This window comes from Narcine bancroftii, chromosome 7 (genome assembly GCF_036971445.1).
Source record: "Narcine bancroftii isolate sNarBan1 chromosome 7, sNarBan1.hap1, whole genome shotgun sequence".
Lineage (NCBI taxonomy): Eukaryota > Metazoa > Chordata > Chondrichthyes > Torpediniformes > Narcinidae > Narcine > Narcine bancroftii.
The window spans coordinates 210,546,283-210,681,466 of record NC_091475.1 but is presented as its reverse complement, the minus strand read 5'-3'; the positions used below and the strand labels follow the sequence as shown (position 1 = coordinate 210,681,466).

Here is a 135,184-nt window from a genome sequence, read left to right as displayed (position 1 = left end):
GCACAGGGATGACTTAAAGTGGGATGTGAGTGGAAAGAAAAAGGTTGAGAACCTCTGAAATGTAAGGTATGAATCAGACAACTCTCGTGGATGCCAACATAGGCTATAGAACATTACAGCACAGAAACAGGACTTTTCAGCTCTTCTAGTCTATGTCAAACTTTTTATTTTGCCTAGTTCTACTGACCTGCACCCAGTCCATAGCCCTCCATACCCCTCCCATCCATGTACCTGTCAAAATTCCTCTTAAATGTTAAAGTTGAAGCTGGCAGCTCATTCTACACTCCCACCACACCTTGATTGAAGAGGTTCCCCCCTAAACTTTTCCCCTTTCACCCTTAACCCACATCCTCTGGTTTGTATCTCACATCCCTCAGTGAAAAAAATCTGTCTACATTTACTCTGTCTGTCCCCCTCATAATTTTAAATACCTCCATCAAATCTCCCCTCATTCTTCTACACTCCAGGGATAAAGTTCCTCCTAAATTTTCCCCCTTAACTCATGTCCTCTAGTTTGTATATATCACTTAACAATGACCCTCCCTCAAGTTCCCCCTAAACTTTTCTCCTTTCACCCTTAACCCATGTCTTCTGGTTTATATCTCACCTACCCTCAGTGGTAAAAGCCTGTCCACATTGGTTCTATCTGTCCCCCTCATAATTTTAAATACCTCTATCAAATCTCCCCTCGCTCCTCTACGCACCAGGGAATAAAGTTCCCCCTAAACCTTTCCCCTTTCACCCTGAACCAATGTCTTCCAGTTTGATTCTCATCTAACAATGCCCCCTTCCCCTCAAGTTCCCCTGAACTTTCCCCCTTTCCCCCAAATCCATGTCCCCTGGTTTGTATCTCACCCAACAATGACCCCCCTCCCTCATTGACCCTCTAAACTTTCCCCTGAACCCATGTCCCCTGGTTTGTGTCTCATCCAACAATGACTGCTCCCTTGTTCCTGTAATGAGAGTGATCATGTTTGCATGGCCACTAGCAAGAACTTGATTATAGTTCCTGTTTGATGAGACTTGGCTTCCAGCAGGGGCTGACACACAGCAAGAGACTGCAGTATGTAAGATCTGTAATGGAGACTTGCAGCCGCATGGCCTCACAGGCCATTTACATCAACTTTAATGTCAAGAACCTTTTCTTTCATTCATGTGTTGTCTAAGAACTCACACATACGAATACAAGATGAAACATGGTGTCAGAAGTGGGATGAAGGAAATTAAAAGGTAAAATCTAAAGTCAGCAACTGATCAGTGAAGAGAAGAAAACACAGTGAAAAATGGAAGGATTACATCCACCAGCGAAATTTCTGCTGACAGGTAATGTGGCTGAAAATTGGAAAAGATGTAAACAGCATTTTTGATTGTATTTCGTGGCAGCCGGAGCTGACGAGAAAAGTGATAAAGTGAAAGCATCAGTTTTCTTACATGTCGTGGGAGATAAAGCCCTGGACGTGTATAATAACTTCACATTTGCCGCCGAAGGAGACAAAATGAAACTTGAAAAAATAATGGAACAGTTTGAGTCAAACTGCATACCTAAACCTAATGTGACATTTGAGAGGCACAGATTTTTCATGTGTGTACAGAAAACGGAAGAAAGTATTGATCAGAATATGACTGAATTGAGAAACAGAAGCAAAATGTGTGAATTTTGTGGACTGTCTGACTCGCTGATAAAAGACAGACTTGTGTGTGGTATTCCAGATAATAATCTAAGGGAAAGACTGCTAAAAAAGCAAAATCTAGACCTGGAAAAAGTCATAGCACTCCATAGGGCTGCAGAAACCATAAAAACGCAGGCAAAAGAGCTTTCAGTGAAATTGGCTGCAACGTGGATGCAGTGAGCAAGAATGGACATAAACCGTTTAACAAAGAGTGCGTCAAAGTGGAAAGAGAGGCGTGACCAGCAAACAAAAATGAAAGGGTCAATCGAAAGCCATGTCGTCGATGCAGCACACACCTACCAAAAAAGTGTCCAGCATATAGTAAAACATGCTATATGTGCCACAAAAGCAACCATTATGCCCGTTGCTGTAGGAACCATGTACAACAAAGCAAGGTTCATGCAGTAGATGAAAGGGAGATAGAGGAATTCTATGTAGATGTTGTGACTGAAACAAGAAAGAAAACAGAGACTGGATGTTGAGATTAAAAGTGAATGACATTTACATTTCAGTTAAAATGGATACTGGATACAAATTAATGTAATCTCAGAGTCTGATTTTAAGAAGATTAGAACCAGACCAAAGATGAATGGAACAAGAGTGAAGGTGACAGGATATTCAGGTACCAATATACCAGTGGAAGGAGAATACAGGGCCAAAGTGAAACAAAGAGCACATGCCAGCATTCATCATGGTACCAAAGGATGTTCAGGCCATACTAGGTTTAACAGCCTGTGAGAAACTGAACCTGATAAAAAGAGCCCTCGCGGTGGAAAGCGAAGGAGAGACAGTCTATGATGAACTCATGAAAGAGTATTTCAGGGTCTAGGCTGCCTTCCAGGAGAACACATGATCAGAGTGGATAAACGTTTGCCCTGTTAATAAGTCCATGCAGAAAAGTTCCATTTGCGCTTCAAAAGCAACTAAAAGCAGAGTTGGACAGGATGGAAAACCTGAACGTGATTCAGAAGATAGATGAGCCAATAGAGTGGGTGAGTTCACTTGTCATTGAGGACAAAAAGAATGGAAAGCTTAGAATTTGCCTGGACCCAAGAGATCTAAACAGAGTGTAATGGATAAATATTTGGGAGAATTTCGTAATATTTGGGAGAAATTTGGTAAAATTAGAGTAGGTTACATACATACACACATTTTAAAGCAGATCTTATTTGAAAGATTGAAGAATTCATACTCAATAACATTGCAGAAAGAATGGAGAATGCTAAGCATATTTCATAAGTAGGTGTTAATTGAACTGATATCATAAAATGAATGGACTGGAGACAAACTGGCTACAAGTACCTTTCTGCAAAGTGCTCACAGAAATGTCAATCCTGGGTTTTGTTTATCTAAGACAACAACTTGAGCATCAGGATAACTCCTGTTATTTGCTGAAGAAGGTGGGGGTTTTGCAACTGAGAGTCACATGAGCTGGAAGTCGGAGTTGGAGAGAGAGAGAGGGAGAGAGAAAAAGAGAAGTTAACAAGCTCTCTCAGCTCGTGACACTGAAAAGCAGCTGAACAGGGCAAGCCAGGCAAGCCAGTTACCATCTGGAAAACCCTGATGGGGCAAGTTTCATCAGTGAGACCTTGAGGTGACTAATGAAGAGTCATTCACCTCAGTTGTGGAAATCCTGGAACAACAAATCTCTCTCTGTAAACCCTACAAGAACCTTTCTGAGTGGTAAATACCTTTCAAGCACCAAAGCCTGGTGAACTTTTTACATGTTCAATTCTGTGCACAGTATAAGAATTGCCTGCATCCAGAGAACTTGGAAGAAGGAGAAGTGAGATTGAACTGTGAACCAAAGAACTTTTCTTAAATTTACACACACATTACATACACGTGCACTTAGAATTAGAATGGGGTTAATTTGGGTTAGTTAAGTATAGAGTTAAGTTAAAGTTTGATTCTATTTTCATGTTTAAAGTTGATTAAAAATAACTTTTTAAAAAACCACTTGTCTTGGTGAATGTCTATGGCTGCTGGGTTTTTGGCTCCTTTGGGCTTATAACAAGAGCAATAAAGAGAGAACATTTTAAGCTTCCAATGTGTGAAGAAACCATGTCTCAGTTTGCAAATGCAAAGTTTTTCAGCAAGTTTAGATGCATCATTAGGGTTTTGGCAGTTAAAATTGGATGAAGCAAGTTCAAGAATGTGCACGTTCAATAGTCCATTGGGCAGATACAGATTCCTAAGGTGACCATTCGGAATTGTCTCAGCTCCTGAAGTGTATCACAAAACTATCCATATGGTCTATGAGCACCTGGACGGAGTTGATACCTCAATGGATGACATCATAGTTTGGGGAACCACGAGAATGGGACATGATGAGAGACTGAGGAAAGTGCTGGAAGCAACAAGGAAAGCAAACTTGAAGCTGAATAGAGAAAAATGCCAGCTCAGGGTGACAGAACTAACATTTGTCGGAGATATTATTGGCAGTGAGGGAATCAGACCAGATCCCAGAAAGGTGTCCGCCATTGGGAACATGCCAAGGCATCAATGCAAAAAGGACATACGAAGGTTTAATGGAATGGTCAACTATAGGGGTAAATTCATATCCAACCTCTCAGAAAAGATGGCTTCATCGAAAAGACAAACAGAAAAGAACATTGAATGGGAGTGGGATCATGAACATGAAAAGTCATGGAACAAACTAAAGAAACTGCTCACAGAGGAACCAGTTCTGAGGTTTTACGACCCAGTGAGACCATCAAGATATCATCAGATGCATCACATCGTGTGGTCAGTGCAGTTCTTCTGCAAAGATATGACGACTGGGAACCCACTGCGTATACATCGCGCTCAATGACAGACGTGGAGACGCTATTTGCTCAAATGGAAAAGGAGCTGCTCGGCATCACATTCGCCTGTGAAAGATTTCCTCAGTTTGTGTCAGGACAAGCAATCAGGGTAGAGACTGACCATAAGCCCTTGACTGCATTGTTCCAAAAGCCATGAAATGAATGTCCACTGAGAATCCAAAGAATGATGTTTAGGCTGCAACGCTATACACTGAATGTAGTGTACACTCCGGGTAAGCTAATGTACACAGCAGACGCGTTGTCTAGAGCTGCTGACACGAGAATGGATGAAGACGTGAACGCCTTCGTGGACATGATCACGTGCACGGCCCATATCAGATCCAAAATGAATGTCATCAAGTCAGAGACAAACAAAGGTGAAACACTGAGACAACTGAGAAGAAACACCTTGGATGGACGGCCCAACATGAAGCAGGACTGCTCACCTGACGTTTCAGAGACTGGAACTGCAGGGCGGAACCATCAGTGGTTGAAGACATCATCTACAAAGGAAGTAAAATCCTTATCCCAAAGAGAAAAGAGATGCTAAAAAGGATCCATGGAGGACATCTCGGAATCGAAAAGTCTAAGAAAAGAGCACGAGAGGTGATGTACTGGCCAAGAATCACCAATGGTACAACAAATGAAGTGTCAAACTGTAGAATGTGCCGGAAATCTCAAGCAAGCCATCCTGCAGAACCACTAAAGCCACACCCAGCACCACACAGACCTTCCCAGAAGGTAGGCGCTGACCTATTCAAATGTCAAGGGAAGGACTATCTTGTAGTCACAGACGATTACCCCCTGCATACAGAGGTGTGTAAACTGAACACCACCACTGCAGAATCTGTAATAACAGGTATGAAAGCCATATTCTCCAGACATGGTGTAGCAAGCGAGGTCTTCACAGACAATGGACCCCAGTTTTGCAATTTAAAGAACCGACAGTTTACCAAAGAGGGGGACTTTGTACACAACGCGTCAAGTCCTCATTTCCCACGGTCCAGTGGTCTAGTGGAAAAATCAGTACAGACAGTGAAAAGGCTGATGAACAAGGCAAAAGACAGTGGAACGGACGTCTCACAGAGCATGGTAGTATACCGCACAACGCTGCTCGAGTGTGGTCTGTCACCAGCAGAACTTCTTATGGGATGTGGGCTAAGATCAAACCTACCCATTCAGGAGAACCTCCTAAAAACAAAAGAGGGGGAGAAAGTGAGGAAGTTTAAAGAACAACAGAAAGAAAAGCAAAAGTACTAATTTGACAGAGGAACAAAGAACCTACCGGAACTCCACACTGATGACCAAGTCAGGCTAAATGACAAAACAAACATGGACTCAGAAGGGAACTGTCCTTAGTGACGTCCAACCGAGATCATAAACCATTCAGACAGATGGAGGTGCTGTTCTGTGAAGAAATCGTCGAGATCTTCAAATGGGACCAGCCACAGTAGATAGAAAGACGGATACTGTTAAACAATCTGAATGCAGATCCGAGAAGACGTCATCTGAGGCAACAACTCAGATTCAAGAACAATCAATCAGGAGATCGTCAAGACACGCGAGTCCTCCTAAGGGAGTCATTGAGCACATTTAAAGACTCCTGTTCTAGAATGAAGTAGTGCTATCTTATTCATTCTTCAAGTTTTAGTGGATGTAAATGTGAACACACAAAACAAGTTTAAAAAATGTTAACAATAATGAAAATGTAAGTTCCTGGTGTTACCGTTAAAATTGCAGAGTTGTTAATTGAAAGTAACTACTTTTGTTTCAAGAAAGGGAGATGTAATGGTCGTAATCGTAGTTGCTTGGCCACTAGCAAGGCCTTGATTATAGTTCCTGATTGATTAGACTTGGCTGCCACCACAGGCTGACACAGAGCAGGAGACACACAGTCTGCAGATCTGTAATGGAGACTTGCAGCCTCATGGCTTCCTGCTGTTTACATCAACCTTTTCCTTGAACTCATACCTACAAACACAAGATGAAACAGTTCCCCTTAAACTTTCCCCCAGGACCCATGTCCCCTGGTTTATATCTCACCTAACAATGACCACCCCCCACCCCCCCACTCTCCTCTAAATATTCCCCCTGAACCCATATCACCTGGTTTATATCTCACCCAACAATGACACCCCCCCCCCAACACCCCCTCCACTTTCCCCTAAACATTCCGCCTGAACCCAAGTCACCTGGTTTATATCACACTTAACAATGACTCCCCCCACCCCGTTTCCTCTGAACTTTCCCCCTAAACCCCGGACCGCTGGTTTGTATATCACCCAGCAATGAACCCCCACTCCCTCCCCTCCTTCCCCACCCCCTCCCCTCCTCTACCCTCCTCCTCCTCCCCTCCCCTTCCCCTCCCCACCACTTCCCTTCTCCTCCCCTCCCTCCTCCCCCTTCCCCTCTCCCCTTCCCCTCTCCCCCACCCCCTCCCCTCCTCCTCCCCCCCTCCCCCACCCCCTCCCCTCCTCCTCCCCCACCCCCTCCCCTCCTCCACCCCCCCTCCCCCCTCCCCCACCCCCTCCCCTCCTCCTCCCCCCCTCCCCTCCTCCCTCCCCTCCCCCTCCTCACTCCCTTCCTTTCCCCTCCCCACTCCCTTCCCTTCCCTTCCCTCCACCCCCTTCCCTTCCCCTCCCCTTCTCCCCCTTCCCCTCTCCCCCTCCTCCCCTCTCCCCCACCCCCTCCCCTCCTCCTCCCCCCCTCCCCCACCCCCTCCCCTCCTCCTCCCCCCCCTCCCCTCCTTCTCCCCCTTCCCCTCCCCTCCTCCTCCCCCCCCTCCCCTCCCCCTCCTCACTCCCTTCCTTTCCCCTCCCCACTCCCTTCCCTTCCCCTCCCTCCACCCCCTTCCCTTTCCCTCCCCTTCTCCCCCTTCCCCTCTCCCCCTTCTCCCCCTTCCCCTCTCCCCCTCCTCCCCCCTCCCCCCCACCCCCTTCCCTTCTCCTCCCCTCCCTCCTCCCCCTCCCCCCTCCCCCTCCCCCCGATTTGTGCCTCACCTACTTGGGACAAAGGCCGAGGATGGGCTGCTTTGCTTTGGAGCCGGGGGCGTGGGGTCGGGCGCGGTTGGAGGGGCCGAGTGGCCTGTCACCGACCTGCCCTCCGGGGATCTCCGGCGTGTTCGCTGCCTTTCCCCGGTCCCGGAAACACTGCGGGACGAGGGAGGCGGCGAGGACGTGAACAGGGATCCGCCCCGCCCGGGAGCTCAGCGAACCCGGCTCCAGTCGGGGGCTGCAGGGCAGGACGAGCCTCGTCCCGGGACCCTTCACTGTGGGGGGGGGGGGGGGGGGGGACACGCTGGGAAACGGAGCCAGAGCCCGGCGGCTCGGACACAAAGAACGCGCCGGCCCCCTGAGCTCCTGCAACCCGTTGTGGGGGTGGGGGGGGGGGGGGTGGTCCGGTTGCCCGCTGGTCCCCACTGAGGAGTATCGTGCGGGCTTGCCCCCTGTGGGGGTATCCCAATGGAGAACAGGTTTCCCAGAGGGCTCCGCGGCAGGGAAACCCCCCCTCTGGCACTCCACTTTTGGCTCACACTCACACATATTCCCCATCTCTTCCACTTTCCCCAGCGACTGCACCTCCGGGACTTCCTCGACTACTCTTTCCCCCCCCCCCCCCCACCAATCCCCCCCTTGGGACCTACCCCTGTGACAGCAGGAGATGCTCCACTTGGGCCCACCCCACCATTCGGGACCCTCAACAGTCATGTACCCTATCCAGTACATTTGCCCGGAGGAGGAGCTGAGTCCTGGGGCAGATCTGCCAGGATCACTTTGAATGGCCTTTGCGCCTTGATGAGGGGCTGAAGCCCAAAACATTAGATGTGTGTCTTCATCTTCACCGTCTGACCTGAGTTTCTTCAGCCTCGTGGTTTGACTTCAACCACGGTGTCAGCACACGTTCGTGTTTTACTCCGAAGGGTGGATCAGGTCGGAGGAGCAAAGTTGGCTCCTGCTCTTTGAGGTCAGTGCTTCCTCGATTCCCTCTGTGGCCGGGAATCAATCCGCTTCCCTTTGAAGTGGACTCATAAATTGACCCTCCAGGAGAGAGAATCCAAACATTCATCAGCCTCATCTGTAGAAAAACGAGGAGCCTGAGGGACTCGGAGTGCAGGCAGCAAACACAAGGGGAATGATCAGTCAATGTTTCCAGACGGGACTGTCTATGGGGACGAGGATAAGTCAGAATCTGTGTCATGAACCTGTGTCATGAAATGTGTTGTTTTGCAGTATTGTGCGTAATAGGGGCGAAATAACTATCAATTACAGTTCCATACCCACAAGATTTTAAAAAATTAGTGCAAAAAAAGTCTGTGGTCCATTGCCCGTTCAGGAATCTGATGGCACAGGGGAAGAAGCTGTTCTTGTGATGCTGCGTGTTCATCTTCAGGCTCCTGGACCTCCTTCCCGATGGTAGCAGCATGAGGATAGAGGCTGCTTTCTTGAGACTCCACCTCTTGTCGATGTCCTCGATGGGATGAAGACTGATGCCCGCGATGGCGCTGGCTGAGTTCACAACCCTCTGTAGCCGTTTCCTGTCTTGTGCGTTGGCCCCTCCGTACCAGACAGTGAGGCAACCGGTCAGAATGCTCCCCACAGTCCACCTGTAGAAATTTGCAAGTCTTTGGTGATGTCCCAAATCTCCTCAAACTCCTAACAGAGCATACACACTGGCAAGGCTTCTTCACGATTGCATCCACATGTTGGCACCAGGATACATCTTCAGAGAAGTAAAACACAAAAATCCACAGGCCCTGTGGTTGAAGCAAAAACACAAAATGCTGGAGAAACTCGGCAGGTCAAACAGTGTCCTTTATGTAGCAAAGGTGAAAATACAGACCCGACGTTTTGGGCTTGAGCCCTTCATCGAGGTGTGGAAAAATGTCAGCAGGTGTCTGAACAAAAGGAAAAGGGGGGAGGTGAGGTCGCAGAGGCAGGAGGTGAGAAGTGGATGAGGGAGGGGACAGCAATGATCAATGGGAGGAGGGCTGGCTGGGTGAAGGGAGGGAGGAGAACTGGGAAAGGGAAGGGGAGAGGGGGACGAGGAGAGCAGGTTAGCAGAAACTGGAATAGTCTGGTTGGAGAGGGCCCAGACGGAAAATCGGGCATTGTTCTTCCAATTTACAGGACTGTACACGTGGCCATGGACAGACATGTGAGTGTGGGACTGTGACACAGAACGGAATTGGTTGGCTCCTGGGAGGTTCTCTTGTCACTGGTGCGGACGGAGCGAAGGCGTTCAGCGAAGCCATCTCCCAGTCTGCGCCAGGTCTCTCCGACGTAGAGAAGGCCACAAAAGGGAGTCGCGGGCACAGTAAATCAGTCCTGCGGATACACGGGTGAAGTGTTGCCTCACTTAAAAGGCCTGTTTGGGCCCCCGGACCATGGTGAGGGGAGAGGTGTGGGCGCAAGTGTGGCCCTTCCTGCGGCCACAGGGAACGGAGCGATTGGTGGGGAGGTATGAGCACCCGAGGGAGTCCTGGAGGGAGCGGACCCTCAGAGGCAGAGAGGGGAGTAGAGGAGAGGATGTGTCTGGTGGTTGGGATCCTGCTGTAAGCGCCAGAAGTTCCGGAGGACAACGTATTGGATGCGGAGGCTGGTGGGGTGGTAGGTGAGAAGCGTTCACGATGTGGCACGATAGAAAACCTTTCTGGCCCTCGAAACCTGTCCCTCTCAATTAACCTACCAACCCTGTACATTTTGGAGGGTGGATCTGAATGGAGAGCTGGAGGTAGGAGATGGAGGGAAATGGGAAGGGAAAAGAGAAACGGCTGGAGGAGAGATGGGGAAGAGGAGAGACGTGGGGTGGGGGGGGGGGGTGGTCTAATGGAAAATGGAGGTTGATGTTAATGCCATCTGGTTGGATGGTGCCCAGATGGAAAATGAGGTGTTGTTCCTCCAATTTGCGGGCGGTCTCAGTCTGGCAGTGCATGGGACCACGGACAGACACGTCACCAAGGGAATGGGGCGGGGAATTGAAATGAGCGGCCACTAGGGGATCCAGGTTATCGTGGCGGACAGAGCCGAGGTGCTCAACAAAGTGATCTCCCAGTCTGCGCCCAGTCTCTCCGACGTCGAGGAGACCCCAGCAAGAACCCCCGATGCCGTTGACAAGCCCTGCCGTTTGGCTGCAGGTATCTCAGATTTAGAACCGCACGGAGAGCGTGGGTGTTTGGTCAGAGCGACAGGATTGAACAGAAAGGCAGAGTGCGAGAGCCTCCACAGGATGAAGATCAAGAGCAGAAAACCAGATGGTTTCTCTGTCCTCAAAATGCAGTTGTATTCTTCTTTTGGAGGATAAGAAAAATATAGATGGACGGGTTTCCAATGACAATCCTATCACTTCATGATCGCGGGGAGGAGCTTTTCAAAGTACAGAAATAACGCCAGAAGGTATTGGAAACACATGGCAGGTCAGGCACCACCTGTGGAGAGAACAGCAGAGTTCGTGCTTCAGGTCAATGACCCTTTGATTGATATTGCATGTTCACAGAGAGTGGTCCAGTACAGGGAGCTCCCCCTTGCCCCCCCCCCCACCCCTTCTCAGAATCAGAATTTACTGTCAAATATTGTTATATATTCCATTTAAAAATAAATTAGTACGAAAAGAAGAGAAAGTCTGTGGTTCATTGTCTGTTCAGAAATTTGCATTGTTTTATTTAAATGTAGACGTACAGTGCAGTAACAGGCCATTTCGGCACATGAATCCATGCCGCCCAATTTACACCCGATTAACCTACACCTTCCGGTACATTTTGAACTGATGGCGGAGGGGAAAAAGCTGTCTGGGTGCTCGTCTTCAGCCTCCTGTATCTCCTTCCTGACAGTAGCAGTGAGAAGAGGGCATGGCCTGGGTGGTGGGAGTCCTTGAGAATAGAGGCTGCTTTCTTGAGGCACCACCTCTTTTAGACATCCTTAGGGGAGTGAAGACTGGTGCCCGTGGTTGCACTGGCTGAATTCACAACCTTCTGTCGCCTTTTCCTGTCCTGTGCATTGGCTCCTCTGCACCAGACAGCGATGCGACCGGAGAATACGCTCCACCTGCTCCTTAACAGTTACAATGTTCTAAAGACTTCATGCTCATGCTTATTGTCACATGCAACAAGTTGCAGTGGTAAAGTTTTGAAAGCAGTCTAGCTCGATATCCCATACATAGGACAATGTGCGATGAAGCTCAGGGTTACAGGGAGAGATCAGTTGGAGCCAAGGCAGCATCATCTTACTGTTGTGGGGATCATTCACGAGTTTAATAACAGTATCACTTTGTTGAGCACCCCGGCTCTGTCTGCCACAATAGCATGGATCTGCTTTTGCACAAACATGATCAAGTCTTACCTCGTCCCTAATCATATCCACGCCTTTTGCTGGTCTGGATTCCTCCTCCGAATTCTGAGACCTTATGAAATTTCCTGCTTCTGGTTCATTCTGCTTATTCCTTGAAGAGGAGCCCAGGCCCAAAACGTTGACAATGTACCTTTGTTTTCTATTAACGCTGAAAAGACAAGCTGAGTTCCTACAGCATTTTGCTGTGCTTTTTTTCTTACAGAGAAGTTCCCATCTCATGCACTGAAACATCCTGATGGGATGGTCTCAACGCAGAAGGCAGGCGGGTTGAAAGGGTTTTGAGTAGTGCAGACAAATGGGACTAGCTCAGGTAGACAAAGTGGTCAGCAGGGACAAGTGGGGCTGAAGGGCCTGCCCTGCACCGTATGACCCCGTGAGTCGAATCATTAAGGAATGGACCACAGAGGATGAGGCTCTAACAATACCTGGGACACTCAGGAGGGCAAGTGGCCAGCGGAGAGGGTGGACAACTCATTTCCCGTGTCTCCCTTCCCTGCGTCAGCCAACAGAGCAAGGGGTCTCAAGTAGCGATGCTAAGACAAGTCAAATCCATTGGAGTTCCCTTAACTAGCAACATCTCCTCACAATATCTCCTCACTTGTCAGGAAGGCTCAACAGCGAAAGCACTTCCTGAGAAGACTGAAGCGGGTGCGGCTACCGGTCACCATCATGACAACCTTCTACAGGAGCTCTATCAAGATCATACTGGCCAGTTGCATCACCGTGGGGTACAGTTGCTGCAGAGAAATGGATTGGAGGCCAATCCACAGGACCATAAGAGTGGCAGAGAGGTTCAGTGGAGTCTCTTTCCCACCCCCCCCTCCCCATTGATGGGATCTATCAAAATCATCGAGGACCCCTTCCACCCCGCACACAGCATCTTCCAGCTGCTCCTGTCGGGAAAGAGATCCAGGAGGGTCAGGGCCAGCACCGCCAGGCTGAGGAACAGCTTCTTCCCACGGGCGGTGAGAATGCTGAATGACCAAAGGAACTGCTCACACTGACCCTCCGAGACTCTCGTATTCATGAAACAATATTTATTTATTTGTACAGATTAAATACTTGTCCTGCATGTGTATTGCTTGTCTGTACGTGTGTTATGTCTAGTTGTGTGTCTTGCACCGAGCACCGGAGTTGTACTTGGACAATCAACTTGGCTTGACTAATCCACTAAGCTGCAGGCATCTATCTCCCCCTGCGGGACACAGACCCATTCCTGTTACTTCCACAAAAACAGAAAAACTGAGGAATTTGAAACACATCTTAATTTCACAAACTCATTAAGAGTCGATAATTTAATCAAATTGCTTCCAAATTGATTTACGTCCAGACGTTTGCTTCAGAGATGAGCCAATGGTCAGGTCAGCCGTGCTCTCATTGAATGGCGGAGCAGGGTTGACGGGCCGAATGGCCAGCTCCTGCTCCTCTTTCTCATGCTCTATGTTAACACTGTTTCGTTGGCTTGTCCTTGAACAGGTAACAATAAACAACTTGACTGCAGCAGGTCACTCTTTCGTATTAATGATGATTTGCTCTCAAGCTCGAATATTTATTGACTCTCTGACCCCAATTCAAGTAGTTTTCTCTTACAGATTTTCTCTACAAATTCTTGTTTGGATGCAGTGAGAATCTCAGAGCATCTGTACAACTTGCGTGATATAAACTTGTTATCAATTCTGACGTTATGAGCCCAGAGGACCTCAAAACCCAGCAGCAATAGAAATTCACCAAGACAAATGGTTATTTAAACAAAAGTTGCTTTTAATGACCTTTAAACATGAAAACAGGATCAGACTTTAACTTATTAGTATTAACCCCCTTCTAATTCTAAGTGCACATGAATGTAATGGGTGTGCAAGTTCAGAAAAAGTTCAATCTCATTCCTCCAAGTTCACCAATATCAGGCAATTCTTAGACTGTGCACAGAATTTAACATTTATGAAGTTCACCAGGCTCTGGTGCTTGAAAGGTAAATGGTTACTCCTCAGGAAGGTTTCAGAGAAAGAGAGATTTGTTGCTCGTTGGACACAAACTGATTCCTTCCAATCAGGTCTTGGTGAAGAAACCTGCCCCCTCAGGGTTTTCCAGATAATCACCTCTTTCTTTCAGGTCACCACAGAGTTCCTTTTTGTTTCCCTTATTCCAAGTGAACCATTAGGCAACCAGTCCTCTCCTCTTGTATGGACCACAAGGGTTTTGAACAGGCTGAACTAAGAACTCACAACCCATCTTCAAAATGGGGTTTTTCCACATGTAGAACTGAATTCTCTCTCTCTCTCTCTCACTCAGAGAAAACCACATGACCCTCTTAGAACAGCCAACTGCATCAGACAGACTGCGGTTCCGGACCCAATTTTCTGAGTCCGTTCATCTGTTGCTTCCCAAAACAATAATCCATTACTCCACAACATGTCCAATTAACACCTACTTGTGAAGTCCTTATAGGCCTTCTTCAAAGTTTTTGCAAAGGCACTCAGAGCATGGACTGACTGGCTTGAGAGCTCTGGCATTTTAAATGAGATCTGTTTTGGTGTTTTTATGTGACCTACACTTAAAAAAAACCTGCCATGATTTAAAACTCCTTTAAAACATATCTATATATAATATAAAATATAACAGTCTGTCACATACTCCACATAAATTTAGAATCTTGGCATTCTAATCTGTAACAGGAAATATAAAACTTAGAATTCTCCTGTCAAAGAAGTTTGAACAATTATGTACACCGAGTCCAAAACCAATTGCCAGGCTCAATTTCCTTTCCAATGTTTTCTAATGAAAGGAGTTGATAATAGAATTGCATAATAGTTGTCAACATGGAACTCCCCAACATCTGAGTTTCCTGTTTCTGTGGAAAAAGGAATGATTATCAGCAAATCTCGTTTCTCAGACGAAATTTTCTGTCCTTGAGGTGATACGAAGGGAGGTGGAGAACGGGTGATTTTTCAAACTTTTTGTTCCACTCACATCCCAGTTTAAGTAATCCCTAGGCCATCAGTGCTCTGTGATCAGTAAGGGATTACTTAAAGTGGGATGTGAGTGGGAAGGGAAGGTTGAGAACCTCTGCTCTGGACCCATTTGTTACTGAAATATTTTGCTGGAGAAAAATTGTCACTGGCCCATTTCCCTTTGGAGCTCTGAAACTGCACATAACGAGTCAATGAGGGTCAATTAAAAGAGGGGTTTTCAAACGTTTTCTTCCCACCCACATCCCACCTTAAGCAATCGTTTACTAATCACAGAGCACCGATAGCCTAGGGATTACTTAAAGTGGAATGTGAATTGAAAAAAAAGTTTGAAAACCACTGGAGTAGAAGGTTATTGTTGGTTGCCACAGGATGCAGAGTTGGGCAGAAAAGTGGCAGGTGGAGTGTGAGGTGATGCATTTTGGAAGGTCAGATCAGAAGGGTGAGTACAGGGTTAACGGTCAGTTACTTAACAGTACGGAGGAACAGAGGGACCTCGGGGTGACAAATCCAAATCCCTCAAGGCCACCGCACAGGTTGATAGGATATTTAAGGCCTATGGGATGTTGGGCTTCATTAATAGGGGGACTGAGTTCAAGAGACGAGAGGGCATGTTGCAACCCTACAAATCTCTGGTGAGACCACACTTGGAGTATTGTGTTCAGTTCTGGTCACCTCATTATAGGAAGAATGTGGAAGCTATGGAGAGGTTGCAGAGGAGATTTACCAGGGTATTGCCTGGATTGGGAAACAAGTCTTATGAGGCAAGAGCTGGGAGCTGAAAAGAATGAGAGGTGACTTAATAGAGGTCTTCCAGATGATGAGAGGCATAGAGAGGATGGATGACCAGCATCTGTTTTCCAGGGCAAAAGGGACAAACACCAGAGAACACCTGTACAAGATTAAGGGAGGAATCTTTAAGGGAGATGTCAGGGTTAAGTTTCTTTTTACACAGAGAGTGGAGGGTGCCAGGAATGCATTGCTGGGGGTGGCTGGTACAATAGGGATATTCAAAAGACTCTTGGACAAGCACATGGATGAAAGAGAAATAGAGGGTTATGGGGGTGAGGTAGGGAAGTTTAGATTGTTGAGTAGGTTGAAATAGGTCAGCACAACCTTATGGGCTGAAGGTCCTGAACTGTGCTATAAAGTTGTGAGGCTGGAACATGACATCCTCACTTTCATTGCCCAGCCCAATGAAGTCAAGCGTACCATACACTTTCTTTACTGCCCTATTCACTTGTGTGGAGCTGTGAACTTGGATCCCCAGATCCCTTGACACATCAATACCTTTAAGAACCCCAACTTTAACTGTGTACATTCCTCTTATACTTGAGTTTCCAAAGTGCAACACTTCACACTTGACCGGGATGAACTCCATCTCTCATTTCTCTGCGCATACCTGTAACTAACCTACATCTTGATGAATTCTTTAAATTTAAATTTTATAAATTCAGACATACCTCAGGGTAACAGGCCATTTTGGCCCACGAGCCCTGTGCAGCCCAATTTACACCCAATTAACCTACAATCCCTGGTAGATTTTGAATGGTGGGAGGAAACTGGAGCCCTTGGGGAGATCGACACGGATGTAGGGAGAAGGTATAAATTCCTTACAGACAGCGTGGGATTCGAACCCCATTTCCGGACGCTGGCACTGAAAAGGTATTGCACTCACCATGCCACCCCTTTGATGGCCTTCTAAACTGTCCACTGCTCCATCAATATTAGTGTCATCTGCAAATTTACTTACCCACCCATCTTTTTCATCCACATTATCTTTTAATCTTGCAATAAACAGGGGTCCCTGTGATAGTACAGATTCTAACACCAATGTGTATAGGTACAGAGGGTCGTGTAGGATGACTGTGATTGGCTGAGAGTGTAGCCACACCTACTGGCAGGTCTTAAAGGATTGCTCCTCGCCAGACCAGGTCATTCTGGACTGGTCGACCTACTTTTAGTTAATAAAAGCGTTGGTTTGGATCAACAAGTCTTTGGTTCTTTCGACGCACTCTACAGTCCCAAAACTAATCCCTGAGGAACACCACTAGCTGTAACTAATGGCACGGTTGGTGTAGCGGTTCGCGCAGTGCTGTAACAGCGCCAGTGACACAGGTTCGAATCCCGCACCGTCTGTAAGAAGTTTGAATGTTCTCCCCGTGTCTGTGTGGGTTTTCCCCAGGGGCTCTGGTTTCCTCCCACCCATTCAAAAACGGGTTGGAGGTCAATTGGGTGTAATTGGGCGGCATGGGTTCACAGGCCACTTCACCGAAAAGGCCCAGTCAGTCACAGAAATGGCTAGCAAGAGCTGCTTCAAAAAGCTGCTTCTTCTTCAGCAGCCAGAATGGTTCTCCCTTACAGTATCACAGTGTCTTTGCAAATGTATTGAATTCTGGAATAGACTGTGACAAACCTTCCCTCAGTTCTTTCAAGGTATTGAATTTTTGCTGTGACTTGTGTTGTGCTTGTGTGAAATGTTAAACATTAACTGTGACCATTCAGTCCCTCCTATCTATACTAACCCTTACAGTGATAATCCCATTTTATGGGAGATCGTAATGCCCAAAATGCCCCAGAACTTGATTATTCTCCACATTATGCTCCCTGTCACTCTCCATGCCCTTCTCCTTGGTAAACGTCGATGGAAAGATATTCATTTAGTACCTTGTCCATTTCCTCCAAGTCCAACCTTAATTCCGTTGTCCCTGAGTGGTCCTACGCTCTCCCAAGTTCTTAATGCAAGAATAAAATGACCTGCTCAACAACGTGTCACGTTTCCCCGTGACCTGTGTGGGTTTCTACCGGGTGCTCTGGTTTCCTCCCACCCTCCAGAAACGTACGAGGTTGGTCAGTGAATTGCGTGTTATTGAGTACATGGGCCAGAAGGGCCTGGTCTCGTGCTGTATCATTAAATTCTGCCTCCGTTCCTCCAGCTCCCTGCCCCTTCCCTTCCCTGTCCATTCGGACAGCTACCCCCCTCCCCCACAACTTCCCAGCTTCCTTCTTCTCCACCCTCCCACCTATGGCCTCCTTACCTGTTAGCCTGTACTCCTCCCGCTGCCCCTTCCTCCCTCTCTCCCTTCATCTTTTTTTCAGGAGCTTGTCTGTTTTTTTGCTCACATCGTGACAAAGGGCCCGAAAGGTTGGTTCCCCTTTACTTCCAATTGATGCTGAGTGACCTGCTGAGTTTCTCCAGCACGTTGCATCACTGTTTACAGAGGCGCCAACTCTCAGGACAAAAAAAAACTCCAGGGGGTCATTCATTCAGCCAACATCAAGAGCACTAGACTTCATTCCATCAAGCTCATCTACAAGAGGTGGTTTCCTCAAAGACCCACCCCCCCACCACCCAGGCTGTGCCCTCTTCACTCTGCTACCATCGGGAAAAAGGTACAGGAGCCTGAAGACGAGCACTCGGCGGCACAAGGACAGCTTCTTCCCCACTGCTGTCAGATTCCTGAATGATCAATGAACCAAAGACACGGCCTTACTTTGAGCTTCTCTTGCATTTAATTTATATTGTAAGGTGGTTTATATAAACCAGTAGTTCTCAACCTTTTTCTTTCCACTCACATCCCACTTTAAGTAATCCCTATGCCATCAGTGCTCCGTGATTAGTAAGGGATTGTTTAAGGTGGGATGTGGGTGGGAAGGGAAGCTTGAGAATCATTGCTCTGGACCCAATTGTTACTGAATTATTTGCCTTGAGAAAAGTTGTCATTGGCCCATTTCCTTTGGAGTTTTGAAACCATGCACATAACGAGTCAATGAGGGACGATTAAAACAGTGGTGCTACCGCAAAGCAATGGATTTTGTGACACGTTCATGATAATAAATTTTGATTCTGACTTTTGTATTGTCCTTGGTCCCAGTGTATTCAGTCTGTCTTGATTAGACCCTTACAACCTTCTTGTTTGTTTGTTTACAATTGAATTGTATTGTCTTTAACTGCCCCAGGGCCCTGAACCTTATATTTGCCTAATTTTCCTTTGTGACTAAGTTGATGACCCCTCTCCTCATCCCAGGTGCTCTTGTGCTAGAACATGCCCCCTTGCCTGACGGCGCCTGAGGCCCTGAATCAAGGCCCCCCTTCCTCAGTTCAGGGCAGTCGACCAGCATGGACATGCCTCCAGTCCGTTTTTAATAAAAGCCTGTCAGTTTTTCGACATCTTCTAGTCTTTGTATTGCTGGGGCATCAGCTTTGTCATCCTAGTCCTTCCTTCTCAAGTGGTTCCCAATTAGTGACGGAGAATCAATATTGGGAATGCCAATTGTCAGAGTACACACATGACATCCTGTACAACCTTGAGAATCTTTTCCTACAGGTGAGGCAGAATTATCACTTATTGTCAGTGCAAACAAACTGTACTCAAGATACTGTTATGAGCCCAGAGGACCCCAAAACCCAGCATCAATAGATATTAACCAATATAAATGGTTACATAAACAAAAGTTACTTTTAATTATCTTTAAATATGAAAGCAGAATCAAACTTTAACTTATCACTATTGACTTAACTAACCCAACTTATCCCCCTTCTAATTCTAAGTGCACGTGTGTGTAATGTGTGTGTAAGTTCAGAAAAGTTCTTTGATTCACAGCCCAATCTCACTTCTCATTCCTCCAAGTTCACTGGTTGCAGGCAATTCTTAGACTGTGCACAGAATTTAACATGTATAAAGTTCACCAGGCTTTGGTGCTTGGAAGGTAAATGGTTACCACTCAGGAAGGTTCTTGTCCGTTTTCAGAGAGAGATTTGTTGTCCTCTGGACAACCACAACTGATTCCTTGTAACCAGCCACATCAGTGTTTTGCCGACAAAACTTACCCCCTCTGGTTTTTCCAGAAGTTCCTTTTTATTTTTCTTATATCAAGTGAAACATTAGACAGCCAGTCGTCTCCTCTTGCATGAACCACAAGGGCTTTGACTAGGCTGAACTAAGCTGTCACAACCCGTCTTCCAAATGGGGGTTTCCACAAGCTTGCCAGCTTGTCCTGTTTCAGTCCCAGCTGCTGCTTACTGTGGAACTGCAGATCTCTCTCTCTCTGAGAGAAAGCCTGTTTGACTCTCTCTGCTTGAAAAACCACATGACCCTCTTAGAACAGCAAGTTCCACTCCAGATAGCCTGCGACTCTGACTAGTTCTTTCATCTATTGCCTTTTTATAAACAAGTATCCATTAGTGAAGTCCCTTGATAGCTTTTGCAAAGGCTTTTGGAGCCAGCCTGTCTAGCATGAGCAGAGCTCCAGTATTTTAATAATGAAATAATTTTAAATAATATCTATTTTGAAGTTTTTGTATGTGACCTAAACGAAAAAAATCTGCCCCAATTTATCTCCCAAAAATATATCTATAATCTGTCACAATACATAGACAAGAGAGAAGTGTAAACAAAAAAAGAAATTTACTGTGCAATACAGAAGAAAAAATAAATAAAATTATGTTCAAAATGAGTCCCTGATTGAGTTTGTCGTTGAGGAGTCTGATGGCGGAGGGGGAGCAGCTCTTCTTGAACCTGGTGGTGGGAGTCTTGGGCCCTGACACCTCTTTTGCTTGATTGCTGCTCCTCTCCGATGGCAGTGTTCCCCATAGTTCCCTAATGTTCTCGATGGTGGGGAGGGTTTTTCCTGTGATGTCCTAGGCTGTGTCCACTACCTTTAGAAGGGCTTTATGCTCAGGGGTACTGGTGTCCCCGTACGAGCCGTGATGCAGCCGGTCAGCACAGTTTCCCCCACACCTCTGTAGAAATTTGCCAGGGTTTCTGGTGTCATACCAAACCTCCACAAACTCCTGAGGAAGTAGAGGCACTGACGTGCTTTCTTCACAATGCCATTGGTGTGTTGGGTCTAGGAAAGATCCTCTGAGATGGTGACTCCCAGGAATTTAAATTTGCTCATCCTCTCCACTTCTGATCCCCCAATGGTCATTGGATCGTCCACCTCTGGCTTTCCTTTCCTGAAGTCAACAATCAACTCCTTAGATTTGGTGACATTGAGTGAGAGGTTGTTGTTGGTGCACCATTCAGCCAAGTTTTCAATCTCCCTCCTGTACACTGACTCATCCCCTTCCTTTATCCAACCCACTACCGTGGTATCGTCAGCAAATTTGTAGATGCTGTTATTGTAGTACCGAGCCACGCGGTCGTAGGTGTAAAGTGAGTAGAGCAGGGGGCTAAGAACACAGCCCTGTGGTGCTCCGGTACTGATGGGGATTGTGGGGGAGAAGTTCTTACCAATCCTCACTGATTGTGGCCTGGAGGTGAGGAAATCCAGGATCCAATTACACAGTGGGGTGTTAACTCCTAGGTCTTGGAGTTTGCTGATCAGTTTTGAGGGGATGATGGTGTTAAATCCCAAACTGTAGTCAATAAAGAGCATCCTGATATATGGATCTTTACTGTCCAGATGTTCCAGGGCTTTGTGTAGAGTCAGTGAGATGGCATCCGCCGTAGACCTGTTGCCATGATGCCATGATAGGCGAACTGGAATGTATTCATGTCACCACTCAGACAGGAGCTGATCTGCTTTATCACCAGCCTTTCAAAACACTTCTTCACTGTTGTGCGAGTACCACTTGTCGATGGTCATTTAGGCAAGTTACCAGACTCTTCTTGTGCTCAGGTTTGACCCTTTGAACCAGGTGGGTACCATGCCCTGCCAGAGTGAGAGGTTGAAGATGTCCATGGCTCCATTGGCAAGTTGGTCAGCACAGGTTTCCAGTACTCGGCCAGGTACTCCATCGGGATCAGATGTTTTCCTCGGAGTCAGTCTCCTGAAGGCAATCTGCTCATCATCCTCAGATACGGACAGTAGATGATCAACAAGGAAAGTGGGGATGGCGCAGTGAGCATTACAACAACCTACCAATGTGTACAGCACATGAGGTGGAGGAGATGAACATGGGCTGTACTGTTACAACGTGAGCAATTGGGACCAAGGTTCGAATCCCGCACCATCTGTAAGGAGTTTGTATGCTCTCCTCATGTCTGTATGGGCTTCCCCTGGGGGCTCTGATTTCCTCCCACCGTTTGAAACTTGGTGTAATTGGGTGGCACGGGTTTGTGGGCTGGAAGGGCCTGTTACCTGTTACGAGCCCAGAGGACCCCAAAACCCAGCAGCATTAGAAATTTACCAAGACAAATGGTTACTTAAACAAAAGTTGCTTTTAATTATCTTTAAACATGAAAATAGAATCACACTTTCACTATTGACTTATCTATCCTAACTTAACCCCTTTCTAATTCTAAGCTCACGTGCGTGTAATGTGTGTGTAAGTTCAGAAAAGTTCTTTGATTCACAGTCCAATCTCACCTCATTCCTCCAAGTTCACTGGTTGCAGGCTATTCTTAGAGTGTGCACAGAATTTAACATTTATAAAGTTCATTGGGCTTTGGTGCTCGAAAGGTAAATGGTTACCACTCAGGAAGGTTCTTATTGGTTTTCAGAGAGAGAGATTTGTTGTTCCAGGACACCCACAACTGATGTACTTCCATCAGCCACTTCAGCGTCTTGCTGACGAAACTTGCCCCCTCAGGGTTCTCCAGATGATCACCTCTTTCTTTCAGGTCACCACAGAGTTCCTTTTTGTTTCCCTTATTTCAAGTGAAACATCAGACAGCCGGTCCTCTCCTCTTGAAACAAAAGGGCTTTGACCAGGCTGAACTAAGCATTCACAACACGTCTAGCATGAGCAGAGCTCCAGTATTTTAAATAAGATCTATTTTGAAGTGTTTGTATGTGACGTACACTAAAAAAATCCTGCCCCAATTTGTCTCCCAAAAACTTATCTACATTCTGTCACATTCCGTGCTCTATCTGTCATTCCTAATGATTGCCAAAGGACTGGAAATGCTGAGGTCAACACCCCCTTGTCCACCATCCCTGCAGCTCACTTCCTCAGAACCAAGTGAGTGTTGCAACAGGAAGGCTGTCTGACTGTGGGGAAGTACTGATAGAGTGGGTGGGCTTCCTCCCTGCTGGCGTGAGGTCCCGGTTGGAAGATGAATATGTCACAGCTGGAAGGTTCTTGTTCCAATATAGCCCGCTAATAAACCTTCTCTGAAGTCTGCAGCAGTCGGGGATCAACAGGAAAGCCTGCAGAGGTCTGGGCTGAATGCAAAGCACAAATGTGCTGGAGAAGGTCAGCGGGTCACACAGCATCCACAGGAAAGTAAAAGAGGGACCAACATTTCGGGCTTGGGCCTGCTCCTAAACGAGATTAATCAGTGTTCTTTCCTAAGATGATTAACTACATCTCCAAAGGTTGCCCCAACGGCCTAGTTTGCTAGACTTCCTTTTCTCATCACGGCCAACGCCAGCATTTATTGCCCATCCTACACTGGTAGGTAGTGGGGGTTAAAGCCTTTCTGTCCTTCTGGTGAAGGAGCTCCCCCCTCCCCCTGTGCTGGTGGGGAAGTAGGTCCCAGGGGTTGAGACCCCAGTGATGGTGAATAACGGGTGATATATTTCCAGGCCGGGATGTTGTGTGACCAGGAGGGGAATCTGTAGGCGGTGGTGTTCCAGTGCACCCACTGGCCTTATCCATCTCGGAGGGGTGGGTCCTTCTCAGGAGGGGGGGGAGATTGGGAGGGGCTGACAGAGGGGCCGGTGGGAGGCAGGGTAGTTACTGCACTGGGTTTTGTATGTTGCTCTCACTGCAGTCACTGTGTGGGAGTGTGTAGGGTTGGAGGGAGGGAGAGTGTAGGGTTGGAGGGAGGGAGTGTGTAGGGTTGGAGGGAGGGAGTGTGTAGGATTGGAGGGAGGGAGAGTGTAGGGTTGGAGGGAGGGAGAGTGTAGGGTTGGAGGGAGGGAGTATATTCGGGGTGGAGGGAGGGTGTAGGGGCGGAGGGAGAGAGTTTGTAAGGATGGAGAGATGGAGTGTGTAGGGATGGAGGGAGGGAGTGTGTAGGAGCAGAGGGAGAGGGTATGCAGGATCGAACAGAGGGAGTGTGTAGGGGTGGAGGGAGGGAGGGTGTAGGGGTGGAGGGAGGGCGAGTGTAGGGGCGGAGGGAGGGTGAGTGTAGGGGCAGAGGGAGAGCGAGTGTAGGGGCAGTGGGAGGGCAAGTGTAGGGGTGAAGGGAGGACAAGTGTAGGGGCGGAGGGAGGGAGTGTGTAGGGGTGGAGTGAGGGAGGGTCTAGGGGTGGAGGGAGGGTGAGTGTAGGGGCGGAGGGAGGGTGAGTGTAGGGGCAGAGGGAGGGAGTGTGTAGGGGTAGAGGGAGGGAGTGTGTAGGGGTGGAGGGAGGGAGGGTGTAGGGGCAGAGGGAGGGCGAGTGTAGGGGCGGAGGGAGGGAGTGTGTAGGGGTGGAGTGAGGGAGGGTCTAGGGGTGGAGGGAGGGTGAGTGTAGGGGCGGAGGGAGGGTGAGTGTAGGGGCAGAGGGAGGGAGTGTGTAGGGGTGGAGGGAGGGAGTGTTTAGGGGTGGAGGGAGGGAGGGTGTAGGGGCAGAGGGAGGGCGAGTGTAGGGGTGGAGGGAGGGAGTGTGTAGGGGTGGAGGGAGGGAGGGTGTAGGGGCAGAGGGAGGGCGAGTGTAGGGGTGGAGGGAGGGAGGGTGTAGGGGCAGAGGGAGGGCGAGTGTAGGGGCAGAGGGAGGGAGTGTGTAGGGGTGAGTGAGGGAGGGTATAGGGGTGGAGGGAGGGCGAGTGTAGGGGCGGAGGGAGGGTGAGTGTAGGGGTGGAGGGAGGGTGAGTGTAGGGGCAGAGGGAGGGCATGTAGGGGCAGAGGGAGGGCAAGTGTAGGGGTGGAGGGTGGGCATGTAGGGGCAGAGAGAGGGAGTGTGTAGGGGTGGAGGGAGGGAGGGTGTAGGGGCAGAGGGAGGGCGAGTGTAAGGGTGAAGGGAGGACAAGTGTAGGGGCAGAGGGAGGGAGTGTGTAGGGGTGGAGGGAGGGAGTGTGTAGGGGCGGTGGGAGGGCAAGTATGCTGATGCAGATGACAAATGCTGGAGGAACTCGGCAGGTCTCGCAGCGTCCATCAGAGGTCAAGATATTTTGAGCCTGAGGTTTGCCCTCCAGCACGCTCTCATTTTCTCTCCTTTCCTCCAAAAAACCCCCCTCCCCTAGTCAATTCTCAGCTTTCCTCTCCTGACCTCCCATCAATATCCAATTAACACCTTTTGTCTGTTGGCCTCTACTCCTCCCCTGCCCATTCATCCCTTGCCAGCTGTTTGCTCATACCTTGAAGAAGGCTTCAAGCCCGAAACTTCGGTTATATATGAATCATCAATCCCCGGATTCAAGATGGCAGAGCGGGTGCCAGAGGCTCTCTGAATGATGGTTGCTGCAGGAACTTGCAAGCTGGTGCCATGCCCAACTTCTAATTTGATGGCATTTGGTTTTGGATCCCAGTGAGTCATGTGCTGCAAGTGGGAAGTACTGAACAGGAGCCACTCTGAGCTAATGCTGCGGAGTTGCTGAGAACCCACCTGCTGAAGGACTGAGTTTCAGGCACGGTCGAGAGGAGGAGGTCGAGCCACTTTGTGTCGTTGTGGCCTTGCAGCTTTTCAGACTCTTCCAGTCAACGTTGGTGGGGGGGGGGGGGGGGGGGAGAGGTCTACTGCCAGAGATTGAGAGGAGAGGGTGGAGCGGCAGAGTCGGAGGTGGTGACTGGAGCTGCCGAGCCGTGGCAGGTTCAGAGGTCTAGAGATGCATTGAGTTGGGCCTAATCATGGCGTGTTTGGAGTTCGAGAAGATACATTGCCCTGGACCTCATCGCAGCGCGTTCGGAGATCTAGAAGATGTATTGCCCTGGCCTCATCGCATTGTGTCCAGGGTTCTAGAAGATGCATTGCCCTGGGCTTCATCGCGGCACATTCGGAGTTCTCAAAGATGCATTGTCCTGGGCCTCATCGCGGCGCGTTCAGAGTTCTAAAAGAATGATTGACCTGAGCTTCATCACGGTGTGTCCAGAATTCTAGAAGATGCGTTGACCTAGGCTGGTCGGTGTCGGAGTTGTTGGAAGCTCTGTGAACTATGACTGTACAGCTGCCCATTTCCCCTATTGCTGGTGGACTTTGTCCTGGAGAGGTTGGTGACCTGACCTGTGATGGCTGCGCATCTAGCAGCCCACAGCAGCCTCTCGGGATCGGAGAACGTCCACCTAAACAGGTGACATTTTCAGCATCTTTTTATATTTATTGTATGCAGTGCTGTTTTTGTCAAGCAGCTTTTGTAAAATCACTGTGGTCTCAGGAACATGTATCATTTTCACTCTGTGGCACTGCTGTGCAGTGTGGGGTTCAAGTGACAATAAACACTGCCTGACCTGCTCTGGGCACCGCAAGACCTGCTGAGTTCCCCCTGCATTTCTGCATTTATACTAGTCAAAATTTTCATTCCGTTGAGCTTGTGGTTAATGCTGACTCCAAATCTATTGACGGTGATGAAATTAACATCAAGACGAGTTTTTGGAATCCGTTTTAGACTAGAATTAGGCCATTCAGCCCATCGAGTCAAATCATGGCTGATGTATTTTTCCTCTCCTTTGACACCCTTACAATCAAGGACCTATCAATCTCCACTTTAAATCTACCTCCGCAAACGTCTGAGGCAACAAATTCCACAGATTCTCTGCCGTCTGGCTGAAGAAATTTCTCATCTCTGTTCCAAACGGACGTCCTTTTATTCTGAGGCAGTACCCTTGTGGTGTACAGGCACGGCAGTTCACGCAGTGCCCCAAGGCGACCCTCTACTGATTCACCTGGCTGTTGTAGCCTGGTGCTAAGCAGGTACTTGGAGTAGAGTACGTTCGTTGGGGGCTGGTAGACAGTTTCCAGGATGGCCATCCCCGGTTCGTACCTGGTGCAGTCATAGGTCGTATGGAATGCGAACAGTACTACGAGTTTCTTCTGGTCTGAGTTGATGACCTTAGCCGGAGTGGGGACGATTGCCCCGATCACATGCTTAGTTTCTGGGCATTGGTGGTCAATATCTAGCTTCTCTATGCTGAGCAACTTCTCCATGGTTCTTTACAATTAAGCTAATTAAATTGTGGTACGCTGCAGTGCGAACAAACAGGCACAAATAATGGAAGGCTTTAATTAGCTTATGTGCATACCAAGTTCTGAATCCCTTCTGGCTCCGTGCTCTGCCCCTGCCCAGGGGAATGGCGAGAGCCTTTATGTGGGGCCGGTGACTGGCAGGGAGTAGGTGGAGCCAGTCTCCCAGGTTACCTCCTTGCAGGTACAGTGGGTCACCCCCTGCAGAAGGCAGGTAGGAATTGCAGACAGGCACGGGCAGTCACCCAGAGAGTCCGGTGGTTGCATCACCATAGCCCTCTGGTTCTAGACTCCCCCAGGCAAGCTTCGATGAGATCCCCCTCGGTCCTTCTAAACTCTACAGTCTAATGCTCTTCAGACATTAACCCTCTCATCCCCAGGATTGTTCTTGTAATCACACACTGTCTAAGGACTTTGTACGTTTTCTCTGTGTCTGTTTGGGTTTTTCTTGGGGGGAGGGGGGGACTTCGGTTTCCTCCCACTGGTCAAAATGTACCAGGATGGGGTGTAGGTTAACGGTGTAAATTGGCCAGCATGGACTTGTGGATGCCTAAATATTTTTTTAAAAGTAAATTTAAACCTCCTCTGGATCTTCTTCAATGCCAACATATTCTTCCTTTGATATGGAGCCAAAAACTGCTCATAATACTTTAAATGTGGTCTCTGTAAAGCCTGGGCATTGTATATCTTGACCTTTATTGGTCGTGTGGGTCGTTATTGGCCTTGTGCTGTGCAGATCTTGGCTGCTTCACTGAGTCGAGAATGGAGTTGAACGTGGTCAGATCGTTAATGAACCTTACCCCTGCTAACGGACAAAGCACACACGGTTGTTTAGCACAGAATGCTGGCCCTGAGGATCTCTTGTGACCGGATAAATCTACCTCTGTAAGGTTTTGCTGCGACCTCTTTGTCTGTTCACCGTGTTGCAGTGGACACCAAACAAGAGTGTCACTGAAGAAGTTTATGTGTCAATCGCCTCTTCGTCAACTGAGTCACCATTTTCAGGGAACCAAGTCTCTGCACCCCAATATCTCTTTCTTCGACAATGCTCTCCAGTGTTCCGTAAAAACAAATACTGGAGAAGGTGCCCAAATTATAGGAAGGATATCAATAAGGTAGAGAGGGTGCAGACATTGACTCAAATGTTGCCTGGATTGCAGTATCTGGAATATGGAGAAAGACTGAGTAGACGGGGTTTTTTTCATTGGAGCGTAGAAGGTTGAGGGGGGATTTGATAGAGGTCTTTAAAATTATGAGGGGGATAGATAATGTGAATAGGCTCTTCCCCTTGAGGGGAGGGGATATTGGAATGAGGGTTGTGCTTTTTACTTCAGCAATGGTGTCTGCAGACTTTCACATCACTGACAACCCTCTAAAAAGGCAAATAAATTACCCGGGTTGCAGTACCCAGTGAGCCGTTCACACTGGACCATGAATTACCTGGTTCATGTGGATATCTCGACTAAGGGGCAGGAGGGTGGAGGTGAGGCCAACCTCCAGTCGTGACACCCCCATTCATATTGCAGTCTACCAGGTACCAAGTTAACCTGGCAGGCTCTGACACAACCCCCCACCAAGGGTCAGAGCTCAGTTGGGACCTTTTATACTGCCAGTAAGTTGCCCAGTTCAACCCACTTTATTTGGCAGTGTGAAAGCGGTTTTTAATAACCATATAACAATTCCAGCACAGAAACAGGCCATCTCAGCCCCCCTAGTCCACACTGAACCAAGTCCACTCCTCTAGTCCCACCTACCTGCACCCTGCCCATAACCCTCCATTCCCTTCCCATCCATACACCTATCCAATTTTTCCTTAAGTGACAAAATGGACACTGCCGCCACTACTTCTCCCAGAAGCTCATTCCACACTCCCATCATCTCTCTGAGTGAAGAAGTTCCCCCTCATGTTACTTCTAAACTTTTGGCCCTTAACTCATGACCTCTTGCTTCAATCTCTCCTACCCTCAAGGGAAAGAGCCGATCCACATCAACCTTATCTATCCCCCTCATAATCTTAATACCTCTGTCAAATCCCCCCTCTCCTCTACTCCACCATTTACCCTGCAAACCTTGCTCTGATTTGCCTGATCTCTGGAATAATTTTTTGACATTATTTCAAATCCTGCACCACACTGACCAACAAAGAGAATTCATATAGCACCTTTAGCAAGGAAAAAAATGTTGAAGAAAGCTTTTCTATGGCACAGTCTATGATCCTATACCCACTCATACAAAGGGACCCCGTTTCAAGAGATGCTTTCAAACACACACTGTTCCATCCAGGAGATATTTATTTCATTGGTTTACAGATGTCATTGTGTACATAATGCCAAATAGAAGTTGTTATTTCCCCTTTCAGTTTATGCCGTGATTTTGAAATGTTCCGGGGGCATAGATAAATTGGGTGTAAATTGAGCAGCATGGAATCCTGAGCTGAAATGGCCTGTTACCGTGGAAAATGCTGAAATTTAAATAAAGAAAGATTGTTGTCAAATTATTTAAATTGCATTTAACTAGCGTTTGCCTTTCTGCTAGCCACTCCTCCCTTTGGCCTCTGGTTCCCTCAGTGCCCCACCAGGCCCACAGTTTCACCATGGTGTAAGTCCCACTCTCCCTGACCCCTCCCAGTGCACAGGCTGTACCTCCCTGCCTCAGGCAAGGTCGCACTGTCGCAGAGGTCACACCACCACCGCGGGTTTGCCCCCGCCCCCCAGATTGGCAGACAGAGGACAGCAAGGCTAGTGCGACGCTACTGCAGCGCCAGCAACCCAGGTTCGAATCTGCCGCCGCCTGCAAGGCGTTTGTACGTGCTCCCCATCTGGGCGCTCCGGTTAATTGGGGTATTGGGCGGCACAGGCTCGTGGGCCGGAAGGGGCCTGCTATTGTGCTGTGAGTCTAAATTTAACAAATACAGAACACAGAACTGTCAGGAACAGGGCCTTCGGCATGCGATATCTATGTTGTCCAAGACACCAGAGTTCAGCTGGCACGTGATCCATATCCCTCCATCCCCTTCAAATATTTTCTATCAGAAACCCTCCTGAACAGGATCGCCATATCTGCTTCACCCATTACCCCCAGCAGCCCATTTCAGGCACCCACCACTCTCTGTGAAACACTTGCCCCGCACACCGCCCTTCAACCCACCCCCGTCACCTCAAACACAAGTCCTCTAGCGTGGGACGGTTTCGCCCTGGGGAGCGAGATTCGGGCTGTCTGCCTTGTCAGTGCTGGTAATGTTGTTATAAATCCTTCGTTCCTTTGAATTAGACTTGCAGGAGGAGCGGTGATCTAATAAGAAGGTAAGAGGGGTTTGGAAAGGTAAAGAATGCATTGTTGTGTCTAGGGTGGGATAGAGAAAGCTGACTTCGTGGTGTGCTGGAAGAAACGAGTGAGTGTATTCTTTATTTGTTTGTTACCTGTTATAAATCAGTGCAGCTACAGACTCATTGTATTATATCAGCCCCGTAGGTACCTCCTCCCTCCGCAGTGTAACCCTCCTTCAGTACTGCCCCACTCAGTTAGTGAGAAATCTTTTTAATTTTAGACATGCAGCGAGTTAATAGGCCCTTCCGGCCCACGAGCCCGTGCCACCCAATTAACCCACACCCTCATTATGTTTCGAATGGTGGGAGGAAACCAGAACCCCCACCCCTCCCGGGGGATAACCCACGTGGACAGGGGGAGGATGTACAAACCCCATGGGATTCTAACCCTGCTCCTGATTGCTGGCGTGGCGCTAACCGCCACGCTCACTGTGCCGTTCCCCCAAGCGTTGGCCCAAAGTTTCTGTGAGCAAGTCACCATGAGGGTCTCGCAACCGTTGAGCCAGAGTGAACATCAGGGCAGTCGGCACTGCTTGTCTCTCAGCTCCCAAGCCCTTTCCTCTTCCCTGCAGACCTGTGGCTCAGGTGCAATCCCTGTTCCCATCTCCAATCTTCACACCTCCCTTTCCATAACCAAATAGTTGACAGCAGCTTTACTGAATTAATCGAGATAAGTACAGGGGTTTTTGACTTCATCTTGAATTTCTTTACTGGGAAACCATTAGCTGGCAAGGAAAATGCCTGACTGGAGGCCTAACAACTTATCTCTGAATGTGCCATGGCCGCTCCGAGGAGCCAAATCCAACCCTCCTTGGGGAAGGACAATCAGAGGAGCACTGCAGTCTGCCGCCTGACCTGAATGTACGTCGCTGCAAGTGGCTGGTTAGGGGTGGGGCCGATGACGCCGCCAGCCCGCAACCCATCTCCCCACTCACCCTTCTTCCTCCATGACCCCTTCGAGGCAGGGGTGGCGGGCGGGAGCCGTCATGGCAGTGGGAGACCGGCGGGAACCATCAGGGGGCAGCTGGTGCGGGCTGTGACAGCCTCACCAGGCCGCTTCAGCCTTCGGGGCCGCTCTCTGCGGCTCAAAACGCGGCAAGGCAATGGCCGTCTTCCCTACCCGCAATTTCTCCATGCCGCTGGCACTGTTCTGGGAAACATAGAGCGGTTCCAGCTGCGTGGGGGATTATGGGTAGGGAAGACGGCCATTGCTCTGCCGCATATTTATGGCGGGTGGCCCCGCGGCACTAGTCGTCCCGCCTCCATCAGCTCCAGAGAGCACTTCGAGGCGCTTGTAACCAGCCTCGAGGTGGAGGCCTGGCATGAAAGGGCCTACTGTTAACAAGACGATAGAACAGCGGCAGCGACCTGGGTTCTAATCCAGTGCTGTCTGTCAGGTGTTCGCACTTTCACCCCACACCTGTGTGGGTTTTCCTTGCGGGGGGGGGGGGGCGCTCCGGTTTCCTCCCAACCTCCCACATGTAGGTTAATTGGGGTATTTGGGTGGTGCAGAGTCGTGGGCCGAAAGAGTCTGTTACTGTGCTGTATTGTCTAAATTTAAACATTTAGCATTTTTAAACCAAAAAATAAACATTTTATATTTAAATTGTAAAAAGGCACTTAACTCCAGATTCTCAGACTAAATGAAAATTCATTTTTCACATTTAAACTCCTTTTCAAAACATAAAACTCAAAATTAAACATTAACAAATGTTTCATCTCTCCCAGCTGAAGGATAAATGTGCAAAAATATATCTCGAAGTACAAGAGTTCATTAAAGTTCAAAAGATTGATGAATGTTATAATCGACGCTGTCTAAAGTTCACTTCATTCTATATACAAAGGAGTCCAGTTCTGCAATTCCACCATAATGTTTTGGCTTGAGATACTGGCCAGGCTCCAAGACGGAAGGGAGACGCTAACCCTTACATGCCTGCCCTGTGTTTGGTGTGCAGAGACAATGGGTGCAGGTTGGGGCACTGGGGCCCTCTCCCCTCCTCTGTGTCTTACCGTACGGTATCTGTCCTTGAATCCCATCGCTCCACTATGGTCAGTTCCGGGGACCCGAGCTCCAGAAATCCCTCCCCAAACCTTGTCCCCGTCCCTCCTCTTTTTAACTTCTGCCCTAACACCTCCTCGAAAAGTTCAGCATCCCTTAATGCTCGTTAATACTCCTGTGAAATGGCAAAGGTGCCGACTTAAATACTCTTCACCCATCCGAGGGCTCAGTTATTGTGGGTATTGTGGGATGAAGTTGTGCATTTCTATAGCACCTCCCACAGCTTTTGGTTATCACAGCCAATAAAATGCAGCAGCTAACAGGTGATAATCTAGACTAATGACATTGGTCGGTATATATTGAAACCATGCAGTCCCTCTGCACTTCAGACAGTGAGGTGCCTCCTGTCAACTGACCATCGGGCAGGGAGGTGCTCCCTCACCATTGCCCTCATGGTCCAGCTGTACAAGGCGTTGGTGAGACCACGCTGGGAGCACTGTGCGAGTTCGGGTGGCCCAGCTATAGGAAGGACATAAATAAGCTGGAGGGGGTGCAGAGGAGATCCACCAGGGTGTTGACAGGTCTGGAGACATGGCGTTACAGGGAGGGACCTCCACAACAGCTTGTGGTGATACAATCACAACACTGGGCCACGTGCCCACCAGACAGCTGCAGGGGGCAACCTCTGTGCCTGCAGGAAGACCACCAGGGAGGCTGACCCCACCTGGCCAGCTGTAAATCAGCCAACCTGAATATAAACTTGAGCCGGCCCATCCGGGCCAGTCACGCATGGGAACCTCGAGATACTACTGGTGTATAACAGTTTAAGTGGACTATAGCCTGCGTTTTGCGTCTGCTTGCTGCACCAAATTCCACCCTCCTGCTGAAGAAATTCCTCCGCATCTCTGTTCTAAGACGCCCTTCAATCCTAATGTTGTGACCTCTTATCCTAGACTCCCTCACCGTGGGAAACAACCTTTCAATGAGATATTCCTCCCCCCCCCCACCATTCTCCTAAATTCCGAGTCTAAGGCAAGAGCTGTCAAACCCTCCTCATACGATAACCTTTTCATTCCCGGAATCATCCTTGTGAACCTCCTCTGAACCCTCTCCAAAGTCAGCTCATCCTTTCTTAAATGAGGAGTCCAAAACTGCTCACAATCCTCCACGTGAGGTCTCACCAGGGCCTCATAAAGCCTCAACATCACGTCCCTGCTTTTAGATTCAATTCCTCTTGAAATGAACGCCAGCATCACATTTGCCTTTTTCACCACTGACTCAACCTGCAAGTTTACCTTCAGACTGTCCTGCACGAGGACTCCCAGGCCTCTTTGCATCAGGGGATTTTCAGTTTTGCCCCATTTAAGAAATAGACTTTCCGTTCATCTTTTCTACCAAAGTGCATGACTGTTCACCGTCCGACATTTTATTTCATTTGCATGGAGTGTCGTAGACTGAGAGTGGCTTTACAGAGGTTTATAAAATCACGAGGGGCGTAGATAAATTGAATGCTCACAGTCTGTTCCTCAGACCTCTTTCACACAGAGGTGGGCTGGGGGGGGGGGGGGGGGGAGGTGGGAGTCCACACCTGGAACGAGCTGCCAGAGAAGTGCTGTAGAAGTGGGGACAATTACGACGTTCAATCAACATTCAGACAAATGTATGGACGGGGAGATAAACCCAATGCAGGGAAACGGGACCAGCTCAGAATGCTAATTGGGCCAGCATGGATGAGTTGGGCTGAAGGGCCTGTACCGTGCAGTCGGACTCAACTACATCTCCTGCAGAACGTGGGGAGGATGTCTTTAGTGAGTCCAGAGGGATGTAAAGGTGTTACTGATTATTGGTTTTATGAATGGAACCATGGATTCTTTTTCTTTGGCTTGGCTTCGCGGACGAAGATTTATGGAGGGGGTAAAAAGTCCACGTCAGCTGCAGGCTCGTTTGTGGCTGACAAGTCCGATGCGGGACAGGCAGACACGGTTGCAGGGGAAAATTGGTGGGTTGGGGTTGGGTGTTGGGTTTTTCCTCCTTTGCCTTTTGTCAGTGAGGTGGGCTCTGCGGTCTTCTTCAAAGGAGGTTGCTGCCCGCCAAACTGTGAGGCGCCAAGATGCACGGTTGGAGGCGAGATCAGCCCACTGGCGGTGGTCAATGGGGCAGGCACCAAGAGATTTCTTTAGGCAGTCCTTGTACCTTTTCTTTGGTGCACCTCTGTCACGGTGGCCAGTGGAGAGCTCGCCATATAACACGATCTTGGGAAGGCGATGGTCCTCCATTCTGGAGACGTGACCCATGGATACATCACAGAAAAAGGCCCATAAAGTCTGTACTGAACTGTTATTCTGCTTCGCCCCATTGACATGCATCTGGACTATACTTGCCCACACTCTCACCACTCTCTGAATGAAGAAGATCCCCCTAATGTTCCCCCTGAACTTCTCCCTTTTCCCATCTTGTCTTACCCAATCTCAGTGGCAGAAGCCGACTTCCATTTAATCTCTCTGTACCCCTCATAATTTTGTGCACCTCGATCAAATCCCCCCTCATATTCCGACACTCCAGGGAATAAATTCCTCACCTATTTGACTTTTCCCTGAGGTAAAACCACAGAAGGGCTGGAGAAACTACCTTACAGCACCCCCCCCCACCTCCATGTTTTTACTACAATCTCACCGACTGCAGACTTTCATGCTTCATTCAACCTTTGCCCGTAACTCAGCTCCTCAAGTCCCAGCAACGTCTTTGTCAATTTTCTCTGTGCTCTTTCAATCTTTCCTGAATGGTTTACATTTGGGATCTTTTCTTCCTCCAAACGGGGTTAATAGCCCCATCTCTTGCCTCAGAGACTGAAGTTTTTTAAAAAAAAATTAAATGCCACCAGGTCAACGTCCGGACTTGGTTGGGGAATAGGGAGGGGAAGGAGCCCCCCCACCACCCCCGGCCAGCACTCGGCACAGTTTGCGTAGCAATTAGCACGATGTTGTTACAGCGCCAGTGACCAGGTCTAAAAACTTGCACTGTCAGAAGTCTGTATGTTCTCCCCGTGTCTGCGTGGGTTTCCCCCCCGGGGGGGGTCTCCGGTTTCCTCTCACCATTCAAAATGTACCGGGGGCGGGCTGTAGGACAATTGGGTATAATTGGGAGGCACGGGCTCATGGGCCAGAAGGAATGTTAGCGTGCTCTATGTGTAAATCTAAAAGATCGTCCTCTCACCTCCTGGGAGATTGGCTTCATGGAGAAATTTCTTTCTGTCTCTCTCTCTTTCTCTTGCTCTCCCCCTCTCTATCTCTCTCTCCGGTGTAGAATGAATAACATTACACAGACTATTACATAATGGGCAAGGGTGTCAGGAATAGTGAAACATACACAAGAGCAGTGTGGGATCGATGGACATTCATGACCTCGTTTTCCACCCTTCTGCTGCTTTGGCAGTCTATGTACAGGTTATACATTCGACACTCCTGCACTTGTCAAACCTTCACCCGAGGGCTGGGTTTGGTCTCAGATCGATCCATCAGAATCTCCCTCTCCACAGTCTGCTTGGGGAGCGGCATTGACTCAGCCGTGACCTTCTCCTGTCTCGGTAAGGCCTTCCGGAGGAAGTAATAGGTCATCAGGAAGAGGAGGAAGGCAGCACACTGGAACAACATCTGGAGCCCGATGTACCTGCGTGACAAGAGAGAACAGTCGGTCATGCATCCGGCCAGAACACCGCACCACCTTGGTTGACTGGACAGAAGATATAGCACAAGGTTCAAGCACAAGATGTAGACATCGATATTAGTGATCTGGATGTTAATGTGGTAAACAGGATCAGCAAGTTTGCAGATGGCACTAAGATTGGAGGCGTTGTGGACAGCAAAGAAGGTTTTCGAAGCTTGCAGAGGGATCTGGACCAGCTGGAAAAATAGGCTGAGAAATGGCAGATGGAGTTAATGCAGACAAGTGTGAGGGGTTGCAGTTTGGAAGGACAAACCAAAAAAGGACATACATGGTGAATGGTCGGGCACTGAGGGGAGGGGCGCGGTAGAACAGAGGGACCTGGGAATACAGATACATAGTTCCCTGAAAGTGGAATCACAGGTTGTAAAGAGAACTTTTGACATTTTGGGCTTCAGAAATCAAAATTTTATGTACAGGAGTTGGGATGTCATGGTAAAATTGTATAAGACATTGGTGCGGTTTTGGTCACTGAACTACAGGAAAGATATCAATAAGATAGAAAGAGTGCAGAGAAAATTTACTAGGATGTTGCCCGGACTTCAGGAACAGGTTAGGACTTTATTCCCTGGAGCGAAGAAGAATGAGGGGAGATTTGATAGAGGTATTTAAAATGATGAGGGGGACAGACAGAGTAGTTTTTTCCACTGAGGGTAGATGAGATAGACACCAAAATGCTAGAGGAACACAGCCGGTCTTTTCAGGATCTATAGGAGATAGATGCATTGCCAACGTTTTGAGCCTGAGAGGAAGGGCTCAGGCCTGAAATGTCGGTAATATATCCTTGTCTCCAGAACAGAATTAAGTTGGTAGAGGATTGTTATGAAGCTGGGTATTTTATTTTGTTTCAAAGAATGAAGAAGAAATATGAAATTTCTCCAAACACCCTGTTCACTTATTATCAAGTTAGAGCCTTAGTGTTGGATAATTTTGGGTGTACGTTACGGTTGCCGAGACGGTCTAAAGTTGAAAGTTTACTTACCGAAGGCGGCAAGAGAGGATTTATATCTGAGATGAATGCTTTAATCACAGAACGCAAGGCCTGAGCCAGCAATCTATAAATCCAAATTAAAAGGGGAAAAAGATTTATCTATGACTATTTCTGAAGATGATTGGATGTCGATATGTGAGGACAGTGTGACTAAAATTGTAAATGAAAGGTATAGGTTGGTTCATTATAACTTTATTCATCAGTTATATTTAATTCCTGAAAAGTTAAGGAAATAAAAGTTTATTTCTTCTGATCTATGCTTTAGGTGCCATAAGCAAGTTGGCTCTTTCCTGCACTCTATTTGGTTATGTGAGATCTTTTTGGAATAGAATTAAGGAATTTTTAGAAGCTTTATTTAAATTTAAAATTTTGCTTATATGGGGTTATATTAAGAAATTGAGTTTAGAATTAAAACAAGATGAATCTCAAATTGGTTTTTTGAGATTGGCTTTAGCTGTGGCATTCCATTAGAGAAAAAAAATCATGTATAATTGACATAATAATTAAACTTTCTTTGTTAAAGTTTGGAGGCCGTATACAAGATATATGGGATTGAATTTGTAATAGATTTTTCCCCCACGGTCACTGGGGTTGCACTAAAACATGGCAATATTTGAAGGTTGTTATGGAAGTTGATCTCCTTTTCAATTCTCTTTCTTTCTTTTGGGATAGACTAGAGGGGGGTTGGGAGGGGTAGGTGGGGTTAGGGATTATATAGGACGAATATTATGTATTTACTTATATTTTGATTTACTTTGATTAATAAATAAAATTGGGAAAAAATATCCTTGTCTCCTATTTGTCTTTTACTATCACAGGCACCTGCAGACTTTTGTGTTTCTCTCGCATGTGAGATACGAGGACATGGGTTAAGGGTGAAAGGGGAAAGGTTGAGGGGGAACTTCTTCACACAAAGATTGGCACGAGTGTGGAACAAGTGCTGAATGCAGGGTCAATGTTAACAGTTAAGAAGAATTTGGACAGGTACATGGATGGGAAGGGTACGGACTGGGTGCAGGTCAGTGGGACGAGGGAAAAGAAAAATGGTTCGGTACAGACTACAAGGGCCAAAAGGGGCCTGTTTGTGTGCTGTAATGTTCTACGGTTCTAAAGACCTTGCCATCAAGGGTCAGGTGTGAAATGCCAGTTGTATATTTTTGCCTGCTGAATTCTTTTAGCATTTCTGTGTTTTTACTTCAACCACAGCATCTGCAGGCCTTTGTGATCCATGAGGTATTTGTACCTGACGCGGAAGAGACTGATGTTGTAGTATTGGCAAGCGGCCTTCGAGTTCCATTTCCTTTCCCATCGGATACATGTGCTGTCAATCGTACTTCCGTACAGGATTGGTCCGGGTAGCCAGGCTGGGGAAGAACACAGACGCATGAGGGTGGGGGGAGGGAGGAGCTGCAACTCACAACACATGCAGCTCACGAACAAAGCGAAGCAAATGAAAATGGCGGCACTTCTGCTGGTGCGATCCGGGGGGAGCAGGGAGTGGAGACCTAGCGCTGCTCCAAAGGGGTCCACCACCCAGTCCTAATGCTGGCAGCCCGTGCAGGCTTTCAATGGCCTGTTAGAGGAGCCGATGGTGTTTGTAAGAAATATCTTGCAACCGTGGGTGGGGGGTCCTCTGCCCAAGGTGGCGGCGCCTGTGCTCGGCAGCGGCCACCAGTGTTTGCAGACTCTGGGGGGGGAGCAGCAGATCAGCGCAGAGAATTGGAAACGTGAAGAACTCCCCACCACTGAGAAGTAGAGGAGAAAGACCCGGCAGGACGGGTGACTGTGACGGCGGATTGGCGGAGGGCTCAGCGGCTGAACCACCCATGCTGGAGACTGGCTCATGAGAACCAAGTATCTGAAGCAAGAGTCAAGAGGGCGCTGAGGGCAAGAAGGGCTCCCGAAGGGGCCTCGATCGCTGAGGGCTTCCTGATCGGAGTTTCGGACCTGGAGCTCGGGCAGCCGATGGATCGAACAGGAGACTGTGTGGCTGCAGGAGTCGCTGGAGGAGAATCCACGGACACTCAGGGACTCTCTTTTATTTTTCTTTCTTGTTAGGAGCACCAGGCAATGCCTTACAGAGACATTGTGAACAGTGAGGAAGATTTTCAAAGCTTGCAGAGGGATCTGGACCAGCTGGGAGACAGGGCCAGTAAATGGTTGATGGAGTTTAATGCAGATGAGTGTGAGATGTTGCATTTTGGAAGAGCAAATCTGGGAAGGACATACTCTGTAAATGGTCAGGCACTGAGGAGTGTGGAGGAGGAAAGAGACCCGGGGATACAGGTGCATTGTTCACTGAAGGTGGTGTCACATGTGGATAAGGTTGTAAAGAGAGCTTTTGGCATCTTTCCCTTTATAAATCAAAGTATTGAGTACAGGAGCTGGAATGTTATGGTAAAGTTGTACAAGACATTGGTGAGGCCAAATTTGGAGGATTGTGTGCAGTTTTGGGCAACGAACTACAGGAAGGATATCAATAAGATAGAAAGAGCGCAGAGAAGATTCACTAGGATGTTGCCCAGACTTCAGGAACTGAGTTACAGGGAACAGTTCAACAGGTCAGGGCTTTATTCCCTGCAGCGGAGAAGAATGAGGGGAGATTGTATACAAAATTTTGATGGGTGTAGACAGAGTAAATGGGCTTTTTCCCCACTTAGGTTAAGAGAGATAAAAATTAGAGGACATTGGTTCTGGGTGAAAGGGAAGAAATTTAGGGGGAACTTGTTCATGCAGAGAGTGGCAGGAATGGCTGAATGTATTGGAGGTTTGGGCCTGAAGCTCGGGTTTCCAATAGAACAGGGGTCTGTGCGGTTGTGGAGGCTGTGGGAATGCTATGCTGGAGGCAAATCCATGAATCCTTACGGCAAGCAAAAATATGAAGCAAATCAAGTATATTTCAATTTTAATGTATGATAATGTGATAATAAAAGGAACCCTTGAGTGTGGAATGAGCTGCCCGCTGAAGTGGTGAATGCAGACTTAATTTTAAACATTTAAGAAAAATTTGGACAGGCACATGGATGGGAGGGGTGTGGAGGGATATGGTCCGGTGCAGGGCAGTGGAACAAGGCAGAATAATAGTTTGGCACATACTAGAAGGGCTGAAGGGGCCTCTTTCTGTGCTGTAGAGTTCTACGGTTTTTTCACTGCTTGTGACAATAATGAAATCAACTCAATTCAATTTCCCACTGGACGCTGGCCTTTGGTTCACTGCACCACTCTCTATGCAAGTGTAATGCTCTGATAGCACAGCGGTTAGAGCACTGTTCTTGTAAACCAAGGATCACAAGTTCATCCCTCGCTGGGGCCTCATTTCTGTGAGGGGTGCTGGACAAAATGGTGACTCTCTGTCTGCCTTACAGTTGAAGAATTTCATGTATGTAACATTCTATTTGTACGTACCTAGAACACGGAACAACATGAACTGAATTCCTATAGCAAAGGACTTATCTTCAGATTTCACTGACCTGTGGATCAACAGATAAATGGATCGTCAATTTGTGGGTCATTTAAGTTCAAAGTTCAGATTTCCTGTCAGAGTATGTACACAATATCACATACAACCCTGAGATTCTTTTCCCTGCGGGCCAGGTAGAATTTCCACCTATTGGTGATGCAAAAAAACTGCATTCAAAGTACATTTTCAAAAAGGCAATACATTTGGCGTAGCGACTAGTCCAATGCCTTTACAGCGCCAGCGACTGGGACCAGGGTTCAAATCCCACACTGTCTAGAAGGAGTGTCTCCATGTGCCTGCGTGGTTTCTCCTGGGGGCTCCGGTTTCCTTCCACTGTATGAAACATACTGGGAGCGTAGGTTAATTGGGTGTAAATTGGGGGGCATAGCCAAAATGGCCTGTTACCGTATAGTATGTCTAAAATGAATGGGAAGGGAAGGTTGAGAATCACTGCTCTCGACCCAATTGTTACTGAAATATTTGGCTTGAGAAATCTGGTCATTGGCTCATTTCCTTTGGAGTTCTGAAACCATGCACAGAACGAGTCAATGAGGGACAATTCAAACAGGGGTTTTCAAACTTTTTCTTCCCACCCACATGCCACGTTAAGCAATCCCTTACTAATCACAGAGCCCCGACCCCAATGGCAGAGGGAATACTTAAAGTGGGATGTGAGTTCAGGGGGCAGTTTGAAAACCACTGATTTAGATAACACAATGAATGGCTTTGTGGCCAAGTTTGCAGACGATATCAAGGTAATGGGGGGAGGAGGGTGGGGGGAGAAGGTAGCGTTGAGGAATCACGGAGGCTGTAGAAAGACTTAGACAGGTGAGGAGAATGGGTAGAGAATTGGCAAATGAAATACAATGTCAGAAAGGGATTTTGGTTGAAATAAAATAAACGGACAGGTTATTTTATAAATGGGGAGAAAAATGAAAATCACCCGATGTCAAGGGACTTGGGAATCCTCGTGCAGGACGGCCTGAAGGTGAACTTGCAGGTTGAGTCGGTGGTGAAGAAGGCAAATGGAATGCTGGCGTTCATTTCAAGAGGAATAGAATATAAGAGCAGGGATGTGATGTTGAGGCTCTGGTGAGACCTCATGTGAGTATTGTGAACAGTTTTGGGCTCCTCGTTTAAAAAGAGATGTGCTGACGTTGGAGAGGGTTCAGAGGAGGTTCACAAGGATGATTCCGGGAATGAAAGGGTTATCATACGAGGAGCGTTTGACAGCTCTTGGCCTGGAATCGTTGGAATTTAGAAGAATTTTAGCTCAGGGAGGAGTTGCAAAGAAGACTTGATGGGCTGAATAGCCTACTTCTGTTCCTTTATCTTGTGAATGGGGGGGGGGGGGGATCTCATTGCAACATTTTGAATATTGAAAGGCACGGACAAGGTAGACATAGAAACATTGTTTCCCACGGCGGGAGAGCAGAGGGCAAGAGGCGTCCACTTAGAACCGAGATGCGGAGGAATTTCTTCAGCCAGAGGGTGGTAAATCTGTGGAATTTGTTGGGTACATTTAAGGCAGAGATTGATAGGTATTTATTAGCCAGGTTATGAGGAGAAGACTGGGCAGTGGGGGTAAGTAGGAAAATGGATCAGCTCATGATTGAGTTGTGGAGCAGACTCGATGGGCTGAATAGGCTATTTCTGCTCCTATGTCCTCCGCTCCTTCACACTGTTAGGATTCCTGGCATTAACCATGTACTCAAGTCCGACCTTCCAAATTGCATTACGGATTGAACTCCATCCATCTTCTCCGACAATTCCTGAGCGCGATCAATTCGGAACCCTGCGCACTCTTCCGGAGACCCGTTCAAAGAAAGAGAGGGGCGGGCGGTTGGAGCTTACCTGAGCACCAGCATGAAGGAGGGGGTCTGGCAAAGAGTGGCCACAAAGCCCGTCAGGGTCAGGAAGAACATGAACGGCAGGAGGAGATGATAGCATCCTGTACCACAGGTGCCAGGGAGCACCAGCTGATGGTCGGAAACACACCTGCAGTGGGTGTAGTTCTTTGGAGAGGAGAGGCAGAAAAAAACAAGTTTAAGTTCTCAGTGGATTTTAAAAGCATTCATTCCCTGGACTAGTGAATCTCTGAGGAGCCAGCGTTGACTGACCTCGACAGAAAGACTTGCACTTCTAGAGCACCTATCACCATCTTGGAATGTTATGCATTAATATTGAAGGAAAGTGGCATGAAGGTAATAGAACACCACTGCACTGAAAACAGGCCCTTTGGCCCATCTAGTTTGCAATGAATTATTATTCTGCCTCACTGACCTGCACCCAGTCCATTCCCCTCCCATCCACGTACCTGTCCAAATTCTTCTTAAATATTAACCCATATTCAGCTGGAAGCTCGTTCCACACCCCCCACCACTCTCTTTGTGTGAAGAAGTTCCCCCTAAACTCTTCCCCTTTCACCTTTGACCCATGTCCTCTGGTTTCTATCTCACCTCCCCTCAGTGGAAAAAGCCAATCTAGATTTACTCTGTCTACCCCCCTCATAATTTTAAATACATCGATCAAATCTCCCCTCATTCTTCGACACTCCAGGGAATAAAGTACTAACCTGTTGAACCTTTCCCTGTAACTCAGTTCCCGAGGTCCGGGCAACATCCTAGTAAATCTTCTCTGTCCTCTTTCTATCTTATTGATATCCTTCCTGTAGTCAGGTAACTACATATATGCTGTGATTGTAGTAAACACACAGAAATGCTGGAGAAACACAACCAGTCTCCCAGCATCTATAGGAGGTTACGATATATTCAAGACGTCTCAGGCTGAGACCTTCTTCAAGGTATTTTCAAACTTATAAGATTATTTAGATCCCGTTTTGTGGTTACTTTTTCCTTCATACAATATTGCAACATATATGTTCAACCAACCACTTCACAAGGGAGGAGTTAGATTACGAGTATTTTTACGTCATTGTCTTTCTCTATGTATCATAGGTTATTTGTAGCCTTATGTAATAGTAGATCTACATGGTTGGACACTTCTTACTTGTGTACAATTTACCTATAAAACTCAATAAAAATATTGGAAAGGAAGAAGAAATTGCAGGGGCCCTGACGGATATATTAAAAATGACCTTAGCCACAAGGGAGGTGGCGGAGGATTGGAGGGTAACTCATGTTGTCCCGTTGTTTAAAAAAGGCTCCAAAGAAAAACCAGATAATTATAGACCGGTGAGCCTTTTATCAGTAGTGGGTAAATTATTGGAAGGAGTTCTGAGAGACAGGATATGTAGGTATTTGGACAGTCATGGGCTGATTAAGGACAGTCAGCATGGACTTGTGCATGGTAAGTTATATTTAACGAATATTGCAGAGTTTTTCGAGGAGTTTCGAGAAGGTAGATGAAGGAAAGGCTGTCGATGTTGTCTACATGGATTTTTAAGAAAGCTTTTGACAAGGTCCCACATGGGAGGTTAGTTCAGAAGTTTATGACACTAGGTGTCCATGGAAGGGTTGTAAATTGGATTCGAAATTGGCTGTGTGGGAGAAAACAGAGAGTGGTAGTGGATGGATGCTTCTCAGACTGGAGGCCCGTGTTGGAACCATTGTTGTTTGTTGTCTATATCAATGATCTGGATGATAATGTGGAAAATTGGATTAGAAAGTTTGCAGATGTTTGTAGAATATCTGTATAAGATTAAAATAGTTTTAGATCCAACAGTATTTTTACTGGGCAGTTTGTAACCTCTGAAAGGCTTGGGATTAGATAAATTCCAGCTTGCTTTTGTATATTTAGCTTTATCCATAGCGAAAAAATGTATTGCTAGTACGTGGAAAGATACAAATATGATCGATATTAATAGATGGCATAATGAGATGGAATATTGTTTAATAATGGAAAAAATTACGTATGTTTCGCGTGATAATTATAAGTTTCTAATTAATAAGGGGCTGTTATACTTGGAATATTTACATTTCAATTTATATTGATTAGATTCTAATATGTATATTTAACTTTTTTAAAAATATTCTTTCTTTTTTTTAATGGCTGAAGAGTTGGCTGAAGTGGGGGCGGGTTTCTTTTCTTTTCTTTCTTTATATATATATATATATATATATATTTATATGGAGGCATTGTGGACAGTGAGGAGGATTTTCAAAGTTTGCACAGGGATCTTGACCAGCTGGGAAAATGGGCCATTAAATGGCAGATGGAGTTTAATGCAGACAAGTGTGAGGGGATGACTTTGGAAGGTGGGACATAGTCAGTAAATGATAGGGCATTGAGGAGTGCGGAGGAGCAGTATTGACTACAGTACTGACTATAGGAATTTAGATGTTATGTTGAAATTGTTTAAGACACTGAGGCCAAATTTGAAGGATTGTGTGCAGTTTTGGTCACCTAACTACAGGAAGGACATCAATAAGATAGTTCAAGTTTTTTATTTATATAGCACCATTTTTTCCAACTTGCATTGACCAACATGCTGTACAAACCAAGGACATAATCGAGATGTGCAACTATTTATAAGATAACAGATTAAGACATTATAAATAATGACAATTGCAGTGAATGGTGCAGCGGTGTCGGAGGTTAGGAATGTACGAAGGGTTAGGAGGTTAGGAACATACGAAGAGTTAGGAGGTTAGGAACATACAAAGGGTTAGGAGGTTAGGAACGTATGAAGGGTTAGGAGGTTAGGAACGGACGAAGGATTAGGAGGTTAGGAACGGACGAAGGGTTAGGAGGTTAGGAACGGACGAAGGGTTAGGAACGGACGAAGGGTTAGGAGGTTAGGAACGGATAAAGGGTTAGGAGGTTAGGAACGGACGAAGGGTTAGGAGGTTAGGAACGTATGAAGGGTTAGGAGGTTAGGAATGGATGAAGGGTTAGGAGGTTAGGAACGGACGAAGGGTTAGGAGGTTAGGAACGGACGAAGGGTTAGGAGGTTAGGAACGTACGAAGGGTTAGGAGGTTAGGAACGTACGAAGGATTAGGAGGTTAGGAACGTACGAAGGGTTTCAGGTGTTAAATGCTGATGAAGAAGGTTCGTTTTTAACCTGGATTTAAAGAAATTGAGGGAGGAGTCTAGTTTAATGGTCGGGGGTGGGGGGAGGGGAAAAACGCTTTTTATATGGGGCTACAACTGCTGAGGCCCAGTCTCCCCTTTTTTGTGTGCTTAGTGCGTTGAACAGCCAGGCATCCTGCGGTAGCTGGCCTGAACTGCTTGAAAAAGTGGAGTAGGGTGGAAGCAGATTGGAGATGTTCGGGGGGGGTGGGGGAAAGGTCATTGAGGGCCTTATATGTAAATAGCAGCAGCTGGAACTCAATTCCGAGCCGCGTCGGCAGCCACTGGTGGGAGGGCAGAATTGGTGTGATATGGTCCCTCTTCTTGGCACCTGTGTCGAGGACCCTAGTCATGGCATTCTGAAATGATTGGAGGCGGGTTAGGGAGGACTGGCTAATCCCAGAGTTAGCGTAGCCCAGACGTGAGAAGATAAGGGCGTGAATAACCCTTTCAAGGTCCTTGAGTGAGAGGTGCAGTTTTATTTTAACAACTGAAAGAATGTAGAGAAGATTTACTAGGATGTTGCCAGATCTTCAGGAGTTGAGTGACATGGAAAGATTAAACAGGTTAGGACTTTATTCCTTGGAGCGAAGAAGAAAGAGGGGAGATTTAATAGAGGTTTACAGGATTATGAGAGGTATAGACTGAGTGACTGTGAGGAGGCTTTTTCCACTTATATTGGGGGAGATAAAAATGAGAGGTCATAATTTTAAGCTGAAAGGGGAAAGGTTTGGGGGAACATTAGGGTAAAGTTCTTCACTCTGAGAGTAATGGGAGTGGGGAACGAGTTGCCATCTGATGTGGTGAATGAGGGCTCAATCTTGAGTTTTAAGAATAGATACATGGATGGGAGAGGTTTGGAGGGTTATGGAATGGGAGCGGGTCAGCAGGACTAAGGAGACGATGGTCAGCCCAGACTAGAGGGGCTGAATGGCCTGTTTTCTGTGCTGTTGCGTTCTACGGTTCTATAACCTTTGCTGCCCTGGCTAATCAAGAACCTATCCATCTCTGCCTTAAATACACCCAATGACCCGGCCTCCAGACCTGCCTGTGGCAACGTTCCACAGATTTACCACCCTCTGGCTAAAGAGATTCCTCCGCACCTCTGTTCTAAGTGGACGCCCTTCAACCTTGAAGTTAAGCACGCAAGCTCACCGTAACCTTTCCTTGAGCATTCATGTTGAAGTCCTGACAGCCAGCATGACACGGAGAGATGAACTCAATGTCCTTGTGAATACAGACGGGGTTGTAGACTTGATCCTGGCAGGAGCATCCTTCATTACAGTTCAGTCGAACGTCCAGAGTGCTGCCAATTGTGGGGAGAGATGACAATCAATTATTTCATTGATTTACAGACAAATCCACAAGGTGAGAACTTAGCAGTCAGATGTGATTTTGGTAATTGTGTAGGAGAAATACCATTGTGTCCTGATTTACCCCCTGAGAAGGTGGGATTGGTGAACATCCTTTTAGAACACGTGGCATCATTCTGGTGAAGGAGCTACCCTAGTGCTGGGGTGGGAGGGAGGGGGTGAGAGTGAAGGGTGGGTGATGGATTTCCAGGTCAGGACTCAGTGTGACCTAGAGGGGAACCTGCGGGCGGCGGTGTTCCCCTGGACCCACTGCCCTTGTCCTTCTCGAGGGGGGTGGGGAGACCAGGGGTAGGGCTGGGAGCAGCTGTCAGAGTGGCCATTGGGGGAGTGGTCACTGCAGTGGTTTTGTAGACAGTACACTCTGCAGATATGGTGTGTCAGGTGGGGGGAGGGAGGGTGGGAGGGTGTAGGGGCAGAGGGAAGGAGTGTATAGGGGTGGTGGGAATGTGTAGGGGATGGAGGGAGGGAGTATGTAGAGGCGGAGGGAGGGAATGTGTAGGGGACGGAGGGAGGGAGTGTGTAGGGGTCAGAGGGAGGGAGTGTGTAGGAGACAGAGGGAGGGAGTGTGTAGGGGATGGGGAGGGAGTGTGTAGGGGATAGAGGGAGGGAGTGTGCAGGGGAGGGAGGGTGCAGGGGTGGGAGGGTGCAGGGGAGGGTGCAGGGGAGGGAGGGTGCAGGGGAGGGAGGGTGCAGGGGAGGGAGGGATGGTGTGTGTAGACGATGGAGGGATGGTGTGTGTAGGATCGGAGGGAGGGAGTGTGTAGGATCGGAGGGAGGGAGTGTGTAGGGGTCAGAGGGAGGGAATGTGTAGGGGTCAGAGGGAGGGTGCAGGGTTGGAGGGAGGGAGTGTGTCGGGGTTGGAGGGAGGGAGTGTGTAGGGGTCGGAGGGAGGGAGTATGTAAGGGTCGGAGGGAGGGAGTGTGTAGGAGATGGAGGGAGGGAGTGTGTAGGGGATGGAGTGAGGGGGTGTGTAGGGGATAGGAAGGGTGTGTGTAGGGGTGGAGGGAGGGAATGTGTAGGGGATAGAGGGAGTGTGTAGGGGCGGAGGGAAGGAGCGTGTAGGGGCGGAGGGAAGGAGCGTGTAGGGGCGGAGGGAAGGAGCGTGTAGGGGCGGAGGGAGGGAGCTTGTAGTGCCGGTGGGAGGGAGCATGTAGTGGTGGTGGGAGGGAGCATGTAGTGGCGGTGGGAGGGAGTGTGTAGGGGCAGAGGGAGGGTGTAGGGGTCAGAGGGAGGGAGGGAGTGTGTAGGAGATGGAGGGAGGGAGTGTGTAGGGGATGGAGTGAGTGCATGTGTAGGGGATGGGGAGGGAGTGTGTAGGGGCGGAGGGAAGGAGCGTGTAGTGGCAAAGGGAAGGAGTGTGTAGGAATGGAGGGAGGGAGCGTAGGGAGTGTGTAGGGGCAGAGGGAGGGAGTGTGTAGGGGATAGAGGGAGGGAGTGTGTAGGGGCGGTGGGAAGGAGCGTGTAGTGGCAAAGGGAAGGAGTGTGTAGGGATGGAGGGAGGGAGCGTAGGGAGTGTGTAGGGGCAGAGGGAGGGAGTGTGTAGGGGTTGGTGGGAGGGAGTGTGTAGGGGTCGGAGAGAGGGAGTGTGTAGGGGATGGAGGGAGGGCATGTGTAGAGTGGGAGTGTGTAGGGATGGAGGGAGGGCATGTGTAGAGAGGGAGTCTGTAGGGGATGGAGGGAGGGCGTGTGTAGAGAGGGAGTGTGTAGGGATGGAGGGAGGGCATGTGTAGAGAGGGAGTCTGTAGGGGATGGAGGGAGGGCGTGTGTAGGGTGTGCTTGACCTCATCAAGTGGGGCACTGGGTATAAAAAGTAAGGAGGTCAATGTTTATTAAACTTTGGTTCGGCCGCATCTCAGTGCAGGAAGAATGTAGAAGCTTTGTACAGGGTACAGAAGAGATTGATCTGGATTTGGAGAACATGTCATATGAGGAAAGATTCGCAGAGTTGGGGCGAACTCAATCCAGGGTGAGTGGGTTCACACCTGCCATAGATCTCCTCCGTCTGCTGTCACACTTCCAAACCCCCCCCCCCCGCCACCCCGGCGAACCAGAGATACGCATGTGCTTATAGTACGTGCAGACGAAACCAGGTGGTTCATTTTGGTGACACCCTCTCTGGGGATGCTAGTGAGTGCGTGAGGCAAATTCTGCCCCCCTTTTGTGCCAACCCTGCATATAGGTTCATGCAGGGGGGGTGTTTAAGGTTAGCGCAATGCTTTTACAGCGCCAGCCATCAGGACTGGGGTTCAAATCCAGCGCTGCCCAATAACGAATTTGTACGTTCTCCCCGTGTCTGCGCGGGCTTTTCATTGGGGGGGGGCTCTGGTTTCCTCCCACCCTTCAAAACATACCGGGGACTGGAGGTTAATGTAATTGGGCGGCACTGACGCCCAATAGAGATTATGAGAGGCATGGATAGAGTGGACAGCCAGGAACTTTTTCCCTGGGTGACAGTAGCAAATATGAGAGGGCACCTGAAACTATTTAAAGTTTTAAATTTAATTTACAGAATGGAAGAAACTGATTCCCAATTAGACTCAAATTAACATACATTTTGGAGGGTGGGAGCCCCATATAAAACCCAGGCGGACAATGTGCAAACTCCTTACCGACAGCGGTGTATTCGAACCTGGGTCACTGGTTCTGCACTAACCGTTGCTGCCCAAACATCTGTTTAAGGCGAGGGGAGGAAAGTTGAGGGTGAGACATCTGGGATGAGGTTTCACACTGAGAGTGGTGGATGCCGGGAGGGGCGGTGGAAGCTGGTGCAACTTAGACTGGCACATGGATGCAAAGAAAATAGAGGCTTATGGGTGTGAGGTCGGATAGCTTCAGATTGTTGAGCAGGTTTTAAAATGTAGGTCAGCACAACTTTGTGGGCCAAAAGGTCTGTATTTTGCTGTAATGCTCTTTATTCTTTGTTACGTTTAAGGAGAGGGTTGACAAAGTTGAATGGAAATGTGTGACAGAGTATATAGATATGTTTTTGGGAGATAAATTGGGGCACGTTTGTTCGAGTAGGTCACATACAAACACAGATCTCATTTAAAATATTGGAGCTCTGCCCCATGCGAGACATGTTGGGGCCTCAGAGACTTTGCAAAAGCTTTGGAGAGGGCCCAAGAGACTTCACTAATTGTTGTTTTGAAAAGCAACACCTGAAAGAACTGGTCAGAGCTGCAATCTGTCTGAATGCAGTTGGCTGTTCTAAGAGGGTCATGTGGTTTTGCAAGCAGAGAGAGTCAAACACGCTTTTCTCTCCATAAGAGAGAGAGAGAGACACACACACACAGATCAATTCTACAGTTTTACAGTTCAGCAGCAGGTGGGACTGGAACAAGACAAGCTGGCAAGCTTGTGGAAAAACCCCATTTGGAAGGCAGGTTGTGAGTGCTTAGTTCAGCCTGGTCAAAGCCCTTGTAGTTCATGCAAGAGCAGAGGACTGGCTGTCTAATGTTTCACTTGGAATAAGGGAAACAAAAAGGAACTCTGTGGTGATCTGAAAGAAAGAGGTGATCATCCAGAAAATCCTGACGGGGCAAGTTTCTTCGGCAAGGCACTGAAGTGGCTGGTTACAAGGAATCAGTTGTGGGTGTCCAGCATACAACAAATCTCTCTCTGAAAACCTTCCTGAGTGGTAACCATTTACCTTTCAAGCACCAAATTCTGGTGAACTTTATAAATGTTAAATTCTGTGCACAGTCTAAGAATTGCCTGCAACCAGTGAACTTCGGGGAATGAGAAGTGAGATTGGACTGTGAATCAAAGAACTTTTCTGAACTTAAATACACATTACATACACATGTGCTTAGAATTAGAAAGGGGTTAAGTTAGGTTAGTTAAGTCAATAGTGATAAGTTAAAATGTGATTCTGTTTTCATGTTTAAAGACAATTAAAAGCAACTTTTGTTTTAATCACCATTTGTCTTGGTGAATTTCTATTGTCTCTGGGTTTTTGGGTCCTCTGGACTCATAACAAATGAGTGGGGCAAGTTTTTCCACATAGAGTGGTAGGTGCCTGGAATGGGCTGAAAGAAATAGCCTTGGAAGCAAGTACATTAGTTGTGTTTACGAGGCTTCCAGGTAGACATGTGACTTGTGAAGAGGATGGACGGATATGGATCACATCCTCACAGCAGAGGTTTAGTTGAATTTGGAGACTATGTTTGTTATAGACACATGGGCCAAGGGCCTGTTCAACGTCACACCACAAGCCTGGAGTGTGGCACTCCGACCCTCAACCTTAGATTATTTCAATGCACACTGTGCCTTACCCATTGATGGGGTGGTTCACCCCTGCGACTTTCTGCGTGGCACAGCCCAGGAACAAGAGTGGGGTGGCGGCACAGATGGAGGTGAAGATGGACAGGCAGCACATGACGGCTGACCCTCTGAGGGAGATGCTGAACCTCCTCATTATCATGCCACCCATCAGGATGCCCAAGACTGCTCCGGGAACGTGGATGCTTCCTTGGGGGCAGAACAGAAGGAAAACGGAATGATCTGACATTAATCCAGGATGAGTTTCCCTCGGCAACTGCACACCCCGCGGCATCCACAGGCAGTCGAGATTTTGGGCCTGGACCTTTCGTTGGGAGAGCCAAATTTCAGGCAGGTATCTGAATATAAAGGGTCAGGGGGGAGGAAGGGGCAGGAGAAGGATCACAGGTAAAAGTTGGATACAGGTCAGAGGGTAGAAGAGGCTGAGAAGAGATAGGGGAAGAGGTTCAAGGGTCTCTGAGAGAAGGAAGGGAAGGGGTGGTGAGATGGAGAAAGGGGTAGAGAAAGAGAGAGACTAGGGATGGGGTTAACAGAAATTGGAGAAGTTGATATTGATGGAGACTTATAAGGTGTTGATCCTCAAATTTGCATGTAGTCTCAATTTAGCAGTGCATGAGGCTGTGGACAGACATGTCGCTGTGGGAATGGTGGGCCACTGGGAGGTTCTTGCTATTGTAGGGTCAGAGCAAAGGTGCCCAACTAAACAATCTTCCAGTCTGCGTCCAGTCTCTCCAACGTAGAGGAGGCCACACAGGGCCCTTGAAAGGACCAGGACACACCGGAGTTCTTTACATAGACAGCAAATGTTCAGGGGAATATGGGCCAAAATTTAGGAAATGAGACAAACTTGGACACTATAGGACTGGCAGGGACATTGAGCTGAAAGGCCAGTTACCAAGCTGTGCGTCTCTGTGCACGTGCAGGAGGAGAAATGGTGTTTGGTTCAGGTCTCCTTGTTGCAGGAAGGATGTAGATGCTTCGGAGAAGGTCCAAAGGAGGGTGACCAGGATGCTGCCTGGATTAAGAACATGTCTTGTGAGGCAAGGTTAACAGAGCTGGGGCTTTTCTCTGTGGAGCGACAGAGGTTGACAGACAAGAGAAAAGCCCCAGCTCAGTCAACCTTGCTTCATAAGACATGCTCTCCAAGGCAGGTAACATCCTGGTAAATCTCCTCTGCACCCTCTCCACAGCTTCCACATCCTTCCTGCAATGAGGCCACCAGAACGGAACACAATACTCCAAGTGTTGCCTCACCAGAGTTTTATAGAGCTGCAATTTTTGAGCTCACAGCTTTTGAACTCATTCCCCCAGCCAATGGAGGACACCATACAGGTTCTGACTACTCTACTTCTAGTCCAGTGGTTTTCAACCTTTTTCTTTCCACTCACAACCCACTTAAAGTAATCCCCACACCATCAGTGCTCTGTGATTAGTAAGGGATTTGCTTAAGGTGGGATGTGGGTGGAAAGAAAAAGTTTGGAAACCCCTGTTTTAATGGTACCTCATTGACTCTTTATGTGCATGGTTTCAGAACTCCAAAGGAAATGGGCCAATGACCATTTTTCTCCAGCAAAATATTTCAGTAACAATTGGGTCTAGAGCAATGATTTTCAACCTTTCCTTTCCACTCACATCCCAACTTAAGCAATCCCTTACTAATCACAGAGCACCATTGGCCTAGGGATTACTTAACGTGGGATGTGAGTGGAAAGAAAAAGGTTGTGAACCACTGCTGTAGATGGATAACAGACATGGGTAGAAATGCAGCAGATAGAGTTTTATCCAGAAAATTGGGAGGTGTTGGACTCTGGGAGGTCACACGTAAGGGGAATGTACACAATTAAAAGCATTGATGTATTGAGGGGTCTGTACAGCTCCTTGAATGTGGTCACGGACGTTTGGAATATCACCCCCTTCCCTCCGAATCCAATCCCCAACAATTCCCATCCTTGGCCAACAATGGGAAGGGAAGGGGGGTGGGTGAAGGACGGATGAGAAGTGAGAATATCCCACCCACCACCCCCTCTTGCCCCCCCCACCCCATCCGAGGTGCTCACCGATTAACAGGTTGGCGAAGGAGGCTGTCACAGAGAACTGTTGCTCGAGGAACTTGCTGATGAAGACCGTCAGCCCTGACATCAGGGCCGACAAACATACCTGCGCCAGCACCACCGTCAGGTAAACCCAACTCCTCAATGTCCTCACCAGGATCCGAGGGAAGCCTGCAGCAATGCACAGAGAACGGGAGGAACTCAGCGGGTTGGGCAGCACCCACGGAAGGCAATTGACTGTCAACTTTTCATACCGGAATCACTTCATCAGGACACGCAGGGCAGAAGAATCCCAATTAAATGGGCTGGGGGTGGGGGAGGGGCATGGGCTGGAAGGTGATGGGTTCGTTCAGGAGGGAGGGGGAAAGAAATGGGAGAAATAAAGGTTAGAATCTTGGAGGTAATTGGGAAGGCATCATGTCAACCTACTGCATCACCGTGTGGGTACGGTTGCTGCAGAGAAATGGATTGGAGGTCAATCCACAGGACCATAAGAGTGGAAGAGAGGATCACTGGGGTCACCCTCCTCCCCCGTCGATGTGATCTACTGGGATCGTTGTCTGAAGCGGGCACGCAAAATCAAGCACTCCTTCCATCCTGCACACAGTGTTCTTCAGCCGCTCCCGTTGGGAATGAGATACAGGAGGATCAGAGCCAGCACCGCCAGGCTGAGGAACAGCTTCTTCCCGCGGACAGTGAGAATGCTGAACAACCAAAGGAACTGTTCACACTGACCCTCCATTATTTATTCTATCTATAATGGTGTGATTTCAACTTCCCTAATATTGACTGGCACCTACTGACTGCAAGGGGATAGATGGGGCCGAATTTTTCTGGTGTATTCAGGTAGGATTTTTGATACAGTCTGTGGACCAGCTGACGAGAGGAGAATGAACCTGGTCAGGTGGCAACCTCTCGGTGGGGGAGCACAACTAACAAAATCCAGACTAACAAAATGTGTTAATTGGATATGATAAGGGATGAGGTAGAATTTATCATGAGTGGGAATGGAGAATGATGGGGGGTGGGTGGGGTTTAACAAAAGCAGGTGAGGTGCTCCCATTGTGGTCTCCCCTACGTCGGAGAGACTGGGCGGAGACCGGGAGATCACTTCGTTGAGCACCTCGGCTCTGTCCGCTGCGATAGTGGGAATCTCCCAGTGACCACCCATTTCAATTCCCCGTCCCATTCCCTTGCCCACGTCTGACCATGGTCTCATGCACCATCAGACCGAGACCACCTGAAAATTGGAGGTGGCTGATCGCCCTCCAACCAGATGGCAGTAATTTTGACTTCTCTGGCTTTTGTTAAAGGCCCATTGTCTCTCCATTCCCTGTCTCCTTTCTTACAGACATGAAGAATTCTACCTGGCCCCTTATCACATCCAATTAACACCTTTTGTTGGTCTGGATTCCTCCCCCGTTGTTTGAATTCTGAGACTTTCTGATATCTCCTGATTCTGCCTTTTCATGAGATGGGCTCATGCCCATAAGGTCAACACCTGTATCCAATATATCTGGACAACCCTGCAGGTCAATAACAAGGTGTCTCACGTCCTGATGGGGTTCGAGGAGAAAAACCATGTGACATTAATGAAAGCTTTCTCCCTGTGGCTGTGCGCGAGATTCCTCCGGTTCCTCCCACCGTTCAAAAAAACGTCTAGGGGAGGGGTAGGTCAACTGGGCACCAGAGCTGGTGGTCCGAAGTGGCCCATTACCGTGCTGTATGTCTAAAGCCTCGTCTCCTCACAGAGGAACAGGGACCCTTCATAGCCGCAGCTGAGGGGAGGAGGATCCTGTCCCGGGCGGACCTACGCAGAACAGCAAGACCAGATAACATATCTGTTTGGTGCTGCAGCCCGCCTGATGGAGATCCTAACAACATCTCAATCCAACAGTCTACTGTCCCCGTAGGATCCAAGGCAGCCCTCGAGCGATGTCCAGTGGCACTGACCGCCATCATTGAAGTGCTTAGAGTGACTGGGAATGGAGCACATGAAACCCACTGCAGTTTGCCTATCTGCCAAACTGATCCAGGGATGGCGCAATAGCTCTGAGCCTCCTGCCCCACTTAGATAAAGATGCCTCGCATGCCAGGCTCTTGTTCATCGACTTCAGTTTGGCGATCAGCATGATCGTACCTCAGAGGCCGTCCTCGCTGGGTCACCGCACTCCAACTGGATCCTTGACTTCTTGACCGAAAGACCACAGTCCGTTTGAGTTGGACAGGAAAAGAACCCGAAGCCCCGTCATGTTGAACAGCGGCCCCCCTCCGGGCTGTGCGCCCGTTCACGCTGCCGACTCACGACTGCACTGCCAGATTTATCACTTACAGGCTCATCAAATTTCCAGATGACACACAGTCCACGGCCTTATCGGCAACGTCGATGAGTTAGTTCCCAGAGACGAGGTGCAAGAACAACAACCGGAGGCTCAACGTGGACAAAACAAAGAAGATGATTGTTGTCTTCAGGAGGACGAAAGTCGATCACTCCCCACTCACTATATGTTAATGGTTCCAACACGGAGAGTGAAGACCGCAAAGTTCCTTGGTATCCATTTAAAGGATGATCCTACACTCTTGTCCCTACCTCTGCAACCCCCACCCTCTACATCTTTCCTGTCTCTGTAACCCACTCCAGTCCCTATACTCCTCTATTTTTGTAATTCCCTTCATCCCCTACACCCTCCCTACCTCTGTATTCACTGATCCCCTACAGCCCTCCTTGTCTCTGAAACACCCTCAGTCCCTATACCTCTCACTATTTCTGTAACCCCCTCCAGCCCCTACACCTCTCCCTACCTCTGTACCTGACACCCCTCCCTATCTCTGTATTCACTGACCCCCTACAGCCCTCCTTGCCTCTGAAACACCTGCGGACCCTACACCTCTCCCTATCTCTGTAACTCCCTCCAGCCCCTAAACCTCTCCCCATCTCTATTGGTCCAATGCCCTCCAGCCTCTATGCCCCTCCCCATCTCTGCACCCTTCTCCGGACCCTGACACCCCTTCCCATTTCTGTAAATACCAACCTCTACAACCCTCCATATCTCAGCAATCCCCTTGGCCCCTACAGCTCTCCCTAAATCTGTACCCCTTCCCCCACTCCCTAAATCTGTTCCCCCACTCCCTAAATCTGTTCCCCCACCCCCACCCCAGTCCATTCACTCCTTCCTATCTCCGTAACCTCTTCCGGTCCCAACACCCCTCCCTGTCTCTGCAGAATAATAGCTAAGCACAGACTAGATGGGCCAAAGAGCCTGTTTCTTTGCTGTAGTGTTCAGAGATTCTATGGACATCGGACAAAAAATTAAAGTGACAGAGACATACAGTCCAAAAGAGGCCCTTTGGCCCATTGCATCCATGTGAACCAAGATGGCATTCTGGCCCAGTCCCATGAGTGCATATTTCTATCCATATAGAAACCTTTTCTATCCACACATCTGTGAATGTTGTGATTCTTCCCATTTCTACTCCTTCCTCCAGCAGCTCGTTTCAGATATAGACCACCTTCGAGTGGAAAAAGTTGCCCCTCAGCTCCCCTTTAAATCTCTTCCCTCTCACCTTAAACCTGTTTCTAGAATCATCTACGCTGGGAAATAGACTGTGAGAATTCACTTTAACCGTGCCCCTCCCCATGATAATTTTTTGTAACAATACAGCACGGTAACAGGCCCTTCTGGCCTGCGAGGCTGTGCTGGCCAAATACACGCATGTGACCAATTAACCTCGCGCATCTTTGGAGGATGGGAGGAAACCGGAGCACCTGGAGGAAAACCCACACGGGTCATGGGGAGAGTGTACAAACTCCTTAGACAGTGGCGAAGCCAAACCCGGGTCTCGCCGGCACAGTAATGGTGAAACATGAGAGTCCGCAGACACTGTGATTGTAGTAAAAACAAAAAAAAAATGCCGGAGGAACTCGGCCAGTCCTGCAGCCCGAAGAAGGGCCCACGTCGGTTATTTCTCTTTACCTCCTACGGACGCCAGCTTTTCTGGGCCTTTGCAGTAATAGGGTAAGCCGTTACGCTAACCGTGCTGTCCCCTGGGGTGTCTCAGTGCTCTACAGAGGGGTAAGCAAATCTGCGTTTGGTGGCCCCTGTTCTCCACGGAGGCCAACGCTGACCGCAACCGACTAATGGGGGAAAAGCGCAAGGCGAAGGTTGTTGGGCTGCAGGCAGGTGCGCGCCTGGCCCAGCTGTGCAGAGTGAGAAAGGAAAGTTTGTGCTGAATTCAAGTGGTGAACAAATCCAACTCAACAATGGAAAACAGGCTGGCCAAGCAACAGCAAGAACAGGCCTGCCCAGTTCTGCCATAACTGTCCTCAGGGGACTTAGTATTAGCCCATTTTGTATGCATGTGTATCAAGTCACAGAATTCCACAGCTTGAAATCAACAAGACCAAACTTGTCCCACTCACCTGCATTTTCTCTGTATCCCTTTGAGCCTTTTCTATCCATATACCTGTCCAAAAATCTTTCAGTCATTACACTTCCTCTGGCAGCTCGTTCCACACATCCACCCGAGTGTTTCAGGCACACGAGAAACACCACCCCCCACCCCCAACCCCCGTCCCTTTTAAACCTTTCTCCTCTCATTTTAAATCTAGGCCCTTTAGTTTTCGATTCCCCTCCCCGGGGTAAAAGACTATTTAGAAGTAAATCACAAAAATCTGAACACACTGTGGTTGAAGCAAAAGCACAAAATGCTGGAGAAACGCAACTGGTCAGAGTGAAGCAACACTTCACGTGTGTACCTACAGGACTGATTTACTGCGTCCAGTGCTCCTTTTGTGGCCTTCCCTGCATCGGAGCGACGGGTCGCAGTCTGGGAGACTTGGCTGAGTACCTCCGCTGCATTAACAGAGACAACCCAGTAGCCAACTATTTCAATTTTCCAGGTCTCACATGCCAGTCCACTATCCCACCCAAACCATTATTTTCCGTCGGGCACCCTCCCAGTGGTTCTCAACCTTTTTCTTTCCACTCTCATCCCACTTTAAATAATCCCTCCGCCATCGGTGCTCTGTGATTAGTAAGGGATTGCTTAAGATGTTATGGAAGTGGAAAGAAAAAGTTTGCTTTAATTGTCCCTCATTGACTCGTTATGTGCATGGTTTCAGAACTCTAAAGGAAATGGGTCAATGACAATTTTTCTCAAGCAAAATATTTCAGTCACAATTGGGTCTAGAGCAGTGATTCTCAACCTTCCCTTCCCACTCACATCCCACCTTAAGCAATCCCTTACTAATCACAGAGCACCGATGGCATTGGGATTAAAGTGGGATGTGAGTGGGAAGGTTAAGAACCACTGTGGTGGCATTAACATCGACTTCCCTCCCTCCTGCTGACCTGCTTGTTTTATTTTCCCCTCTCCCTTTCCAGTATTTCCAGTTCTCCTTCCTCCCACTTACCCAGCCATCCTAAGACAAACATTTGACGGTCTGACGCTAAATACAAACCGTATGTTCCTGTTCCGACTTACCTACAAATCCACTTAAAGTTAGACGGAGGAACGGATCTCGTTTGTAACCCGGGGATTCCCTTTCATGTTTTACTACAAGAATCCTGACCTGCTGAGTATATTGTTTTTTTTTGATTTAGACATACAGTACTGTCATTCCGGCCCATGATCCCTTGCCACCCAAATAGTCTCATTAAACCAACCCCATATGACTTTGGAGTGTGGGAGGAAACCAGAGCACCTGGAAGAAGCTCACACAGTGTGGAGGAATAGAGAGATCTTGGGGTCTAGGTCCCTAGATCCCTCAAAGTTGCCGCTCAAGGTTGGGTTAAGAAGGTGTATGGCATACTGGCCTACATTAGTCAGGGGATTGAGCTTGAGAGTCATGAGATCACATTGCAGCTTACAACTTCGCCGGATTCGAACCCGCGCCAACCAATCATGAATGACTTGTGCACTTGTCGACAAACGGGATCTTGAATCTTGAACATTCAAGAAGGCAGGGTGGATTTCAGCGATGCCTACTTTTGATGAACTGCAGCAGTGACATTTTCTGCAATGCATTGTCCTCTTTGGCTTTTAGCTCCTCCAAGTTTTTTTCCAAATTGCCTTCAGTTCTGTGACCTTTGGTACCCTAGGACACAAAGAGGGGCAAGAACAGTCATTCATTCAAGCATCCCAGCGCATCAATTATGTGCAAAAGCTTGTCCCGTTCTGCTGTCCACTGAGGGCAGGGTTAGTCACATCACATCTTCACTCCCCGCACCCCCCCCCGCCGCCGACCTGCCCCAACCCCCACCGTGAATTTTCGCCATCTCATCCAACAGGATTGTGAAGGCGCACTTAGCCCAACGCAGTCACCCAGATTCAAATCATCCCACATCCCAAACACGTGCCAGACTCTCCAAATAACTCACTCCCTCCAGTTCCGATAACATTGAACAGAGAACATTGAATATTCCAGCACAGTACAGGCCCTCCGGCCTATGACGTGTACAAGCTGACTCAACTCTCTAAACCTTCCCTACATCACGTCCATAAGCCTCTATTTTTCTTGCATCTATGTGCCTGTCTAAGAGTTTTTTTAAAATCTCCCCTGGCAACGCATTCCAGGCCCCCACCACTCTCTGTGTAAAACAAACTTATCCTTGACACCCCATCTGGACTTTCCTCCCTCGCTTTAAACGGATTACCTCTGGAATTTGCAACTGTCACCCCGGGAGAAAGATGCTGACTGTCCACCCTATCTAAGCCCCTCATAATCTTATGCACCTCCATTAAGTCCCCTCTCAGCCTTTGTCACTCCAAAGCTCTGTCAATTTCACTTCATACGACATGTTTTCCAATCCAGGCAACATCCTGTTCAATCTCCTCTGCGCCCTCTCCAAAGCTTCCACAACCTTCCTGCCATGAGGTGACGAGAACTGATCGTGTGTGGTCGCACCAGAGTTTTATAGAGTTGCAACATGATCTCATGACTCTTCAGTTCAATCCCCCAACTACTATAGGCCAACATATTGTACGTCTTCTTAATCCCAAGATGTTTCAATTCCTCCACACTGTTGAATCCTGCCATTGACCATGTACTCTGCCTTCACGTTTGACCTTCCAAAGTGTATAACGTCACCATTTTCTGGATTGAACTCTGCCTGCCACTTCTCCGCCAAACTCTACATCATGTCTCTATCCCATTGTAACCCTGACCACCTTCTAAACTATCCACAACACCTCCAGCCTTCGTGACATCTACAAACTTATTGACCCATCCCGGTGAATCATGGTTCGAGAAGGCTCGTGCTCCCACTTTCTCACAGGCTGTTTGGGTTGGGCAAAAGACATTGCTCTTGCCAGATACCACGTGTGAAAAGTTGAAGCATTGAGCATAACTGCCACAGATCGAAAATCCCCAGATGCGAAGGGACCTGGGAGTCCTCGTGCAGGACGGCCTGAAGGTGAACTTACAGGTTGAGTTGGTGGTGAAGAAGGAAAATGTGATGATGGCGTTCATTTCAAGAGGAACTGAACACAAGTGCAGGGATGTGATGTTGAGGCTTTATAAGGCGCTGGTGAGACCTCACTTGGGGTATTGGAGCAGTTTAAGAAAGGATGTGCTGACATTGGAGGTGGTTCAGAGAAGGTCACAAGGAGGAAAGAGTCATCATATGAGGATCATTGAACAGCTCTTGGCCTGCACTTTTTGAAATTTAGGAGAATGAGGAGGTCTAATCGAAACATTTCAACTGTTGAAAGGCATAGATCAGTGGTTCTCAACCTTTTTCTTCCCACTCACATCCCACTTTAAGTAATCCCTACGCCATCGGAGCTCTGTGATTAGCCAACGATTGCTTAAGGTGGGATCTGGGTGGAAAGGGAAGATTGAGAATCACTGCTCTAGACTCAATTGTGACTGAAATATTTTGCTTGAGAAAAATGGTCATGGGTCCATTTCCTTTGGAGTTCTGAAACGGTGCACATAATGAGTCCATGAGGGACGATTAAAACAGTGGTTCTCAAACATTTTCTTTCCACCCACATCCCACCTTACTAATCACAGAGCACCGATGGCAGAGGGATTACTTAAAGTGGGATGTGAGTGGGAAGGGAAGGTTGAGGACCACATGCTTTAGAGTCCCGTCCACCATTCCGTGAAATTTTACTTTTTAAAACGATTGACAACACAGTAGAAGCTGATCCCAGCCGTTGAAATCCATGCCACCCAGTCACTCCTTATCGACCTACCAACCCTTTATGATTTTGGAGGGTGGGAGGAAAATGGAGCACCCGAGGGAAAACCACACAGGTCACGGGGAGAGCGTACAAACTTCTTGAAGAAAATGCTGATTCGAACCCGGGTCGCTGGCCTCTGAATAGCTTTTACGCACCTGATTACATTGTAATCCCTCCATCCCAATGCCTTTTTGTCAACGAGAGGGTCCCAGAGTGCAGGGACCCATTCCATTTTTCTGCCCTTCATAATTATGTAATGCATCCAAGCATCCCAAGTTCAAGGGCACTTTTCATCTGATTGTACAACCTGACGAAACTGCGTTCTCCAGGACACTGCAAAATCACTCGCAGACATAACACACATACAAACAAATGACGCATATGCACCCTTCGTACACACAAATATTACATTGAATAAATATTATTGTTAAATAAATAGTGGAGTCATGGAGGATTTTTCTGAGCATCAATAAATTGTTCAGCGTTCTCACTGCCCATGGGAAGAAGCCTCATGGGGCTGGCTCTGACATCCTCTCTTCCCCGACGGGGGCAGCTGGAAGATGCTGTGTACGGGGTGGATGATTTTTCGCGCAACAATCCCGGTAGATCACGTTGATGGTGGTGGGGGGTGGGGGGAGAGACCCCAGTGATCCTCTCTGGTGCTCTTCTGAACCTGTGGATTGACCTCCAATTGATTTCTCCACAGCAACCTTTGGTGCAGCCGGCCAGGATGCTCTCGATAGAGCTCCTGTAGAAGGTGGACGTGATGGTGGCCGGTAGCCTCGCCCTGATTGGTTTGCACTGCATCTTGATCATCATTCAGGTGCCTCGCCATTCGGCGTGGGCGATTAAGTCTCTCCATCTATCACGGTCTCTGATCCTCCGGGCTGCAGATGTTGCCTCCCCTGTTCTCCTTCGGTGAAGGCTCCATCTTTGAGCTGAGACTGCAGTCGATGTTGAGTTCATGATTATACAAGGGGGAAAAATACTGAAGTGGTTTCCCGTTGCCTTCTTCAGTTGCAGTGTCCGCACTGGTCGGGAAACCCTGGCCACCGATCAGCAGATTCATCCGCTTGGCGTTTTTAGTTTTAAAACCCTAAATTCTAACCATCCACCATCTGCAATCCATGGCCTCATGTGACCCTTTTTGGGAGGCTACCACTTGCCCAAAGGGGGCCTGCAGGCTCTCGGATGGAAGGAGCGCCTCACACCTTCTTGTGGTGAGCAGCTGCAGAATATTGACACCAGAGGCATCTTGATACAGCTCACCATATCCCAGGAAGAATATGTGGAGCTCAGAGGAGCACAAAGCAGTAGAAGATTCTGAAAAGAATCCTTACACTCTCCTTCCTTCCGAGAAACCTGGGTGGATTGATTGATCTTGAAAGAGTTGAAATGCAGGACTCACGGGATGAAGGAGTTTGGAACAAGGGCATTTCCAGCATGGGTTGTAATATTAATTCACGTTTTCAGATTTACTTTCACGTTTCCATGCCGTTAGAGGCAGGGAGCACGGAACAGTAATTAACAGTGAAAATACAAGCAGTAAAATAAGATAGGGTGGACAGCCAGCATCTTTCTCCTGGGCGCAACAGTAGCAAACACCAGACAGCCTCTGTAGGAGGTGAGGGGAGACGTCAGGTGTGAGTGATTATTTTTACACACACACTTTTTAAAACGATTGAGATGGTGATGCAGGCTGGTGCAATAGGGAGATTTAAAAGGCTCTTCGACCAGATGCAAGAAAAAGAGAGGTTTATGGGTGTGAGGGAGGGAAGGGTTAGATTGTTGAGCAGGTTTATATGGGTCAGCACGACGTCGAGGGCCGAAGGGCCTGGAATGTTAAGATTATTAAATTAAATTAATCAATGCATCTGTGTAATCGTTAACACCCTCATTGAGCGAAAACATAAAAACTCATTTAAGGACTCTGCACATTATATATATATATATCTAAAATCGATTTTTAAAATAAATATTACAGTTTGTTTTCTCTTCTTTCTTGTTTATATTCTCTCTTTTGTAAACGTATCCTTTCTTGCATACAGGCTGTCCCCGGGTTACGAATGAAATCCATTCCTAGGTCTGTCTTTAAGTCGAATTAGTAGCTAAGTCGGAGCAGGTACACAAGTTCATTTTAGCGCCAGTCAGACAAATTTCTTGAAGTAGGCATCAAGGGAGGTTTGTACAGAGCTCTGGAGGCCTGGTTACAGGGGTAAATAACCATGATCTGACTTAAAATGGCAGACAGTGTTCTCCTTCCTTGGACCAACCAACCGTTGAAGTGGCGCGCAGTCCGTTCGCAAGTACGAGCTGTCCATAAATCAGACGTTTGTAACCCGAGGACTACCTGTATAGTCTATTTTGCACTCCCAATAAGTAGAAATTCTGCCTGGCCCGCAAGAGAAAGAATTGCAGGGTTGTATGCAATGTTATTAATGTACTCGGACAATAAATCTGAACTTTGTCCATAGGAGGTAAAGATATATCACCGATGTTTCAGGCCTGAGCTCTTCTTCAAGGTATAAGCAAAAAGCAGGCAGGCACCTGAATTAAAAGGCAGGGGGAGGAGGGAAGAAGGGGAAGGTAGGAGGGGAAGTGGGGAGGAGTGCAGGCCAACAGGCAAAGGGTGATAACTGGACACGGATGGGAGGGCTGGAGAGGACAGGTGAGAATTGATTGGGGAGAGGGGTGGTTCTATGAATGCAGAGCTGGGGGGAAAGGAGATGGGGGGGAGAGCGAGAGAGTGCACGCTGGATGAGAAAAGGCATTGGGGAAAAAGGGGATGGGAGGATAATGGAAACTGGAGGTCGATGCCTGTTGAGCTGTGCTCCTCTCCCTGCCCTTTCTTCCCTCCACGAACCTTTTCATTCAGTCGCCTGACTGCATTTTGCTCGTACCTCGAGGAAGGGCTCCGGCCCGCGACATCGGTAATGACCTCCTATGGACACTGCGGGATCTGCTGAGTTCCCTCCAGCATCTCTGTGGTTTTACGACAGTCACAATTCCTGCAGGTGTTGCAGTTTCATCCCTTCATCACATTCAAGGAAGGATTCGACTAGAGAGGGTGCAGGAAAGGTTCAGCATGTGGCCAGGATTGGTGGGCTTGAGTTTTAAGGAATGCCTGGTGTCACGTCACAGACCAGCAGCAATAGAAAATCACCAAGACAGTGTTATTTTTAAAATTATATTTTTAATATTAATACTATAACACCTTATCTAAACTTAACTCCTACTATATCCGAATGTGTGTGTGTGTGTGGGGGGGGGGGGGGGTGGAGGGAATACTCGAACCCATTACAGCTTAGGCACAATTCTGGAAAGTTATTCCAAAATCAGTCTTAGAAATCCTGGGTAAAACACAGGATTCTGTTGACACTTGTTTCAAGTGAAAAAACACACAAATGCTGGAGAAACTCAGCAAAGGTGAAGATACGGCACCAACGTTTCGGGCTGGAGCCCTTAATCAAAGCGTGGGGGGACGCGAGAGATGTCCGAACAAAAGAGGGAAATCCGGTGTTGACACGAAGGTGGTTAAACTGATGCCAAGAAGTGATTGCGAATGAGATGAGAGAGATTCTTGCAAACTCACAAGCTCCAGAGCGAGTGCCAGACGAGCGGACGTCACAGCCCCCTTCTCCTTTCGTAGGGGAACCAAAACTAGCGACTTTCACAATACTTCCAGAACCCACACATGGGTCAGTCCAATTAGTACCCTAATTGACCCTTTCTGTGGTCACGGTGGGGATGGCAACTTCACCCGACAGGGAGAAACGAGCAAATTGTCCGTTACAACATGGATCCACTCCAGCACAGCCCCTTCAGATGCTGCCGCTCCAAAGTGCTACTTAAATGATCTGCTGGTCACATAATGTGCTGTCCCTTTACGTCCGTCTCTCCACGTGACTATCCTTGCCTGGACAAAAGCAACAAGTGCTCCTTGGCTTCGTAAAGAGGGTAAACCTTGGACACAGTCTGTCCCTGATTGTTGCCAACTCCATTCTCTCCACAGTTGTGAATGGCTGCAGGTTATGCTAGCCCTCAGTTTGTAAAAATGACAGTCACACTAAAATGAGATGTCTCAAGCTACTGGACAGGCTGGGACTGATTCCTCTGGAGTGAAGAAGGCTGAGGGGGGGACCTTTGGGAGGTTTTTGGAGGACGTAGGTGAGAGAGGAAAGATTTAAAGGGGACCGGAAGGGCACCTTCTTCACATGGTGGGGGGGTTGGAGGTGTGGATCGAGTTGCAAGAGGAAGTGGTAGAGATGGTACAACTGCAGCAATTAAAGATATTTGGACAGATACCTGGATAGGAGAGGTTTAGAGAGATATGGACTGTCCGTAGGCATAAAGGGGACAGCTCAGGTCAGAGCACCAGCTGATTGGCAGGAAGCAGAGTCCAAATACTGGCAGGATATTCAGGTTCGCTGCAGGTTGCTCGTGGTGTCGCCACGGGGGTTGGGGTTGGGGCTGCTTCTTTTTGATGGAATGAATGGTTTGAGGCCAAGTTTGCAGAAGGTAGGTGGGGTAGCAGGTAGTGTCGAGGAAACACAGGGGGGGGGGGGGTGGGCAGGCAGATTAGGAGAATGGGCAGAGAAGTGTCAAATGAAATATTATTTTGCAATGTTTGGTACAAAAAAATAAACAGGCAGACTATCTTCTAAATGGGGAGAAAATTAAAAATCACCAGATGCCAAGGGCCCTGAGAGTCCTCGTGCAGGACAGTCTGAAGGTGAACTTGCAGGTTGAGTCAGTGGTGAAGGCGGCAAATGTGATGTCGGCGTTCATTTCAAGAGGAGTAGAATCTAAGAGCAGGGATGTGATGTTGAGGCCCTGGTGAGGCCTCATGTGGAGGATTGTGAATGGTTTTGGGCTCCTCATTGAAGAAAGGATGTGCTGACGTTGGAGAGGGTTCAGAGGAGGTTCACGAGGATGAAAATGTTATCATATGAGGATCATTGAACAGCTCTTGGCCTGTTCTCGTTGAAATTTTGGAAAATGAGGAGGGTCCAATTGAAACATTTCAACTGTTCAAAGGCGTGAATCAGTGATTCTCAACCTTTTTCTTTCCACTCACACCCCACTTTAAGTAATCCCTAGGCCATCAGTGCTCCGTGATTAGTAAGGGATTGCTTAAGGTGGGATGAGAGTGGGAAGGGAAGGTTGAGAACTGCTTTAATCGTCCCTCACGGACTCGTTATGTGCACGGTTTCAGAACTCCAAAGGAAATGGGCCAATGACCATTTTTCTCCAGCAAAATATTTCAGTAACAATTGGGTCTAGAGCAGCGATTCTCAACCTTCCCTTCCCACCCATATCCCACCTTAAGCAATCCCTTACTAATCACAGAGCACCAATGGCATAGGGATTGCTTAAAATGGGATGGGAGTGGGAGGAAAAAGGTTGAGAGCCTCTGGGATAGATAGACAGATGGGGAAAGGTTGTTCCCCACAGTGGGAGAGTCTAGGACAATAGGGCACAACTTTAGGATTGAAGGGCGTCCTCTTAAATCAGAGATGAGGAGGAATTTCTTCAACCAGAGGGTGGTGAATCTGTGAAATTTGTTGCTGCAGAAGGTTGTGGAGGCCGGGTCATTGTGTGTATTTAAGGCAGGTTCTTGATTAGCCAGAGCATCAAAGGTCATGGGAAAAGGCTGGGCAGAGGGGATGAGTGGGGAAATGAATCAGCTCATAATTAAATAGCGGGGCAGACTCAATGGGCTGAACAGCCTATTTCTGATCCAATGTATTCTGGTCTTATGGTAACTTGGTTGATATGGATTAGTTTTATGAGGCAATAATATCTTTATAACACCCTATAACAGATATTCTCTTTGTTGATCCACCTTTTCTGCTATTTAAACCAGCATATTTCTCCATTTCCCAGTTCAGATGAAGGCTCACAGGTCTGAAATGCTAATCATTCTTCTCTCTCTCCTCAGACGCTGACAGACCTCTTGATTGTTTCCAACATATTCTCTTTGTTTTCTGGCATCTGCAGCATTTTGGATTGTTTTACAAGACCACAAGATGCAAGAGCAGAAGTGGCCAATCACCCCATCAAGTCTGCTCTGCCATCTATCATGAGGTGATTCATCTCCCCAACCTCTCTCCCCGCCCTTCTCCCTGTAACCCTTGATGCCCTGACTGATCAAATACCTGCAAGTCTCTGCCTTTAATACACCCAATGACCTCACTTCCACGGCTGCCTGTGGCAACAAGTTCCACAGACTCACGATCCTCTAGGTAAACAAATCTTTCTGCATCTCTGTTTTAAATTGATGCCCTTTTATCCTGAAGTTGTGGCCTCTTGTCCGAGTCTCCCCTGCCATGGGAAACAACCTTGTCGAATCTACTCTGTCGAGGCCGTACAGCATTCGAAATGCCTCTATGAGATCCCCCCCCTTGTCCTTCTGTACTCCAACGAGTACAGACCAAGAGCTGACAAACATTCCTCAAATGCTAACCCTTTCATTCCTGGTATAATTTTAGTAAATTTTCTCTGAATCCTCTCCAACACCAGTGCACCCTTTATCTAAAACTGTTATGACAGAGTATATTGATATGTTTTTGGGAGATAAATTGGGAAAGGTTTGTTAGAGTAGGTTACATACAAACACTTTAAAACAGATTTTATTTAAAATACTGGAGCTAGACATATCGGCTCCATAGCTATTCCAAGAGCTTTGGAGAGTGCCCAAGAGACTTCATTAATGGATTGTTGTTTACAAAAGGCAACAGATGAAAGATCTCGTTGGAGCCGCAGATTGTCTGGAAGAGAACTTGTTGTTCTAAGAGGATCATGTGGTTTTGCAAGCAGAGAGAGTCAAACAGGCTTTTCTCTCCATAAGAGAGAGACACACATAGAGATCACTTGTACAGTGTTACAGCCAGCTGGGACTGGAACAGGACAAACTGGTAAGCTTATGGAAAGCCCAGTTGTAAGACGGCCTGGTCAAAGCCTTTGTGGTTCATGCAAGAGGAGAGGACTGGCTGTCTAACGTCTCGCTTGGAATAAGGGAAACAAAAAGGAACTTGGTGGTGACCTGAAAGAAAGAGGTTATCATCTGGAAAATGCTGAAGGGGGGCAAGTTTAGTCAGCAAGACACTGGAGTGGCTGAAGGAAGTACATCAGTTGTGGATGTCCTGGAACAACAAATCTCTGAAAACCAACAAGAACCTTCCTGAGCGGTTACCATTTACCTTTCAAGCACCAAAGCCTGGTGAACTTTATAAATGTTAAATTCTGTGCACAGTATAAAAATTGCCTGCAACCAGTGAATTTGGAGGAATGAGAAGTGAGATTGGGCTGTGAATCAAAGAACTTTTCTGAACTTATACACACAAGTGCGCTTAGAATTAGAAGGGGGTTAAGTTAGGTTAGTTAAGTTAAAGTGTGATTGTTTTCATGTTTAAAGATAATTAAAAGCAACTTTGGTTTAAGTAACCATTTGTCTTGGTGAATATCGATTGCTGCTGGGTTTTGGGTCCTCTGTAACATTGTACATGGGTCTGACCTACAGAGTCTCAACATTACATCTCTGCTCTTATACTCTTGTGTGCTATCCCTCTGGATACGAACACCAGCAATGCATTTGCCTTCTTCACCATTGACTCAACCTGGAGGTTAACCTTTTGGGTATCCTGCACGAGGACTCCCAATTCCATTTGCACCCCCGAAATTTACATTTTCTCCCCAACTTAATGATAGTCTATTTCTTCTGCCAAAGGGGTTGGTAAGGGAGATGGTGGGGAGGTGGGTCAGGGCACATATCGCATGTCCTCTCTCCCCCCCCACCCCCGAACTCTAAAGCCCCACACAGACTCACCTCCTTGGGCATCTCCCTTGGGAAGAAGAAGTAGGGGAAGGAAAAGATCAGCACGCAGCTGCCGGCTATCAGAAAGCCCAACCACCAGGCGCCCAGCCAGCGAGGATCCCCGAACTCCAAATCAATCTCCCCTACAACACAGAGAAAGCACAGAATCAGCACAGGTAACTTGAGTGGCACGGATCACGTAGCGGTAAGCACGACGGTTATTACAGTGCCAACAACCCGTGCTCGAATCCGGCACTGTCTGCAAGGAGTTTTCCCGTGATAAAGGAACCCATGGGGCTTTTAAATGAGAGTCCTGCAATTGCCCAAAATGACGGTGCCCATGCTCAGTAGCGGCCACGAGGGGTTGCGCACTCTGGGGGAGCAGCAGGCCGGCGCAGGGCAGCGGAAAGGAGGGCACCCTCCCCCACTACCATGGAGAAGGAGAAATAGATGAGACAATCCTACAGGGAAAGAATGCCATGGCAATGAACCAGAGAGGGGCCTCAGCAGATGATGGACCAGTACAGGCTGCTGTAGACCGGCTCATGAGAACCAGGCATCAGAGCCAGGATTCAAGAGGATACTGAGGGCAGGAAGGACTCTCTTTTGTTTCTCTTTCTCTCTTATCGTAAGGGGCGCCTGGCGACACTAATTTAAATTTATTTAGACACAGCACAGTTACAGACCATTTCGGCCCACAAACCCAATGGTAAAGGTTCAATTATTGTCATGTAATACTACATTTAGAATGTAACATATATGAAATTCTTTAACTTCGTCTACCGTAAGGCAGACAGAGAGTCGCCCCTTTTTCCAGCACCCCTCACAGAAACCTACAGCATTTGGTGTCCCTAGGCGGTCTCCCCTCCAAGTACTGACCAGGCCTGAGCCGGCTTAGCTTCCGAGATCAGACGATCTCAGTCGTATTCAGTCTATCACCCAATTCACCTCCAAACCCCGGTACGCTTTGAAAGTTGGGAGGACACCAAAGCCTCCAGGGAAAACCCACACAGACACAGGGAGAACCTCCAAACTCTTTACAGACAGTGCGGGATTCGAACTCCGGTCCCGATCGCAGTTGCTGTAACGGTGTTGTGCTAACCACTACGCCAAACATGCTGCCCAAATGGCAATTTTTGTATGCCTTATGGCACAGGCAGAGTCAGTTTCATGTCGTGTTACACATTCTGTACGTGACAAAGAAATCTCGAATGAAAAATGGTTCCACACAGACTAAAAGGGCTGATGAGGCCTATTTTCTATGGTGCAATGATCTTGGTTCTGGTTATCAAACAGCCCATTTTAACACAGCGTCTGGAATTATCATCTGGAAACTGAGCTGTAGCCTTAGCTGTGGTTAATAATGCCTTTTCTTACAATCAGACAAAACAAAGGTTTTAATAAAAATTGTAATCAATGTCTACATGTAGTTTTATTCCATGTTGTCATCATAACTTCTGTAACAGCTCATTTGTCTCTCTCTGTAGAAATACAAGTCCTTGTGGAGGTAGATTTTAGAGGTCGCACGGTTAGCGCGACGTCTTTACGGCACCAGCGATCGGGATCAGACTCGAACCCTGAGCTGCTGTATGTTCTCCCTGTGTCTGCGTGGGTTTTCCCTGGGATCTCTGGTTCCCTCCCACCATTCAAAGTGTACAGGGGGTGGTGATTGTAGGTTAATTTGGTGTAGGCACGGACTCGTGGGCAAAACTAGCCTGTTACCGTGCTGTATGTCTGAATTAAAAGTTGAAATTTAAAATAAATTTAAATATTTAAGCAGTGGAGACTGTGGGTGTGATGCTTCTTTTGAGAAACTTGGGGTCTTTTAAAACAATTATACTTTATTAGCCTTAGGATTTATGACCGTGTGGAGGCATCCATATTGAATCCAACCGAGAGGCAACAAATTAGTCTCCGACTCCCTCTAGAGGTCAGGAGTATCACTAGCCCTCTATCCCTTTCCTTGAGAACTAATACAGTATTCATTTCAATTTAACGTTCAATACAAACATAAACACAATATCAGCAGCATAAACTTTGTAAGTGTGCAGTTCTTTATCTTTTAGAGATTCAGTCGGTCAGGTGCTTCGTTAACGCGTGTGGATCTTCTTAACACAGGTACTTGAGTCAGTTCTGCTGGTCCACTACTGTCCAGCACTGTGGTGTTTCCTCTATTGTTGTGCAGGCTGGAGCTTCTGTATTTTTCTGTTCCTGAAATGTCTCTTGCATTTTCAGCAGGCTCTTTCGATTCCTTCTCAATATTTGACTGTCCTCTGTTCTTCCAGTGTAAGATCTTGCATTTACTTTCTCCAAGGCAGCAGCCTTTTTGTCCCAAGTGTTGGAATCTCGCTGTCATCTTGTCCCAGTGGCCCCAAGCTTCTTGCTGACTTGTCATAGTTTGCTTTTTGTCTCCATTGCAGGTGCTTTTGCTTCTGTTCAACAGCTTCAACATCTCTGTTCTTGTTTGGATCTGCAGAGTAGGGAAATGTGGTGCATGGTCTGCGACCAATCAGAAGCTCAGCGAGTAACATGCCATGTTCAAGGAGCCACTGTGTAGTGCTTTCTTGAGTAACTGTTTAATTATGTGAACTCCTTTCTCTGCTTTACCATTTGACTGTGGATGCAGAGGTCATGAAGTCACATGTTGAAAATCATACTCCTGCATTTTTGGAATTCTCCACGGCTGTAGCATCGTCCATTGTCACTGTAGACAATTTGAGGAATTCCATGTCTTGCAAAGATCGATTTCATATATTGGATCACACAAGCAGCAGGCATGTTAAGAACCAGTGCAATCTCTGGATGGATTGATAAATAAGTCAATTACCAGCAGGTAATTCTTTCCATCCATGTGGAACAGATCAGTCCCAACTTTCTGCCATGGTCCTGCTGGTACGTCAGTTATGATCATGGGTTCCTTTGCCTGCTTTGCTTGATGTTTCAAACAGGTCACACAGCTGGAAACCATCCTGTCAAATATCAGCGTTTATCCCTGGCCAATAAACAGCAGTTCTGGCCCTCCTCTTGCATTTTTCCATTCCTAGGTGCCCCTCGTACACCCTTTTCAGCATCTCTAGTCACAATGATTGAGCAATGACAATTCTACTCTGTCTGAGTAGAAGTCTATTGACAACACTCAGCTCAGCTCTGATGTTGTAGTATGGCTGACATCCACCTCTAGGCCATCCTTCATTCAAATTCTTGGTGACCTTCTGTAGAACTGTGTCCTTTTCTGTTTCAGCTGTGATCTGCTTGGATTTCATGTCAGATATGGAAAGAGATTCAGTGATCAGATTCACATGGAGATTCACATCGGTCTTTGAGGAACTCTCATTGTGTGCTTCACTCTGTGTCGTTGCCCTGGATAATGCATCAGCTAACACAATAAGTTTCCCTGGTGTGTACACAATTCAAAGTCATAATGTTGTAGCTTCATCATCAGGCTTTGATTGTCAGTGACATTTCACTGAGATTTTTCTTGATTATGACTATTAATGGCTTGTTCCATCTCTGTCACTAATGTTGAACGACCATACACATAACTGTGGAATTTCTCCAGACCATAGACTAGACTAGACCTAGATACTCTTTCTCAATCTGTGCATATCAACATTCAGATGTTGTCATCGTCCTTGATGCATGTACTACTGGCCTCCAATCTTCTCCCACAGCCTGAAGTAGTATGGCATCTACAAATGTCCATGGATATTTTTGTCTTTCTGGATGCATCAAAGAATGTCAAAAGTACTAATTCTGTAGTTAGAATGGTCTTCAGTCATCCCCATTCTTCCTCATGGTTGTCTGTCCACTTGAATTCACACTTGTTCTATAACAACTTCCTTAGGTACATTGTTTTGGAAGACAGGTTTGGACATCTCTAGAATTTCTTTCACCTTGCTCTTGTCTGTCTCCACACCTGCCTCTGACCATTTATCTCCCAAAAAGGTGATTTCCTTCACACCTAGTGCTTGATGTCCCAGCACGGTAAGTAGCAGTGCAATCTTCTGTGCATCAGGTTTGCTATGGAGTCCAATAGCTTGCAGATACAGCTTGAATCTTTGTTTGAACAACCTCCACTCATGGTTGAGATTTCCAGTCTAATTTACAGCATCAGGAATCATCACCCTTTCCATCTCTTTGCTGCTATATCAGCTGATTCTCACATCTTGTACCATGTGTTGTTTCTTCCACTCCTGGTGTATCCTCCATTCCTGGTAGCAAGTGATGCTTCTTAAAGAAACTTGGGTTCATCTTAAACAACTGTATTTATTATCTAGAATGCACACAGAGAAGACCTCATGGAGGCATCTATTTTGAATCTACCCAAGCTGCAACAAACTAGTCTCTGACTCCATCTAGTGGTCAGGAGTGTCACTAGCCCTCTATCACTCTACTCAGGTGGAATAAAGTCTGTGAAGCAACACTCGAGGTCTTTGAGAGATTAATTTCACTGGGATCAAATCATTTTTGGCCGAATAACTGGAAATGATCAATCAGAATGTGGGATGGAGAAGCTGGTTGGGTGGAACCAGAACTACAATCTTCTCTCAACATCACCAAGACCAAGGACCTGATTGTTGGGTGAAGAGAGGTGAGGCTTTGTATCTGTCCTCATTGATGGGGTGGAGGTGGAGAGGGTTAGAACCTTCATGTTCCTGGCATTCCATATTTTGGAAGTCCTTTCTTAGAGTCAGTACATCGTGGCAACTGTAAGCTGTGCCTCAACTTTCTAAGGAGATTTGGCATGACGTCCGATACTCTATCAAACTTATGCAGGAGTGCAGTGACTGGTCGTATCACAGCCTGGCTTGGGAATTCTACTGTCCAGGGATGAAGCAGGATACAGAAGGTGGCAAACACAGCCAGGTCTGCACAGATTCCAACCTCCCATCCATTGCAGAGGTTCTGCCTCAGGAAGGCAGCCAACATAAAGTTGGAACCTCACAACCCAGTTATACAAGGCATTGGGGGGGACTCCACTGGGAACGCTGTGCGCAGTTCCGTTAACCCAGCTCTAGGAAGGACATCATAGGAAGAGGGACAGAGGAGATTCTGTAGGATGTCAAGTCAAGTTTATTGTCAACTGAATGTACAAGAACAACCCGATGAAACAGTGTTCTCCGGTCCTCGGTGCAAAAACAGGCAGACACACAACCAGACAGAACATACAAGGATAAACAATACACATGAAGGACAAGTATTTCATCCATACGTACAAATAAATAAATATTCTTTCGTACATATGTGAGTCTCGGAGGATCGGTGCGAGCAGATCCTTTGGTCGTTCAGCATTCTTAGTGCCCGTGGGAAGAACCTATTCCTCAGCCTGGCGGTGCTGGCTCTCATCCTCCTGTTACTCTTCCCCGACGGGAGCAGCTGAAAGATGCTGTGTGCGGGGTGGAAGGGGTCCTCAATGATTTTACGCGCCCTTTTTGGACAATGATCCTGGTCGATCATATCGATGGGGGAGAGGGGGAGGGAGACCCCAGTGATCCTCTCTGCCACTCTTACATTCCTGTGGATTGACCTCCGATCCATTTCTCTGCAGCAACCGTACCCACACTGTGATGCAGCCGGCCAGGACGCTCTCGATAGAGCTCCTGTAGAAAGTCAGCAGGATGGGGCCTGGTAGCCTTGCCCACTTCAGTCTTCTCAGGAAGTGCAGTCACTGTGGCGCCTTCCTGACAAGTGAGGAGATGTTGAGTGTCCGCGATAGGTCACTAGTTAAGTGAACTCCAAGGACGTAGCTGGGACTGGAGGGATCGAATTGTAAGGATAGGCTGGGACTTTAGTCCCTGGAATGAAGGAGGAGGGGATTGGTGAGATCTCACTTGGACAATTGTGAGTGCTTTTGGGCTCCTCGTTTAAGAAAGGATGTACTGATATTAGAGAGTGTTCACAAGGATGATTCCAGAAATAAAAAGGAGCGTTTGACAGCTCTTGGCCTATACTCGATGGAATTCAAGAGAATGAGGGGAGGACCTTATTGAAACATTTCGAATGTTGAAAGGCATGGACAGAGTAGATGTTGAAAGGTTGTTTCCCATGGTGGGAGAGTCTAGGACAAGAGGGCATAACTTCAGGACTGAAGGGCATCCACTTAGAACAGAGATAGGGAGGAATTTCTGCAGTCAGAGGGAGGTGAATCTGTGGAATTTGTTGCCATGGGCAGTCGTGGAGACTGGGTCATTGGGTGTATTTAAGGAAGAGATCAGTACGTTCTTGATTCACCATGGCATCAAAAGTAATGGGGAGGAGGCCAGGCTGTGGGGGGAAAATATATCAGGGGTAGACTCGATGGGCTGAATAGCCTATTTCTGCTCCTTAGTCTTGTAGTCTTATCTTACTAAAAGGTGGTGCCCTCCCCAACAATCCCAAATGAGTGTGTTTGCATAGGGTCGACCGTGCCTCATCCCTGAAGTTTATGGGTTAAGGAACCCACAGGTCAGCATGTAACCAGAGAACTTACCCACTGGCACCTTGTCAATGTCAATGAAGAGACGGAGAACAGAAGCGCCCAACACAAAGCCAAAACCTGGTCCCAAAACGCTCACTGCAAACAGAATCCCTAAATGGGAAAGAAGATTCAAAGTGAAAACCTGCACCATCAGAAAAGTGGGCTGGAAGGGCCTGTTAAATATGCTTCATCTCTGAAATTAAAGATAAGATAAATAAGAACCCTACAGCACAATACAGGCCCTTTGGCCCATAAAGTTGTGCTGAATGCGTCCCTACCTTAGAAATTACTCGGCTTTCCCATTGCCCACTATTTTTCTAAGTTATCCTATCCAAAAGTCTCTTAAAGGACCCTATCATATCCACCTCTATCATTGTTGCTGGCAGCCCATTCCACATACTCACCACGCTCTGTGTAAAAAGAAAACGTGCCCCAGACATTCCCTCTGTACCTACTCCCCAGCACCTTAAACCCATGTCCTCTTGGGGACAACCATTTCAGCTGTTGGGAAAAAGCCGCTGACTATCTGCACGATCAATGTCTCTCATCCTCCTAGACACCTCTATCACCTCTCATCCTCTGTTGCTCCAAGGAGAAAAGGACTAGTTCACTCAACTTGTTTTCGTAAGGTTCTTGTCCTGTACTTGTTGAAATTTAGGAGATGGGGGGAGGGGGGAATCTCATTGAAATATTTTGAATGTTGAAAGACGTGGACAGCTTGTAGAAAGGTTGTTTCCCACGGTGGAAGAGCAGGACAAGAGGGGACAACTTCAGGAATGTTTTCATAAGGCCTGCTCCCTCCTCCAGGCAACATCCTTGTAAATCTCTTCTGCACCCTTTCTATGGCTTCCGCATCCTTCCAGTAGTGAGGTGACCAGAACTGAGCACAGTCCTCCAAGTGGGGTCTGACCAGGGTCCTAAATACCTGCCACATTCATAATCTTATTCCCAGGATGATAGGCGAGATCAGATTTAAGGTGAAAGAGGAGGGATTGAAAGAGGTCCTGAGGGCCAAACTTTTAACGTAGAGGTGTGTGGAATAAGGGGAGGTGGCAGATCCGGGAAGAATTACAATGTAAAAAAAATGACATTTGGACAGAGTCTAGGATAGGAGAGGGCCAAAATCAGCAAAATGGAGGTCAACCAACATGGAGGAGTTGGGACGAATAACCTGCTTTAGCGCTTGACTATGCTACAACGCAGCCGAAAAGGTGCCATTTGCCCCTACGGCAATTTGCCGCTGGTGTGGACCTGAGAGAGCAGAGACACAGTGCCACTCTGACGGTTCAACTGCCCGGTCCAAATTCTGGCGACTCCGAAAAGGTGTTTAATCGGCCTGTTAGAGGAGCTGAGGGTGTTTGTAAGTAAAACCCTGCAACCTCGGGGTCTGGGCCTCAGGTGGCAGTGCCTGTGCTGGGCAGCATACCACAAGAGGGTGCGTACTCCGGGGCAGCAGGGTACCAATAACTGGGAGAACCTCCCCCCCCACCCCCCCAATAAGAAGAAGCAGAGAAGACAGGTCTGTGATCACGGCAGTGGACCTGTGGGTGGCTCAGGAGCTGAAGGACCAGGGAACACGACCACAGCGACTGAGCGACCCACCACAGGCTGTGGGTGACTTGCAGTTGGGGGGGATCCGCGCGGGCTGCTGGAGACCGGCTCATGGGAACCAGGTGTCAGAGCCAGGACTTGATAAGGCGCTGAGGACAAGAAGAGGCGCCTTGGGGGTTGAAGGCTTCCTGACTGTGTTGGAGGGTTGGATCTGGAACTTGGTTCCCGAATATGAAAGTAGGCTGGCAAATAATATCAAAGAGAATACAAGATGTTTCTTCAAGAATAAAAGAGGGGTGAGACCAGACACAGGACCGTTAGAAAATGACTTCAGAGAAATAATACTGGGGGACAAGGAGATGGCAGAGGAACTAAATAAGTATATTGCATCAGTCTTCACTGTGGAAAACACCAGCAGTGTTCCAGATATTGAAGGGAAGTGAGTCCAGTTACTATTTCAAGGGGGAAGGTGCTCAGAAAGCTGAAGCCCCTAAGGGTGGATAAGTCTCCCGGCCCAGATGGATTCTGAAAGAGGTAGCATTGGAGGCTTCGGTAATGATCTTTCCGGAATCAATAGCAAATTGCAAATGTCACCCCACTGTTCAAGAAAGGAGGGAGGCAGCAGAAAGGAAGGCTGGTTAGCTTGACGTCAGAAGATGTTGGAGCGGATCGTCAAGGATGAGGTAACGGAGTAATTGGAGGACACGACAAGATAGGCCAAATCCAGCAATGGTTTCGCTTAAAGGAAAATCTCGCTTGACAAACCTATTGGAATTCTTCGAAGCGACAAGCAGGCTGGGTAAAGTAGATGCATGGATGTTGTGCACTTGGATTTTCAGAAGACCTTTGACGTAGGTGACTTAAAAAGATAAGAGCCCATGGTGTAACAGGAAACACACTAGGGTAGAGCATCGGCTGACTGGCAGAGAACAGATTTGGGATACAGGGATCATATTCTGGTTGGCTGCCCGATCCTCATGGGAGACGGTGTTGACCACTCCTTTTTAATGTGGTATGTTAATGATTTGGATTATGGAATGAATGGCTATGTGGTCAAGTTTGCAGACGATAGGTAGGTTAAGGGGCAAAAGTTTGGAAGTTACACGAGGGGGATCTTCTTCACTCAGAGAGTGGTGGGAATGTGGAATGAGCTTCTGGGAGAAGTAGTGGCGGCAGGGTCCATTTTGTCACTTAAGGAAAAATTGGATAGGTATATGCATGGAAGGGGAATGGAGGGTTATTGGCAGGGTGTGGGTAGGTTGGACTAGAGGAGAGGACTTGACTCGGTGAAGACTAGAGGGGTCGAGATGGCCTGTTTCCATGCTGGAATTGTTATATGGTTATAGGTGGAGGAGCACATAGTGCTGAGGGCACAGGGAGGCTGAAGAAGGATTTGGACAGATGAGAAGAATGGGCAGAGAGGTGGCAAATGAAATATAAAAATCAGACAGTGAATGGTCATGCACTGGTAGCAAAAAGAAATGGGCAGATTATATTTTAACTGGGAAGAACATTAAAAATCCCCAGATGCCAAGGGCCTTGGGAGTCCTTATGCAGGATGGCCTTAAGGTGAACTTACAGGTTGAGATGGTGGTGAAAAAGGCAAATGCGATGCTGGCGTTCATTTCAAGAGGAATAGAATCTAAGAGCAGGGATGTGATGTTGAGGCCCTGGGGAGACCTCACGTGGAATATTGTGAGCAGTTATGGGCTCCTCGTTGAAGAAAGGATGCGCTGACGTTGGAGAGGGTTCAGAGGTTCACGAAGGTGATTTCGAGAATGAAAGGGTTATCACATGAGGAGCGTTTGACAGCTCTTGGCCTGGACTTGTTGGGAGTTTAGGAGAATGAGGCGGGGGGGCGTTCTCATTGAACCATTTTGAGTGTTGAATGGTGTGGACAGAGTAGTTGTAGAAAGGTTGTTTCGAATGGTGGGAGATTCTAGAACAAGGGTGGGCAACTTGTTTTCTTCCCACTCACATCCCAATTTCAGTAATACCTATGCCATCGGTGCTCTGTGATTATTAGTAAGGGATTGCTGAAGGTGGGATGTGAGTGGGGAGGGAAGGTTGAGAACCATTGCTCTAGACCCAATTGTTACTGAAATATTTTGCTTGAGAAAAATTTTCATAGCCCATTTCCTTTGGCGTTCTGAAACCGTGCACATAACGAGTCCATGAGGGACGATTAAAACAGGTATTTTCCAACTTTTCTTTCCACCCACATCCCACCTTAAGCAATCCCTCACTAATCACAGAGCCCCGATGGTCTAGTTTGGTCCTAGTGGAAAGAAAAAGTTTGAAAACCGCTATCTTATGATGTTAAGTACGGAACAGGTGGCTGCGAGAATCGCTGGAGGCGAATCCACGGATACTCGGTGACTCAGAAGGGCCTCTCTTTTTCTCGTACTGTAAGGGGCAGCGGGAACACTAATGGTGACTTTTTGCCTTTCGGCAGGCGGAAGGCAATTTTGTGTAATATTACATACTATTACATGACAATAAAGGAACATTGAATCCTGAAATACAGAATTTGAGATCTCTGTCGACGTACCGAGGTACAATGGCGAGTTCCTGCTGTTGGCATAATCATCCACGTAAGATATCCCGAAGGGTTGAATGGGGACCCCTCCCACGCCCAACAGTAACTGTCCAACCATGAGTAGTGACAGCATGCGGTGGTCACTCCTAGCGTTGTCCACGCCGTTGGTCTGATTGCTCCTGGACTGAACTGCCTGTGTCAACTGGCAGACATCACTGATGTTGTCCACTCTATCTGCGGAGGGCAAAACAAGCATCACGCTACTGAACTAACTGGGAAAAAGCCTCTGGCCACCCGCGCGATCCCTTCCTCTCATCATCTTGAGCACCTCTGTCAGGTCACCCCTCATCCCTGTTGCTCCAAGGAGAAAAGACCAAGTTCCCCCAACCTGTCCTCCTAAGGCGCGCTCTCCAATCCTGGCAGCGGCCTTGTAATTTACACAAATGAAAATGCTGGACAAACTCAACAGGCCATACAGTAGCCTTTATGTAGCAGAGATGGCTGGCATGATGAGAGGGCATCAGCTTTGTTTTGCGTGCTATCCACCAAAGTCAACCCATGCTGAATGACATCAGCACGTCTAGGACAAGGGGGCACGTCTTCAGGATTGGGCAGCATAGATGGCGTAGTGATCAGCACACCGCCATCCCAGAGCCAGCGACAGGGACGGGAGGGTTCGAATCCCACGCTGTCTTTAAGGAGTTTGTACGTTCTCCCCATGCTTGCGTGGGTTTTCCCCCGGGATGGTGGAGGGGGAGGGGGGGTGTGGTCAGTCTCTGGTTTCCTCCCACCATTTGAAAAGTATCAAGAGTTGAAGGTTAATTGAGCAGCATGGGCTCTATGTCTAAATTTACATTTAAAAAAATTTAAACTTAAATTTAAAAATTAAAAAATAAATAAAAGGTAAAGATACATAACTCATGTTTTGGGCCTGAGCTCTTCTTTGAGGTAGGAATCAAAAATCAGCCAGGCGTCTGAATTAAATGGTGGAGAGAGGGGCAAGGGGAGGAGCACAGGCAAGAGGTGGATGGCCCGGGGGGGGGGGGGATGGGAAAGGGAGGGAGAGTGGGCTCACGGAAGCCGGAGAAGTCGATGTCGCTGCCATTCAATTGGCGAGGGCCCAGACGGAATATTAGGTGTTTCTCCTCCAATTTACTGGTGGCTTGGATTGGCAGTGCCATGTACAGACATATCAGGAGTGGGACGCAGAATTGGTCAGCCTCTAGGAGATCCCCTTCACTGATACAGACAGAGCGAATGTGCGCCCAGTCTCTCCGATGTAGGGAAGACCACAACGGGAGCCCTAGATGTAGTAGATGACCCCTGCATCCCTGTAAATCTCCTCTACACCCTCTCTGCAGCATCCACATCCTTATTGCACTGAGGTGACTAGAACGGACCACAACATTCCAAAGCGGGGCCTCACTAAGAGCTGCCGCAGGTCTGCACGGCCCTAGAACCCGATCCCGCGGTCAACAAAGGTCAGCACTCACTTGCCGCAACACGGTCGTACACGTAGTGGGCCATGAGGAAGTGAGGCACAGCCATGGTGAAGGCAGCAACGCTAACCACAATCCCTCCACAACCAATCAGACGGGGCCGGTGAATCCGGCTCCCAAAGTAGCTGACAAAGACGATCAGCACCGTGCTTCCGATCTGGAACGGCAAATACAGAGAGAAAATGTCCGGAGTTGAACGAAGGCACCTGCGGGCACTGGGGCCAAGCGCAGGCAACAAACATGCTGTGGACAAACCCAGCATGTCGCGCAACATCCGCAGGGAGTGAAGGGGAACCAGCGTTTCGGGCCTGGGCCCTGCGTCAGGCAAAAACAGGCAGGTGTCGGAATAAAAAAGTTAAGGGAGAAGCAGGTGGACAGTTTTTAGTTTTTTAATTCTCTGGTGTTCTCATTCACTTCGTACTTATTGACGGAGCACATTACGATTCATAAAGCAAGACTTTCAGTGCACTGGCCCTTGTAGGTGTGAAAGCAGCATCTTCAAGTTCACATACGACCCGAATCTGTGTGTAGAGGATATGAGGTGACTTGGGCAAGTTAGGCGAGTGGGCCAAGGCATGGCAGGTGCAATATAATATGGCTAAATGTGTGGTTATCCACTTTGGAGGCAAGAACAGGAGAGAAGATCATTATCTCAATGGGGTCAGATTAGGAAAAGGAGAGATGCAACGAGACCTGGGTGTCGCTGTGCACCAGTCATTGAAAGTGGGCGAGCAGGTACAGCAGGCAGCGAGGAAAGGGAATGGTATGATGGCATTCAGAGCAAGAGGATTCGAGTACAGGAGCAGAGAGGTTCTACTGCAGCCATACAGGGCCTTGGTGAGACCACAGCTGGAGTATTGTGCACAGTTTTGGTCTCCTTATCTGAGGAAAGACATCCTCGCCATAGGGGGAGTGCAAAGAAGGTTCACTAGATTGATACCAGGAATGGCAGGACTTGCATATGAAGAAAGGCTGGATCGACTAGGCTTATACTGACTGGAATTTAGAAGATAGAGGGGGGAATCTTATAGAAACACATAAGAACTTTAAGGGATTGGATAGGCTGGATGCAGAAGGTTGTTCCTGATGTTATTCCCAGGAGAACACAGTTTATGGATAAGGGGGAAGTCTTTTAGGACTGAGATAAGAAAAAAAAAGTTCTCTCAGAGAGTGGTGAATCTGTTGAATTCTTTGCCACAGGAAGTAGTTGAAGCCAGTTCATCCATATTTAAGAGGGAGTTGGATATGGCCCTTGTGCCTAAGGGGATCGGGGGGTATGTGGAGAAGGCAGGTTCTGAGTAGACCATCACCCATGATCATAATGAATGGCGTAGGCTTGAAGGGCCAAATGGTCTACTTCTACACCTAGTTTATATGGGAACCAGGTATCAGAGCCAGGATTCGAGAGGGTGCTGAGGACAAGAAGGGCTTCCGAAACACTGAGTGTTTCCTGAGCATGTCAGAGGTTTGGATCTGGAGCTCGGATGGCCGATGGATCGAACAGGAGTCTGTGTGGCTGTGGGAAATCACTGGAAGCGAATCCACAGACACTCGGTGACTTAAGGGGACTCTCTTTTGCTTCTCTTTCAATTACTGTAAGGGGCACTGGGCGACACTGGTGGTGACCTTTTGCCTTACGGCAGGAAGAGGGCAAGTTCCTGTGACATTACATGTTCTGACATGACCATAAAGGAACCTTGAATCAACCCCAACTTCACCTCATTGACCTGAGAAGATGAGTTTTATTTAATTAGTTAAATGTGATGGGATTTGAACTGCTACAAGAATCACATGGTCAGAGCCTAATTCTAAGAGTTTGATACCTCTGGGAGAAATAAAATCCAAAATAAAGCAAGGCAAATATATTCAGTCCCCCAATGTTTTGCATTTGGGATAGTACAGGAACAGGCCCTTTGGCCCACAATATTTGTCCTGAACATGACATCCAAATGAAACCTCTGCTGCCTGCATGCGACGCAACTCTTGCATATCCACATGCCTGTCTCGTGGCCTCTTCAGCCTCACTGTCGTATTTACTTCCACCACTCCCCACGACAGCCCATTTTAGGCGCTCTCTGTGTGTAAATCCTGCCCCCGCACATCTCCCTTGAACTTTTACTCCCCTTATTTTTTTTTAATGTAAATTCTTTTTTTAAATTTAGACATATCGTGCGGTAAATGGTCATTTCGCCCCATGAGTCTGTGCCACTCAATCTACATCCCATTAACCTACAACCCCCGGTAAGTTTTAAACGGTGGGAGGAAACCGAAGCTCCGGGGGAAAACGCTTGCAGACACGGGAAGAATGTACAAACTCCTTAGAGGGAGCACTGGATTCAAACTCCAGTCTCTATCGCTGGCGCTGTAAAGGCATTGCACTAACCGCCACGCCATCCGCGCAGCCCTTATTAGTCCCCTTGCTTTAAGTGCATGCCCTCTAGTGCAGCCATCCTCAATGGGGACCCTACTATCCAACACCCCCCCCTCCTCCCGGGGGGGGGAGGGGGCCCACAGCGTGGCCACCCACTTACCAGCAAGCAAATGGGCTCCTGAAATGGCGGACGTGTTGTGGAAAACACGGGACCGTCATCTGACAAATGTTTTTAAAATCGGGGCAGATGACACTGATGATGTCACTTCCTGTCCACGTGGTAGAAGCAGTGATGTATATAAACCCAGCATGCAAGCCCGGACTAGGCTCCACAGCGTGTACATCGACTTCCCTGTGTATACATTAACTCAACACAGTGTACAGCGGTTCCACAGTATAGAATATTTCGCTGCAACAGCACATTTAAGCAAAAGCCTTGTTTTCTTTTCACCACATAAGTAGTTTTACATGTCGGAGAGAAGTACGGAAGAAACGAAAACTTAAATAAATTAGGACCAGCACTGGCCTTACCGCAATGTACTGAAATAGAGACTCTGGTTCGAGAGGGTATCACAAAGAAATTTATCCCAAAAGTATATTTCTTACTTCAAGGGCTAGATAAGTCAAGAGAGATGGGAGTCAGGTTTGGGGACAGAAATTGATTCATTTTGCTGGTCTGACCTGTGTCAGGACTGATTGAGCAATACAATTAATGTAAAGTACAGGCTGGTGCAATAATAATTTCTTGCAAAAATTAAATAAAGTGGAATCTGAATTATCCAATTTATGTTTCGATGCGGTCAAGATTCCATCTGATCATGCTCTAAGGTGAGATCCTTCTGGGAAAATTTGGAGAGTCTCCTGGAGCCAATAACCTGATTTCGATACCCTCAGGTGCCAGAATTGTTTTTATTGGGAAAATTAGCAGGTATGAGACCTAAAATGAGGCTGTTGAAGTATCAGTTGAAATTTGTTAAACTCACTTTAGCAGAGGCCAGGAAATGCATAGCCATGACTTGGAAATCAGATTCCCAACTGGGTCTGACCCGCTGGAAGTCAGAAATGCATAGTTGTGTTCTCCTAGAGAAGGTTACTTACAACCTCAGAAACCGTTACAACACGTTTTTAAGGATATGGAACCTGTATTTAAGATACACGGGGATTAACCTTTGATAATCCCCCCCTCCCGTCTTTAATACCTCTATCTCCAGTATCCCTAGTGATGTCTACGTCAAAAAAGGAAGGAAGTTCTAGATGAATCACGTCATGTTTCATCTGTATGTAATTAATGCTTTTGGAAAACAGATGATATTGTCACATTATATGGGAGAATTACCCCTTTCTCCCTTTTCCTTTGGGGGAGGGGGGTCTTTCTTTTTTTTCTGTTAACTACTTTTCTTTGAAGGATCGGCACGTTGTGTGATTTTGTGCAGAATTTGATCATTCTCCTTATGTGTTGATTCTTCCTTCTTTGTCTGTCAACATGTAGTTCGGTTCTGCTATTTTATTGTATAGATCTGGGATGTTTCTTTGATTTTGTTTGCTTTGTAACTTCATGCTGAGTGCACATTTTAAAGAGGAAACGAAAGTTTGACTGTTTCACAGGGAAGGGGGCCCATAAACTTACAGCAGAGTCCTGGGAGGCGGGGGGAGCTGCAGATTGAGAACGGCTGTTGCAAGTGAACTCTGGGTAAATTCCAATCTAATTGATAGCCAAACACAGTACATCCTGTTACCCTCAACTGGAACACATTGAACCAGGGGGTTGAGCAATATTCTCAAAGATGCTTTCTAGCTACATCAAGGCCCTGTCAATATTTTCTCAGTGTTGGGGGATTTTCAGACAGATTGCAGAAGGTGATGGTGCAAGAATAAATGCTTCAGCCAACCATTTTAATTCCATGCACCACTGCCACACCGACATGTCTGTCCACAGCCTCAAGCACTGCCAAACCAAGGCCACCCACAAATTGGAGGAACAAGACTTAAATATTCCATCTGGGCCCTCTCCAACCAGATGGCATTAATATCGACTTCTCCAGTTTCTGTTGACCCTCCGAGTCTCTCTCTTTGCCTATCCCTCTGTGCCCTATCTCCCCCACCTCCCCAACCCCTTTCCCTTCCTTCTCCCATCAGAGAAGGATATCCTCTGCCCTCTCCCCCCCCATCATGTCTCAGCTTACTCCTACCTGCATCCACCAATGACCCCTGTGCTCCTCCGCCTTCCCTTCTCTCCCCCCCGCAGACCCACCTTGTTAAATTGGGCATCTGCCTGATTTTCAGAACTCCTGAAGAAGGCCCCAGGTCCAAAACATTGGCTGCCTGTGCCTCTTTATTACCCTGGGGCGCTGCGTGGCCTGCTATGCTTCTCCACAACTTCCCAGCGTCTGCAGACTCCCTCATTTACCTCCCTTCGTTCCGACTTGTCTGAGCTGACCAGGTCATCAACCTGAGCTGATCCCATTTACCCCCACATCGATTTACAGGGAATCTGAGGATGTTTATTTCTCTGGAGGAAGGGAGATCTGAAAGGATGATGGAGGTAAAGACTCTCAGTGTTTTTTGAAGAATCCACAAGTGCTCGTGAATCACCTAGCCATGAAGGGGACGTCCAACTGCTGGGAAATATGATTGGTGTTGATGGATACCTGGTGTAGTGAGCTGAAGGGCCTGTTTGCACTGTGCGACTCCACAGAGGAGACGATCGCGGACCTCAGGAGGTCTAGGGGTGACCACCCTCCACTACTCAGTCGTGTGACCTATCCTGCACACACATCTCCTCACTTGTCAGGAAGACGCAGCAGCGACTACATTTCCTGAGAAGGCTGAAGCGGGCGAGGCTACCGGTTGCTATCACATCAACCTTCTACAGAAGCTCTATCGAGAGGGTCCTGGTAGATGTTGTAGAGAAACGGATCGGAGGTCAATCCACAGGACCACGAGTCTGGCAGAGAGGATCATTGGATTCTCCCTCCACCCCCCTCCTCCCCATCTACCAGATTCATTGTCTGACAAGGGTGCACAAAATCATCGAGGACCCCTTCCACCCTGCACACAGCATCTTCCAGCTGCTCCCATCAGGGAAGAGATACAGGTTCAGAGCCAGCGCCACCAGGCTGAGGAACAGCTTCTTCATACAGGAAGTGAGAACGCTGAACGACCAAAGGAACTGCTTGCACTGACCCTCCGAGCCTGCATTATTTATTTATCTATACTGCATATAAAACACTTGTAAATATGTGTGCTCTGTCTACGTATGTGTTTACATGGTTTTACACCAAGGACCAATAAACGTTGTTTCATCCAGCTGTACTTATACAATTAAATAATAATAATAAAATTGAACTTCATCCTCCACCACCTGACCCTTTTCTCTCAATTTCCCTTCATTGGGCACCTGCCAATCACCATCCCTCCCTATCAGCCCATCGTCAGCATCCCCCAACCCTCCCTACCAGCCCGTCGTTCTTCAACCCTTCCTACCAGCCCGTCGCCCTTCAACCCTCCCTACCAGCCTGTCGTCCTTCAACCCTCCCTACCAGCCCGTCGTCCTTCAACCCTTCCTACCAGCCCGTCGCCCTTCAACCCTCCCTACCAGCCCGTCGTCTTCAACCCTTCCCTACCAGCCCGTCGTCCTTCAACCCTTCCTACCAGCCCGTCGTCCTTCAACCATCCCTACCAGCCCGTCGTCCTTCAACCCTCCCTACCAGCTCGTCGTCCTTCAACCCTCCCTACCAGCCCGTTGTCCTTCAACCCTCCCTACCAGCCTGTTGTCCTTCAACCCTCCCTACCAGCCCGTCGTCCTTCAACCCTCCCTACCAGCCCGTCGTTCTTCAACCTTCCCTATCAGCCCATCATTCTGATATGGTTATAGAGTTTTTGAGGAGGTTACCAGAATAATTGTCTGCATGAACTTTAATTTAAATCTGTGGCATGGTAACAGGTCCTCCCGGCTCACCAGCCCGTGCCACCCAATAAATCTCCAATGGTGGTACATTTTTGGAAACTGGAGCACCCGGAGGAAACCTACACAGACACGAGGAGAATATGCAAACTCCTTACAGACAGCACCGGATCTGAACCCCGGTCACTGGTGCTGTAACAGTGTTGCACTAACCGTGTCGCCCAAGTAAATAGCTCCACAAGGGAGGTTAGTCGGGAAGTTCCAATGATCTGGATGATAATGAGGTAAATTGGATCAGCAAGTTTGGAGGTGGTGACGTTGTGGACAGTGAGGAAGGTTTCTGAAGCTTGCAGAGGGATCTGGACCAGCTGGAAAAAATCGGCTGCAAAATTGTAAATTTAATGCAGATAAGCATGAGGTGTTGCATTCTGGAAGGACAAACCAAGAAAGTTCGTACACGGTAGGATGTTGAGGAGTGCAGAATACAGATACATAATTTCCTGAAAGTGGCTTCACAGTTAGATAGAGTTGTAAAGAGAACTTTTGACACATTGGCCTTCATAAATCAAATAATCAAGTATAAGGGTTGGATGTTATGGTAAAATTGTATAAGACATGGATGTTGCCCGGACTTCAGGAGTTGAGTTACAGGGAAAGATTAAACAGGTTAGGACTTTATTCCCTAGAGTGCAGAAGAATGAGGGGAGATTTGATGGATGTATTTAAAATTATGAGGGGAGAGTAAATGCAAGGAGGCTTTTTCCACTGAGGGTAGGTGAGATACAAACTGGAGGGCATGGGTTAAGGGTGAAAGGGGAAAAGTTTAAAGGGAATATTTGGAGGGAACTTCTTCATGCAGAATGAGGGGATTATGGAACGAGCTGTGATGTGGTGAATGGGGCCTAGATTTTGAAAATTTGGGTCAGTACATGGATGGGAGGGATATGGAGGTCAACGGAACAAGGCAAAATAAGAGTTTGATGCTGAGGTGTTCTATGGACTCATGTTGCACCCTCTTACACTACCTACCTCGTTGAGTGAGGACAGCATTCCTGAGTTCTGACTGGACATTCCAAACCTCTTCTCCACCGTGGAGATGATGCTCTTCATGTATCCTGAGACGAGGAGCTGGGAGAGTTGCAGAAGCCCGTGACACAGGACGAAGAACTGAAGGAAGATCAAGAGGGTCCAGGGTAAGTTAGAAGCATCCTGCTCCTCCTCCGGGACCAATCCACCCCCCCTCCCCCCACCCACCTTCCCCGTCACCAGGAGGTCCAGGCTTTTCCCAAGACGACACAAAACTTCCATTTAAGTGACACCGCACATTATCCAATTGACGTGCAAAAGGGTGCAAGTAATGGGAGGACTTCAGTTCCTTTGCAGCATTGCAATTTCTCACAATAGAATAGTGTCATCTATACACACGCCAGGGAATGCGAGTTGTAAATTTGTTTCTTTAGTAAAAACATAAAAGTAAGGGGTGAAAGGGGAAAAGTTTAGGAGGAACTTCTTCACTCAGAGAGTGGTGAGGGGTGTGGAACGAGCTGCCAGCTGCAGTGGGGGATGCGGGCTCAATTTTAACGTTTAAGAGTAGAAAGAAAGAATGAGTAGACGGGGTCTTTATTCATTGGAGCATAGAAAGTTGAGGGAGGATTTGATAGAGGTAGGATGATTACACCACTATCCTACTGCAGGGGGCGATCTCTGTACCTGCAGGAAGACCATTGGAGGACAGACCAAACCCGGCCGGCTGTCAATTAACCACCTGGGATATAATCCTGAGCCGGCCCCTTCCGAGCCAGTCACTCAAGAGTCACCAGTACAGCTACCACTGTAGCAGAGAGTTTTGATTAAATAAAGCCCGTTGTACGTTCTTTCTCAAGTTTTGTGTCTACTTACTGCTGCAGCAGGGCATCACAAGAGGTATATAAAATTATGAGGGGGATAGATAGAGTAGATGTGAATAGGCCTACCCTTGAGGGTAGGCGAGATTGGAACGAGGGGTCATAAGTTAAGGATTGGGGGAAAAACTTTAGAAGTAACATGAGAGGAAACTTCTTCACTCAGAGAGTGGTGGCTGAGTGGAATGACCTTCCGGAAGAGGTGGTTGAAGAAGGGTCAATTTTGTCATTTAAGAGAGGGTTGGATGAGTGGAGAAGGACACTCTGATATAAAACCTACGACCCAAGGACCTCGCTGCCACGTCCCAGCTCGCTTGGCCACGGCACACGAACCATGCGTGTAAAGGGTGGGGCCAGTACTGCACACACTGCACTCCACCTAAAAGCTCCTTTGCGCAGGCCCGAGGACATGTCCACGCAGACGTGGACATACCCCTCCATAAATCTTCGTCCGCGAAGCCAAGCCAAAGAAGAAAAGAAGAGGGATGAGTGCATTGATGGGAGGGAACTGGTGGGTTATGGAGAGGGAGCAGGTCGGTGAGACTAGTGGAGTGCACTTAAATTGGTGCGGACTAGAGGGGCCATAAGGGCCTGTTTCCGTACTGTAATTGTTACATTGTTAAGAGGAATTTGGGCAGGTACATGGATGGAAGGGGTATGGCGGGCGGGACTGGGTGCAGGGCAGTGGGACAAGGTAGAATAATAGTTTGGCACAGACTAGGCGGGCCGAAGGGGCCTGTTTCTGTGCTGTAATGTTCTACGCTGGAGGAACATACCTTGAGGAAGGGGTGAAATGTCAGGGGTATATCTTTATTTCCTATGGCTGAGTTCCTCCAGCATTTCTGTGTGTTTTTGCTACAATCCCAGTGTCTGCAGACTTGTGTCTTTCACTACTGTGAGTGGAGCTGAATCCACCACCAGATCAACTGTGGCCTTGTTGAGTGGTGGAGCAGGGTGGACGGGACTCCTCCTCCTGTTTGTGTTCTTGGGAATGGGGTTGGAGGACAGGATGGGATGTGGATTAGCACATTGTCCAGCAGCGAGGAATCAGGCTTCTGAGCATGAACCGACCCAGATGGGAACTTGCTGACACCAAGGAGACATTCGATCCATCCAGCATGAGGGGTTCACTCCCGGTCTTGGATCCGACGCACAAGGTGTAAAGAAAGCGGGAGCCTCGGATGGGTGGGGGACAGGCAGAGGGAGCGATGGCCTGTGACCGCGATCACCTTTATACTGTGGAAAGGATTGATGTCGCATCTTCTGGCCTTCTCCTCTGGAGAGGACTTGGAAACTGCTGGTGGTCCTGTGATCCCCATCCTCACAGCAGGTCGGTCTGTGGGAAAGAGAGGGGACAGGAGAGAGAAAAGAGGGACAAAGGGGGAACAGAGAAGGGGAGAGAGTGGGGGATGCGTGAGAGGAGGGAAAAAGGAGAGACAGAGAGAATGAAGAGAGGGAATAATGAGAGAGGTGGAGGACAGAGAGAGGAGGAGGAAGAGGAGAGGGATATAAGGGAGGGGAAGAGGAAAAGAGAAGGTGAGAGAGGTAGTGGGAGAAACGGTGGGGAAAAGGGGCATGGACAGGGAATGAAAGGAAGTAAAACAATGTTAATATAGTGAAGATATCATTTGGCCAAATCATATCAAGACATCACTCACTTTTATTTTGCTGTTCGATACCAGTTTCAGTAGCGTAGAATCAATAATTAATGAACTTGGATCATTTCCATGTCAGAATCAGAATTTATTGTCATGAACAAGTCACAAAATTTAATGAATCAACACAGCAATAATAAAAATAATACACGAAAAGTCAAGCAGGGTCTTTGCTTCACTGATCATTCAGGAATCTGATGGCAGAAGGGAAGAAGCTGCCCTTGTGCCGCTGAGAGCTCGTCTTCAGGCTCCTGTACCTTTTTCCCGATGGTAGCAGAGTGAAGAGGGCCTGGCCTGGGTGGTGGGGTCTTTGAGGATCGAGACAGGAAGAAGATACAGCCACTGTTAGAAAGCCTCCTCCACCCTTCCACTGACAGCAGGACGGGCGGATGAAGGAAGACTGGATGGACCGTTAGAATATAGGAGTATGAGAGGTGATCTCAATGAGGCGTATCACACCCCGACAGGACTGGGTGGGTTGGATGCAGGAAGAATGTTCCCGATATTGGAAAAGCCTCGAACAAGGGGTCTGAGGAGAAGGGGGAAACCATTAGGTCGGAGAGGAGAGAAACTCCTTCACTCAGAGAAGTGGAAGTCCCGGCCACAGAAAGTTATTGAGGTCGTCAGATATGTTCAAAAGGGATATGGAGGCTGAAGGGGCCAAAGGGTATGGAAAGCAGGAACAGGGGACAGGCTTTTAAAGTGAAGCACGCTCGCAGGGTATAATTTATTGACACTACAGAAACATTTTTTGTGCGAATCTTGGGTATTTACTTTTCAACCTTTCTCCTTCCACTTTAAGTAATCTCTGGTGCTCTGTGATTAGTCAGGGATTGCTTAATGAGTCAATGAGGGACGATTAAAGCAGTGATTCTCAACCTTCCCTTCCTACCCACATCCCACCTTAAGCAATCCCTGACTAATCACAGACCACCGATGGCCTAGGGATTATTTAAAAAAAATTTTTTTTATTTTTCACACCATAAACCACATTAACCATGATACATACTTTTCCCTTTTCAAATATATACAGTGCCATTTTCTCCACCCCCCCTCCCTCCTCCCATCCCACCCTCTCTACCTCCCCCCTCCCGTCCATTTAAAGTACAAAATCTAGGATACATTAAACCAGTCAAACAATGTTGTCATTCAATAAAAATACACCAGAAATTCTACTGAGTCCATTCTTTTCATTTCCTTTTCCTTCCGTTAACTTAGGTAATGATTGTCCCCGGTAGGTTTTCGCTATTGTATTTAATGTAAGGCTCCCATATTTGTTCGAATATTTCAATATTATTTCTTAAACTATATGTTATTTTTTCTAATGGAATACATTTATTCATTTCTATATACCATTGTTGTATTTTCAAATTATCTTCCAATTTCCAGGTTGACATAATACATTTTTTTGCTACGGCTAGAGCTATCTTAACAAATCTTTTTTGTGCATCCTCCAAATCAATTCCAAATTCTTTGTTTTTTATGTTACTTAGGAGGAAGATCTCTGGATTCTTTGGTATATTGTTTTCTGTTATTTTATTTAATATCTGATTGAGATCATCCCAAAATTTTTCTACTCTCTCACATGTCCAGATTGCATGAATTGTTGTTCCCATTTCTTTTTTACATCAAAAACATCTATCAGATACTGTTGGGTCCCATTTATTTAACTTTTGAGGTGTAATGTGTATCCAGTTATATTGTATCATACGTAACTTCGTATTTATTGTATTTCTCATCGTTCCAGAACATAACTTCTCCCATGTTTCCCTTTTTATCTTTATATTTAAATCTTGTTTCCATTTTTGTTTAGTTTTACCATTTGTTTCCTCATTCTCCTTTTCTTGCAGTTTAATATACATATTTGTTATAAATCTTTTGATTGTCATTGTATCTATAATCACATATTCAAAGTTACTTCCCTCTGGTAAACTCAGACTGCTTCCTAATTTGTCCTTCAAGTAGGATCTCAATTGGTAATATGCCAGCACTGTATCTTGAGTTATATTGTATTTATCTTTCATTTGTTCAAAGGATAAGAATCTATTTCCTGAAAAACAATTTTCTATTCTTTTGATCCCTTTTTTCTCCCATTCTCTAAAGGAAAGGTTATCTATTGTAAAAGGGAGTAACTTGTTTTGCGTCAATATTAGTTTTGGTAATTGATAATTTGTTTTATTTCTTTCTACATGAATCTTCTTCCAAATATTGAGTAGATGATGTAATACTGGAGAACTTCTATGTTGTACCAATTTTTCATCCCATTTATATAATATGTGTTCAGGTATCTTTTCCCTTATTTTATCTAATTCTAATCTGGTCCAATCTGGCTTTTCCCTTGTTTGATAAAAATCTGATAGGTATCTTAATTGTGCAGCTCTATAATAATTTTTAAAGTTTGGCAGTTGTAAGCCTCCTTGTTTATACCATTCTGTTAATTTATCTAGTGCTATCCTCGGTTTCCCCCCTTTCCATAAAAATTTCCTTATTATTTTCTTTAACTCCTTGAAGAATTTCTCTGTCAGGTGTATTGGCAATGCCTGAAATAGGTATAATATCCTTGGAAAAATGTTCATTTTAATACAGTTTATCCTTCCTATTAGTGTCTAAATAGTCCTGTAATTTTTTCATTAGTGGATAATAATTGAGTTTATATAGTTGGCCGAGATTTTTATTTATTTGTATACCTAGGTATCTTATTGCTTGCATTTGCCATCTAAATGGTGATTCCTTCTTAAATTTTGAGAAATCCGCATTATTCATAGGCATTGCTTCACTTTTATTTACGTTGATCTTGTAACCCGACACTTCTCCATATTCCTTCAATTTCTTATATAATTCTTTTATTGATAGTTCTGGTTCTGTTAAGTATACTATAACATCATCCGCAAATAAACTGATTTTATATTCCTTGTCTTTTATTTTTATCCCTTTTATATTATTTTCTGTTCTTATCAATTCTGCTAGTGGTTCTATAGCTAACGCGAATAATAAAGGTGATAGTGGGCATCCCTGCCGTGTTGACCTGCTTAAGTTAAATTGCTTTGATACATATCCATGTACTGTCACTTTCGCCAATGGTCCCTTATATAATGCTTTAATCCAATTAATATACTTCTCTGGTAAACTGAATTTTTGCAATACTTTGAATAAATAATTCCATTCTACTCTGTCAAAGGCCTTCTCTGCGTCTAAAGCAACTGCTACTGTTGGCGCTTTACTCCCTTCTACTGCATGAATTAAGTTAATAAATTTACAAATATTGTCTGTTGTGCGTCTTTTTTTAATAAATCCAGTTTGGTCTAGATTTACCATTTTCGGTACATACTCTGCTAATCTGTTTGCTAATAGTTTAGCTATTATCTTATAATCTGTGTTAAGTAAAGATATTGGTCTATATGACACTGGTGCGAGTGGATCTTTCCCTTGCTTTAGTATTACTGTAATTATTGCTGTTTTGCATGAATCTGGTAAGCTTTGTGTTTTATCAATCTGGTTGATTACATCCAGGAGGGGTGGTATTAATAAGTCTTTAAATGTTTTATAGAATTCTATTGGGAATCCATCCTCTCCTGGTGTCTTATTATTTGGTAATTTTTTTATTATCTCTTGTATTTCTACTATTCCAAATGGTTCTGTTAATTTATTTTGTTCCTCTATTTGTAGTTTTGGTAGTTCAATTTTAGTCAAAAATTCATCTATTTTCCCTTCTTTCCCTTCGTTTTCAGTTCGGTATAATTGTTCATAGAATTCTCTGAAGTTTTCCTTAATTTCTTTTGGATTATATGTAATTTGTTTGTCTTTTTTCCTTGATGCCAATACCATTTTCTTAGCTTGTTCTGTCTTAAGCTGCCATGCTAGAATTTTATGCGTTTTTTCCCCTAGTTCATAATATTTCTGTTTTGTCTTCATTATATTTTTCTCCACCTTATATGTTTGTAGTGTTTCATATTTTATTTTTTTATCTGCCAATTCTCTTCTTTTAGTTGTATCTTCCTTCATTGCTAATTCTTTTTCTATATTTACTATTTCCCTTTCCAACTGCTCTGTTTCCTGATTATAGTCCTTCATCTTGGTTACATAACTTATTATTTGCCCTCTGATGAACGCTTTCATTGCATCCCATAGTATAAACTTATCTTCCACTGATTCCGTATTTATTTCAAAATACATTTTAATTTGTTTTTCAATAAATTCTCTAAAATCCTGCCTTTTAAGTAACATGGGGTTTAATCTCCATCTATACATTCTTGGAGGGATGTCCTCTAACTTTACTGTCAATATTAAGGGTGAATGGTCCGATAGTATTCTAGCTTTATATTCTGTTTTTTTTAACTCTATCTTGCATACGAGCTGATAACAAAAATAGGTCTATTCTTGAGTATGTTTTATGTCTAGCCGAGTAATATGAATATTCCTTTTCCTTTGGGTGTTGTTTCCTCCATATATCCAAAAGTTGCATTTCTTCCATCGATTTAATTATAAATTTGGTTACTTTGTTCTTTCTGTTAATTTTTTTTCCAGTTTTGTCCATATTTGAATCCAAATTGAGGTTGAAATCCCCTCCTATTAATATGTTCCCTTGCATATCTGCTATCTTCAAAAAAATATCTTGCATAAACTTTTGATCTTCTTCGTTAGGTGAATATACATTGAGTAGATTCCAAAACTCCGAATATATCTGACATTTTATCATTACATATCTCCCTGCTGGATCTATTATTTCCTCTTCTATTTTAATTGGCACATTTTTACTAATTAATATAGCCACTCCTCTTGCTTTTGAATTATACGATGCTGCTGTTACGTGTCCTACCCAATCTCTCTTTAATTTCTTGTGCTCCAATTCAGTTAAATGTGTTTCTTGCACAAATGCTATATCAATTTTTTCTTTTTTCAGTAAATTTAGCAGTTTCTTCCTTTTAATTTGGTTATGTATTCCGTTAATATTTAAAGTCATATAGTTCAACGTAGCCATTTTATACTTTGTTTATCTTCCCTTTCTGTTTCTCCATCATTACCTTTCCTTCTTATCCATTTCTGCTTTCTTGTTTTGAACACTTTATAAGACAACATTTCTAAAACATCAAACATTTTCCCTATTCTCCTATTTAAAACTTCTTTAACCCCAATCTCCCCTCCCCCTCCTGAGTTGTCCTTTATCCCTTGTCGGACAACCACACCTCCCCTCTCCATTTGGATTTGCGAATTCACTTGCAAACGTCAGCTGATTTTGCAGTGACCGTAACTCCTCCCCACCCAGCCCCCCCCAGAAAAGATTTCAATTTTCATATGTAACAAAGATCACTCTTTTAATTCCCTCCTTATTCCCTCTATTTCATTTCCCTCCCTTATTAATTCTTGTCTATACTCTATATATTTTCCTCTAAATACAGATACATTCATGTATACACACTATATATATATATATATATATATATATAAAACCCCTTTACACACATACATATAGATCATAGTCATTTTTACTCTTATTACATGTCTTCATCTCTCTGCTTGTTTTGTAGTTGTTCTGCAAATTTCCTTGCTTCCTCTGGATCCGAGAATAGTCTGTTTTGTTGCCCTGGAATAACTATTTTAAGTACCGCTGGGTACCTTAACATAAATTTATATCCTTTTTTCCATAAGATCGTTTTCGCTGTATTGAACTCCTTCCTCTTCTTCAGGAGTTCAAAACTTGTGTGTCTTTTTAGTTTGCAGTCTTTTGTACTCTCGTTACACGTCTTCATCCCTCAGTCTATTTTGTAATTGTTCTGCAAATTTTCGTGCTTCCTCTGGATCCGAGAATAGTCTGTTTTGCTGTCCTGGAATAAATATTTTCAATACCGCTGGATGCTTTAGTATAAATTTATACCCTTTCTTCCATAAAATCGCCTTTGCTGTATTGAACTCCTTTCTCTTCTTTAGGAGTTCAAAACTTATATCTGGATAAATGAAGATTTTTTGCCCTTTGTACTCCAGTGGCTTATTGTCCTCTCTTACTTTCTCCATTGTTTTCTCCAGTACCTTTTCTCTTGTAGTATATCTTAGGAATTTTACTAAAATAGATCTTGGCTTTTATTGTGGTTGTGGTTTAAAGGCCAATGCTCTATGTGCCCTTTCTATTTCCATTTCTTGCTGTAGTTCTGGACATCCTAGGATCCTAGGGATCCAATCTTTTATAAACTCTCTCATATTCTTGCCTTCTTCATCTTCCTTAAGGCCCACTATCTTTATGTTATTTCTTCTGTTATAATTTTCCATTATATCTATTTTCTGAGCTAACAGTTCTTGTGTCTCTATAACTTTTTTATTAGATTCCTCTAATTTCTTTTTTAAGTCTTCTACCTCCATTTCTGCTGCTACTGCCCGCTCTTCCATCTTGTCCATTCTCTTTCCCATTTCTGTTAAGGTCATATCTATTTTATTCATTTTCTCTTCTGTATTGTTTATTCTTCTTCTTAAATCATTAAATTCTTGCGCTTGCCATTCTTTAAATGACTCCATGTATTCTTTAATAAGAGAAAGTAAATCCTTTATCTTGCCTTTCCCTTCATCTATTTCCCTGTACCCTTCCTCTTCCTCTTCTTCTTCCTCTGGGTTGGCCATCTGTTGTTTCTTTGTGGCCCTTTCCTTCTCTTCTTTCTTGTTTCCATTGTCTTCTGTGTTCTCTTCTTGCTGCAGGTGTTCTGCAGCTGTCGTTGCCGGCTGTGGAGATCGACTCCTCAGCTGGTCACCCCTTCCGTCGGTGTGTATTTTTGCATGCGCATCGCGCATGCGCAGTTGCGCACTTTTACTCGGCTCAGCGAGCCATTTTTGTAGTCCACTTTCTACCAACCTGAGGGAGCGGGTTTCTCTCTCCACCGCGGGCCTCTTCGAACAGGTAAGGCCTTCTTCTTCTTCCGTTGTCTTCTCTTCCTCTCTTCTTACCGTTGGTTTCGATTTTTCTTTTTTCGTCGCCATCTTCTTTCCACCTTTATATTCGCTTTTCTTTAATTTTTATTTTTGTCCCTTTGTGCTTTCCTTTATTTTTTTTTCATCTTTTCTGGAGAGGGCTGGAGTTCACCGTCCGGCCACTACTCCATCACGTGACTTCTCCCCTCCTAGGGATTATTTAAAGTGGGATGTGAGTGGGAAGAAAAAGGTTGAGAACCACTGGTTTAGTACTTTTTTTTTTAGAAGGAATATATAGGTCGCCACAACATGGAGGGCTGAAGGACCTATACTGTACTGTGCTGTAGTGATCTAGGTTTCAAGCAACAAATTTCTGACACATTCACGAGCATAAATTCCAATCCTGGGTCTGGCCTTATTCTCTCCATGGATGCTGCTGAGTTCTTGCAACTTTTCCCTGTGGTCACCCCTGCCCTGACTTTGACCCCCATCGAGTGACACAGCACGGAAACCTGCCCTGCTGCCCAACTGGTCCTTGCTGGCCGACTTGTCTACCTGACCTGCATTTGGCCCAGATCCCTCCAAACCATTTCTATTCCTCTTCCTGTCTAAATGCCATTGTCAGGTTGCAACTGTTCCAACCTCTACTGCTTCCTCTGGCCGCTCCCCTCGGGCGGGAAGAGACCCCTTTGGCCAAGAGAATGTGAAAACAGTACATGCAATACAGCGATCACCAATGTAGGTGTAATTCTGTGGGTCACAGCCAAGAGGATCTATTTTATGTTAAATACTTAGCTGATAAAACAGTCTTATTTACAAATCAAATAGAAAACAATCTAATTCATCAGAACCTCCTGCTGAAAACAGAATTCATGATTAAAACTGTAGCAAGGTCTTTGATGGTTGTTCCATCAAATGTGGCCAGACAATGAGGCACTCGGGAGCCTTAAGTTCGCATGAAACAGCCTCAGCAAACATTAAGACTGTGAAACATCAGAACAGAATAGGCCATTCAGCCCATGGAGTCTGCCCAACCATTCAGTCATGAGCCCACTCAGTCCCACTGCCCGGCCTTCTCCCCATAACCTTTGATGCCCTGGCTAATCACGAACCTGTCAATCTCTGCCTTAAATCTCTGCCCTAATGACCCGGCCTCCACAACCACCTGTGGCAACAAATTCCGTAGATTCACCACCCTCTGGCTGAAGAAATTCCTCTGCATCCCAGTTCCAAGCAGACGCCCCTCAACCCTGAAGTTGTGCCCTCTTGTCCTGGACACTCCCACCGTGGGAAACAACCTTTTCCTACATCTACTGTCCTCACCTTTCAACATTCAAAAAGTTTCAGTTATACCCTCCCCCCATCATTCTCCTAAATTCAAATGAGTCCAGCTCAAACTCTCCTCGTATGGTAACCCTTTCATCTGTGAAATCCTCCGAGCACCTGGAAGATCCTCTCTTCTTTAACATACAATCGTGTTCTCTGTTCTCCTTGCACTCCTGACACTTGCAATGTTCATAACTTTTCTCTTTTAAATCTTCTTACAGGTTTTAAATTTTTAATTTAGACATACAGCATATTACCTGGCCCATAAGCCCATGCTGCCCAATGTACATCTGATTACTGCTCCTCCGGTACGTTTTGAATGGTGGGACGATTCCAGAGCCCCCACCCCCCCCCCGGGAAAAACCCACTCTGAGACAGGGAGAATGTACAAACTCCTTGCAGACCGGGACTCGAACCCCACTCCTGATTGCTGGCGCTGTAACAGCGTTGCACTGACCACTTCAACAACCTGAGATGATCTGAAGATTTCCCAGATGCCAGCATTGACCTCTCTCTCTCTCGAAACTACCCAACGATTGGTCCTTGCCTGGTGAACATAGAAGATTCCAGCACAGGACAGCCCACGATGTTGTGCTGACCTATGGAAACCTACTCCACAATGATCTAACCCTTCCCACCTCACCCCAATAACCCTCCATTTTCCTTCCATCCATGTACCTGTCTGAGTCTTTTAAATATCCCTATTGCACCAGACTCCACTACCGCTCCCAAGCAAGGCATTCCAGGCACCCACCACTCTCTGTGTAAAAAAAAACTTACCCCAACGTCTCCCAAAACAGATATCCTCTGGTATTTGCTACCATCGGCTCGAGAAATAAGGTGCCCACCCCATTGAAGCCCCTCCATGATCTTGTACACTTTGATTTTCTTCTTTGGCTTGGCTTCGCGGACGAAGATTTATGGAGGGGGTAAAAAGTCCACGTCAGCTGCAGGCTCGTTTGTGGCTGACCAGTCCGATGCGGGACAGGCAGACACGATTGCAGCGGTTGCAAGGGAAAATTGGTTGGTTGGGGTTGGGTGTTGGGTTTTTCCTCCTTTGCCTTTTGTCAGTGAGGTGGGCTCTGCGGTCTTCTTCAAAGGAGGCTGCTGCCCGCCAAACTGTGAGGCGCCAAGATGCACGGTTTGAGGCGTTATCAGCCCACTGGCGGTGGTCAATGTGGCAGGCACCAAGAGATTTCTTTAGGCAGTCCTTGTACCTTTTCTTTGGTGCACCTCTGTCACGGTGGCCAGTGGAGAGCTCGCCATATAATACGATCTTGGGAAGGCGATGGTCCTCCATTCTGGAGACGTGACCCATCCAGCTCAGCTGGATCTTCAGCAGCGTGGACTCGATGCTGTCGACCTCTGCCATCTCGAGTACCTCGACGTTAGGGGTGTGAGCGCTCCAATGGATGTTGAGGATGGAGCGGAGACAACGCTGGTGGAAGCGTTCTAGGAGCCGTAGGTGGTGCCGGTAGAGGACCCATGATTCGGAGCCGAACAGGAGTGTGGGTATGACAACGGCTCTGTATACGCTTATCTTTGTGAGGTTTTTCAGTTGGTTGTTTTTCCAGACTCTTTTGTGTAGTCTTCCAAAGGCGCTATTTGCCTTGGCGAGTCTGTTGTCTATCTCATTGTCGATCCTTGCATCTGATGAAATGGTGCAGCCGAGATAGGTAAACTGGTTGACCGTTTTGAGTTTTGTGTGCCCGATGGAGATGTGGGGGGGCTGGTAGTCATGGTGGGGAGCTGGCTGATGGAGGACCTCAGTTTTCTTCAGGCTGACTTCCAGGCCAAACATTTTGGCAGTTTCCGCAAAGCAGGACGTCAAGCGCTGAAGAGCTGGCTCTGAATGGGCAACTAAAGCGGCATCATCTGCAAAGAGTAGTTCACGGACAAGTTTCTCTTGTGTCTTGGTGTGAGCTTGCAGGCGCCTCAGATTGAAGAGACTGCCATCCGTGCGGTACCGGATGTAAACAGCGTCTTCATTGTTGGGGTCTTTCATGGCTTGGTTCAGCATCATGCTGAAGAAGATTGAAAAGAGGATTGGTGCGAGAACACAGCCTTGCTTCACGCCATTGTTAATGGAGAAGGGTTCAGAGAGCTCATTGCTGTATCTGACCCGACCTTGTTGGTTTTCGTGCAGTTGGATAATCATGTTGAGGAACTTTGGGGGACATCCGATGCGCTCTAGTATTTGCCAAAGCCCTTTCCTGCTCACGGTGTCGAAGGCTTTGGTGAGGTCAACAAAGGTGATGTAGAGTCCTTTGTTTTGTTCTCTGCACTTTTCTTGGAGCTGTCTGAGGGCAAAGACCATGTCAGTAGTTCCTCTGTTTGCGCGAAAGCCGCACTGTGATTCTGGGAGAATATTCTCGGCGACACTAGGTATTATTCTATTTAGTAGAATCCTAGCGAAGATTTTGCCTGCAATGGAGAGCAACGTGATTCCCCTGTCGTTTGAGCAGTCTGATTTCTCGCCTTTGTTTTTGTACAGGGTGATGATGGTGGCATCACGAAGATCCTGAGGCAGTTTACCTTGGTCCCAACAAAGCTTGAAAAACTCATGCAGTTTGGCATGCAGAGTTTTGCCGCCAGCCTTCCAGACTTCTGGGGGGATTCCATCCATACCTGCTGCTTTGCCACTTTTCAGTTGTTCGATTGCCTTATATGTCTCATCCAGGGTGGGAACCTCATCCAGCTCTAGCCTTAGGGGCTGTTGAGGGAGCTGGAGCAGGGCGGAATCTTGGACTGAGCGGTTGGTACTGAAAAGAGATTGGAAGTGTTCTGACCATCGGTTGAGGATGGAGATCTTGTCGCTGAGGAGCTCTTTAACTTAGGAAGGTCAATGAAGAAGTGTGTAGATAGGCAAATGGTGTAGATAGGATATAAGTCCCCAGTAAAACACGGAAGTCTGCAGACACCATGCTTTTTTTGAAAATGTTATTTATTAAATCATGAAACATATATTGAAATATACAATTAATAAATAAAACTTAAATAACAATTCAAAAAAATACATACATGATATTTTAAAACTAACCCCCTATGACCCCCCCCACTCCCCCAACCTCCTCTAACCTACCCCAAAAGAAAAGAAGGAAGAGAAAAATTAAAATGGAGATCAACCATAGCAACAAAATTCATCAGTTAATTGCCATGGTTTGGAGTAAGATCACAACAGAGCGGTCAGGGAAGTCAAAAATTCAAATCCTTATAACCCAAATACGGGCTCCAAGTTTTACGATTAAAAAAATAATTATCACACAAATTATATGTTATCCTCTCCAACGGAATACAAGACCTCAACTCTGTATACAATCTCTGAATTCTCAAATCAGTCTCATTTTTCCAAGTAATTGTGACATTTTCTGGCTGGAGCTAATGCCAATCTCAAAAATGCAATTTGAAATCTATTTAATTTCAATTCTAAACTCAACCTCTTCATGTTACCCAACAAAAACACTAAAGGATCTAGTGAAAATTTCACTTTCAATACAACTTCTTGAAATGCCTTAAGTCTATTTCAAAAATGTTTTACTGTTTCACTTGACCAAGTAGAATGTAAAAAAGAACCTACGTCCTTGTGACATCTAAAACATAAGTCCAAAGAAATAAAATTATATCTCCTTAATTTCTCTGGAGTTAAATATAATTGATGAATAAAATTATAATGAACTAATCGATACCTTACATTTATAATTTTAGTCATACTCTCCCTACATAAATTCATCCACTCATCCTAAGGAATAGGTATTCCTAAATCTTTCTCCCATTTCAAACTAGATTTATGCAAATCCAATTTCGGCATTTTATTCTGTAATAAAGCATTCATCTCAGATATAAATCCCTTCTTACCACCATCAGAAAAATTTCAAACTTATACCACTAGGTAACCATAAAGTATGTCCAAAATTATCCAAGAATAAAGATTTAATTTGATAAGAAGAAAAGAGTATTTGAAGATGCATCATATTTCTTTTCATTCTTTGGAAAGAAATAAAATATCCTGCTTCATAACATTCTTCCACCAATTTAATACCCTTTTGATCCCATAACTTCAAAAGCGGATTATTGTGAAGGGGGAAAGCTTAATTTGATCCAAAGGAGTTTTATCTGAACTCTTACCTTGAGTACCTATAACTTCATTTTTTTTTAATACCATAAATCCATTAAATGTTTCAAAACGTAAATTATAACTACTCAATAACTTAGGGTTCCATCTATAAATAAATTCATCCATCTTCTTCTCACCAATTTGAGATGATTCAATATTAGCCCATATCAAAGGTTTATCTATTTCAAACATCCTATTAATAAATTTCAATTGTGCTGCATCATAATAATTTTGAAAATTAGGGAGTTGCAGACCTCCTAATTCATATCTCCGAGTTAACTTCTGTAATGATACCCTTACCATTTTATCCTTCCATAAAAATCTCCTCAACAAAGCATTTAAATCCTCAAAAAAAGAATCTTACAAGGAATAGATTAAAATCAAAGGAAAAATATTCACTTTAATACACTTAACTCCTCCTATTAATAGGCAAATCTTTCCATTGATTAAAATCATGTTTAATTTTAGACAATAACGGCAAATAATTTAATTCATATAAATGACCATAATTACAATCTACCTTAACACCTAAATACTTAATCTGATCTGACCATTTAAACTTCACAATCGGCCTACATGAAGAATAATCCATTTCAGCTAATGACATAATCTCACTTTTTTTCCTAATTAATTTTATAACCTGATATCTCACCATACTGTTCCAATTTGTCATCTAAACACCTCAAATAATTTTGAGGTTCTGTTAAATATATCAAAACATCATCTACAAACAAATTAATTTTACATTCATCAGATTTCACCTTAGTACCTTTAATATTAGTATCTTGTCTAATCATCTGAGCCAAAGGTTCAATAACTAATGCAAATAGAGCTGATAACAAAGGACAGCCTTGTCTAGTCGATCTAGTCAACATAAGAGGTTGTCACAACTCTAGCAGTAGGGCTTCTGTATAAAGCCTTAATCCAACTAATAAATATTGGGCCAAATTTAAATTTCTCCATAATTTCAAATAAAAAACACTTTATCAAAGGCCTTATCTGCATCTAAAGAAATAACCATTGGTAGGTTGGATCCCTCCCGAGAAATATTGATCAAAGAAATCAACTTCACAATATTATCTGCCGAATAACGATTTTTAATAAAACCCACCTGATCTAAAATTAAACGCATTTTCATAACTTCCGATGAATTTTAGTGTAAATCTTTTTTTAATCTCTATCTCCTTCTAATTTAGTCACTTCAGCTACATGTTGATTCTTAATTTTAGTAGTAAAACTAATAATTTGTCCCTTCAAATATGCTTTTAAAGCATCCCATAAAACAAATTTATTATTAACTGAATCCACATTTATTTTCAAAAACATATTTGATCTCTTTGAAAATTACAAAATTTTACACTTTTCAACAAAAATAATTAAATCTCCATTGAAATGTATTCTCAATTCTCTCTGAACCTGTACACGTTATTCATAACAAAGAATGATCAGACAAAATTCTACTCATATTCAGCCTTCAATACACGACCTTGCAATTATACTGAAACCAAAAATAAATCTATTCTGGAATAAGAGGCATGTCGAAATTAATAAAACGAGAAGTCTTTCTCTTTAGGATTTAACCTCCTCCATGTATCTACTGAATTCATATATTTCATTAACACCATCAACTGTTTAGCCATTTTAGTCTTAACTACAATTTTTGGAGATTTATCTAATAATGGGTCCAAACAACAATTAAAATCACCTCCGACCATAATTTTTTGCACATGCTTGATTTAAATTAAGAAAAGAATCCAACATAAATTTCTCATCCTCTAAATTAAGAGCATAAATATTAATTGAAGTCCAAGACTCATAAAAATTTTACAATTAACTAAAAGTCTACCAACTGACTCAATAATGGATTCCAATTTAAAAGATAACTTTTTATTAATCAAAATAGTCACTCTTCTTGCTTTTGAATTCAGTGAAGAAGCTGTAACTTGCCCACCCAGTCTCTTATCAATTTCTGATGGTCCTTCTTAGTCAAATGTGTTTCATGCAAAAATGCAACATCAACCTTCAACTTGTTCAATATACATTAACACTCTTTTTCTCTTAACCAGATTATTACACCCATTAACATTAAAAGTAGCAAAATTTAAATTAGCCATCATATAACCATAACCATATAACCATTTACGGAGCGGAAACAGGCCATGTCGGCCTTTCGAGTCCGCACCAGCTCACTAGAACAACTCCACTAGCTCAAACGTCCCGCTCACCGCCAATAACTCTCCAACCCCCTCACCTCCATGTACACATCCAACCTTCTCTAAAATGACAGAAGGGTCCCTGCCGCAACTATCTCATTCGTAAGTTCATTCATTCCAATTAATTTAAAAATACCACCTTACCACACATGGTGGAACTCCTCTCCACACAAAAAAGACTAAATAATCTCCTCAAAAAAAAAAATTAAACCCCCCCCACCAAAAAAAAAGCAATGATTCTGTATTACAGTTTTACCTCCTTCAATTATGAGGGAGTGACCAATGCCACAAAGTGACCAATGACTTCAGAAGGGTCGGCAGCCAAACCACCTCCCCCAAACAGAACAAAAAAGGTACAAACAAATCATTTCAAGTATGACATGCTTCCTCCAGATCTCTATTAACTTGATCATCGTCGATATCAATATCAATGAACTGCTGTGATTCCTTCTCTTGCCCTCCATTCTTCCCCTTCTGGGCCAATGCAGGCTTGTTGAGAAAAGCTTTCCTGACTTTTCATCTGTTTATTATCGGATAGAGAATTAGCAAATGTGAGAGCTTCAGTCACTAAGAAATGAGATTGATAATCTCCATAAAAAACTTTAAGGACAGCAGGATACCGCAAAGCAAATTTATATCCTTTCTTCCACAAAACAGCTTTGACAGAATTAAATTCTTTATGTCGTTTAATAACAGCTTGGATCAAATCAGTGTTAAAAGAAATCTGTTATTCTTAATTACCAATTACTTCTCGCATTCTGAACAGCAACTCTTAAAATCAACTCTCTGCCTTGATGACGTAAACATCTAATCAGGACAGAACGTGGAGCTTGACCTGGGAGAGGTTTCCTTCTTATCGGTCTATGAGCTCTATTCAATTCCAGACCGTTCGGGAAATATTCTTACCCCAAAACTTCAGGGATCTACCTCTGGAAAAACTGAACCGGGTCCGGACCCACAAAATCTTCTGGGAGACCAACAATTTGAACATTATTCCTTCAACGTTGATTCTCCAACGTGTCAATTTTCTTCATTAAATCATTTCTCTGAATTTCCCATCCAGTGGATGAATCCTCCATCTGACCCATCTTCTCTTTACATTGTTCCACATCCTCCTAACAATAATGAAAATCTTCCTCAATTTATCTTGTACCTTATCCGCCATTTTCCCACACTTTGCCATATCCATCTTAATAGATGATATTTCCCCATTCGTATCAGTAAGTTGTTCCTTCATAGGTGAAACACCTTGACCCATCTGACTTGCCAAATTCTCTCTCTGGTGGGTCTGAATAATGAGGGTGAGATTTAAACTTCATTGATACATGTTTAGATATGGTCCGACCCTTACATATAACAGTCTCTTCCTTCCAGAGGTGTGAAAGTTAAAAGACGGAATAAAGTTGATGAGCAAGGAATTGAGGGAAAGGTTTCTTATCCCTCGATGAAGGGCTCAAGCCCAAAACGTCGTGATGCAAGTTTTGCTGCGTAAAGTACAGTTTCACCTGCTGAGTTTCTCTGTCCTTTGTGTTTTTTACTTCAAACACGGTCTCTGCAGACTTTCATGTTCTGCTCCTTTGGCCAAGCCCTGCGTGGTGTGGTCTGAGCTGCCAATAATCCACTCCACAGGCTGCTACCTGCCAGGTGCTCCAATCCGTAAACTCCACTCCGTGCACTCTGAGCCACCCAGCCGGACTGCTGCTCCATGGACTTTCAGATTACATTTGCCTCTATCAACACCCTTGTTTCACTGCTAAAACAATTCAAAGGTTCAAAGGATAATCACTGCATTTCAGGTTTATTGTCAGAGTACATACAACCCTGGATCCTTCTCCCTGCTGATGAGGCACAATTTACTGCCCATGCTGCCACAGACCTTAAAGCCCCTTTCACATTTGCCAGTGATCCCCGGAATCTAACGCCAATCGGCCTTTAAAGTGTGAAAGCAAAATCTGCTCAACACCAGCATCATTCGACGTCATCTCATGGGGATTGCTGGCCTCGACCCTTAGTACAATCCCCGGCGTCGGGATCAGGCAAGTGGGAAAATGGGCAATTGCATTGCAGGCACTTCCTATTAAAGGTAGAACACACCAAATGCCGAGGATAAACCCCTGCAAGTGTGAAAGTGTTCAGTGTCCCGGTTAGGAGTGGTCTCGTGTGAAAGGACAAACCCCCATTCCCATCCCAGGACACTGAATGACCGATTTACTAGGGTGCAAGTGTGAAAGGGGCTTCAGATTGACATTGATTTATATTCCAACTCTGACCTCGAGCACATCAACAGCTCTGAAACCATGCACATAACGAGTCAATGAGGGATGATTAAAACAGTGATTCTCAACCTTCCTTTCCCACTCACATCCCATCTTAAGCAATCCCTTACTAATCACAGAGCATCGATGTCAGAGGGATGACTTAAAGTGGGATGTGAGTGGGAAGAGAAAGGTTGAGAACCACTTACTGCTAAACATACATACAAACAAAAGATAGGGGAGTATTTCAATTCTTCAGGGCTCCGGGAGTCACGTGATGGAGTAGTGGTTGGAAGGAGAATACCAGCCCTCTCCAGAAAAGAAGGAAAAAAGCGAAGAAAAAGCAAAGCCCCAGACACAAAAATGACAACAAATAAAAAATAAAAGTGTGGAGAAAATGGCACCCAAGAAAGAAATGCCAAAAACAACGGGAAGAAAAAAAGAAGGAAAGACGCCGAAAGAGAAAGGTGAAGGCCTTACCTGCACGAAAAAGCAGGGACCCACCGTGGAAAGAGGAGCCCGCTCCCCGAGGATAGGGAAGAACCTGTAGGGTCGCGACCCACTGAGCGCAGGACTGTAAAAATGGCTCACGGAGCCAAACGGGGGTGCACAACCGTGCATGACAAAGACAACACAGAAGGGAGGGGTGACCAGCTGTGGAGTTTCACTCCACAGCACGAACAGCTGAGAGATGCCCGACAGCAGGGCTCCCAGCTGGAGAATAAAGAAAGCAACGGAAACAGGAGGGGTGAGAAAGAAAAAAGGAAGCAAGAGACAACAGATAACCAGCCCAGAAGAAGAGGACCAACATCAAGACACCATGGGAAAAAAAAATACCCAACCAACGGAGACAAGCAGCTCAACAAAAAAGTCAGAAGAGACACAGATACAAGGAAGAGAAATAGAAAATACAAACCCAAGAGCAGACACAGAAAAAGAAGAAGACCAAGCTCTGCACAGAGGAATAGGAGGTAAAATGAATGGACAATACATAGATTAAAAAAAATTTCAAGAACAAATGAAAGCATTAAGAGAATGGCTGACACTAGAATTTCGTAAAATGAAAAATACAGAAGAAAAAGTGAGTAGAATAGAGCTGGTCATAACAGATGTAGGGAAAGGATTAGAAAATGTGGAAGAATGAGTAATGGCTGTAGAAATGGAAGTGAACGACTTAAAAGAAAATTGGAAGAAAGTGATAAAAAAGTTAAAGAAACACAGGAGTTGTTAGAAGATGGATATAATGGAAAACTATAGTAGGTAAAACAATATAAAGATAGTGGGCCTAAAGGAAGATGAAGAAGGCAAAGATATGAAAGAATTTATAAAAGAATGGATCCTAAAAGTCCTGGGAATGCCAGAAATGCAGGAAGGAATGGAAATAGAAAGGGCACACAGAACATTAGCCCCGAAACCACAGTCACAACAAAAACCAAGATCTGTTTTAGTAAAATTCCTGAGATACACGACAAGAGAAAATATATTGGAGAAGGCAATGAATAAAATGAGAGAAGACAAAAAAAACCACTGGAATACAAAGGTCAAAAAAAAATTTCTACCAAGACATAAGTTTTGAACTCCTGAAGAAGAGGAAGGAGTTTAACGCAGCAAAATCGATCCTATGGAAGAAAGGCTATAAATAGATATCCAGCGGTGCTTAAAATAGTTATCCCAGGGCAGCAAAGCAGACTGTTCTCAGATCCGGAGAAAGCAAGAGAATTTGCAGAACGCCTGCAAGACAGAAAGAGAGATGAAGAGATGTAACAAGAACAAAGAACGATGACAAACTACATATAAAGAAGAAAAAATAATGTACAAGAACTAAAGGAGGGAAGTAAGGGAGAAGGGAGGAAAAAGAGGAGGGGTTAAAAAATAAATAAATAAAACATAGGAAGAAAAAGAGAAGAAATGAGGGGGAGCTTTGTTGTAATGTGAAGAGAAAAGTCTTTTCTGGAGGGGGTTGGGTGGGAGAGACTAACAGTCACTGCAAAATCAGTTGACACTTGCGAACGGGTTTGCAGTCCAAATGGAGAGGGGAGTTGTGGTTGCCCAGCAAGGGACAAGGGGCGACTCAGAGTGGGGGGGGGGGGGGAACACTTGGGGTTAAGGGAATTTTATATGTGGGAATGGTTGAAATATTTTATGTTTTAGAAGTGTTGTCATACAGTGCGTTCAAAAAAAGAAAACTGAGAAATGGAAAAGGTGGTGGTGAGGAAGCGGAAATGAGATGTAAACAAAGTATGAACTATATGACTATAAATATTAATGGAATACAGAACCAATTCAAAAGGAAGAGGCTATTAAATTTACTGAAAAGAGAAAAAATAGATATAACATTTGTGCAGGAAACGCATCGAACTGAAGTGGAACATAATAAATTAAAGAGAGACTGGGTAGGTCACGTAACGGCAGCATCATATAATTCAAAAGCTAGAGGTGTAGCTATATTAATCAATAAAAATGTACCTATCAAAATAGAGGAGGAAATAATAGATCCAGCAGGGAGGTATGTACTGATAAAGTGTCAGATATATGCAGAATTCTGGAATTTGGTCAATATATATGCACCTAATGAAAAGGATCAGAAGTTTATGCAAGATATCTTTTTGAAGATTGAGGATATGCAGGGGAATATATTGATAGGAGGGGACTTTAACCTTAATTTGGATTCAAAGATGGATAAAACTGGACAAAAGACTAGCAGAAAGAACAAAGTAGCCAAATTTATGGTTAAATCAATGCAGGAAATGCAACTTTTGGATATATGGAGGAGGCAACACCCAAGGGAGAAGGAATACTCATATTATTCGAGTAGACATAAAACATACTCAAGGATTGATCTGTTCCTGTTGTCAGCCCATATCCAAGGGAGAGTTAGGAAAACAGAATATAAAGCTAGATTGTTATCTGATCATTCACCCCTGTTATTACCAATAGAGCTGGAGGACATCCCACCGAGAACGTATAGATGGAGATTAAACTCCATGCCACTTAAAAGGCAGGAATTTAGAGAATTCATTGAGCGCCAAATTAAAATGTACTTTGAAATAAATACGGAATCAGTGAAAGACAAATTTATATTATGGGACGCAATGAAAGCCTTCATTAGAGGGCAGATAATAAGTTATGTGACTAAGATGAAAAAGGACTACAATTGGGAAATAGAGCAGTTGGAAAGGAAAATAGTAAATATAGAAAAAGAATGAGCAACAAGGGAAGATACAACATAAAGAGAACTGGCAGACAAAAAAATAAAATACGAAACACTACAAACGTATAAGGTGGAGAAGAACATAATGAAAATAAAGCAGAAGTATGATGAGCTAGGAGAAAAAACGCACAAAATACTAGCCTGGCAACTTAAAACAGAACAAGCTAAAAGAACTGTATTGGCATCAAGGAAAAAGGACAAACAAGTTACATATAACCCAACGGAGATTAATGAGAACTTTAAGGAATTTTATGAACAATTAATACAAAACTGAGAACGAGGGGAAAGATGATAAAATAGATGAGTTTTTAGCTAAAATTGAACTGGCGAAATTGCAAGAAAAGGAACAAAGCAAACTGATAAAACCATTTGAAATAGATGAAATACAGGATATATTAAAAAAGCTGCCGAACAATCAGACGCCTGGGGAGGATGGACTCCCAATAAAATTCTATGAAACATTTAAAGAGTTATTAATTCCTCCTCTCCTGGAAGTAATGAACCAGATAGAAGAAACACAAAACTTGCCAGATTCATGTAAAACAGCAATAATGACAGTAATACCAAAGACGGGGAAAGATCCACTAACACCAGCATCATATAGACCAATATCTCTACTTAACTCCGATTATAACATAATATCAGTTATTACCAAACAGATTGGCCAAGTATGTACCAAAAATAGTAAAACAAGATCAAACTGGATTTATTAAGAAAAGACGAACAACGGACAATGTCTGTAAGTTCATTAATTTAATCCATGCAGTACAAGGAAATAAGATACCAACAGTGGCTGTTGCTTTAGATGCAGAGAAAGCCTTTGACAGGGTAGAATGGAATTATTTATTCAAAGTATTACAGTGGTTCAACCTACCAGAAAAATACATTAATTGGATTAAACCATTATATAAGGGACCATTGGCGAAGGTGACAGTATGTTACGAACCAATTTAAATTAAGTAGGTCAACTAGGCAGGGATGTCCACTATCTCCTCACTGTTTGCTTTAGCAATAGAACCAGTGGCAGAACTGATAAGAATAGAAAATTAAATAAAAGGGATAAAAATAAAGGAGAAGGAATATAAAATCAGTTTATTTGCAGATGACATCATAGTATACTTAACAGAACCAGAAATATCAATAAAAGAACTATATAAGAAATTGAAGGAATATGGAGAAGTATCGGGATACAAGATCAACACAAATAAAAATGAAGCAATGCCAATGAATAATGCGGATTACAGAGTTTAAAAAAGAATCACCATTTAAATGGCAAACACAAGCAATCCAATACCTAGGTATTAGACTAGATAATAATCTAGGCCATCTATACAAATTAAATTATCAGCCATTAATGAATAAATTACAGGATGACTTAGAACATTGGAAAGATTTACCACTATCACTGATAGGAAGGGTAAATTGCATTAAAATGAATATCTTCCCAAGGATTCAATACCAATTTCATTCATTACCAATTCACCTAACAGAGAAATTCTTCAAATGAACTAAAGAGAATAATAAGGAAATTCTTATGGAAAGGGGGGGGGGGGGGAAACCAAGGATAGCGCTAGATAAATTAACAGAATGGTACAAACAAGGTGGTTTGCAGTTACCAAGCTTTAAGAATTATTACAGAGCAGCACAATTAAGATACCTATCAGATTTTTATCAAACAAGGGAAAAACCAGATCAGACCAGGTTAGAGCTAGATAAAATAGGGGAGAAGGTACCAGAACATATACTATACAAGTGGGATGAAAAGCTGGTGCAACATAGGAATTCACCAGTACTGCACCATCTACTCAACATTTGAAAGAAGATTCACGTAGAAAGGATAAAAAACAAATTACCAACTACCAAAATTAATATTGACACAAAATCAACAAATCCCTTTTACAATAGATAACCTTTCCTTTAGAGAATGGGAGGGGAAAGGAATCAAAAGAATAGAAAATTGTTTTTTGGGAAATAATTTATTATCATTTGAACAGTTGAAGTACAAATATGGAATAACTCACGGTACAATGTTTGCATACCACCAACTGAAAACCTACTTGAAGGACAAATTGGGAAGCAGTCTGAGGTTACCAGAAGGAAGCAGCTTTGAATATGTGATTACAGACACAATAATAATTAAAAGATTTATAACAAACATGTACATTAAGCTGCAAGATAAGGAAAATTATGAAATAAACTACAAACCTAAACAAAAGTGGGAAAAAGATAAAAAATGAAATATGGGAAAAGTTATGTTCTGGAACTATGAAGAATATAATAAACACGAGGTTACGCATGATACAATATAACTGGTTACACAGGCTATACACAATGCCCCAAAAGTTAAATAAATGGGACCCAACAGTATCAGACAGATGTTTTCGCTGTAAGAAGGAAACGGGAACAACAGGACATGCAATTTGGGCACGTGAGAAAGTGGAAAAGTTTTGGGAAGATCTAAATCAGGTATTAAATAAAATTACAAAAACCAACATCCCAAAAAATCCAGAGATCTTTCTTCTAAGTAATATAAGAAGTAAAGAATTAGGCCTCAAACTGGATGAAGCGCAAAAAAAGATTTATTATGATAGCCTTAGCAGTAGTAAAAAAATGTATAATGTCAACCTGGAAATCAGAAGAGAGCCTGAGAGTACAGCAATAGTACATGGAAATTAATAAATGTATTCCATTGGAAAAAAATAACATATAATTAAAAAAAATAAAGTCACATTATTTGAACAAATTTGGGAACCGTACATTGAACACAACAGAGAGGAACTACCGTGGACCTCCATCCCCTAAAATGATAGAATGAGAAGGCGACGAAATGAAAGTGACCCAGTGTGTAACAATTTTCTTGTTTGTTTTCATTGTGTGATGATATTGTTTAATGGTTTTAGTGTATTGTATATGTTGAATGTTTAATGGGTTTGGAGGGGGGGGTGGGAAGGAGGGAGGGAAGTTAGGGGGGGGAAAAAGGGGAGAAAATGCCACTGTGTATATTTAAGAGGGAAATGTTTGTGTGTATTTTGATTGATATGTTTCATAGTGTGAACAATAAAACATTTTTTTTAAAATTGCCGCCATTGTGCCAGTGCTGAAGCGTCCCATCCCACGAGTCTGAATCTCTTCCGTCAGCCCCCTCATTGCAAAGTGCTTTGAGAGACTGGTTCTATCACATTTGAAATCTTGTTTGCCCACCACCAATTTGCCTACCATATCAACAGCTCGACTGAGGATGCCATTTCCACGGCACTTCATTCTGCCTTGACCCAGTTGGACAGCTCCAACTCTTATGTCAGAATGCTGTTCATTTACTTTCTTTCAGCATTCAATACTGTGATTCCTTCCAAACAGATCGCCAACTTTACCAGTTTGGTATCAGCTCATCCCTCTGCAGTTGGACCTTCTGACTAACAGACCCCAATCTGTTAAGTTAGACAAGCTCCTCTTCCATTCACACCTTGACCACCAGTGTGCCCGGGGTCATGTGTGGAGCCCTCTCCTGTATTCCCTTTTCACCTATGCCTGTTCCTGTACATTGTTCTAATTCCCTAATCAAGTTTGCAGATGACACCACGGTGGTTGGCCTGATCAGAGGGGATGATGAGATGGCCTATAGGGACGAGGTCCAGCTCTTGGCCGCATAGTGTTCCAACAACAACTTGACACTTAACACTCAGAAGACAAAGGAGATCATTGTGGACTTCAGGCGTGCTGGAAGCTACGCTCATGCCCTGTTATGGAGGATTAAAACCATGTACCCAGATGCTTTTTGCTTATGTGGAACTGACGACACTGGGTCCACAAGCAGGTCACCTTACTTTCAGAACTAGCAGATGTAATTAAACTCAGCCATGGGGACTTATCTGAAGATACACTTTGAAATGGAATTCCACTGTGAGGCCCAGGGAAAGCAGTTGTCAAATGCAACACTCTGAAATTGACGAATTGGTCACAACCTGTCTTGCTCGAGAAGTTTTAATAAGTCTTTATATCTACGAGATAAACCAGGAAATTATAACATCCTGGTTCCATAATAATTAATCTTCTAAATTGTAGAATGTAATGTTCAGTTTTGATTTTGACTGACAAATATTAGAAGGAGTAGGCGCATGATTAATTGTTTTTGGGGTATATAAGCCTGTGGTCCTGCTGCTGAAGTTTAGATTCTCCGAGGGGTGGGAACACCCCTTGTCAAGAAGGAAGAACAGCCAGAGTCCAAGCAACGTCCCGGTCGGGGGAGGTGGAGAAGCTGCTACCAGCGCCCTGACAACCTACTACAAGTGTGCAGTCGTTGCCTCGCTTCGGCAGTTGGGACCAGTCCAAGCGTTGATAAGTATAGTTGGGAAGGGCTTGCATATTGTAGTGTGAAATCAGCTTTTGAATTAGTAATAAACATTTGTATAAACTGAACTGCTCTCGGTGTGTGTGTCTATTTTCTTTCGGTAGCTCAAACACTGTGACCAATCTAAAATGAACAAAATGAGAGGTATAAGTTTACCCAAGACAATTGGCGCTGCGAGCAGGATTGGTCTCAAGATGTTTCGCCGAAAGAAAGAGGTGAGCCCTGAGCAGTTCTTGATTCCTGGATGGACTTCCAAAGACGATGGGTTTGGCATGTTGGCCAATACCCTGTCTTTGTTGGGACCACCCATTAGTTGGGATGAGAAGTTAGACTCATCAAGTGCACCTCTGGGAGAGCGGGTTGCCACTCTCCTTCGAGAAAGTAAATTTCCTGATAAAAAGGGAACGCTGACGAATGGTTTTTGGTTGCTGGCCACAGCATTACGCCACTCCGTTCAGCGTGAAGCAGAATTAATTCAAAGAGAAGTAGAATCTCAGTGCAAAAGAAAGCAATTAGAGGAGGAGCTAGAAGTCCTGCGACAATGCTGTTCCATGATGAGCGAGATTGTTCGCACCAGTCAGGACAGAGCCAAAGAATGGGAAGATAAGCATGTCCAAATGATTTGCCGTAATATTAAACTCCGGCAGCAGCTCTGTGCAGATAAGGAAAGGCATGGAGTAGAACCCGATCCATATCGTATTCATGCCATGATAAGGAATGGTAACGATCCTGATGTAATTGAGGATTGGGATGGGAATATCTGGAATGACAATGGTAATAATGCAGATACTCCTCAGCATGTGTCTAACATACTACCCTCTCCATCTGCTGTTCACGCCCGCCCTATAAGGCAGCAGATTTCCCAAACAGACAGAAGGGGGGATGATGTAAGGGTAGAGATGGAAGGGATAGATACCCCGGTTTCCCATGTGGACCCAGGGGAAAATACCCAAACCCCTGCTTATGCTCTATGGCCTACTCCCTCTGTTGGATGGCCTCCACCTCCTCCCCTAGACTGGGTGGAGGACCCTGTGAGTCAAAGTGGGAACAGGGGTCGGAAGGAGTCAATGATCCGTGATTTCTCTGTAAAAGAGCTGGCTGCCATTGGAGATCGATTTAGGCAAAAAGCAGGGGAACATCATCCCCAGCTGCTGAGTCCTCCTGGCCCAGCTGTGCTTTCTGCTCCCACTGCTGCTTCTATCGAGCTGGCTTCTCCTGCTCCAGTTACTCATGATGAGGTAAAACAATGGGTTAAACAGGCTCTTAAAGATAACAATAGCATGTGGTCCTGGAAGCCCCCGAACCCTTCTGAAGCCTCAAGGTGTGGGCAGGATTCCCGTGTCTACTCCATCGAGACACGGCGCACACACGGGGATCCGCGGCCCTACATACCGTTAACAATCCACTGGGGTGGGGGTAATGATCGCCAATACTTGGCTTTGGTCGACACCGGTGCAGAGCACTCGGTGATTCCTGGCAATCCCGACCTCTGGACTGGACCGGCCTTTCAAATAGAGGGGTTGGGAGGAGCGGTCACCCTGGCAAAGGAAATAAAAGTCTGTGCCATGGTGGGTGATAGCCCTTCCCCTGTCTGGTTACATGCCCTGGTGGCTGCTACTGACGAGTGTATCCTGGGTATTAATATGTTGGCCGGTATGGCCCTTAATACTAGCCAAGGGGGATTTGAATTTGGAATTCGAACTATTACAAAAAAACTAGTAGTGGGTCAGGTTAAGTGGGATCCTGTGATGGTGCCAGCCCCCATGAAACCAGTGTGCATTCCACAATATCGTCTCCCTGGGGGGCAGGAAGAGATTACTGCCACCATCGATGCTCTGCAAGAAGAAGGGGTAGTGAGGCCCGCAACGTCGCCCTTTAATAGCCCTGTTTGGCCGGTCCAGAAGCCAGATGGCTCCTGGAGAATGACAGTTGATTATCGTTTTTTCAACAAACATACCCCACCACTTGCTTCAGAAGTTCCGGACATTGTCACCCTTATTGAAAACATTGCTACTGGGAACTCAGGAACATGGTATGCTGTCATTGATCTCGCTAACGCCTTCTTCAGTATTCTTATAGCTGAGGATTCACAGGATCAGTTCGCCTTTACCTGGAAGGGGCGCCAGTATACCTTCATCCACCTTCCAGTATCGCCTTCCCTCTCAATTCACCATTATATTGATGATGTGGCCTCCTGGAGCCTCTGGCAGAAACAAGAGGGTCGCCGAGTCCCACTGGGATTCTGGTCACGTACCATGTCCGAGGCTGCCACTCGTTATTCTGTTTTTGAACAACAGTTAGTAGCCTGTTACTGGGCCCTGCTAGAGACTGAAAGAATGACAGGTGATGCAGATATTCAATTGCGACCTGCACTTCCTATAATGAATTGGGTCCTGGCTAATGATGCTAATCTAAAGATCGGGCGGGCTCAGCAGTCTTCTATTGTTAAATGGAAGTGGTATATTCAGAGTCATGCGACCAGAGGGCCTGAAGGGGTGGGCCACGTACACGAACAGGTGGCTTACCATCCCAGGTCAGGAACTCACTTATCGGAGGAGGGGGATGGTGGCTCCAGTCAGTATGCTGAGTTGAAGGCAGTCACTTTACCACTAGATCCCCATGATCACCCTCTTCGCCTGTTTACTGATTCCTGGGCTTTGGCTAATGGACTTGTGGTATGGATGCCTGATTTGCAAAAGAACAACTGGATGATACTTGACCGCCCAGTATGGGGCAAAGAGTTGTGGCAGCTGTTGTGGGATGCTTCCCACCATCGTGAGATAACCGTTTATCACGTTGATGCCCATACCAATATGGCGATTAACATGGCTCAACATAATGCAGTAGCAGATCAGCTTGCCACTATCAGCTGTGCTGATACCGTCCCCCTGGCTCGATGGGCACATGAACAGAGTGGTCATTTGGGGGAGAAGGGATCAGCTATGTGGTCCCGTACACATGCTTTATCCGTCCATCAGGATGATGTCCGCATGGTCGTACGTACATGCCCAGAATGTCAGCTTGTGAAGTTCCATACCATTCCACCTGGTCCACATGGCCGAATAAAACGGGGTGCTCACTCAGCTGCGGTCTGGCAAATTGATTACATAGGCCCCATGCTAGACTGTATGGGTAAATATTACATCCTAGTAATGGTTGACACCTTTTCGGGCCTGGTTTTTACTTTTCCCACCAAGATGGCTGACCAAGCTAGCACTATCCAAGGACTAAACCATTTGATTTATCGTTATGATGTTCCAGAGGAGATTCACTCTGATAATGGCTTGCACTTCTCCAGGAAAGCAATCTGTGATTGGGTAAATGACAACGGTATTTTATGGATCCACCATATTCCTTATTACCCGCAGGCTGCCGGGTTAGTTGAACAAATGAACGGCTTACTGAAGGAACAAATTCGTTTGGAAACATCACTGGGGACCCAGAAGGGATGGTGCCATGTGCTGCAGCAGGCAGTCGACAATTTGAATCATCGCCCTTTAAAAGGAGGTACACCTTTCCACCGACTTCTTCACGCTCCTGAATTACAGCCTATTCCAGAGGAATAACAGTCATTGCCCCCCATCCCCGAACTAGAGAATGTTGGACAAAAGGTATGGGTGGCACCACCAGGTAGTGGCCCTCCTGTAAAAGGGGAAATAGTGACACCTGCCCAGGGTAACACTCGGTGGGTAGCTATTGAGGGACAGGATGATTTAGTCTGTTTAAACACTGAACGCTTATGGTATCGTGAGTGACATGTGTCAGGCTTCTTTGTTCCAGGTTCTCCATTTTACACTCCTGGTGATCTGGCTTAACAGCTGCTTTGATGCCAGCAATTGGATTTGTAATGTCGAGGACGTTCCAAGGGAGTTACCCGTGGGAAACACGGTCCGATGCATTACACCAAGGAAGTCCTCGGTCACCAGCCTCAAGTGCAGCTTATATAAATATGTTATTGTTCAGCATGTTTCAAAATCTGTTCGTGAGCTCCAGTACCTGGGTATTGTGGCCAACAAGGATAATTTGAGCCTTGGTTGGAATCCTTTCTCATGGCTAACTGCTACATTTGGGGGGGTGGGCCACACTATCCTCCGTTGGTTGCTCGCGTCATTGCTTATCTTTGTAATTGTTGTTTTGATTTCTCTTTTTTCGCTCCCTCTGTACTCAAATACTGGTTAGGCCTCGCAAATGACAGATTGTGACCAAGGGGTGGGATGTTATGGAGGATTAAAACCATGTACCCAGATGCTTTTTGCTTATGTGGAACTGACGACACTGGGTCCACACGCAGGTCACCTTACTTTCAGAACTAGCAGATGTAATTAAACTCAGCCATGGGGACTTATCTGAAGATACACTTTGAAATGGAATTCCACTGTGAGGCCCAGGGAAAGCAGTTGTCAAATGCAACACTCTGAAATTGACGAATTGGTCACAACCTGTCTTGCTCGAGAAGTTTTAATAAGTCTTTATATCTACGAGATAAACCAGGAAATTATAACATCCTGGTTCCATAATAATTAATCTTCTAAATTGTAGAATGTAATGTTCAGTTTTGATTTTGACTGACAAATATTAGAAGGAGTAGGCGCATGATTAATTGTTTTTGGGGTATATAAGCCTGTGGTCCTGCTGCTGAAGTTTAGACTCTCCGAGGGGTGGGAACATCCCTTGTCAAGAAGGAAGAACAGCCAGAGTCCAAGCAACGTCCCGGTCGGGGGAGGTGGAGAAGCTGCTACCAGCGCCCTGACAACCTACTACAAGTGTGCAGTCGTTGCCTCGCTTCGGCAGTTGGGACCAGTCCAAGCGTTGATAAGTATAGTTGGGAAGGGCTTGCATATTGTAGTGTGAAATCAGCTTTTGAATTAGTAATAAACATTTGTATAAACTGAACTGCTCTCGGTGTGTGTGTCTATTTTCTTTCGGTAGCTCAAACACTGTGACCAATCTAAAATGAACAAAATGAGAGGTATAAGTTTACCCAAGACATGCCCCTATTTACATCACTGGAGCTGGGGTAGAACATGCATCAACCTCAAATTCCTTGGTGTCCACATTTCCGATGATCTCACCTGGTCCCTAAACTCCTCCATTCTGATCAAAAAGGTGCCACAATTACTTTATTTCCTGTGGGGCATGAAGAGAGTTCACCTCTGTTGGGGAAATCTCTTGTCAGAATAACTCAGGCTAAGACTTTAGAGTTTGCCTTGAGATATCATGGATAGACCATCTGTCCTGGGTAAACTTGTACCTCTCACTTTGTTTTAGATTGGTCAGTGTTTGAGCTACCGAAAGAAAATAGACACACACACCGAGAGCAGTTCAGTTTATACAAATGTTTATTACAAATTCAAAAGCTGATTTCAAACTACAATATGCTAGCCCTTCCCAACTATACTTATCAACGCCTGGACTGGTCCCAACTGCCGAAGTGAGGCAACGACTGCACACTTGTAGTAGGTTGTTGGGGCGCCGGTAGCTGCTTCTCCACCTCCCTTGACCGGGACGTTAGCTGGACTCTTGCTGAGAGATGTTGCCACCTCTCGGAGAGTCTCAAACTTCAGTAGCGGGGCCATGGCTTTGTATTACCCAAAAACTGCTTACCCAAGCACCTATTCCCAGCACAGTAAGAAAGATAAGCGAGCAAGCTAGCATGCTAGGCTTCTTTCGAATAACGTAATTTTCAGCTTATCACTTTGAATACAATGGTTTATTTTGCATCAAGGCTAGGCCTCTGACAGTCTGTGACCAAAACAAGCAAGAAGATTAAATGTTCTTGGTACACAGATGTCCTTTCGTCAGATAACTGCATCTCTGGCCCCTCAGTGGAATTTAGCTCATGTCTGCTGATTCTAAAAAAACAAGCAGGTTCTCGGCCCTGCAGAAGCAAAGGCTGCAAAAGTAAAAAACATGGTTTAAATCTTCCATTACACCGTCCTAACTGGTGTCAGGCGCGGACGCTGGCTGCAGAAGATAAACAGCACATTTTTATACAGATGAGCAAGAAACTCTCATCTCCCTCTACACAAAAAGCGGATTCCAAAGTATCCTATTTCTAGGGCCCAGTTTTGCAGACCAATTGAAACTGGCTGGTTTCTTGACTTACAAAAGATAAAGGGGCTTTCATTTTACAAAGGAAACAGACATGCAACACTTTCAATATAATAAGATAATTTTTCTTCTACAACCTCTGTCCCAGGATATTGATGGATTTTTACTGCTGTACCATTGAGAGCAGATTCACTCTCGGTGTGGTGTGGCAATTGTCTTGTGTCAGACTGTAAACCATTTCAGAGAACATCTATCAGGAAGGCTGTCTGGGCAGGGCAAAGGATGCATCTCACCCAAACTATGGACTCTTTACTCTTCTCCCATCCGATAGCCAGTACAGGAGCCTTCGCTCTCAAACCAGCTGGTGCAAGAAGAGCTTTATTCCCGCCCGAGTCAACTTTTAAAAAAACCCCCACAGTAACCAAAGTAAATATAAACCAGATCATCGGCAGAGAGAACCGTGATACACAAACGTTCTGGAGAAACACAGGTCACAAATAGCTGGGTGCTTTTACTTCCGACAGATGCTGTGTGACCTGTTGAGTTTCTCCAGCACGCTTGTGTACTGCCCTCAACCCCAGTGTTTGCAGACTTTGCCGTTTAACTTTACTTGCAGAATTATGCTCCCCGTGCACTGCCCTTTCAAAGGATCCTGGGACAGAGACAGGAGAGGTGAGGGGAAACCATTTTTACATTGGCTTTATCAGTAGGCTCTTTTAAACTGCATTCCCTGGGTCGCCCTCCTGGGACCCGGGTATGATATCTGGGGCTGGAAGCACCTTTAAATTGCAGGGGATCGATGCATTAAAATCACCAATCCAGCGATTTAAGGGGGATCCCGCTCCCGCAATGACATGTCACGCATTCACCGGAAGTACCAATGGATGTTCGGATGCCGGGTGCCCGGTGACGCACGCACGCAAGCGCTGATGTCACCGGAATAAGTGGGTTGGCCATTTTCCTGTCCAAATCGGCCGTGGACGTGACATGGGCAAGTTTAACTGGGTTCCCCGACTCCCTCTGAGGTAGGTCAGGGACCCGAATGGATTCCAACAGGGTTGACTGGGTCGGACCCTTTCTAACAGCCACGTAACTGGGGCAGTGTGTCAGCTCACTGCAAACCAACTCAAATCTTCCCTGGGCTATGGTGGTGAGACAGGGAACTGGGACAGGACAAGTATCCTGCCAGAAGTACAAGTATATTATTATCTTACTTCACAGAAACAACCCAGTAAAACAGCATATCTCCACACCATACAGAACACGTACACAATACACAGCACATAATTTACACAAAAATGCTGCAGAAATCCAAGAAGTCAGGTTTATTGTTATCTGATTGTACAAGTATAACCTGCTCAAACACCGTTCTCCGCTCTTTGGTACCAAACATGCGACACACAACCAGACATAACACACGTACAGACAGTACATATGCAGGACAAGTATTTCACCTATACAAATAAGTATTGTTGCATGAACATGAGAGCAGTTCACCATTCTCACTGGCTTTGGGAAGAAACTGTTCCTCAGCCTGGTGGCGCTGGCTCCTGTATCTCTTCCCTGACGGAAGCAGCCAGAAGATGCTGTGGGCGAGGTGGGAGGGGCCTTCAAAGATTTTGCATGCCCTCTTCAGACCGCGATCCCGGTAGATCACATCGATGGGGAGGGGGAGGGAGAATCCAGTGATCCTCCCTGCCGCTCTTACGGCCCTGTGGATTGACCTCCCCATCCAATGGGCTCAGCGACTCAGTGATGCTCTCGACTGAGCTCCTGCAGAAATGCTGACTTTTTAAAAAAAAAATCCTGATGATAAATATGAAAGGATGAGCAGATAACTAAAACCGCTGGGTCTTCAACGCTGTACTAAGTATGGGTTGACCAGCTGAATTTTCTCACTGTATCTGGCACATGTGAAGGATCGAGCAGTACAGACACAGTGGGGAGAAGAGGCCTTATTGGTGCTGTACTCATGTTAAATCCTTGAAAACCTTCAAATGAGTAAATCTCTCTGCAACCAACAGCAACCATGCCCTGGTCTGTCTCAGATCTCTGGTCGATGGAAATATTTGAATGCATGCTTCCTGAAGATATTTCAAGCACACTGCCAAGGTGACAGAAATGTGATTGAGAAATTAGCTCTGGTGTAACAGTAAGTGAATCTGAGTCAATAAGCCACACCTCATGAACATCATCCACCAAGGCCGGCTGTTCATTGACCTCAAGCTCAGCATTTAACACGATCATTCCCCAGAGGCTGGTGGGGAAGCCATCCTCGCTGGGATCCAACACCCCTCTCTGTATCTGGATCCCTGACTCCATTTCCTTTGGAGTCTGAAACCGTGCACATAACGAGTCCATGAGGGACGATTAAAACAGGGGTTTTCCAAACTTTTTCTTTCCACCCACATCCCACCTTAAGCAATCCCTCACTAATCACAGAGCACCAATGGTATATACAAAATTAGGAGGGATATCGATAGAGTAAATGCAAGCAGCTTTTTCCACTGAGTTTGGGTAAGGTTAAAAACCAGGGGTCATGGTTTAAGGGCAAAAAGGGAAAAGTTTAAAAGGAACTTTAGGGGGAATTTCTTCATGCAGAGAGAGATGGGAGCCTGGAAAGAGCTGATAGATGAATTTGTGAATGCATTCAAGAAAAATTTAGACAGGGAGGGGTATGGCCCAGGTGCAGGTCAGCGGGACAAAGCAGAATAGTTTGGCACAGACTAGAAGGGCCAAATGGCCTGGTTCTTTGCTTTAGTGTTCTATGGGAGTAGGTCAGAGATACTGTGCGCTGGATGGAAAGGGTTCTCAATAATTCTTTAAGCCCTGTTTAAGCAGCGTTCCTGGTGAACGTCATCGTAGAAGAAAGGGACCTTCTCGGCTATTTTGTGTTAACCCAGTATCTTTTTTGCTTCATCTGACTCCGAAGAAGGAAATAGATCCAAGGTGGGGGTGGGGAAAGAGGTTTAGAGGGGGACTTTCTTCACCTAGGGCTCCCTACCATAGAGAACATCTACAGGAAACGCTACTGTCGGAGAGCAGCGGTGATCATCAAGGAAACACACCACCCAGCATCCGCTCTACCAGCATCAGAGGGGTTCCAGCTTCATGCGGGGGGAAGGCGAAGGAAGACGGCCATGCCCCCACATTGAGCCAGCCGGCGGCGGCTTCTCTCCCACCGATTGCTGGGGACCATCGAAGGTGAGAAGGCAGGGACAGAGGGGAGGGGGGGGTCTGAGCTGGTTTTATTTCAAAGTTTTACCTTAACAAAAAACATGCCTAGTGATATTCTGGTCTTTATTTATCCAAGTTTATTTAACACCCCCCGCACCCCCCCCCCCCCCGCCTACCAGTTTTGTGCGATTTTGAAACATTGCATCTTCTTCGGGGGTTCACTATTTTAAAAAGGTTCTGAAATCCAGAAGATTGCAAACAATGGCAGGTGTCCGGTCCCGACGATCCCGGATAAAAGGTTAGGCACCTGTTTGCTTGACTTTGAAGTCGCAGGTATGAGACATTGCTGCTGGCCACCATCCCACCCCAGACTCCAATGCAGAGCAGACGATGGGCCTACACATCACGTTTGGCCAGTGAGAGTCCAAATTCTTCTGGTGCGGGGGACCAGCGAGGGAGCTGGACTTGTGCTGCCGGTGTGCAGTGCTGTGAACCAGGGATTGCTGGATTAAGAGAGAGGCAAGGAGGAGGGGGGAGCTGGTTTGATCTCTTGCTGCATTCTTTGGTATACCGGGTTGTGTGCGACGACTGGGGTTCCACCATTTCCAGGCGTTCGCCTGGGTGGGGTTGCCCAAGATGAGCCGAGTGGAGAGCCAGTGAGATCGCTTCTGTTGTGGACCGACGGAGGTGATTTGTAGCGGGTCCAGGTCTTTACTTAGGTGCGAGTTAATTCTGGCCCTGACCAATCTCTCAAAGCATTTAATCACAGTAGATGTGGGCTGTAGCCATTGAGGGAGCTCACCCTGCTCCTCAGGACCTATCGGACCTCCCAATGTGGTCAGCGAGGGACTGAAAATGGGCTGAATAGTCTGTTTCCCTCCGATTCGATGAAAGATTTTTTTTACATACCCCTTTTTATCTAAACATTGTAATCAAACACTCCTCCTAAAGGATATGTTTTGATAAACCTTTGCCAAGTAAATGTTAACAATGAACACATTCTAACATTCTGGAATTTCCTAAACTGCAGAGCATAAAATCTGAAGAATATATTGAGCCTGAGGTTTGGCAAAGAATCTCAGCAAACAAACAGTTCATTACATTTGTAAACTTGCAGTCAATCAAGGGCACATTCCACAAATGACCCAGTCTCCTGACTGGGAAAGGTGAAACAAAGGATTCTGTTGACATGTAGTCAAGTGAAAAAAAAACACACGAATGCTGGAGAAACTCAGCAGGTCAAACAGCGCCTTGATGTTGCAAAGGTGAAGATACATCACCAACGTTTCGGGCTAGAGCCCTTCATCAAGGTGCGGGGGAACGTGAGAGGAGTCCGAACAGAAAGGGGGGGTGGTGAGGGTGGGGGAAGAGTCGAGGCTGGGTGGAGAGAGGAAGGAAGTAGGAAGTGGAATAACTAGTTAAAGGAGGGGGGGACGGGGGAAAGGCAAGCTGATTAGTGGAATGAAGTGACCACCTATCAGCTCCCACTCTCACCAACACCCCCCCCTCCCCTTGTTCCCTCACACCTTGATGAAGGGCTGGCTCCAGCCCGAAATGTTGGTGATGTATCTTCACCTTTGCTACATCAAGGCGCTGTTTGACCTGCTGAGTTTCTCCAGCATTTGCGTGTTTTTTTCTCTCCTGATTGGGAAAGATCATCGCTGGGTCTATATATTTAAATATTTTAGAAATTAAACGTAGACATACAGCATGGTAACAGCCCATTTCAGCTCACAAAGCCGTGCCGCCCAATTACACCCAAATGGCCTACAACAGTGGGAGGAAATTGGAGCCCCTTGGGGAAAATCCACGCAGACATAAGGAGAGCGTACATGCACCTTTGTGAGATTTGAACCCCAGTCCCGATCGCTGGCCCTGTAACAGCATTGTGCTAACCGCTACGCCCATCGTGCCAGCCTGGAACTCAGCCCAACAGCACCAGTCTGGTTCTCAAAGTCAATCCAGGCAACATCCTGGTAAATCTCTGCACCTTCTCCATAGCTGCCACACCCTTCCTATAATGAGGTGACCAGAACTGAACACAATACTCTAAGTGTGTCTCACCAGAGTTGCAACATGACCTCTACTCCTGAACTCAATCCCCAGCATTCCATAGGCCTTCTTAAATATCCTATCAACTTGCACGGTGACCTTGAGAGAGGTATGGATTTGGACCCCAACGTCCCTCTGATCCTCTGCACTGTTAAGTATCCGACCATTAACCCTGTGCTCAACCTCCTGGTTTGACCCTCTAGTATCCTTTATTTTGCACTATCAATAGGTGGAAATTCTGCCTGGCCCGCAGGAAAAAGAGGCACAGGGTTGTACATGATGTCATGTATGTATTCTGACAAGAAATCTGAACTTTGAACTTTACTGTTGACTTAAAGATCGGTTCCTGTAGAGCTCGTCAAAAGAACCAAAGACTTGTTGATCCAAACCAAGGCTTTTATTAGCAAAAGGCAGGAGCTCTTCACAGGTGAAGACTGGCTAGGGACCTGGCTAGGGACACAACCCTTTAAGGCCCAGACAGTAGGCGTGGCTTAGCTCTCAGCCAATCGCTGTAAGCACAGTCTAGATACTGTAACTATATACACTATATACATTGGTGATAGATCTGGACTATCACACTGTCCAAAAATGAATCCTTCTTGCTGACCCAGGGACAATGATCTTGAATGCCAGAGATTAGCAGCTGACAATTCCAGAGCAATTCAGTCAAGATGCTCTAAAAGACAGAACTGGAAGCAAAACTAAACAACCCTGCAGAGGCTGGGTTCGAGTACGGTCCACAAACGTGCTGGAGACGTTCAGCAGGTCACGCAGCCTCTGCAGGAAGTAAAACGCAGTCGGCTTTTCGGGCCTGAGCCCATCCTCAGAAGTGCCAAATATCATTCGGGCCCCTGGCCTGATTTTTCCGGCTACCGAAGAAGGGCTCAGGCCGGAGACGGCCATTGCCTTTGGCTTCCCACGGAGGCTGCGTGATCTGCTGAGCTCTCCATGTCACTGGAAGCGTGCAGATGGCAGCAAATCGGAGAATGTGACGGGGTGGTGGGGCGGGGGGGGGTGGGGGAAGATGGAAGAGAGGCCATGGTGGATTGGAAAACAGGGAATATAAATGTGATGCCAGTGTTGCACAGAGGTCAAAACCAGCCCAGCCACACATTACGGCACAGTACAGGCCCTTCGGCCAACCGATATAAACCTATTCACCAATCCCTCACACCTATAAACCTCTATTTTTCTTACATCCATGGGCCTCTCTAAGAGTCTTGTAACTGTCCCTATTGTTCCAGCCTCCACCACCATCCCCAAAAACATTCCAGGCCCCCACTACCTGTTTAAAAAAAAACTTGCCTCTGTCATCTCCCCTAAATAGTCCTTAACCTTAAACAGACTTCTGCTGGTATTTGCTACTGTCACCCCTGGGGAAAAGGCACTGGCTGTCCACCTCTCATAATCTTTTACACCTCTATCAAGTCTCCTCTTGTCCTTCATTGCTCCAAAGAGAAAAGTCCCAGCTTTGCCAACCTTGCCTCATACGGCATGTTCTCCAATCCAGATGACATCCCAGTCAACCTCCTCCGCATCCTTCCTGTAATGAGGTAACCGGAACCAAACACAATATTCCAAGTGTGGTCTCACCAGATTATTATTGCCTTACAGCTCTTGAACTCAGTCCCCCGACTAATATAAGCTAGCACACCATTTGCCTTCTTAAGCGCCCCATCAGCCTGCATAGCAACCTTGAGGGATCTATCGACGGGTAGGCAGATGGTCATGAAGATCACAGGGGCCATAAAGAACAAGAGAGCTTCTCCGTATTCTGCAGCACAACGTTCACTCCTCAACCATCTCAGTAAGAGCTCAAAGCAGTCGTCGCTGACTGTTTCAAAGCCGAACATCTACCAAAGCCACTGGTGTGTTTTTCTTGAATCAAAGGGCGTGTAATCCCCATGGTGAGAACATTAGGTGAGTGACAAGGAGAGAAAGTAGAAGCAAAAGATTGTTTTACAAACTTTGTGGAGTGATACTGGAGTCATCCAGGGAACTGACACCAAGATTGCTGCTTCCTTCAGCAGGCATCTTTAATGGCTTCCATGTGTGAGTCAAGATCCGCAGATGTCAAAACGTGAAGTATTGGCCTCCACATTGAAGAAAAAAAAGACGGCTGAGTACAGGGCTAATGGTCAGGTATTTAACAGTGTAGAGTAACAAACAGACCTTGGGAGCCAAATCCATATATCCCTCAAAGTTGATAGGATAGTTAAGAAGGCCTATGGTGTGTTGGCCTTTGTTTGTCAAGGGACTGAGTTCATTAATAGGGGGAATGAGTTCAGGAGTCAAGAGGTCATGTTGCAACTCTACAAATCTCTGGTGAGACCACACTGGTGTTCAGTTCTGGTCACCTCATTATAGGAAGGATGTGGAAGCTATGGAGAGTGTGCAGAGGAGATTTACCAGGATGTTGCCTGGATTGGGAAACAAGTCTTATGAGGCAAGTTTAGCAGGGCTGGGACTTTACTCTTTGGAACACAGGATGACAGGAGACTTGATAAGAGGTCTAGAGTTTATGAGAGGCAGAGATAGGGTGGATGGCCAATACAGTTTCCCAGGGTAGGATCAGCAAACACTAGGGAACATGTGTACAAAGTGAAGGGAAGGAAGTTTAAGGGAGACGCCAGGGGTAAGTTTTTTAAAAATATAAACAGAGTTGTGGGGGCCTGGAATGCCTTGCTGGGGATGGTGGTGGAGGCTGGAACATTGGGGGCAGAGGCTGGAACATTGGGGGTATTTAAGAGACTCTGAGACAAGAACATGGATGGAAGAAAAATAGAAGGTTTATGGGGTAGGGTGGGTTTAGTATATTTTTTAAAAAGGAATATATGGCTGAAGGGCCTGTACTGTTCTGTATTGTTCTATGTGCTAACATTAGACAGGATTCAGAGGAGGTTCACAAGGATGATTCTAGGAATGCAAGGGTTATCATATGAGGAGGGCTTGACGGCTCTTGGCCTGGACTTGTTGGAATTTAAGAGAATGAGGGGGAAACTGATTGAAAGGCGTGGACAGAGTAGATGTAGAAAGGTAGTTTTCCACGGTGGGAGAGTCGAGGACAAGAGGCACAACTTCAGGATTGAAGGGCGTCCACTCAGAACAGAGATGCGGAGGAATTTCTTCAGCCCAGAGGGGAGTAAACTTGTGGAATTTGTTCCCGCAGCTGGTCGTGGAGGCCAGGTCATTGGGTGTATTTAAGGTAAAGATTGATCGGTTCTGGATTAGCCAGGGCATCTAAGGGCATGGGGAGAAGGCCGGGCAGTGGCGGTGAGTGGGAAAATGATTGAATGGCAGGATAGACTCGATGGGCTGAATAGCCTTTTTCTGCTCCTAGGTGGTAAAACTGTAATCAAACAATTCACCAGGCTGCAGCCTATTTCAAGAGGACCTAAAGAGACAGGTCAAGTGGGAAGAGGGTAGCAAATAAAATTTAATCCCCTGAAACAAGAAGTCCTGCAAGAGCGAGGAGAGGCAATATAAACTGCTAAAAGTAAAGTAGAGACAGAAAGATTTGGAGGGTTTATTAGAAATCGTAAAGGAATACACGGGCTTCTGGTATTTATAAACAGAGGCAGGGAGATCATGATTGAAACGTACAAGATTTTGAGGGGTTTAGATAAGGCAAGAATCTTTTGAGACACACGGAAGTCTGCAGATGCCGTGATTGTACTAAACACACCAACTGCTGGAGGAACTCAGGCGGTCTTTCCAACATCCATAGGAGACAGAGCTATATTGCCAATGTTTCGGGCTTACGCCCTTCTTCGAGGAAGAAGCAGAATGAGCCAGAGGCAGGAAATCACAGAATTCAAACAATGGGGGAGGAATCTAGACCCACAAAAGGTGTTAATCGGATATGATAAGGGACGAGGGGTAAGAATTTATTACGTCTGTGAGAAAGGAGAGAGGGAAGGGAGAGACAGAGCTGGGGGAAGGCAACGGGGTTGGGGTTTTACAGAAGCCAGAGAAGTCAATATTAATGCCATCCGGTTGGAAGGTGCCCAGTCGGAAGAGGAGGTGTTGTTCCTCCCATGTACGAGTCAAGACCATGGACAGACGTGTCAAGAATGGGTTGTCACTGGGAGATCCACGTTTGGAGATCTTATCCAGTACCAGAGGGAGATAAAATATTGAGAGGACATAGATTAAGGATCATGGGGGGGTGGGGGGGAAAGAAGATATTTAGAGAAGATCTTTTGCAGCCAGAGAGTGGAGACTACCTGGAGCACAAAGCCAGAGAGAGTAGGGGAGGCAGTAGCACCTTTTAAATTGCAGTCTTTGGGTAGCCCTCCTGGGGTGATTACTGGAAGCACCTTTTAAACTGCAGAGGGAAAATTACCCATTAAATCGCCAACCCGGCGATACCTCCGGATGCTCGGGTGCTGGCTGCTGGCTGCCAGGTGACCCACGCACGCAAGTGCTGACATCACCGGAATAAGCAAGTCGGCCGTTTTCCTTTCCAAATAGGCTGCAGACGAATCCTAGGCAAGTTTAACTGGGTTCCCTGACTACCTCGGAGGTCAGGTTCTGACAAGGTTGACCTGGTTGGACCCTAACTGCTGCATAACTGGGGCGATTGCCCGGTTAACCCCATTTTTACGGTGACATTTTCAGTAGGGCACACAGATCTTTTTTGGTGGTCCCAGAGTAGTTTGTGATTTGGGTTAAGGTAGTTACGGAGATTTTCAAGAGCCTAGTAGCCAAACATAATTATATTATATATTAATATCCCTTTAAAAGAGATAGATTATGGGGGGAGGGGGTTCAGTGTAGGTCACTTCACAAACAGATAAGCCGCTTTCAGGTGTATTCTCCACCAAGAATGCGCCTGCAGAAGCAGATGCAGACCTGTGGAATGGTCGTTCAGGTGGCAGCCCTGAAAATGCTGTGCTGTCCACCTGAAAGGGGCAGCTGAAAGAGAGGCAGGGTGGGGCAGCTGGCGCAAGATGTCCCGCACCGGCCGCCCCTGCCCCGAAGTCCCGCACCGGCCGCCCCTGCCCCGAAGTCCCGCACCGGCCGCCCCTGCCCCGAAGTCCCGCACCGGCCGCCCCTGCCCCAAAGTCCCGCACCGGCCGCCCCTGCCCCGAAGTCCCGCACCGGCCGCCCCTGCCCCGAAGTCCCGCACCGGCCGCCCCTGCCCCGAAGTCCCGCACCGGCCGCCCCTGCCCCGAAGTCCCGCACCGGCCGCCCCTGCCCCGAAGTCCCGCACCGGCCGCCCCTGCCCCGAAGTCCCGCACCGGCCGCCCCTGCCCCGAAGTCCCGCACCGGCCTCCCCTGCCCCGAAGTCCCGCACCGGCCGCCCCTGCCCCGAAGTCCCGCACCGGCCGCCCCTGCCCCGAAGTCCCGCACGGGGAGGGGGGCTGTCAGGCAACGGTGGTTGGGGGGGGGGGGCTCGCCAGCTGATTGTTATCAGCCAGTGCCTTAGCAGCCACTTTCAGACAGCTGCATTTAGGTGCCTAGGGGGACTTCAGTGCTTTGGCAATTATCCCTCCTAGAGAAGGGTTAGAAAGTGCGCCTCAGGTGGCCTCCTGACAGTCGCATAGGGGTAGAATATGCAGCTTTACATCAGGGTATTCTGGCCACCTGAAAGAGCCTAATTTTCATTCTCATTTAAAAGGCAAGAGCTTTGCTGAAAGAGAGACTTCATGTCCACAGTGACTTCACAGAAACTTTGAAGAAGGCCTATGGAGACTTCACAAGTAGGAGCTAATTGGACTGATGCTGTGGAGTAAATGGATTATTGTCTTTAAGCAACAGATGCCCAGGCTCAGAAATCAATTCTGGTGCTGCAATCTGTCTGGTTGCAGCTTATGGTTTTTGCAAGCAGAGAGAGAGAGAGAGAGAGAGAGAGAGAGAGAGAGAGAAAAAGCAGAGAGAGAGAGAGAGAGAGAGCTGGTTTTCTGCAGTGGCTTTTGGAAGCTTGTTTTGAAACCCTATTTTGAAGACAGGTTGTGAGTTCTGAGTTCAGCCTGTTGAAAAACCCTTGTAGTCCTTACAAAAGGAAATGGCTGGTGTGACAGGCCCAGAGGACCTCAAAGCCCAGCAGCAAAAGAAATCCACCAAGACAAATGATTACTTCAACAAAAGTTGCTTTTAATTCTCTTTAAACATGAAAACAGGATCAAACTTTAACTATTAACTTAACTCAAGCCTGAAGCATTGGTTATGCGCTTAACGCCAGGGCACACAAGCCAGTGCCGGGACTCGGCCTGGTTGACAGTAAGAGGAGCCCTCCTAGTGAGATCCTTCTTGTACAAGCAGAACATCACCCTCCATCCATGTTTTCCTCTGGATGGCTGCAGTGGAGTGGAGACAGTCGCCCACCTCTTTGCTGAACGCAGATTCGCAAAAAGGGTGTGGAGAAGGTTTGTCATTGTTCATCCCCAGCAGCAGTGTGACAGAAGACTCTCCGGTCCACGCTTGGAGTCTGACATCCAGAACGGTAACAGTGAAAGACGCACTTTGGTCAGCCCAAAACCTGCTGGTCTTCCAGCCGACTGAGATGTCGGACCGGGAATGCTGCCGACATGGCACATTCCAGAGTACGTGCTGAGGGAGGCACGGAGGCTCGGTGCAGCCAACACAAGGGCACTGTGGGAAAGGACCACAATCTTGAGTCCTCCCATTACCGGGCACTAAGGGGTTGAGACTAAGGGGATGCCCCTCAACCAATAGAGGTGGGGAAGAAAGGACAAGGCGGTGGTGGTAATGGTGTATTTAGAGAACAAAATCAGGGCTTCTCAACCTTTTTCTTCCCACTCCCATCCCACTTTGCAATCCCTACACCATCGGTGCTCTGTGATGAGTAGGCAATTGCTAAAAGTGGGATGTGGGTGGAAAGAAAAGTTTGAAAACCATTGTTTTAATTGTCCCTCATTGACTCGTTATGTGCACGGTTTCAGATCTCCAAAGGAAATGGGCCAAGGACCATTTTTCTCATGCAAAATATTCGGTCCAGAGCAGCGATTCTCACCCTTCCCTTCCCACCTTAAGCAACCCCTGACTAACCACAGAGCACCGATGGCACAGGGATTACTTCAAGTGGGATGGGAGTGGGAAGTAAAAGGTTGGGAATCACTCCATTAATGAGAAGGTACAGATGGCAAGGGGGAAAGTCTTGAACATACATTTTAAAAAATGTTTTGAGACTCAAGTATCTTTTGGGGGGGGGGGGGGCGGAAAGTTGGTTATGTACTAGATCGAGTGCCCTGTTCGACTCTGAGTTTCCCAGCGTTGCGTTTCCACTTGGATCATCTGGACTCTGACCCTGGACAAACCTTCAGCTACGCCGAAGCCCTGGAAGGGGAGCAACTCCTCGGTTCAGCAAGAAATGTGGGCTTCTCGGAATTAACGTCTGGCAGTGAAATCTCATTCCTGTAACAACCTTTCTAAAATACGGAATTCTTTCCGTAACGCCCGCCCGAGACTGTTTCGGAAAGCCGGTCGACTTTTGGAAAGGGCAGCGGTGAAATGTTCCTCATGTGGGGATTTATAAAAACCCAAGACACGGCAGTGAAATATCGGCCAGAACTTGCAAACTTTGCTTTACAATCTCCTCCGCAAACTCCCACTTCTCCAAAAACTTTCTTAGCAAACTATCTAAAGTTTCAAACAAACTTACGCGCTCCACTTTCGGCCAAATCAGGAGGGTTCACACCTGGTGGGAGAGGCGTTCAGGGGCACAGACTCCTGTCAGCGCTGCAGGGACGCGCTCGGCCAGTGTGTGGGGCGTTGGAACTCGAGGAAGCAACATCCCACCACCAGTGCACAACACTCCCATTCTTGGCCACGGTTCCAAACAGAGAAACTCCCTGATTCAGGATGCAGGTTTCAGCACAGCGAGACCCCATTAGGGGCCACGGTAGCACAAGGCGAGTCTCCTCAACAATCTACCAGTGCTTCTCAACTTTTTTCTTCCCACCCACATCCCTCTTTAAGTCATCCCTCAGCCATCGGTGCTCTGTGATCAGTAAGGGGTTGCTTAAGGTGGGAGGTGAGTGGGAAGGGAAGGTTGAGAATCACTGCTCTGGACCCAATTGTGACTGAAATATTTGGCTGGAGGAAAATGGTCATGGGTCCATTTCCTTTGGAGTTCTGAAACCGTGCACATAACGAGTCCACGAGGGACGATTAAAGCAGTGGTTTTCAAACTTTTTCTTTCCACCCACATCCCACCTTAAACAATCCCTTACTGATCACAGAGCACCAAATGGCGTAGAGATTACTTAAAGTGGGATGTGAGTGGGAAGGGAAGGTTGAGAATCACTGCTCTGGACCCAATTGTGACTGAAATATTTGGCTGGAGGAAAATGGTCATGGGTCCATTTCCTTTGGTGTTCTGAAACCGTGCACATAACGAGTCCACGAGGGACGATTAAAGCAGTGGTTTTCAAACTTTTTCTTTCCACCCACATCCCACCTTAAACAATCCCTTACTGATCACAGAGCACCGAATGGCGTAGAGATTACTTAAAGTGGGATGTGAGTGGGAAGGGAAGGTTGAGAATCACTGCTCTGGACCCAATTGTGACTGAAATATTTGGCTGGAGGAAAATGGTCATGGGTCCATTTCCTTTGGTGTTCTGAAACCGTGCACATAACGAGTCCACGAGGGACGATTAAAGCAGTGGTTTTCAAACTTTTTCTT

The 135,184-nt window shown here is 46.2% G+C and overlaps 1 protein-coding gene across 6 annotated transcripts; it reads right to left on the bottom strand.

Moving 5' to 3' along the window:
• Nucleotides 1–29,050: 29,050 nt before the first annotated feature.
• slco2b1 (solute carrier organic anion transporter family, member 2B1) lies at nt 29,051–134,264 on the bottom strand. 6 transcript variants are annotated; one of them, XM_069892168.1, is made up of 17 exons: nt 134,159–134,264; nt 90,468–90,574; nt 88,367–88,504; nt 81,057–81,219; nt 79,576–79,797; nt 75,486–75,584; nt 69,029–69,159; nt 58,999–59,107; nt 53,017–53,181; nt 50,953–51,148; nt 46,461–46,611; nt 42,128–42,288; nt 40,219–40,283; nt 38,057–38,177; nt 35,579–35,768; nt 29,934–30,068; nt 29,051–29,238 (listed from the first exon to the last, which is right to left on the bottom strand). In XM_069892168.1, exons 2-17 carry the CDS (start codon nt 90,555–90,557, stop codon nt 29,224–29,226), a joined length of 2,151 nt encoding a protein of 716 aa, XP_069748269.1. In that variant the 5' UTR covers nt 90,558–90,574; nt 134,159–134,264; the 3' UTR covers nt 29,051–29,223. The 6 variants fall into 6 exon arrangements, 4 of the variants coding, with proteins under 4 accessions (XP_069748269.1, XP_069748273.1, XP_069748270.1 ...); XM_069892172.1 differs by lacking the exon at nt 134,159–134,264 and adding an exon at nt 108,173–108,308; XR_011342359.1 differs by lacking the exon at nt 29,934–30,068 and having other exon boundaries at nt 35,469–35,768.
• Nucleotides 134,265–135,184: the final 920 nt, after the last annotated feature.

What these genes read in the sequence shown, in the direction of transcription:
- slco2b1 (XM_069892168.1), bottom strand. Translation starts at nt 90,557, where the DNA reads ATGGGGATCACAGGACCACCAGCAGTTTCCAAGTCCTCTCCAGAGGAG. An exon ending in CATGTTGTTCCGTGTTCTAG is followed by an intron (nt 38,178 to 40,218) that starts GTACGTACAAAT and finishes GTTCTTCCCCAG; the next exon opens with CCTGGCTACCCGGACCAATC. An exon ending in ATCAGTCTCTTCCGCGTCAG is followed by an intron (nt 35,769 to 38,056) that starts GTACAAATACCT and finishes CTTGTCACGCAG; the next exon opens with GTACATCGGGCTCCAGATGT.